The sequence below is a fragment of the Bos indicus x Bos taurus genome, chromosome 8 (genome assembly GCF_003369695.1).
Source record: "Bos indicus x Bos taurus breed Angus x Brahman F1 hybrid chromosome 8, Bos_hybrid_MaternalHap_v2.0, whole genome shotgun sequence".
NCBI classification, from domain to species: Eukaryota; Metazoa; Chordata; class Mammalia; order Artiodactyla; family Bovidae; genus Bos; species Bos indicus x Bos taurus.
Window position 1 is genome coordinate 77,471,089 of NC_040083.1, and position 144,179 is coordinate 77,615,267.

Sequence of the window (144,179 nt, forward strand, 5' to 3'; positions counted from 1 at the left end):
ATCTGACCTATCTAGTTGAGCCTTAGGACCTAGAGGGACCAGGTTGGCAAATCTGCTTCCGAATGTGTGGAATAAGGCCATGATGTGTCGGTTGTGACTTAGAATGAGACTGAGAATATTCCTGTTTTTGAGAGGCTGTTTGCTGGCATGCATGGCTGGCATTTTCATCCTCAAATATGCAGTTTAAATTAGAGAGTGAAAAATCCCCTAAATGTATAGAAAGTAGAACTATGGAGGGTGGAAACTGACGTTTACCTCTCATGGGGTTGTTCAGGAGCATTTTTTGGTGATTCAGTGTTGACACCCATCTCAACATGGTGATATCGCTTCACACTGTTGAACTACTTTTTGCTCCTTTGCTAAAGATTACGATGTCAAGTGTATAAGCTTGAATTGTATGATTTGTGTAGATCAAATATGGCTGAGTGTGCAATTTCATGTTGTTTAATCTAATAATCGGTTTTTTCCCTTAGAGGAACTAAGATGTGAGTGGAGAGACAAAGAGTAACTCATCAGTGGATGCAAAATGATTAAGAACTGGAATTAAGAAGCCTTTATTTTGAAATCAGTAAAACATATATTAGTAATACCTTAATTTTTTTTTTTCTGACTCCTCTCAGTAGGTGAATCTTTCCCTTAGATGAACCATCTGGTCAAATTTATAAACCACAGGGGGAATTGACCCAATGACTATATGAAACTCAGTTTTATCCCAAATATTACTGTCTGCCTTGACCACCCATCTTACTTCCAAGAGCAGACTGGAGGTTTTCTCAGAAACAAATCCACCCTCACACGACCAAGATTTATGCCCATGGTAGCAATTTGGCAGAATATGGTGAAATTCTGGAGGCAAGTCCCAAAGAAGAGCTAGTGTTTAAATGGCTGCAGCACTTCTGGCACAGATACGCAGCTTCCCAAAGTGACTGTGCACTTAGATGGGTGAGCACTGGTTGTGTTTCTTTTAAAGTCAGGCCCATTACTTTATAATCACACCTTCGGAGACAGGCTCTGGGTCTCCAGAGTCCCTGGAGAGGCATTTTGTTCCTTCCGCCTGAATTTTATTCAATCTCGTATCTCAGTGGAGTGGCTGTAACCCGGTAGGTTCTTTTTCAAGTCCTAGAGAGACTCACTCCTAGATTATCTGTTAGGGTTTTAATTATTTCTTTTTTTGTGGAGGGATCTTTATAGTAATCATGATACTTCTCAGATTTTGTCTTAACCGCTACGGAATTTCTATCACAGAACCAGCTGAATTGCTAGAATACAGGACATGATACTGGACTGGTATTATCTCTTCTTGCAAGTGGCTTTTCTATTCTGTAAGGCAATCATGAATTTTCTGACATAGTTAAATTAAAGATCAAAATTAGTCCAAACTATTCTGAAAGTCCCTGATGCTGGGAAAGATTGAGGGCAGAAAGGAGAAAAGGGCAATAGGGGATGAGATCGCTGGACGGCATTACTGATGCAATGAACATGAACTTGGGAAAACTCCAGGAGATGGTGAGGGACAAGGATGCCTGGCATGCTGCAGTCCATGGGGTCCCAAGAGTCAGACACTACTGGGCGACTGAACAACAATCCTGAAGTTCAGATGACAAAAGTTCAGGTGTCAGTTCTGAACTGACTTTCTGTGTTATCTTAGGCAAGTTAACTAACTTCTGGAACTACTACTTTCTGCCATGGAAAAAGAAGGGCATTAAAGAATTAATAAATAATCTCCCAGTTACCATCTAACTCTAAAACAATACCAGTCTGTTTAACATCTTGTATATTGTTAGGCTACTATTTAAATTATTCCATTATTCCTCAAACATTTACTTAAAAAATTTATTTTTTGTCATTTTGATTTATTTTTAATTGAACAATTGCTTTACAATGTTGAAACATTCACTTTTGTAGAGAGTAAAAGAGAAGATAGCTCAGAAACAGGTAGGTGAGTAGGAAAATCCAGGTTTTAAAGTCTCTATGGTAATTGAGTTATATGGAGATAATTTAATTTTTTATATATATTCATCTTTATAAGAAAATATTGTATAAGAGAGCTCTGGGGATTCTGGAGGATGGCTCCCAACACCTAAAATTATATGTTTAAAAGTTGGAATTAATATAAATAGAAGTAGTCATATGTGTTGGAATGGTCATGGTCACCTCAAGGTTCCTTTTTGTGACTGAAGATTGATGAGGTGCCTATGTTACTGTCTGGAATAAGAGCTGAGCATTTAGGCAGAATAGCACTTGCAGAATGTTTGGCACTAACTCTAGTTTAGGGCTGATGTTAATTGGACTTTCTTTTGTCATCTTGGGTGTCAGACACCAATCAGCGCCCTGGCCTGATTTGCTCCGTTATGAAGTATGGGCTTGAGTGTCCTTGCTGGTGGCATTCCGCCACCTTGTGGCCGGCTGGGGACTTCTGCATTGTGCATTTTCCCTATGGGTCCTGGATCAGAGAAGCAACATGTGACAGATTTTCCAGGCTTTAGGATTCCAAGCACCATTCTGTGAGTTCTGTTTATTATTTACAGACTCTTCCATTTATCATCAAATGTTTGTGAGGCATTCCAGCCCCAAAGAAGAGTCAGTTATCTAATCCTTTCATTCTTTAAGGTCATATCAGCTCATACAGCTGATGGGATGGCATAAAGAAAGAGAGGTATAAGTGTTGTAAATGTCTGATCTGACCTTGGTTTTGCTCCTTTAAAAAATTTTTTTTTAATTTATTTCTGGCTGTGCTGGGTTTTCGTTGCCCGGTGGTTTTTTCTCTAGTTGTGGTGAGTGGGGCCGCTCTCTAGTTGCGATGCCTGGGCTTCTCTTTGTGGTGGCTTTTCTTGTTGTGGAGCACAGGCTCTAGGGCATGTGGGCTTCGGTAGCTATGGCATGAGAGCTCAGTAGTTGTGGTACACAGGCTTAGTTGCTCTGTGACATGTGAGATCTTCTGAATCAGGGATTGAATCCATGTCTCCTGCACTGGCAGGCAGATTCTTTACTACTGAGCCACCAGGGAAGCCCCAGTTTCACTCCTTAATGGATTCTTGCTTCAGGGAAGCCCCAGGTCTGAAGTTGAGAGGCCAGGTTCTTCCTGGTTCTGCAGATTAAACTGTCCGTCCTTGGGAAGACCAACTCGCCCCTCCATCCTCAACCAGCAGTTATGAGGCTTTACAGGGTTACTGCATGTCTGTTACTGCACATCACAGCACCCGTCTGTGGTAGGTACTATTTTTATCCTCATTTTATAGATTTACTGAGATTCAGAGACATCATCATCAGCTTGTCTAAGGTTGATCAGACAAACCACAGTAACATGAGTTTCCACAGTGAACCCCTTAGCCTTGTCCCTGTGAAACGAAATAAAAACACCCACTTTACTGCACACAAAGCAGATGTAAGATCACAGGAGATGATAATGCAAATGAAAGCTGTTTTAAATGAGAAAAATCTATCCAGATGTTGGTTAGCATTTTAAAAAATTATCACTATTACTTTTATTATACATGATGCTGAGAGTGTTGCTGCTGCTGCTGCTGCTAAGTCACTTCAGTCATGTCCGACTCTGCCTGACCCCATAGATGGCAGCCCACCAGGCTCCTCCATCCCTGGGATTCTCTAATGACAGGCAAAAATTGCGTATTTCCTCAATGGAAGAGAAGAGTGACTTCTTGGAGAGGAATATACAGATTGATTAAAAAGTTATTTGTAGCCGCTATAAAGGACATTCTCTAATACTCTCATTTTCCTATTTGCTGCACAGTTTCATGCTAAGCTGATCCTAATTAGAGATTGTTTGTGGGAAATGAATTTCTTTGTGAATTCCATGTATAAATGAAAAGGTGGCTTTGAACCACAGGGGGATAGCAACTAGGCCAGTGTGATAAAAATTTTGAGATGTTTGCCTGTAGCTGCCTAGGGGAATTGGACAGTTAATTTAAATTAAATGGGGGAAAATAGATGTTCCGTCATCCTCTCTGAGGGATCAAGATGAATTCATTTTGTGTTGTTTCTCTGGGACTTGAGTTACTTGGAATGATTGCAGATAGACTTCTCAGCTCTCTACCAAATTAAGAACAATATCTGCATCATGAAAACAAGTAATGCTCAGGGTAAAAACCACCAAACAAAAAACAATGTATCCTTCTATTCTCAAATCTAATGTTGGGTGATAGGAAAGCATGTCTTAACAAAACCTAGCCAAAGTATATAAAGGGAACACACAGGATGTGAAGTATGTAACCAAATGGTCTAGGTAGCGCATGTTCACCACTCACTTCCCTCACACACTCTCACAGATCATTCCTTCAACAGGATAAAGCCAGAAAGAAACCCAGGCAAGAGTAGCAGGTCTTTGCAGGGCAAGATTCTGCTTGAAATGCTGGAGAATCAATGGAGCAGGCATGAGATTCCATCAGAAGGCATCTCACTAGAAATTTTGAAATTGTGTCTCTGTGACTTTTCTGCCCCTAGCAAAAGAATGTTGTGCTGGAAAACATTTTGGTTTGCTTTATGGGATATAAACTGCTAATGTTTGCCACTTTGTATCCATAGTTAGGATACATAACCCATAAGTTAAATTTGTAGTCCCTGTGGCCTTTTTTTTCTTGGTAAATGACTGCCTTACATACCTGAATTTTATTCATTATCTACCTGTATTGTACAATTCAGAGATATGTAGGGATTAGAAATGGAAAAATTACACACTGAATTCCTCATCCAGTGCACACAGACACACATGCACAAATTTTAACAGGTTTAAAATAATCTATAAAATTTAAATTAAAATACCTTCAAGGTTTCTTTTTAAGGAGAAAATGTCATAAAAAGAAAGGTTGGGGAATATAAAAGAGAAGATATATCAGCTCTGCCCATTTCTCGTTGATGGTGGTGGTGTGGGTGGTAGACAAGTTGGAGATGGGTTGAGTGTATAAGAATTTGGCTTCTTAAACCACTTCTTATCCTCTCACCTGTTACCTCTTTAAGTCCTACCCAGCTAGTGGTTGCAAGAGATAGGAGGGCCATCAAACTAGCATACTATGTGAACTGGTGGACAGGGCAATGTCAAATTACCTAAACTTGGATTCTCCTGGCCTGTATTGAAGAACATCATGAAACAATTATTTCTACCATAAGAAAGTTGTGGTAGTTGCTGTTATTATATTACAGGATGGATGCCCTCCTTATGGAGACTCTTAAGATAAATTAATTTGCTCTTAGCATCAGGAACCGGAGAAGGCAATGGCACCCCACTCCAGTACTCTTGCCTGGAAAATCCCATGGACGGAGGATCCTCGTAGGCTGCAGTCCATGAGGTCGCAATGAGTCGGACACGACTGAGCGACTTCACTTTGACTTTTCACTTTCATGCATTGGAGAAGGAAATGGCAACCCACTCCAGTGTTCTTGCCTGGAGAATCCCAGGGATGGGGGAACCTGGTGGGCTGCTATCTATGGGATCGCACAGAATCGGACACGACTGAAGCAACTTAGCAGCAGCAGCAGCAGCAGCAGAAACAGTTGTTTTTCTCCTGAGCAATGAAAAAAAAAAAAACAAAAAACCACCTTATGACACTGAGATGTGTCCTTAAAGGTCTTATTGTTGCACTGACCATTAGAAAGCTTGAAGCTAAAGTTGCAACTTATTCACAGCAAATACATAAGACTTTATGGTATTTGTTTTTGTCCTAAGTTTATTTATCTCTTTACCACATGTTTTTTAATCTTTCCCCCCTCATTTGCCTTAGTGGTAAGGATTAGATTTGCCTTTGGAATGAAAAACTCAAAATGCCAGTGGCTTAATGAAGATGAAGTGAAAGTAGAAGTGTTAGGTGCCCAGTCCTGTCTAACTCTTTGCAACCCCTGAATAGTAGCCCATCAGGTTCCTCTGGCCATAGCATTCTCCAGGCAAGGATACTAGAGTGTGTTGCCATTCCCTTCTCCAGGGGATCTTCCCAACTCAGGGATCAAACCCAGGTCTCCTGCATTGCAGGCAGTTTCTTTACAGTCTGAGCCACCACCAAGCTTCATGTTTTCTCAGGTAAAATTCTGGGTAAATAGTCCAAGTTTGGAATGGCAGTTCCACGATCATTAGGAGCCCAGACTTCTAATGTGTTGCTCTGTCATCTTCAACACACAACTTCTAACTCATGATCCAAGGTTACTCTTACCATCATGTCCACAGTCAATTATCAGGAAAGGACACACCAATCCTCTCTTTTAAGGGTACTTCCTAGAAGTTGTGCAAAGAGCTTTCATTTACATCCCATTGACCAGGCCTTCAGGTAGATCCCCTGGAGAAGGAAATGGCAACCTGCTCCAGTATTCTTTCCTGGGAAATTCCAAGGACAGGAAACCTGGTGGGTTACAGTCCATGGGGTCACAAAGAGTCAGACATGACTGAGCACACACACACACACACACACACACACACACCAGACCTTAGGCATTTGGGTACACCTAGCTATACGGACAGTTGAGAAATGTGGGTAGCCATGTGTTTCAGCTAAAAATGAGGAGTAGTAATACTGTAAAGAAAAGGGAGATGAGCTATTAGGAAACAAGTAGAAGGTTGTGCCAATTTAGGTTATTTTATGAATCTTTGTGAATTACTTTACATTCTATCCATACTGGGACAGGGGTGGTTATAAGTAATGAAAGAATAAAAAAGTTTACATTCCTTAGGAGGAGGGTGGATCTTGTTATTGCTTCTGTTTAACAGGAGTTAATCTCAGAACCTCTCTTTGATGGATTTCTTCAGCAGTTTCTGTAATCTCGATTTGGGATGCTCAGATCACTAAGGGTCAGTGAAGGTAGGACTGAAGAGCTTGAATGATTGTTGTTAATCTCTGAAAGTCTAGTGAGCAATATGCATTCACCTGAGCTGAAGGGGGTTACATGAGTATTTGATAAAAACGGGAAATCACTATCATTCAATATAATCATCCCTCGGTGTCCATGGAGATTGGTTCTGAGTCCCCTGGCAGACACCTAAGTCTGCTGATGCTCAAGTTCCTTATAGAAAATGATACAGTACTGTCAGCCCTGTATCTATGGATTTCACATCCACTGATTCAACTGCCTACGACCAGGACTGCTTGAATCTGTGGATGTGGAATCTGAGGATACCGAGGGCTGACTGTATATGCAATTTGTTTGGTAGACAAATATCTTTAAAAGAGTGCAGCTCTTAGGGAGCCATGGTGTTGTAAGGACATGACAAAAAGGATCCAGAATGGTGAGATGTTTTGGTGCTCGCTGGTACTCATGCTACACGCTCAGTTGTGTTCTACTCTTTGTGACCCCATGGACTGTAGCCTGTCAGGCTCCTCTGTCCACGGAATTTCCCAGGCAAGAATACTGGAGTGGGTTGCCATTTCCTATTCTGGGGGATTTTCCAGATCCAGGGATCGAACCTATGTCTCCTGCAGCTTCTGCATTGGCAGGCAGGTTCTTCACCACTGCGCTACCTGGAAAGCCCATGTTTTGGTGCTACTGACAGGAATTGTTGTTTTGTTATGAAACTTTAAAGTTATATAGCTATACTAGAGCAGTATTTTTCTTTCTTTTTTTTTTTCTAATTTTATTTTATTTTTAAATTTTACATAATTGTATTAGTTTTGCCAAATATCAAAATGAATCTGCCACAGGTATACACGTGTTCCCCATCCTGAACCCTCCTCCCTCCTCCCTCCCCATACCATCCCTCTGGGTCGTCCCAGTGCACTAGCCCCAAGCATCCAGTATCGTGCATCGAACCTGGACTGGCAACTCGTTTCTTACATGATATTTTACATGTTTCAATGCCATTCTCCCAAATCTCCCCACCCTCTCCCTCTCCCACAGAGTCCATAAGACGGATCTATACATCAGTGTCTCTTTTGCTGTCTCGTACACAGGGTTATTGTTACCATCTTTCTAAATTCCATATATATGCGTTAGTATACTGTATTGGTGTTTTTCTTTCTGGCTTACTTCACTCTGTATAATAGGTTCCAGTTTCATCCATCTCATTAGAACTGATTCAAATGTATTCTTTTTAATGGCTGAGTAATACCCCATTGTGTATATGTACCACAGCTTTCTTATCCATTCATCTGCTGATGGACATCTAGGTTGCTTCTATGTCCTGGCTATTATAAACAGTGCTGCAATGAACATTGGGGTACACATGTCTCTTTCCCTTCTGGTTTCCTCAGTGTGTATGCCCAGCAGTGGGATTGCTGGATCATAAGGCAGTTCTATTTCCAGTTTTTTAAGGAATCTCCACACTGTTCTCCATAGTGGCTGTACTAGTTTGCATTCCCACCAACAGTGTAAGAGGGTTCCCTTTTCTCCACACCCTCTCCAGCATTTATTATTTGTAGACTTCTGGATCGCAGCCATTCTGACTGGTGTGAAATGGTACCTCATAGTGGTTTTGATTTGCATTTCTCTGATAATGAGTGATGTTGAGCATCTTTTCATGTGTTTGTTAGCCATCTGTATGTCTTCTTTGGAGAAATGTCTATTTAGTTCTTTGGCCCATTTTTTGATTGGGTCGTTTATTTTTCTGGAGTTGAGCTGTAGGAGTTGCTTGTATATTTTTGAAATTATAGAGCAGTATTTTTCAAACATCAGTGCACCTAAGACCTTAGGGACATCGTTAAAACTGCTGGTGCCTGGGCCCCACCCTCACAGATTTTGATTTGTTAGCTTCAGTTCAGTCGTTCAGTCATGTCTGACTCTTTGCAACCCCATGGACTGCAGCACACCAGGCTTCCCTGTGCATCACCAACTCCTGGAGCTTGTTCAAAGTCATGTCCATAGAGTTGGTGATGCCATCCAACCATCCCATCCTCTGTCGTCCCCTTCTCCTCCTGCCTTCAATCTTTCCCAGCATCAGGGTCTTTTCCAATGAGTCAGTTCTTCTCATCAGGTGGCCAAAGTATTGAAGTTTGAGCTTCAGCATCGGTCCTTCTAATAAATATTCAGACAGTTCTTTAGGATGGACTGGTTGGATCTCCTTGCAGTCCAAAGACTCTTAAGAATCTTCTCCAACACCACAGTTCAAAAGCATCAATTTTTTGGCACTCAGCCTTCTTTATGGTCCAACTCTCACAACCATACAAGACTCCTGGAAAAAGCTTAGCTCTGACTAGACGGACCTTTATTGGCAAAGTAATGTCTCTGCTTTTTAATATGCTGTCTAGGTTGGTTATAGCTTTTCTTCCAAGGAACAAGCATCTTTTAATTTCATGGCTGCAGTCACCATCTGCAGTGATTTTGGAGCCCAAGAAAATAAAGTCTGTTACTGTTTCCATTGTTTCCCCATTTATTTGCCATGAAGTAATGGGACCGGATGCCATGATCTTTGTTTCTGATTTGTTAGCTTGGGAACAGCATTTCGACAAATATCAGACTAAATGAAGTTGATTGCCAAAGATTAAACATTTCTTTATGGAGTTAAACTTTCCTTTAATTAACAAGAACAAGGACAAGTCAGTTAAAAAACCATGGAATTTGCTTTTAATACTTTGTTTTCCAGGTTTCTGAAGGGTCCAGCATTTCTCCTCCCTGTGACAATCTCTTTAGTGAAGCATTACCCTCAGACAGTCGAGCACAATTGAATTCCTGCCTAAATGTTAACGATTTGATGAGGGCTTTTAGCACTCTCTTGCAGCTCTGGGCTCCTGACATGCCAGGTACCAATGGGCATGGAGAAAGCATGCTTAGGTTCTTCCTCACCATGGCAACCAGTGCATGCTGATCTGTGTCTGTCAGTTTCCAGGCTGGCAACTCTACAGGGTCACCTGTGCCATAGCAACAAGAGAAAACTGCAGTTGACTTTGACATTTCAAGTGCTCTAGAAACAGGGTTTCAATCCCAGGCCCCGTCTTCTTTCTCTCTGTAGTTTCTGGTGAGAAACTATTTGACTCCAGAAGTTGGGGGCCTGAGAGCAACAGGGTGGGAGGGAGGATTCTGGGATGTGAGAGACATTGATTGCTGATGTGGACAAATTGGAGCTGTCAGCTGAACCAGAAGGAAATAAAAAGTATGACTTCTGGGGGAAGGGAGGGAACCACTTTCATAAAAACAGCTTGCAGTTTAGGCCAGGAAGTGAATTACAAGTTCTTCACTCTATGTAAAATATCAGGGCACAAGGAAAAGTCAGTCATCCTTGCCTTTAAGTATTTGTGTGTGTGGACAGGGGGTGGGTGGGTAGGGGTGGGGGCAGTGGGAATGCTGCAACGTTTACAGTAAAATGAGGATGAGAAGGAGAGAGAGAAGTGGTAGCCTTGAATTTTTCCAAACATTTTACAGTAAAAAAGTTTTTTTCAAACACACAGCAAACTTGAGATAATTTTGTACTACTTAGACTCTAGTATTATTTGATTTTACCAACTTTATCACATATTATTCACATGTACCCCTCTATTCTCCATCAACACATTCTGCCTTTAAAAACTTAATATTCTGATCATGTGTCCTTTCTTTCTTTCCAGTTCTGGTGCTTATTACCCTCCTTTTTGGTCCTCATTCACGGAAAGCCATCCTCTTTAATGATTATGACAAAGAACATGATGATGATAACTACAAAAGTAGCCCATGGATTGAACATATGGTGTATGACAAACAGTACTAGCGACTCTTCTTATCTTACTATCTCATTATTTGTCAGAATGAGGAGGTACAGTTATCTCCTAATCGAGTCTCAGAGATGAAGTGGCTAAACTAGAATCCAAACCTGGTCTTATGTGCCATTTTCACTTTGGCAGACCAGTTTCAGGAGAATAACAGTCCTAGAAATCTCCTTTCAAACTGGGTTAGTGAGAAGTTCAGTAAAATCACTATCAAGATCATTGCTAATGTCACTTTCTGCATGTAGAGAAGTCTTTAGTTCAGAGTGTAATGGAAAGACTAATCTTTGAACCATCATTATTGTGAACCTGCTGGGTAATCTGCATTTCTTTGCAGAGGAGTGAGCTAGGCAATATCTTCCTTCTCTTTATCATCACTGCTGAAGTTTATTGAATTCTTCTATGGGCCAAACACCACACATTTATTTAATACTTAAAGCTAATTCTTTGGGGTAGCTGTTATAATCTCCAGTTTAGAGATTGTAGGGGTAGGAAAGGATCCTTTCCTTTACCTCTTGGGTTCTGTGGATGGCTTCTGCTGCAAAGGAGTAGCCAAGAGCTAAGTACAGAGCAGGTGTATAGTGTGGTTGTTTTTGAACCATTGGTACAGGGAGTTGACTCCCTCTCCCTGCAAATCATGGCTGCTCTCCTGTGCATCCTGAGGAGACAGGACACAATTCTGGATGCTGCTTTTGCTGGTGAAACTGCTGATCCTCCCCTAACTGGAAGAACAGACCCAGGCCCCAGGACCTAGGCAGTGCTCACCTGTCCTCTGCCATCAGCATGCCCTGTATGCAACAGTACCAGTGGGAACCATACTTTTTGATTCTCTATGGACTAGGACTTCTTTCCTCCTGGACTAGCTTTAAGTGGGTCAGGAATTGGTGCTCAAACTTCCTTTTGTTTTATTCATACCCAGTTAATCTGTGTTGGCAGTACAAAAACCCATTGAAAAAAATAGAGAAATCATTTTCACTTTCAAATAAGGAACTTAAAAATTAATCTTTAATTGGATGAAGATAACCTGGTGTGTCATTTACCCAGGGTTTTCACAAAGTGGATGTCAGTAGTGTATAAAATTCTACACAAGTCCTGGCTTGCTATTATGTTTCAGTGACCTTCTCGATTGCCAGCAATTGAGCTAGTAGGCTGAATTTGTACTGGAAATACATTGTCCATTCGTAGTTTGATCATTTGGCTCTGTCCTGAGTCTTAGTGTTAAACAAGAAGTATGCTGGGAGATAAAATCTCTATGTGTCTCTAGCATTTTTGTATGTGTTACAAGGAACTAATCATGAGTGTACAGAGAGTTGAAAACAAGACTGTATTGCTGATACTCATGAAAAATGGGAAATATCTGGAATAGTCAACTGTAAGAGATTGGTTAGATTCTGGTACAGTGATACAGTGGGATATACAGCAGCCATTTACAAATGATGATGTAGGAGAATACTTAACAATCAAAAGTGTTTATAATAGTGACTTCCCTGGTGATCCACGAGATCAGGCTCCATGCTTCCAACGCAGGGGGCCAGGGTGCTATCCCTGATCAGGAAACTAGATCCCACATGCCACAACGAAGAGTTTACATGCTGCAATTAAAGATTTTGCGTGCCCCAACTAAAAAAGATCCCTTTTTTAGTACCTCAATGAAGATCGAAGATCCCACATGCTGCACCTAAGACCTAGCACAGCCAAATAAATATTTTTTAAAAAGTGTTCATGATATATTACGAGGGAAAAGCTGGCCTCAAAATAAATAATAGTAGTGATCTATTTTAAAAGTCTTACACACACACCCACACCCACACACATGCACACACACATTGAATGACTATATCACACAGATTATTAGTACTTGTTATACTTTGTGATGGGATATGGATGTTTTTATTTTCTTTTTCAGGTTATGAATATTTTTCTACAAAATAAGCTGATTACTTCTGCAATCAGGCATTTATAAAAGCTTATTATAAGAAGGGGTAGAGAAATAAACACCTGTCCCTATACAGTTGCAGCAGGCCACCAAAGGGAGTCACTTCTGGAGCCCCAAATCTCACCCATCCTCTCAGGGCTCCCCAGGCTCTGGCCAGCTTGCTGGGACAATTCTCTCGGTCTCTGACCTGCTCCTTGCTATTGATATATGGACAATGCCTTTTTGACCAGAGGCACTTGTGAAAAGCTGTAACCTGAATGAAATTCTCCTGAAACATATTCCTGTATTAATGGGAAGATGGAAAAGAGAATATTTAAGAAATTAACTTTATCTTCAGATCATCTAGACGACCCCCCCCCCCCCCACCGCCCGCCAATTTTAGATGGAATTTTAATTGAATTCTTTTTGAGTACTTTCATAGCTTTTGAGAAAAAACTTTTTTGAGTGTCCAGCTGCAGCCTCCTGTGAGCACTTGGCTCTTGTTTGAGAACGCTGAAGTCTGTTGCTATGGAAGCAATACTCAAGTCAGGCTGCAACAGGAGGACCTCTCCTGAGTCCCCAAGAACATATTGTTTCCTTCTGTTTGGTTCCTTTTGGTTTAAGTAGATGCAGAAACTCTCACTTTCCACATAGCCTGTTTTCTGTGGCCAGACCCTGATGAACGGATGGTCAAAGAGAGCAAATAATTCTCAACTGTTTGAGATGCCCATCTCAGAAAAGGGCAGGTGGAATTTTGATGGGTGAATTCTAATGAGAATTTGAATCTTTGTTTTGCACAGATGCTTTGAAGAACTGGCCAACTTGTCCCATAAATGGGGTTAAGTTTATCATGGCTCCTAAGTAACAACATTTTCAGCGGATAGATACTTCTGTACCTTGCAAACTACTGGAGCCTAAATCTGTTATGTATAACCAAAGCTCACCTCGAAGATGCATGGTACTTTCCTATAATACTTGCAAACTACAAAGTGTTTCTTACATTTCTTATATATTTTTAATTCATGTTCTTGCTTTAGAATTCTATGAAGTTAAATGTTAACATAACTCTTACTTTTATTGGAGACTTAGGAAAGCCAAATGATTTTTCTCAGAGTGCAATAGAGTGAGAGTACTGTTACGTGCTGTGTGGGAGCAGCTAATCAACACTGTATTCAGCCAAGAGTGATCATGTCATGGAGCTGTAGCCTTTCAGTCTGTGGCCTGGAGCCAACTGTCTTGAAAGTCCTCATGAAGAATGACGTATAAGTAAAAAGATTCAGCAAGATTATGAGGGAGAGGAAGGATGATAAGGAGCAAAATTCCAGGAATTCCTTGGCGGTTCAGTGGGTAGGACTCCATGTTTTCACTGCCCAGGGCCCAGGTTCAAACTCTGGTTAAAGAACTAAGATACTGCAAGCCAAGTGGCATGGTGAAAAAAAAAGGAAAAGAAAAAAAAAAAAGGAGCAAACCTCCATGTGGGTAAACCATGCATTCTTCACATTTCAATTTATATATCCAAAGCTTAACATATCCTGAAACTCCTTAAGAGTGTGCAGCAAATAGAAATTTTTCTGAAAAACAAATATTCTACAAAAACAAAAACAACCTAAATGCCAATCAAGAGTAGAAGGGACATATAAATGGTGGTGTAGTTATACAATGGAGGAACAGCGATAAAAACAGAATGACAGACAAAACTTAAGTTCATTATGCTGAACGAGAAAAGAGACAAAAGAGCATGTGCTGTATGAACCCATTTATATGATGTTCTAGCTGAACCATTTATCTGAACTGATCTCTAGTGGAAAGAAAATCTGTCAGGCTTGCCTGGGAATATGGGAGTATGGGGGTGAGGCAGAGTGGACCGGGGAGCTTTCTGAAATGATGAAAATGTGCTCCATCTTGATTGGGGTGATAGTCACTCAAAATGTACACTTAAAATCTATACATTTATTGTCTATAAACTATACCTTGATGTATATACAAGTGTATGTGTGTGTGTGTATAATACAAGTGTATTTTATAGCCTTTCTCTGTGAGGCATTTTTCTAAGTGCTTTACATGATTTAACTTTATTATCACAAAACTATACAAGAGAATATATGTTTATTTGCACTTTACAAATGGGGAAACCGAGGCACAGAGTGGTTACATAAATATATATCTAAGGTAATGGGGCTGGGATTTGAACTAGGGGCAGGATTTGAACAGATTTGAACAGTGATAGTTCGGGTCCAGAGGTGGACGCTTAGCTGCTGAATCATATTTCACACTTGCCAGCAGTGGCAACCAGCTTGCTGTTTCCCATTTCCTATAACAGCTTTTCAAATTTGCTCATAGAAGCAGAAAGAATCTGGTTACTTAAGTACACCTATTCACATTGGGCATTGGGGTGTTTTAATGATTCCATTTAGCTTCATGGGAGACAACACCTGAATTGCAGACTGGCCTTGCTAATTATCATGAAGACCAGTTGCCTGCACTTTGTTCGCTAATCATTGTTCAGTACAGTTTATTATAAGATAAGCAAAACTATGTGCTTGATGTTGCCAAGAAATAGAAGGTGAAAGTAATTCTGACATTAAGATTTGAAAGAAGACTCATTCACTCCAGTTTGATAGTTATAACTTACTGTATAGTTTATTATATGCTGATAAAAATGAACAGTGACACCAGTGTTCACTGTAGCTGACTGTGAGGAATGAAACTGAGGTGGGAGGAAGATTTCTAATTTCTTGGTTATACGCTGGAATATCATTTGCAATTTTTATTCTAAGTATGTATTCTGGATTTCTAGATGAGCTATTTTAAAAAGTTTTTTTTAACAGTGATTTAATTAACTATCCCTGCTTATGTGAAGGTTAGTAATTTTGTATTAATCATACACTGAAAAAACATGTACTGACTACTACTGTCTACGAGATGCCAGGTACTAGTACTGGAGATATATAGGAATTAGTAGTCTATCTAGTGGGTCAGACAGACATGAGTGAATAACTATGAAATGAGGTATGCACTCTGAAGTTGAAGGAACTTGGATTAGACCAGGGAATAGTGCCCCAATTCTCCTTTTAGCTATGCGCCTTTGTTTACTCACTCAGTCACGTCCGACTTTTTGTGACCCGATGGACTGTAGCCCATCAGGCTCCTCTGTCCATGAAATTTTCCAGGCAAGAATACTGGAGTGGATTGCCATTCCTACTCCAGGGGATCTTTGTGACCCAGGGATTGAATCTGCGTCTCTTGTGTCTTCTGCAGTGGCAGATGGAATCTTTACCACTGAGCCACCTGGGAAGCCCCTATTAGCTACAGTAATCTACAGATTACTAAATCATAGGTAGCTCTACATGACTTCCAAGTGGGGGTGGGCTGGGAAGTGCAAGGAAATGAGACATTTCTGAGTGACTTAGGATTCTACAGTCCTCTTATTTTATGAGTATTACTGGAAGCATGCCCAGTGCATGGAAGATATGGAGCTGATTCTGCATGTAAACATGACTTGGAAGACATCGTTTTTTTCCCTAAACTTGGTTTCTCATACTAAAGTGGTTGGGGAATTCCCTGGTGCTCCAGTGGTTAGAACTCCACGCTTTTACTGTACTGGACCTGGGTTCAATCCCTGGTCAGGGAACTAAGATCCTGCAAGCCACAGGATATGGTCGAAAAAAGAAAAAAAAGGGGGGTTGGCAGTTGCCAGAGAACGAAATTGCAAGATTGGTATTTGAGTGCTTTTCTCTGTTCCATTTATGAAATGTATCCCTAAAGTTCAGTCACTGTCTTCCTATTTTGCAAGAGGCAGAGTGAGTAGGGGAGCTGGTTTGAAAATTCTCCAAGCCAGGCTTCAGCAATACGTGAACCGCGAACTTTCAGATGTTCAAGCTAGTTTTAGAAAAGGCAAAGGAACCAGAGATCAAATTGCCAACATCTGATGGATCATCGAAAAAGCAAGAGAGTTCCAGAAAAACATCTATTTCGGCTTTATTGACTATGCCAAAGCCTTTGACTGTGTGGATCACAATAAACTGTGGACAATTCTGAAAGAGTATAAGCATACCAGACCACCTGACGTGCCTCTTGAGAAACCTGTTTGCAGGTCAGGAAGCAAAAGTTAGAACTGGATATGGAACAACAGACTGGTTCCAAATAGGAAAAGGAGTACGTCAAGGCTGTATATTGTCACCCTGCTTATTTAACTTATATGCAGAGTACATCATGAGAAACGCTGGGCTTGAGGAAGCACAAGCTGGAATCAAGATTTCCGGGAGAAATATAAATAACCTCAGATATGCAAAAGACACCACCCTTATGGCAGAAAGTGAAGAAGAACTAAAGAGCCTCTTGATGAAAGTGAAAGAGGAAAGTGAAAAAGTTGACTTAAAGCTCAACATTCAGAAAACTAAGAGCATGGCATGTGGTCCCATCACTTCATGGCAAATAGATGGGGAAACAGTGGAAACAGTGTCAGACTTTATTTTTTTGGGCTCCAAAATCACTGCAGATGGTGATTGCAGCCATGAAATTAAGAGACGCTTACTCCTCGGAAGGAAAGTTATGACCAACCTAGATAGCCTGTTGAAAAGCAGAGACATTACTTTGCCAACAAAGGTCCATCTAGTCAAGGCTATGGTTTTTCCAGTGGTCATGTATGGATGTGAGAGTTGGACTGTGAAAAAAGCTGAGTGCTGAATAATTGATGCTTTTGAACTATGGTGTTGGAGAAGACTCTTGAGAGTCCCTTGGACTGCAAGGAGATCCAACCAGTCCATGCTAAAGGAGACCAGTCCTGGGTGTTCATTGGAAGGACTGATGTTGAAGCTGAAACTCCAATACTTTGGCCACCTGATGTGAAGAGCTGACTCATTGGAAAAGACCCTGATGCTGGGAAAGATTGAGGGCAGGAGGAGAAGGGGACAACAGAGGATGAGATGGTTGGATGGCGTCATCAACTCGATGGACGTGGGTTTGGGTGGACTCTGGGAGTTGGTGATGGACAGGGAGGCCTGGTGTGTTGTGGTTCATGGGGTCTCAAAAAGTCGGACACAACTGAGCAACTGAACTGAACTGAACTATTGTCTACTTTCTAGAGTCTCTTGAAATAGAAATGCCAAGTGGCCCACTAGCGACCAGGGTAGGAAGAACTCTCTCTACGTCCAGGGCAGTCACAGGGCCTTTGTCATATGAAGGAAAATACACTCATCATCATGAATGCTTGTTGTCTTTAGAGTCAGAAAAAGAATGGCCAATGGGACCTTTTCTTCCTGCTTTAGTTTAAATGAAAAGTTGTTTTTATTAACAGATTGTAAAACGTGGCACAAGTGGTAAATAATCCACCTGCCAACACAGGAGATGCAAGAGATGCTTTAATCCCTGACTTGGAAAGACCCCCCTGGAGAAGGAAATGGCAACCCACTCCAGTATTCTTACTTGGAAAATTCCATGGACAGAGGAGTCTGGTGATCTACAGTCCATGGGGTTGCAAAGATACACAACTGAGCACACACGCATGCACACACGCACGCACACACAGTTGTAAAAAGATAAGTATTTTTTAGGACAATTAGCACCATATGGTGCGCCTGTACCAAGCATGTCTTCTTTAATCCTGTGCTCCTGCCTGTTGAAAATGTGAATGATTGCTTCTGCTTCCCCTGCTCCAGTACATTCATTGTAGTTTAATCCTTCCTGGAACACTGTTGTCCTTTAATACCTTCTTTATAATCATTCCTGATTTTGGAATTGTTCTGTAATTGGAAGTCAGCCTCATTGGGCAGGTGCATGTCTTAAGCTCTTCACAATGGCCTACCAGCTTAATTAAACTATAGAAACACGAGAACAATTAGGTGGGAGTATTTGCAAAATGAATGCATGTTAATAATCTGTATAGTTACAGAGACCTCACTCAGACCTAACTGCTTGGATGTGCTGATTTTATCAATGGAAAGAAAAATCAAGAAAAATTTCCATATTTCATGACTCCAATCTATTCTTAGCTGTGACCCTAAGGCTTCTGTGGTGTCAGAGAATTTGTTTGTAACCACAGCTTCTGGATTGGAGAGAGAAATGCCACTTCTGACCCCTTCTCTGTTTGCAAATCAGTGGAAAATAATAAGGAGAATAAGAAGCAGTAAATGTCCCTCTTTATTGAGATTAGGAAACATTCATATCTGGACTCACAATACTGTATTTGAAAAAGGACTTTCAGGTTAATGAAAACTGTATCAGTGTGAAGATAGACTCAGAAAGAAGGGTGGAGACTTCGCATTCCAGGCACAGATAAGACAGAATGCAAAATTCTTCATTTCACAGCCTTGGCTTGAAACAAGGTCAGGGTGCATAGACTGACAGCAACTTTCTATGCTGGGTGAGTGCAAAACAGCGCTGGGTGACCTTGGGCGACAGCCAAGGAAACACACAGGAAACACAAAGACACTCCATCTTTGCCATTTCAGAAGACTACGGGTGGGTGGAGGATATACTATGAGGAATAAATAGCTCTCTAGTATCTACATCTGCCAAAGAAGAGTGAAGTCACCACTGTCTACCAAAACCTTCGACTGAATAGCTTTACTGGGAAAAGGGAAACTTCCACCTAGCCCAGCACCACTCACAAAGTTCACACAGTATTGATAAGATTTCTGGAGGCAGCAAGCCTCAAGTGCTCACCAGGTCATTGGCCTGATCCTTACCCCCTTACTATCTATTCTCATCACATGACTTAGAAATAATATCTTCCTCCCTCAGTACTAGCCCATTAACAATAATTTCCGAGTGTGGTACTGGAAAGAGACTGGAGTGAATAGGATGGAGAGAAAGGGGTATATGTGTAATATTGCCACTTTTTATTAAAAATGAATATTAATTTTTGAATTTGAAAAGGGGGAGACTTTAACTCTCAGGAATAAAACAGAGTAGAGAAATGCAAAGAGTTAAAAAGAGAAAAAAGAGTGAGAGAGAAAAATAATAGTCATAGTAAACAGAGGAGAACCAACATATGAATAACTGGCATCTCTTACATACTGTGCCATAGGCTTTTATGAAGGCTGACACCAGAACATATAGAACAGAGGGAAAGGACATGCAAATACCATTTATGTTCCCACTTCATCACCACTACACATACACACACAACACATACAAATCAACTATTTACACATGGATTTAAAAAATTACTCTTGTGTCTGGACAAAAATGAAAACACAAATAAATTACTTAAGGTATTCCAAAACCTTTCTCACATTCTTTCTTTTGGGTGAAGCCCATTTAATCCAGTCATTAGTATTTGTGTTTCCTCATATAATGTGGTCTTTATGCTATTAAGATCATTGGTGATGAACATTTCACTAAAAAGCATCTTTGCATTGTCTCCAACATGTCACTTTGGGACACCAAAATAAGTAATTCTCAGTAGTGGGGAGGAGAAGAAAGGGGAGGAAGAAGATGCTATAGACCTGAAGCATTCACTCCTGGTTTTCTTCTTTAAAGTTGAAACTCCATGACAGAAGTATTGATCTGTGGAAATAGCTTGTTTCTCCCCACTCTCCTCAAAGCAGAAAATTCAGCACCTGTACTTAAGAGTTCTGTTGGAGGAGTGGCTGGACTCAAAGTACGTTAGGAATCCAACTGCAGTTCAGTGTTGGTGTATTCAACAAGTTGCAGCAGTTCTTCAAAGAATATAGGCTATGGTTTCCGGTTGGGATGACCTCACCAGGACCCTTGACAACAGCACTGGAGCAAAGGAGAATAAAACAGTTAGTTGAGACTTCAAAGACAGAAATAGAAGATGAACAGAAGATGACACATGAGACATAGCACAGGGTAGGAAGCCTATTTCTTCCCTCACATTCCAGTTAGTGTTAGTGTTCATCACTCAGTGGTGTCTGACTCTGTAATCCTATGGACTGTAGCCCACCAGGCTCCTCTGTCTATGCAGTTCTGCAGGCATGAATACTGGAGTGAATTGCGATACCCTTTTCCAGGAAATCTTTCCAACCCAGGGATTGAACCTGGGTCTGCCACATTGCAGGCAGATTCTTTACCATCTGAGCTACCAGGGAAGCCTAACATTCTGGTTAGGGTAGGTTAAGGATAAAGTAGTTTTGGCTCTTAAACCCTGTTTGGCCTGAAAGACTCCCCTTATTTCCTCCAGAGTAAACAAATAAAAGATAGAATCAATCTTTATAAAACACTTGCACATGGGGCTTCCCTGGTGGCTCAGTGGAAAGGAATCCTCCCGCCAATGCAGGAGACATAGGTTTGATCCCTGGGCTCGGAGAATCCTACGTGCTGCGGACCAGCTAACCCCATACACCACAGCTACTGAATCTGAGCTCTAGAGCCTGGGAGCCTCAACTACTGAAGCCCACGTGCCCTAGAGTTGATGCTCTGCAAGAAGAGAGGCCACTGAAATGAGAAGCCCATGCACTGCAACCGGAGAGTCACCCCTGCTCACTGCAACTAGAGAAAGACCCATGCCACAGCCAAAGTCCAGCACAGCCAAAAATAAATAAATAAAATTATATTTTAAAAAACCCCCAAAACTTGCACCTTAAGAAGGGCAGATGGAGTGGTGATACTGATTTTGAAGATAGAAACTGTACAAGATTGGAGGGCTGGCATGAGTCACTGATGGCCCCTCATCCACAGAGGCTCATCACCAGCGTGCTGTCAGGGTAGTCTGCATTGCTCGATACTTTTGAAAGGGAGGCAGTACCTAGTAACTAGTACTAGGGTCTTAGATAAGGGTCTGGGCAGAAAGACTCAAATTTTCTTGGCTCCTTCTATCTTACTCTTGCTTGCACTCATTTTGCTTCAGTAAGTGACATAGTTTCTCCAAGCCCTGATTTTATCTAATGCTTAAAAAAGCAATAGTGCCCAACTTATACAGTGGTTGCAAGGTTTAACTGAGCTAATTCATACAGTGCCTAATACACAGCTGGGGGCATATTAAAATGTTTGAGCAGCATTGGTTAGTGTTATGGTTTCTAGTCTTAGTTGAGAAAAGTCAAGATGGAGGTGTTTTGGGATCCCCTGGTGGTCCAGTGGTTTAGAATCCACCTACCAATGTAAGGGACATGGGTTCGGTCCCTAGTCCAGGAAGATTCCACATGCTGTGGAGCAACTAAGCCTGTGTGCCACAACCACTGAGCCTGCACTCTAGAATCTAGTGTGCCTCAACTACAGAAGCCTAGGTACCTAAAACCTATGATCCACAGTGAGAAGTCACTGCAGTGAGGAGCCCATGCACCACAATGCCACAACAAAGAGTAGCCCCTGCTGGCTGCACCTGGAGAAAGCCCACACTCAGCAACAAAGAACCAGTATAGTCATAAATAAATAAAAAGATGAAAGGTGGTTAGAACTGCCACACAGGGTTATGAAGAGTTATGAAGTTATAATAAGTGGACAGTATTTTTATTATTAATGATGACTATAAAGAAGTTATCATCAAAAGTACAATACCTGCTCAGTAGACCCTGGCAACAAGATACGACGTTGGTTGTATTTCTGACTAAGCCGGAGTTGAAGGCATTCTCCAAAATGTGGTGGCAGTTGATGTCTACAGGAGTGTTGGTAAGCATGCCTAGAAGTGGAACAGAGTGCCATTTATTTAATTAATGATGTCACCGAACTCTTCTTCTATTCTTGACTTCTCCACCATGCTCCACACATTTCACATCACAGTATGCTTAAGAGCAGCTCTGCCTCTCAGCTCTCTACAGCAACATATGCTGTGTATGTAAGTGGTGGGCACTGTCCCCCCAATGTTGCCATCCTGTGAGTGCAGGGAGACAGGACACAAACAACACAATATAATACCTGCGATGCAGGCTGTCAGGAAGCAGGCGATGGTCCCCGCAATCAGAGCTCTCATTGCTCCTGCGGTGATGTCACGCTTTCTTGAAGGAGCCATGGAAGCTGGGGAACGTGAAAGAAAGTATGAAAGGTTAATGTTGAGGATATTGATTTAAATTCCAAATTCTTTGCCTCTGAGAGTTCTAGGGCTGGAGTCTCAGGTCAGCTGACTTTTCTTTTCCTTTTGTAAACTGAGTGGGAAAATTCAAGATTCAAGAACTAAGTGATGAGCTCCACACCCAGAGAAGTTTCTCTGGCGTAGGAGACCTCACAGTGTGTTAAGGGCATGGCAAAGTAAATGGGTTGCAAGGAGGGATCCCAAATATCTGCAACTCATCTCTCACCATCCCCTTCTTTGCCTATGGTGGCACAGAATTAATTAATCACAGCATTTTCCCATTGAACTTCCACTGGCCCTCAGAATCCTTCTCCAGGTGGTCATTAAAAATCTACTGGAATTGGCATGCAAAGTGAAATGTATTTGTCATCTTTGAGTGGGGTAATAATATCTGTACAAGGAGCACAAGCTGGAATCAAGATTGCCAGGAGAAATATCAATAACCTCAGATATGCAGATGACACCACCCTTATGGCAGAAAGTGAAGAGGAACTCAAAAGCCTCTTGATGAAAGTGAAAGTGGAGAGTGAAAAAGTTGGCTTAAAGCTCAACATTCAGAAAACGAAAATCATGGCATCCAGTCCCATCACTTCATGGCAAATAGATGGGGAAACAGTGGAAACCGTGTCAGACTTTATTTTTCTGGGCTCCAAAATCACTGCAGATGGTGACTGCAGCCATTGAAATTAAAAGACGCTTACTCCTTGGAAGGAAAGTTATGACCAACCTAGATAGCATGTTGAAAAGCAGAGACATTACTTTGCCAACAAAGGTCCATCTAGTCAAGGCCATGGTTTTTCCAGTGGTCATGTATGGATGTGAGAGTTGGACTGTGAAGAAAGCTGAGCACCAAAGAATTGATGCTTTTGAACTGTGGTGTTGGAGAAGAGTCCCTTGGACTACAAGGAGATCCAACCAGTCCATTCTGAAGGAGATCAGCCCTGGGATTTCTTTGGAAGGAATGATGGTAAAGCTGAAACTCCAGTACTTTGGCTACCTCATGCGAAGAGTTGACTCATTGGAAAAGACTCTGATGCTGGGAGGGATTGGGGGCAGGAGCAGAAGGGGACGACAGAGGATGAGATGGCTGAATGGTATCACTGACTTGATGGACGTGAGTCTCAGTGAACTCCGAGAGTTGGTGATGGACAGGGAGGCCTGGCGTGCTGCGATTCATAGGGTTGCAAAGAGTCGGACACGACTGAGGGACTGAACTCACTCCTGATGTTAGCCAGGACACACATAGGAAAAGTACATTGCAGAGTGGGGGCAAAAATAGGCCCCAAAGAATTAACTGCTGTTGCAGTATCTCTTTTTCTAACACAAATAATGTTACAGAGCAACATGGAGATCAGAAGCACGTTTACACTGTATCTGTTGGTGAAGAATATTCTTTTCACTTACTGAGTCCACCGATCACTATTCCCAGGGAACCAAAATTGGCAAAGCCACAGAGAGCATAAGTGGAGATTGCCTCAGAACGCATCTGGAAATAAGCATAAACACACAGATGTATACATGATGTGACCTAGTTTAGTAAATCTGATATCCTAACTGGGCTTCCAATTCTGACTATGAAATCACTATTGACAGGTAAATGTACAGTGTATGGTGTCAAACACCCGTTGTTTTTTCCATCTCCCCCTGAATTTTGAGGAAGGAAAAGGGGCTCTGTGGGTTCAGAGACTTCATGAAGTTCTTAGATTGGTAGTCTTGGCCTCTACAAATGCTATTTTCTGCTCAATGATAACTTTTATATTGTGTCAGGCAAAGTATTAGCTGCTGATGATACAAAATTGGTTCTAGAAAATACTCACATTACATTTATTTGACAGAGGACTTATTCAGAATGTATAAAGAAATGCTATAACTCATTAAGAAGACAAGCACCCAATAAAAAACAGATAAAAAGATTTCATGAAAGATATGCAAGTGGCCACAATAAGCACAGAAGAAGATGTTTGACATCAATTGTCACCAGGAAAATGAAAATTAAATGAAAACAATAAACTATCACTATGCATCCATTAAAATGGCAAAAAAAGATGAACAACATGAAGTGTTGGCAAGGATGTGGAGCAATGGGAATTCTTATACACTGTTAGTGGGAATGTAAAGTGGCACAGCCTGTTCGTAAAATATGAACATACCTAGCAGGTTTTTTTGTAATTGAATTAACATAAGAGCCTGTATGAGCACTAATACCACTCCTAGGAATGTTCCCAGGAGAAATAAAAGCATATGCCTATAAGGAGATTGTACATGAGTATATAAAGCAGCTTTATTCATAATAGCCCCAAGCTGGAAACAACTCAAATGTCCTTCAATAGCCAGATGGATAAATAAAGTGTGGATATCCATAAAATAGGATACTACTCTACAATAGAAAGGAAAAAACGAACACATGCAACAATATGAATCCTGAATCCATTTATACGAAATTCTAGAACAAGCAAAAATGATTTATAGTGAGAGAAAGATCACTGGTTTCCTGGGACTGGGTTGGGGTGGGATGAGGTGTTGTTGACAACTGGCCAAGGGAAGTTTTCTAAGTGTGGTGGAAATGTTCATTATCTTGACTGTGGGCGTGGTTACAAAGGTGACAGATTTATCAAAATATAGGCCTTTTTTGGTATGTAAATTATACTTCAGTGAAAAGGAATTATCTTAGCAAAAAGGAAGTTCACAGATAGCAGAGAGGTTCCTTTCCGCTATCTGTGTGTGTGCTTGCCTTTCTTTTTTCCTCAGCTCTGACCAGATCATAGGAATATTAGGTACTAGGAGAGTGAATAGTCTTTTTACAGGGAAAGATGAGAAGATGGCAGGAGGATTCTTGGAAGCATGAGCATGACCCTCCTCCTCTGTTCCAATGGATAAGACATGCTGCTCAGTCCAGATAATCTTCCTCAGATTGAGCAGCTGACTGTGGGAGGCTTGGAAGATTCAGTGGGCTCAGTTGTTCACCAGAGACACAGCCAAACTGGCAAAGGCGCCCACATGACCAAGGCAATAATTTTCTTTACCAAAATCCTGAAAAATCTATGATTTGTTTTGAAGAACAAACCAGGCTAACGCTCTATCAAAAGTAGCAGTGCCTTTTTTTTTCTTTTTTTTTTTTCACTAACTGAATTTTTAAAAGCTCATGTTCAAGGTTCAAGTGGTAATGGTAAGTTTTTTTGTTGATTATAAAGCTCCTCTTCTCTTTCACAATTTCTGAGAACTCCTTTGTTGATATTCTCCATCATCATGCAGACAGGAAAAAAAAATATTTCAAGTATTTGGGCGGTCCACTGTTTGCGGAAAAGCTCATTCTTGTCCCCTGCTCAGTCTATTGCTTTTTCATTTAGTTCAATTGGCTTCAAAAATAGGCAAGCTTGTTAAGAGGCCATGGGGAAGGAGATGGCAAAAAGTGCTTAAGATTCCCTCCTCATTTCTGAGGATCTAGGGGAAGAAGGGACACAGATGTGGCCATGTAGGGTCTTATAATAAGAGGAAAAGGAGGCTGGGATGATTCCACTTAGCCTTTGCCCAAGAGTTATGTGATAGAAAGAGCTGCACTGTACTAGGAAATTAATAATAGTTCCTTCAGCTCTCCTTGTACTGGATCAAAGATGCCACAGGTACAAGGAAAGTCATTGCAGCATTACTTCTAATAGCTAAAAAACTGTAATAGTGCTCATCAACGAGCGACTGGTTGAAATAAGTTATGATGTGTTCATATTGTGTCACAGGCATCCAAGATACGTTGCCAAGGGCAAAGAGCATTGCTAACAGCAGAGAGCATGATGCGAAATGTGGAGAGGAGCGGAATCGTAGAGAAATAGGGAGGATGACTTCCTTTCCCTGTACACCTCTTGTACCTTTGAGTTCTGTACCATGGTACGTTTTATGTGTAAACAAACAAACATGGAAAGTATTATCTTTATTCTAAGAAAAAGAAGATGGTGAAAATGATGGAGTGATAAAGGGCTCATTCTGGGGGTAACGTGCTACATATGCATTCCTCTTTTTTTTTTTTAAACTGAAGTATATTTGATTTACACTGTTTTGTTAGTTTCTTCTGCTCAGCAAAATGATTCAGATATATATATATATATATATATATATATATATTATATACAGATATGTATTCTTTTCCATTATGGTTTATTACAGGGTATAAATTTAGTTTGCTAGTCTATACAGTAGGACCTTATTGTTTATCTACTTTATGTATAGTAGTTTTAATCTGCCAGTACCAAACCTAATTTATCCCTTCTTTTCTCTTTCCCCTTTGGTAACTGTAAGTTTGTTTTTCATGTCTGTGACTCTGTGTCTGCTTCATAAATAATTTCATTTGTGTTATATTTTAGATTTCACTTAGATATAAGTGATGTCATATGGTATTTGTCTTTCTCTTTCTGACTTACTTTACTTAGTATGATAATAGGTTCATCTACGTTGCTCTAAATGACATTATTTTATTATTTTTTATGACTAAGTTGTATTCTATTGTGTATATGTACCATATCTTCTTTATCCATTCATCCATTGATGGACATTTAGATTGCTTCCATGTCTTGGCTATTGTAAATAGTGTTGCTATGAACACTGGGGTTACACTTTTCTCTGAGTATATTCCCAGGAATGGGATTGTTGGATCATATGGTCACTCTAGTTTTAGTTTTTTGAGGAAAAGTGAAAGTGAAAGTCTCTCAGTCATGTCTGACTTTTTGCGACCCCATGGACTATACAGTCCATGGAATTCTCCAGGCCAGAATACTGGAGTGGGTAGCCTCTCCCTTCTCCAGGGGATCTTCCCAACCTAGGGATCGAACCCAGGTCTCCTGCATTGCAGGCAGATTGTTTACCAGCTGAGCCACAAGGGAAGCCCAAGAATACTGGAGTGGGTAACCTATCCCTTCTCCAGCAGATCTTCCTGACCAGGAATCAAACTGGGGTCTCCTGCATTGCGGGTGGATTCTTTACCAACTGAGCTCTCAAGGAACCTCCATACTATTTTCCATAGTGGCTGTACCAATTTACATTCCAACCAACGGTGTAGGAGGGCTCCCTTTTCTCCATTCCCTCTCCAGCATTTGTTATTTGTAGACTTTAATGATGGTCCTTTTGACTGATGTGCGATTGTGCTCATTGCAGTTTGATTTTCATTTCTCTAATAATTAGTGATGGGCATCTTTCCATGTGTCAGTTGGCCATCTGTACATATGCATTCTGAACACTTAGATGAAGGTCATCAGTGTGCATACTTCAATGGATAACACTGTGTTTTTGCCTTACGGACCCAGGTTGTATGCTTTAGTCACATTGTACCTCTTCCAAGAGATGGTGGGATACTCCCACCACTTGTTGGTTGGTAAACAGAAATTGTAAGAACTCGTCCCCATTTGGTTGACTGGAAATAAGACATTTGGAAAAACAAAATGCTTTCCCCTTTGTGACTCAACAATAGCAAAAGCCATTGAGTTCCTATCTCCAAATATCCTCCTGTGAGTCTGCCTCTGGTTGGGCTTACTCCCAACCCACATCAGCTTTACTGTTCTATTTCTATCCTCTTAATAACCTGTTCACAAACCTGCTTAGTACAGCCAGAACTGAGAGCTCACTTTGCTTAATAACAAAACTACTTTTTCCAGGCAACCGGCAGTAGGGGATGGAAAACATTTCACTTAATGTAGCCTATTCTTTACTTTTGGCAGGGAAGCCAGCTAGTTTGTGGTGGCATCCAAATGATGAGGATGTTTGGCCAAGCTCCATTGTGTGGTCAGTTGAAGAATGAACACTGAGAAACAGGAGACCTGCAGAGTTATTGTTCATCTCAGATGTGTGGGTCAAAATGCCCCTGACCATAAATACAAATCAATACTTCCCTGGAGTATGCTGTTATATTTGTGTAACACGTGGGAGTAATCTGCGTGTTTGGTGTTTGGGAGGCTGGGAGAGATGGTCAGAGGTGGGCAGTCTCAGAACCTTGAACAGCATGCTTTTCCTTCCCTTTCCCTTTAAAGCCAAATATGTGCCTAGGACGTTAATTCCAAGCAGATTGTTTTGATGAGTAATGGTGGTAGGAAATGTTCGCCATTTCCCTTAGAGTTTCCATGTGTGACAATTCTGTTCTTCAGAAAAGTAGAAGCTGGAGACTCAGCTGCAAATATGGCTGAGATAACAGCCTCACCTGGATTCCCTCATCCCATTCAAGGCCAAGTAGACATGAGCATCTCCTTGCAGGCTATGGACCTGAAATCGTGCCATAATTATAGGGCCTGAGCTTTTTTTCTTCCCTCATTCACTTGGAGGATAGTTGTTGTGTCTCACTGCCTCTTTAATATAGGCACTAGGCGGCACTTGGGCAGTTTCTCAGAGATCAAACAGTTTCTTAAACAGGAAGAAAGAGAACTTCATGATCATTAGACGACGAGTCCCATGAGAACAGAGGCTTTATCACTCATTTAACACTGTGGCAGCCATCCACAGCACAGTGCTCAAAGAAGACATTCCATAAATATCTGATGTGAAAGTGAAGTGAAAGTGAAAGTCACGTAGTTGTGTCTGACTCTTTGCAACCCCATGGACTATATAGTCCACAGAATTCTCCAGGCCAGAATACTGGAGTGGGTAGCCATTCCCTTTTCCCAGGGGATTTTCCCAACCCAGGGATCAAACCCAGATCTCCTGCATTGCAGGCAGATTCTTTGCCAGCTGAGCCACCAGGGAAGTCCAAGAATACTGGAGTCGGTAGCCTATCCCTTCTTCAGCAGATCTTCCCAACCCAGGAATCGAACCGGGGTCTTCTGCATTGCAGATGGATTCTTTATCAGTTGAGCTATTGGCTATAATCCCAGCTCATGGACTTGCACTGATAGTGGCTCAAAAGTAAATGATCATAGTGGTAAAGATTAGCCGTGTTTCTTTCTACACACAATCACATACACACATGTGCACATGCATGCCCTGTGATTAACTCAACGTAGCCCGATTGTGAAGTCAAAGATTTGGGGCCTGTTTTCTTCTCTGATGTACCCCAAATACCTGGCATGGTACCTGGCACACAGAGGCACCAGCAGCTATTTGATGAATGTATGTATGTGTTGAAGTATATTGGGAAGGAAATGTACTCACCGACATGTATTGCTGCACACCATCCACAAATTTGGGTCCACCCACTTGCCTTAAAGAGATCAACTTTGAGAGTTGCTGATAAGCCACAAATTCATTGAAGAATGTCTTATAACCTATGAGTTTGGCAACCATAAAGCTATCTTGCCAGTCTACTCCCATCATGAAGGCAAAGGGCATGAAGACGTAGGAGCATATTACCTACAAAAAAAAAAAAAAAAGAAGACCTCATTAGAGCAGTGATTTGCTTCCAGTTTTTGGGTCTCATGCCTATGACCAGATTGTTCCCATCCCCTCTGTGTCCTTAGGCAAAGAAATCCCTGTGCCTCCTCTAGCCTCTCTTTATTCTTTAGAAGTAAAGGTTGAAACTGGTCATTTGAAGTAAGGTAGGATTTGGGGGAAGGAGTCAGGAATGAATGTGTTGGGGGAAGGAGGAGAGAGGGGTGGGAAGTTGGGGGGTTCCTGGTAAGTCTGTACATGGTAGAAGAGTGCACTATAGCCAGTTAGAGTATATTATAGACAATTCATAAACCAGCTTTATTTTTAACAAAGATTGGCAGAAATGAAAAGGAGGAGGAATATGATAGAATTGTACCTCAAAACTCAGTTGTGGGTAGTCAAACATGTTTCCCAACCAGGACAGGGCTGAATTCATAAAAGACAGCAGAGCTAGGAAGGCAATCAAATTCACGGCAATGTTCGCCACCAGGGAAATGGATGAGGATGCTCCCTGTGTTGCAGCTTCTAGGAGATTCCTTGAATCACTTTATCAAAAAATAGCAATTCCAGAATTACTAAAGGATTGTCAGTGGATGGACATCATAGGTGTAGAAATGGCATAATCGGAGCTCATTTGAATGGAGAGACAAACTCATTTGAATGGAGAGACAAACCCATGTCCTGGCTGAAATACTCACCACGAAATCATGAAAGGATTTAGTTTTTGAGAGTAGGTGATGGGCATATAAGTGTCACTCTTTTAATTTGGGGAAATAATTTATAATAAAAAATTTATAATAATTAATACAATTAATTAATATATATTGTATTATATTTATTAATATATTAATAATTAATATAATAAATAAATAGTTTATAACAAAAAAGAATAAAATATTATAGGTTTAAACAATTATATTTGATGGCTTCCAGAGAATATTTATAAAATATTCACAGTATCAGTCAGTCAGTTCAGTCGCCCAGTCGTGTCTGACTCTTTGCAACCCCATGAATCACAGCATGCCAGGCCTCCCTGTCCATCACCAACTCCTGGAGTTCACCCGGGAGTTCACAGTATAAGAAGTAACAATTCAAGGAAGGTCTGTGTCGCATCCATCATCTCTTTTAAGAAATGGAATGTCACAACAGCTTTGAGCACTCCCTCGTTAATCACATCTTCTTCTCTCTAATCTCAGAGGTACTTGGCCCACTAGGATTTGCTTAAGATTCCCTTTTTAGAACTCTATTACACTGTTGGTGGGAATGCAAACTAGTATAGCCACTATGGAGAACAGTGTGGAGATTCCTTAAAAAACTGGAAATAGAACTGCCTTATGATCCAGCAATCCCACTGCCGGGCATACACACTGAGGAAACCAGAAGGGAAAGAGACACGTGCACCCCAATGTTCATCGCAGCACTGTTTGTAATAGCCAGGACATGGAAGCAACCTAGATGCCCATCAGCAGATGAATGGATAAGAAAGCTGTGGTACATATACACAATGGAGTATTACTCAGCCATTAAAAAGAATACATTTGAGTCAGTTCTAATGAGATGGATGAAACTGGAACCTATTATACAGAGTGAAGTAAGCCAGAAAGAAAAACACCAATACAGTATACTAATGCATATATATGGAATTTAGAAAGATGGTAACAATAACCCTGTGTACGAGACAGCAAAAGAGACACTGATGTATAGATCCGTCTTATGGACTCTGTGGGAGAGGGAGAGGGTGGGGAGATTTGGGAGAATGGCATTGAAACATGTATAATATCATGTATGAAACGAGTCGCCAGTCCAGGTTCGATGCATGATACTGGATGCTTGGGGCTGGTGCACTAGGACGACCCAGAGGGATGGTATGGGGAGGGAGGAGGGAGGAGGGTTCAGGATGGGGAACACATGTATACCTGTGGTGGATTCATTTCAATATTTGGCAAAACTAATACAATATTGTAAAGTTTAAAAATAAAATAAAATAAAAAAAAGATTCCCTTTTTACTTTTCTTTCCCCTGAATAATACATTGTGTTAGTTTACACATTTGCTAGCTATTTATAAGTGAAATCCACATATTCCATATAGATACTTTGGCAACTTGGTTTTCTACTCATGGTTATGATTCTCTACATACAAACAATGGATGAATCTCAGAAACATATTGGTTGATGAAATCCGTTATATAATGACATACTTTTGAACACCCTAAATTCCTTATTTTTTTTCCACCCCTTTCTCTTTCTTTCAAAAAGAGCAAAAAGTAAATGAACCTAAGAGGAGTTAGGAAAACTAATATCACATCTCATCATCCCTATTATATAAGAAACTTCTGGAAATGGTGATCCTATGATTTTCCAACAGTCTTAAATCATGGCCCAGTGAAGCCTATGTGTGGGTTCAGTTGGTCAGTTGCGTCTGACTCTTTGTGACCCTGTGGACTGCAGCCTGCCATGCTCCTCTGTCCTCTGGGATTTTCCTGGCAAGAATACTGGGGTGGGTTGCCATTTCCTTCTCCAGGGGATCTTCCTGACCCAGGGATCAAACCCATGTCTCCTGTGTCTCCTGAATTGTAGGTGGATCCTTAACCGCTGAGCTACCAGGGGAGCCACAATGAACTCTATATGATATTTAAAATTAATGATCTATTCACCTGAACCTAATATAATATCACAAACCAACTATCAGATCAGATCAGATCAGTCACTCAGTCGTGTCTGACTCTTTGTGACCCCATGAATTGCAGCACGCCAGGCCTCCCTGTCCATCACCAACTCCCGGAGTTCACCCAGACTCACGTCCATCGAGTCAGTGATGCCATCCAGCCATCTCATCCTCTCTTGTCCCCTTCTCCTCCTGCCCCCAATCCCTCCCAGCATCAGAGTCTTTTCCAATGAGTCAACTCTTCGCATGAGGTGGCCAAAGTACTGGAGTTTCAGCTTTAGCATCATTCCTTCCAAAGAAATCCCAGGGCTGATCTCCTTCAGAATGGACCAGTTGGATCTCCTTGCAGTCCAAGGGACTCCCAAGAGTCTTTTCCAACACCACAGTTCAAAAGCATCAATTCTTCAGTGCTCAGCCTTCTTCACAGTCCAACTCCCACATCCATACATGACCACAGGAGAAACCATAGCCTTAACTAGACGAACCTTTGTTGGCAAAGTAATGTCTCTGCTTTTCAATATGCTATCTAGGTTGGTCATAACTTTCCTTCCAAGGAGTAAGCATCTTTTAATTTCATGGCTGCAGTCACCATCTGTAGTAATTTTGGAGCCCAGAAAAATAAACCAACTATACTTCAATCTAAAAAAAAGTTAATTAAATGAAATGCCTACAATGAACAGTCAAGGAAATGCATTGACATTTAGGTACTGGTAGTTAGGAAAGACTTCCTTGAGTGTTGAAAGAAGATATTTTGGATAGAGTCTACATAGTTATGTGAAATTAAATTCACTTTAATTCACTGTGTTCTCTGATAATAAAATTTTTGCTGCACTTCGAATTTGCAGCAAAACTCCCCTCCCCCACCCCCAGCCTCCTACTTTTGTAGTAATTAACTATTAACTAGGTGAACTTGTTCCACTTACCCACTTTCCATTTTCATGGCATTCTTGAGGTTTATTTTAGGTGTTTCTGTCTCAGGCCAAAAAAGTTTAGAAATAGCCAATGCCGCAGGTGCAGACATAACTGAAGCAGTTAACAAGTGAGAGGATGAAACCTGTGATTTCAAGAGAAAGACCAGTTTAAGGTTTAGCTTTTCTGTTGTGTTTAGAATGAATGACCCAAATGCCTTACAAGGGAGGTGATGGGCAGGCATTGATTCTGTGCCAGAAATCAGTGTTTCTTTGGAGGCTTGGAAAAGCTCAATAGTCATATCCTGGGCATCAACTTGAGAGAAGGGAGATGGCATCAGTTGACCAAATCTTTTGGAGAAGCACAAACCAAAATTTGATCATTTCAGAAGAGAATTAATCCTGTGTTTAGGAACTTTCTAAGACGATAACTCTACCTCTCTGTTGTTCTTTCAAATGTTCAAATAGCCCCTAAAGCTATTTCATTATGTCCTCAATTTAGTTGATGGGTATCTGGGGCGCAGGCATGCATACACCCTCTCCATCTTCCTTTTGCTTTCCTGATGTCCTTTGTGCCTCTACATAATATCTGTTTATTCAGAGTCCCTTTAATCTGTAAGTTGTTTTTGTTTTCCTCACTGCAGTTCTGCTTAAACTCTTTCCCTTTCCCTCCCACAACCTCGTCCTGTTTCTGGATTCTCTTCCCTGTGTTTCCAGAATTATAGAATCTGCTCCTCCCTCCCTACTCCCATTCCATCCAGCACAGTTTTGTAGGCAGAATTCATATAGCGATCCATCTGGGGCATGAGTCAAACTGCTGTTCCTGAGGTCTCTACCCTTTTTGTCTTTCTTCTTCCCACTGATTGGCTCTGTAAGATTTGGATGAAGTCCTGGATTGAAACTTGCCTATCTTATGTGAATTCCTCATCAGCTGGACCACGCAACTGCTATGTTATTCCATTTTTCCACTGGAGGCTCTAAGCTCTGTGCTCAAGGCATGTGCACCGGTTACCATAACATTCTTCAGCCCCATCCCATAGACCAACGGCTCTCAAACTGGGCTATACAATGAAATCTGAGGACTGAAAAATAATACTGATGCCTGGGTCTCATCCCAAGAGATTCTGGATGAATTACTCTGGGGTATGGACCTGGGCATTAGGGCTTTCAAAAGCTTTTTAAAAATCCCAGGTGATTCTAATGTGAAGTAGGTTTTGAGAATCTCTGCTGTAAGCCAGGAGTCAGAAAAAGCTTTTTGTAAAGGGTAAATAGTTTTGGCTTTTGGGGCCACAACTACTCAACTCTGTATCATAAAAGCTGCTTAGATAATGAACACGAATAGCTGGCTTCCAATTAAACTGTAGTTATTAAAAAAAAAAAAAAAAACAAAGTGATCTACATTTGCCCCTGGGCCAGAGTTTGCTAAGGCCTGACCTAGATGGCCTTTAACTAGTGTCTGTAATAGTTAAATTTTTTTTTTACATATTTAAATTTTCACCCGAAGTAACCTCATAATATGAGGTTATGATTGAAATACCAGATTTCATTCTGGTATGGTTGGATATAGTTCATGTTTAGGTGCCTGGGATATGAACGTGAAACACCAAAGCTCCTTGGGGTCACTCTATTCAAATGCCAAAAGAACTGTGACCATCTATACAGAAAAAAGGGATACTCTTTTTGCCTCCTTATCTGGCAGCAGTAGTAAAGGAAAGAACCGAAATAACAATAGTAAAGAAAAAAAAAAAAAGATTGAATTTTTCCATAAGTTAAGCCTGAAACATTCTTACCCCAAAAGAGATGTATGCACCTAAGACACTTCCAGCAATGGTAGAGAACCCAGCGGTCATGATCGCGTGGAGTTCAGACTTGGTGACGTATGGTAAATACGGTCGGACCAGCAGAGGAGACTCGGTCTGGAAATACAAAGCGACCAGATTAAACGTTCCCTGAGGAGGAGAGGCTACTACTCAAAATTCCATTCTCTACAGCAGAATTTCTAAGAGTGGACTTCAGGCCAGTTCCATCAGCTTGACCCAGGAATTTGTTAGACCCATAAGTTCTCAGAATTACTTAATGGAAAACTCTAGGGCTGGGTCCAGCAGCAGTGTTTTAACGAACTTGCTGGTGGTTCTGATGAGTGTTCATGTTTATGAACCTATACCATCAATGTCTGGGTCTTTTGGACTCTAGGGCAGTGTATATACAGAGTCATGTGTGAAGTTCGTAAGGCCAGTTTATGTAAGGCTCCTGCCTACCCTAGGATTGGACTCTGATGACTTGGTACTCTTTTCTAAGGTTGGACAACCATGGGCCAAGTAACTCTATCCAGTGGCCTGGCCTTGGAAACTATGATTCCCAAACCTCTGTGACTTCCCATCTCTCAGCTTCATCTCAACATACCCTAACCTCTTTGCTGATACCATAGGGAAACAAAGACACAAGTATTAAAAAATACCAGCAATAACAAGGACCGGTGCCCATGGGCCTTTCCCTAACTGAAAATCAGAGAACTACCCCTACTTGCATGGAAAGGCATCAATTAGAATATAGTTGTAAAGGCTTGAGTTCCATTAAGGAGGGCAGGTGGCCTACAGTGTGGGACTCTCCATAAATAACAGCTGTACTTTTAGCATATTAAGTACATATTAAGTATCAAATTGAGCACCACAGGAGCATGTGTGCAATTTTACAATTTTCCCCTAATTATTTCTAATTGTTCTATAAGATTGAGTGTGTTGAGCTTCAATTTATGGACTAAATAGAAACTCAGTACATGAGCCCTCTTACCCTGCAGGTAGGAGTAATCAGCTCAAGATGGTGCCCTAATTAGTCCTGAGGGATTTTATGGCTATAATTATAATAATTTCAACTACTAGGGAAAGAGCTCTGCTCTAGGCTAGTAAGCTAGGCTTACCAATCAGAAGGCTCAGCCGCCTGGAGCAATTGTAAGCCTTTTAATTGGGGCCATGTGTTTTTCGGGGTGACTTGATTTTTGCTTCAAATTCAGTTTCCTTGCATAGCCATGCTAGCAAGTATTCATACCTGGTTTCCTTGGTGTGTGATTCCATTCTGCCTGCAGTTATGTATCCTAAGTGATGAGGATTTCTTACTTATATACCCCTTAGGAATGCTGCCATTTTGAGAGATGTCCCTTGGCAACATATTTCTCTGTTTAAATGGACTTCAGGCAAAAATGTATGTGATAGATAAGGAAGATGAAAATGCTTTTGCTCATCAGCATTTTTCTTTAGGCTCAGCAAAGAGACTGTTGGACGGTTCAGATAAGTTGAGAATGAGCTTAAGTACTGATATGGCTGCATGGTTCTTGGGGGAAAGCCTTTCTTGGTCTCTTTCATTGCCACAAGCTTTATATTAGTACTAAAGAATGAGAGGCTGCCTGTTACATATTTGCAGCTTCAAGACGAATGGTGAACTCCATCTGAGTAGATGAGCTGCTAGCCTTTGATGGGTGGGTCAGAAACCTCAACAACTCAGTTAATTCAGAAAAGATTTGTTGAGAATCTATGCATGAGAAGCCCTATGCTTTGATAAAATGATTCAGTTTTTCTTCCTCTCCATAAATTTCCAAGAACCCAAATTCCACACTAGGCATGGACTCTCTTAGAAGAGCGCTCTCTCTCTGTCTCTCTCTCTCTACCCTTGGAGTCTACACATTATTAATATTGAGGGTTCCTTATCTTGATACCTTCCTCCTACAGTAAAGGAAATAACACTGTCATTAAAAACATTTTTTTTTTCTCTTTCTGGAAAGAGTATCCATTTTAGCAGATGTTTTGTTTTTTTGATTTTACAACTTACTTGTCCAATAAATATATTGCCAGAAGCTACTACAGATTCAACAGGAGATGTTCCCATAGTCACTAGCATTACCCATCCAACCTAAAAGGCAAACAAGGATAAAGTCAGTAAAGAACTGTTTGTACACACAGAACTTCAAAGTAGGGATAAAAATCTTTAAAATGGAGGAAAATGCTGAGGACTTCAACAATTGTACTAAACTTGAATATATATACCTTATTGATAGGGACAGAATAAAGGGACAAAGTAGGTGATTAAATAGCAAATCACACTGTTGCTGCTGCTGCTGCTAAGTTGCTTCAGTTGTGTCCGACTCTGTGTGATCCCAGAGATGGCAGCCCACCAGGCTCCCCCGTCCCTGGAATTCTCCAGGCAAGACCACCGGAGTGGGTTGCCATTTCCTTCTCCAATGCATGAAAGTGAAAAGTGAAAGTGAACTCGCTCAGTCGTGTCTGACTCCTAGAGACCCCATGGACTGCAGCCTACCAGGCTCCTCCCTGCATGGAATTTGCCAGGCAAGAGTACTGGAGTGGGTTGCCATTGCCTTCACACTAAGGGATTGCAAATAGGAAAAAAAAAAAAAAATGGGAGACTCCTGTAAGTTAATGATTACTCAGGAAAGCAGATTTGCTTAAGCATAAAACCAAGTGAGCTAGCTTAGCAACAAACCCTGCAACGGAAGTACAAGACATTCCCCAAAACAACAAAACAATGGTGGCATGAGACCCACATCCTGCTCAGCGAGTTCAGTAACATGCTCTCTGCACACATAAAAACAATAATTTTTGAAAAGGTGACACTTCAAAGTGGAAGACCCTCATTGTATTGAGATCTGAAATAATTTTCCGTAGTGCCATGACAGTCTTGGTTTGACCTGGGGGGGACAAAATCTCCTCTGCCAAGCATGGAGGAGAAGCTGATGATGGAAGCATGGGGTCTACTTAAGAATGAGGAAGAACATGGTTTTTTCCCTCTCTGCACTTTTCCTTTGTTTATAAGACTGTAGCTCACTAGTTTCTCAGGGCGTGGCACCTTCTTGCCTGTCTGCTTGTAAAACTCATAAACATCCTATTCTAGTAAATCATGCCTTTCATTGAATTCTTTCTGCACTGAGAAAGAAAAGACTGGAGCTCCTTGCTATGCTAAGTCACCTTAGTCGTGTCTGACTCTGTGTGACCCCATAGACGGCAGCCCACCAGCTCCCCCGTCCCTGGGATTCTCCAGGCAAGAACACTGGAGTGGGCTGCCATTTCCTTCTCCAATGCATGAAAGTGAAAAGTGAAAGTGAAGTCGCTCAGTCGTGTCCGACTCTTATCGACCCCATGGATTGCAGCCTAACAGGCTCCTCCGTCCATGGGATTTTCCAGGCAAGAGTCCTGGAGTGGGGTGCCATTGCCAGCTCCTTGATGTCCTTCAAGACGCCACCTAGCGTTTTCATTACATAGCGCATAAAGCAGGCTGATCAAATCTTACTTGAATGCTAAGTCTGAGTCAATATGCCAGCAAATTTGAAAACTCAGCAGTGGCCACAGGACTGGAAAAGGTCAGTTTTCATTCCAATTCCAAAGAAAGGCAATGCCAAAGAATGTTAAAACTACTGCACAATTGCACTCATTTCACATGCTAGCAAAGTAATGCTCAAAATTCTCCAAGCCAGGCCTCAGTAGTACATGAACCGTGAACTTCCAGATGCTCAAGTTGGATTTAGAAAAGGCAGAGAAACCAGAGATCAGATTGCCAACATCCGTTGGATCATCAAAAAAGCAAGAGAGTTCCAGAAGCATCTACTTCTGCTTTATTGACTACTCCGAAGCCTTTGATTGTGTGGATCACAATAAACTGGAAAATTCTTCAAGAGATGGGAATACCAGACCTCCTGACCTGCCTCCTGAGAAATCTGTATGCAGGTCAAGAAGCAACAGTTAGAACTAGATATGGAACAACAGAGTGGTTCCAAATTGGGAAAGGAGTATGTCAAGGCTGTATATTGTCATCCTGCTTATTTAACTTATATGCAGAGTACATCATGCGAAATACCGGGCTGGATGAAGCACAAGCTGGAATCAAGATTGCTGGGAGAAATATCAATAACCTCAAATATGCAGATGACACCACACTTACGGCAGGAAGCAAAGAACTAAAGAGCCTCTTGATCAAAGTGAAAGAGGAGAGTGAAAAAGTTGGCTTAAAACTCAATATTCAGAAAACTAAGATCATGGCATCCAGTCCCATCACTTCATGGCAAATAGAGGGGGAAACAATGGAAACAGTGGCAGACTTTCCTTATTGGGCTCCAAAATCACTGCAGATGGTGACTGCAGCCATGAAATTAAAAGACACTTGCTCCTTGGAAGAAAAGTTATGACCAACCTAGACAGCATATTTAAAAGCAGAGACATTACTTTGCTAACAAAGGTTCATCTAGTCAAAGCTATGGTTTTTCCAGTATGGATGTGAGAATTGGACCATAAAGAAAGCTGAGCACCAAAGAATTGATGCTTTTGAACTGTGGTGTTGGAGAAGACCCTCGAGAGTCCCTTGGACTGCAAGGAGATCCAACCAGTCAATCCTAAAGGAAATTAGTCCTGAACATTCATTGGAAGGACTGATGCTGAAACTCCAATACCTAGGCCACCCGATGTGAAGAACCAACTCATTGGAAAATACTCTGACACTGGGAAAGATTGAAGGTGGGAGGAGAAGGGGTTGACAGAGGATGAGATATTTGGATGGCATCACTGACTCAATGGACATGAGTTTGAGCAAGCTCCGGGAGCTGGTGATGGACAGGGAGGCCTGGTGTGCTGCAGTCCATGCGGTCTCAAAGAGTCAGACATGATTGAGTGACTGAACTGAACTGAACTGAAGTCTGAGTCATTGTATATTCTTTGAACACTATACAATGAATATCTCTTGACATGTCTATTTTGTATAAGTAATGTCTTGATTTTTTTTCCAAGTAATAAGTTATAATATTTTCTAACAGTCATGTCAGTCTTCACAGCATTCCAAGGACTATTTTAAGCCCTTGTTCTAGTGATGAATTTAATCTTTATAATAACCCTCTCAGGGAGGTCCTATAGTTAGACACATTTTACAGAAGAGGAAACCAAGGCACAGAACTGTTTAGTTGTTCTGTCAGAGATTGCTTAGTTAATAAGTAATGGGATGTAGTTGAGGTTTGGCTTTTTCTACCTAAGTCTCAAACATGGTTGACCGTTCCACTTTTGTAGTAGTTCTTCCAACCAGAGACTGTAGTGCCCACCCGAGAATGGGGACTTTCTGTTGCATCCTCTCTCCTTCCTTCCTGCTTCGACATGAAACACAGGAATGCTAAGTGTTTCAATTGACAGTCAGAAAATTATGCACTCTGGCACTCTTGCTGAAACCTTTAATCCTGCTGGTATTCTGGCTCTCTCTCCATTTTATTTATTTACAGGGATCAAAGGAGGGTTGTGGCTCTGCCCAAAACTTCTATATGCTGCCTTGTTCTTGAGTGCATTTAAACTAACTTACAAATTACTGAGTTTTGCAATATAATATGATGTAGGACTGACAGTGTTGGGGCAGCAGGACTGAGATGAGCTTTTCAGACCTAAAAAAAAAAAATTTTGCATGCTGACAAAAGCCCTCATGAGAGAAGAGCAGCTTTCCTTTCTTCCTTTGATTCTCTAGCAACTCCTAGACAAGGAAGATCCATTTGGGTTATCATCTGAGGGTAAGCAGTGACTTTGTGTAAGGCATGGGTGGATAGTCAAGATGAAAGGACAATCTGGTCCCAACTTCTTGAAGTCAATTCTTTGGCTAAAGGAGTAACTGCAGAGGTTTCATGAAGATGTCCAGGGAGTCGCAAGTCACAGCGTTATTAGAAATCCTGGAGATAAAATTCCTTCTGTAGATCCATGGAGGATTTTGGGGTTTGAATCTAATACCTTGGGGTAGGAGTGGATTTTGGTACGAAGGGAAAGGCAGTTTGTAAAAATCCAGATAAAAGACATTCAAGACTTTGTCCCTGAGATAATCACCTCTACCCCTGTCACCCACTTCCTTCTAGTCCCGGTACCTTTCTAATGATCCACTGCATCAATCCGAGGTAGTACAACATGGACATCACAGTGCTGAAGAAAATCACAATGGGCAGGACCTGGGGGTGGGTGGAGGACAAGAGTGGCCACAGGTTAACACTGATCCCAGCAGTACTAGTAGGTTTCAGATCAATCTCCTTCTTTCTGTCTCCTTTTTCCCCTCTGAAATGTCATCAAAATACCAGAAACTTCTCTTGAATAAACAACACTTTTATCAGGCAATTTCCTCATCTACATACAGTTTCTTCTAATTCGTTCAGGATAAACTTGAGTGTATTTCATAGGAAACTTAAAAAAAATCCTACTGTGATGGGCTTTCCTTACTTCAGTTTCTAGAGAAGCAACGACATTTTGGGGAGGAAATTTATAATAATTAGATCAAGAAACTGAAAACCATTGGCAGATATCTTTGTCATTTTGATATTCAACAGACATAGGATTCACTACTTATTATCAGAGCAACCTGGATCAAGGTTAACCGCGAGCAACCTCAGGTCTTTATTCATAGTAGTGACACAGTAGGTACTTAAATAATGCCTCCTATAGAGCAAGCATTCATGCATTTAGTGTTTAGAATAATGAATATTTTACTTACAGATTTTTGAATCATTATACAAAGATTAGACTTTGCAACTAGTCTACTTCTGTGTTAATGAAGGTTGTCTTTTTCTAGATTTTTCCTGATGCTCTTTGGATGCCTTCCACGCAGCTCGCGTTTCTACGGGGAGCAGTTTCTACCCTGCATGAACCACACTGGGTTGTGGTCTGGATCCCTCACCACCCCTACTCCATTGTTCCTTTTCCCTCTGTTCCCAGCTAAATGGCCAAGAACAAGCTGCCACCAGAGACACAGAATGACTGGAGACAATTTGTACAGGATCTAATTTAGAAAACTCTATTAATAATATATAGTAAAAGACTTTTTGTGCCATTATTCAGAATGCACTCATTTATGTGCTTTTATTGGCTTTAATGGGCAGGCAGAGGCTTCCTGAAAGCTTCAAGGAGTTAAAGGGGCTCATCTCACTAACATTCCCACAGGGAATCTATTTTGGCAGAAAGGATGCCCTGGGGGAGAGGATAGGTGTTGTTCTTGTTGTTGTTGATGGTGGTGGTGGTGGGGAGGTCTGAAGACAGTGGTGCGGCCTGAACAGCAAGTTCCTCCTTCTTTGTGATTTTATTTTTTGTAATTCTGGATTCAATTCATGATAGGAACATATTTCTATCTCAGTTTGTAAACACTGGACCTTTCAGAGATGACTTAGTTATTTCAGCACCAAAGTATCAAATCAGTAGTTTAAAAAAAGATTCAGCATAGCAGTTGGCCAAGGTAATTTGGAGGTAAATGGAGTCCATGAGTGAGAAAACAATAAAAAAGTGTAGGAACAGTAGCATGCCATAAAAAAGAAATCTGAAGAAAAAGCCAAATGCTTTTTCTGACTTATCATCAAGGATTTGTAGGGACTTCCCAGAGGAAGGTGAGCTTCCTGGAGCTGTGGGAGGCCTGGGAGAGAATTGATTAGGCCTGACCTTGGGGCTAAGTCGCCAAGTTGCCTTTCCCCTGTAAAATAACATCCTTCCTGTGGTTGGGAGAAGGCCAGGCCTGCAGGCCTGCCAAGGTGAAGGCAGTACTGAAGGAAAGAGGGGAAAGGTTTAGCACGGGGATGGTTCTGTAAGAACAGAGGTTGGTGTGGGTGACCAGCTGTCCCAGTTTGTCTGCGATTAAGAAGTATCCTGAGTGCAGAGCTGTCACTGAGCCTGGATCAGGAAGTCATTAGCAGCCATATTCATTGCCAGGTACCTCATGTTCTTTCCCCTGAGATCTCAGATCCTATTACCCCATAGGAGCTTTCATAAGTATATCAGCAAATGTTACGCAACTCCCCAAAGTACAGGCATAGCTTGTTTTGTTGTGCTTTACTTTACTGTGCTTCTTGCATGTTGTATGTTTCACAGATTGAAGGACTATAGCACTCCTTCACTGAGCAAGTCTACTGGCACCATTTTTCCAACAGCACTTGCTCACTTTGTGTCTTTGGGTTACATGTTGGTAATGCTCACAATATTTCAAACTTTTTCATTATTACTATGTTTGTTATGGTGATCAGTGATCTTTGATGTTACTATTGTGATTGTTCTGGTATTTTTTTTTAGCAATAAAGTGATTTTAAATTAAGGTATGTACTTTTTTTTAGATATACTGCTATGTCACACTTAATAGATGACAGTAGAGTTGTAAACATAATTTTTATGTGCACTGGGAAACCAAAAAATTTGTGTGATCGCTTTACTGTGATATTCACTTTACTGTGGTAGTCTGGAACTGAACTTGCAACATCTCTGAGATCTGCCTATGTTTCGATATTTCTGATTTCCTCTACGTGTTCTCTTTAATGTTAAAAAAATTATTTATTTATTTGGCTGCATCGTGGCTTAGCTGTGGCAGGCAGGATATTTGATCTTCAGTGTGGCATGCATAATCTTAGTTGCGACATGTGGGATCTAGCTCCCTGACCATTGAACCCGGACCCCCTGCATTGGGAGCTCAGTGTCTTAGCCATTGGACCACTGGGGAAGTCTTCCTTAATGTTATAATAACAAAATAATATGTTTTCAGCCCATTGACTTCAGGTAAATTGTAAATGAGAAAGGATGGTGCTGTGCTGTGCCCCTGTGACATGCCTGGGTTCTGGTCAGTTAGGACCTATCTGAACATCTGCAGATGAAGAAGCCACTTAAAAGGAAATGTCTACGCAGAAAAAAAGTGTTTGGTTTTACCTTGAATGCAAAAAAGTGGTCTGTATATTTCTCACCAAAGACGAATGAAGCACCAGCATCACTGTACCCCAGGAATGTCTGAATTACAGAAAGGAAAAGAGCAGATCATTACAAACACTGAAACAGTAGTTACCATTCACAAGACAACCAGGCTCTGCAGAGGGTGAGGACCCAGAAAACTTGCGGAGAGACTTAGAGAGTTAATTTTCTTAACTTTCCCCCTCCAGTAGATAGATGGCCAGGAAGTATATTTTAGGACTGTAGCTGCATACGGTTCCTGGCATTTCTGACATTCACTTTGACTCTAGGGTGCTAAAGAATAAGCTGGGTGTGATACTTTGCTCCAGAAGACATAGATGGTACATGGCGGGTACTAGTTACTACTGGATGCATAGAGGTTTGTTTCTCTGTTTGGGGAAGCATCTTAGAAGAGTGGCCCCTGGGACAGGATGCAGGGGTCGAATGAGATAGAGAAGTGATGTCATGGGTACTTAGTCATTCCGTTGTGTCTGACTCTTTGTGACCCCATGGACTTGCAAACCCCTGTCGGGCTCCTTTGTCCATGGGGATTCTCCAGAGTAGAACACTGGAGTGGGTTGCCATGTCCTCCTCCAGGGGATCTTCCCAGCCCAGGGATTGAACCCAGGTCTCCCACGGGCAGGGAAGCCCATGATATGGGAAAGGGACAACCAAAATAATAATGAACTTGGCAGATTAACATATTCCACATAAACAAAATTATTTGTCTAACTCATGCTATGGAATTAAAATTTGAATCAACCAAATAGGAAAAGGAGTACATCAAGGCTGTATATTGTCACCCTGCTTATTTAACTTCTATGCAGAGTACATGATGGGAAACGCTGGGCTGGAAGAAGCACAAGCTGGAATCAAGATTGCTGGGAGAAATCTCAATAACCTCAGATATACAGATGACACCACCCTTATGGTAGAAAATGAAGAGGAACTAAAAAGCCTCTTGATGAAAGTGAAAGAAGAGAGTGAGAAAGTTGGCTTAAAGCTCAACATTCAGAAAACTAAGATCATGGCATCTGGTCCCATCACTTCATGACAAATAGATGGGGAAACAGTGGCTGATTTTATTATTTTGGGTTCCAAAATCACTGCATATGGTGACTGCAGCCATGAAATTAAAAGATGCTTACTCCTTGGAAGCAAAGTTACGACCAACCTAGACAGCAGAGACATATTGAAAAGCAGAGACATTACTTTGCCAACAAAGGTCTGTCTAGTCAAGGCTATGGTTTTTCCAGTAGTCATGTACAGATGTGAGAGTTTGACTATAAAGAAAGCTGAGCACCGAAGAATTGATGCTTTTGAACTGTGGTGTTGGAGAAGACTCTTGAGCGTCCCTTGAACTGCAAGGAGATCCAACCAGTCCATCCTAAAGGAGATCAGTCCTGAGTTCATTGGAAGGACTGATGCTGAAGCTGAAACTCTAATACTTTGGCCACCTGATACGAAGAGCTGACTTATTTGAAAAGACCCTGATGCTGGGAAAGATTGAGAGCAGGAGGAGAAGGGGATGACAGAGGATGAGATGGTTGGATAGCATCACCAACTCAATGGACATGAGTTGAGTGAACTCCGGGAGTTGGTGATGGACAGGAAGGCCTGGCGTGCTGCAGTCCATGGGGTCTCAAAGAGTGTGACATGACTGAGTGACTGAACTGAACTGAATGCAGATAAATAAACTTATTTCTGACGTATCTTAAGGCTTATATTTAAATGTTAAAAGCACTATAAAAAACAAGGTAGTCCTTTGAACTGAACTTACCTGAACTTGTTTGCCCAACCAATCAAAAGCCATAAATCCAGGTTCTGTCCTTAGTATCAAAAGGCCAAGAAGAAACTGTAACCCAATTCCCCAAAAGACAGGCCTCCAGTAAACCTATACAGAAAGAAGAAGAGACATCGTATTAGAAAATGAATGCTAAACTCAGCATAAATTACCAGAGGATCACTATTTTATTGGAAATTTCTCAGATATGGCTTGTGACTCACCTTTCAGAGGCCAAAGCAGCTGTGAGCAAAGAATCCCTCAGAATTATACTAAAAATCTCAGAATTGTATTATTTCTTCTTAAACCTGAATTTAAGCCTTCAGTCCTGGAAACGTATGTAACCATTTTGTCATGATAAAATCACTTAGACATGAAGAGTAGTTTTACTAGAGTCATTAAAGGAGGAAGGATCTGGTCTTCTGGTCATGTGGTAAATATTAGATACATATAATTATTTTCCCATCTGGAAAATGGAAAGGCTGAACATGACTTCTCTGTGTGTCCAAGGTTTGTTGATCTGACAATTTGTAAGTGAATTAAGTGAAATTCCACCCTTTGGAGGGGCTTTCATTTCACTGTAATTTCACAATTAACTCTAATGCAGTCCAAGAGAGTGTAGCATGTAAATGGACAATCAAGTGCTTTCATTTTTGGTGCAGAGATGAGTGCTCTGCAAAGAACTATGGGACTGGAGGCACAGAAAGCAGTGGAGATGTTCACCTAAACAGGGAAAGCAATTTGGATCTTATCAAGTGGCTTTGGTCTTTGATTAATGCTCTTTTTTTTGGATCAATCACTCAGCCAGTAAAGTCTTCAGACTTTCAGCTAGTAAAGTTTGCTGTTATGAATCATATGTGAAAGTTTTAATATCTCAAAATTCTTGCCGATTTAGTGGGTTCCAGGATGATAAAAACAAGGATAAGAATGGAATTCAATGTAAACAAAACTGCTTAAGGACAAATTTTTGGAGCAAAATAACCTCAACGGCAAATAGAAATTTGATAAACTGCAGAATCCAATGGTAGAATATTGTTATTTACTGACCTGAAGAAATTTGGATCAAAATGAATGAGTTTTCTTTGTATGGGTGTTTAATGGGGGTGGGGATGGGGATACAGAAGTAGAAATCAGACTTGACAGAAGAGAATATTTCACTGGTTGAACAACTGGAAAATTACTGAGAATGAAAAAGGTAGAGTAATAGAACTATTACCATTCAGGAAAAGGGCACCTTAGCCATTTAAAATATCATAGCAAGGTAAGAAAAATATGGAATAGCAGTTCAATTCTTTCATACTCATTACTTTGAGCAATTTACACATGAGGGGAAAAAAGGAGAAAAAAAAAATGATTGATTTCATACTTACTTTGGTTGGGTGCTTGGAAAATAGAAATGTTAGGGAAGTGTATATTATGAGTCCTCCAAAAGACACCAGCTGCTGTTGGCCCAGTTTGGCAGTGTCAAAGACCAGCCAGAGAATAACTCCCAGGATTAGGCAGCCCCATATCACCCTAAGAAAATCAGGAAGGATGCTTTGGCATCATTTGTTGTGCTAACGTGGAAATCTTAATCAGGCTTAAATGTACAAAAAAAAAAAAAAAACCGAAAAAACATATTGAGAAACACATCCTGGCACTTGGAAATTATGTGTCTAGAAATTGCAAAAGACTCTCTTTGGGTGTAGCTAGAAAGGCACATAGTCAAAAAATGAAGCAATGTATCCCCAATACTCCACAACTCTTGGACTCTTTGCTCGTGTAGTATTCATAAAGGGGTCAGAGAGGAGAAAGGATGCCTGGAGAAGAAATCTGGTGATTTCTTCCTGAGAGCTGCTGGGAATTCTCTCCTCCATTTAGGGAGATGGGTGAAGCATTACCTTCTTCCTCTCAAGGAAGAACTTGAAATGTGTCCTCTGCATTGGGGGACCCACCCAAGCCTCGGAGAGCTAAGTCGGATTTTAGACCTGGTTCTGACTCCCTGGAGAACCCAGTGGGCAAAACAGGAGTGATTCAGTAAATGGCAGAGCTGGAGAGGATGCTCTGTTGGGATTGTACAACTCTGGTCATTAGGCCAAGAATGTGTGAACTTTCTTGGTAGATCCCATGTTGGCCATACTGAGGAGAATAGGTTCTGGGTCCTACCCTGCAGGGCCACCTGCAGGCAGGGGGGGGGGGGTCCCAAAGAGACAGACTGAAAGAAAAGCCCTGAACAGTCACCTGCAGGACAGGGGTCCTATAAGAGAGAGTTGATTTTAATAATTTACAGATGCCCAGAGAGAAAGTCACCCCTTCAAGTCAGAACCATCCCAACTTTTGGACAACATTTTATCATTTAGTGGCACTTGAAATGAAGGCAGTTTGTAGGGGCATTTGAGCACATCTTGCATGAATCACTGCCTGATCTAGGCCTTCATGTCCTGATTATAAAATGAAGGTTTAAAAAAATTTTTTTTAATGAATTATTCCCTGGGTTGTTCCTAGCTTTAGTATCCCATCAATGAGGAAGCAATTTTAGAATGAATCTATGGAACAGTGTTGCAAAAGACTAACATCCCTCTCAACCACAATAAAAGAACTGAGTGCATTTACCACTTCAACCAGAACCAATGGCTGTCCAGTAGCCTTTGGCCTGGAGACAGGAACCTGGCTATCTGAGACTCATATTTGGCCATGAGGTGATCCCAGACCACAAAGAAGATGGCAACCACGGTGATCACGAAAAGAGGAAGGGCTCTGTGAAAGTTCATCACACAGGCTGCAATCACCAGGGCCAGGTAACCTGTGCAGGAAGCAAACACAGACAGTGAACATCACCAGTCAGCTGGAGACCAGCCTCCAGCACTGATCTGGCTCAGCCAAGGGCAGGGCCCACCAGGAAACCATTGAACACAGGGGTGCTCTTGACATAGCTATTGGCCCTTCTGATGATAAGGATTGTATTGTGGGTCAAATTCCTTTATTTTTTTTTTTTAAATAGTCTCTCCAAGAATGCTAGAAGCACAGGGTGCCAGGTTTTTTTTTTTTAAGGAAACTTCTGAATTCCTGAATCTTGTTGCTTGATCGCTGGGGCTCTTGCTTAGTGGGTGCAGCTAAGTCACTTTAGTGCCAAGTCTAAGTCTGTGTGACACTATAGATTATAGCTTCCCAGCTTTTGTGTCCATGGAATTCTCCAGGCAAGAATACTGGAGTGGGCTGCCATGCCCTTCTCCAGGGGATCTTACCAACCTATTGATCGAACCTGGGTCTTCTGCACTGCAGGCAGATTCTTTACCATCTGAGCCACCAGGGAAGCCTCTTGCTTAGTACTGACTACTTTTTCTGATACCCAGACTCAGCAGATGAGCTTCTACAGAGAAAGGCCAGGCACCAAAGCAACCACTGGCAAAAATTATTGAGTCTCCTGGTTTGTGGCCCAGATTTGGCCTGAACTTGAGTAGGAAAATCTCTGAATGCCACAACACCGACATGCTACAGAATCTCTAAAGGAAAGAGGTGGGTGATGACTAGGCTGATAGCTTTAGAAGAGGAGATTCTGGGATAAGAACACAAGGTTTTCCATTAAAAGTTGGCAAACATGGCTTTGTTTGCAAGTTAAATTTGGCCTTCCACTTGTTTTTGTAGGTGGCAAGTACAGTTGTATTTGTATATTTGTATTTGTAGTCTACAAATAAAGTTGCCTTGGCACATGGCCACACCATCTGCTTAGTTTGTACTACAATGGCATAGCTGTGTAGTTTTGAGTATGGTCTGCAAAATACTATTTGGGCTGGTAGAAAGCAAGCAAGCATGCTTTCAACCCTGATGCTCCCTGTTCTGGCAGTGTGAGACCGGAAAACCACTGACCTCTTGGGGCCAGCCATCTTGGACTAATGTCCATGGACTTGAGTGGGAGGGCTCACATTTTATAGACAGGAATGGTCTTTGAAATGGGCCCTGGAGCCTTTTGTTTGGAGGGAGTCAAAGCAGAACACCTGCTCATCTGTGAAGACACCCTGGTCCGGCTTTCAGGTAGGAGGAGAGGGCTTCGTGACCCTAGGCTCCTCCTTGTTCTGTGTTCATATAAAGCAGTAATTGATCAGATATTTCACCCCTTCAATTAGGTTGCTGCCTTGTGATTGTCACCATTTTTCCAGTTACCTGAATTTGCATTATCCAACCCTCAAATCCATACCACATTAACAAAGACTATGGGAGTAGGTGATCTAAAAAGTCAGCTGCTGGCTGCATAAACAGGACATGGGGCTTTCCCCTGGTGGCTCAGTGGCAAAGAGTCTGCCTGCAGTGCAAGAGACCTGGCTTTGATCCCTGGGTTGGGAAGATGCCCTGGAGGAGGGCATCGCAACCCCCTCCAGAATTCTTACCTGGAGAATCCCATGGACAGAGGAGCCTGGCAGGCTACAGTCTATAGGGTCTCAAGAGTCAGACACAACTGAAGTGCCTTAGCACGCAGAACAGCTATCTACATGGGCATTTCAAGCCGAGACCCACCACTCAGGGGCTTTTTGGTGAAATTCTCTCCTCTCTGGATGACTCACAGATGATTCAGGGAAGGGAAGACTTATTTGTTTTCTACAGAAAACTGATATTTGCGAGAACCTGGAAAAGAGACACTAGTATCCCATTCCCTTTTGCTATTTACCTGCTATTAAAATGCCCCAGATGATGTACCGAAGGGTTGTTTTATGTTCCCTACAAAAATCAGACATCCTCCCACACATCCTTTCCAGGCACCTGTAACAACACAAAGGCAAGAAGTAGGCAGATGTAAACACCACATACACGACATGTCCTGGCACGCTAAAGCGATAGTAGATTAGGCTTTGTAAGTCATCAGGTAAACATATTCATGAGGTATGTGTCCTACAAAATAGAAATAAGAAACTCATTTCATTTTAGACCAAAATCAGCCATGGTTTGGCTCAACCTTTGCTGAATGGATGTGCCAAGCTCTGAGGGATTATGGAGATGCAGAAAATGTGCTCCCAGAAATAAAGCAGAGGACAGGATAACCAACCAAAAGCTGAGAATGAATCATAGGATGAGACTGTTTCTCACTAGGCTAGATCACCCCCTCTCTAGTGGAAGGGTGACTGTCTTCACAAGATGCTTGAAAAGTGAAGTAGGATTTTGGGGATTTGAGGGCTGTCAACCAATGGGTTGTGATATAGCTTTCTCAGAAGGTTCTGGAATTGTTGATGTCTTTGTTTCTGCCCAGAGCTTTGTTACAGGGTGGTGTGGAGTGTGCAAGCCATGTGTGCATCTGATCACTTCTTCCAAGGAAGATGGTGTACAGCAGTAAGGGAGTCTGGAGAGGTCCCAGGGTGGTACCCACAACAACTGTCCTTTCTTCTCCCTGGTGTTCCCAGTCGCCCTGTGCTTGCTTTGAACCCTGGCTTCCCTGCATACACCTCTTTCCTCAGTGTGCCTCCCAACGCAGGCCTCTCCTCTCCTACTTGAGGCTAAACGGAAGGAATTTACTTGCACATTTAATCATGACCACTTTCAGGCCATTGGACAGGATTTCTAAGATAACCCTGTCTCCTGTATAGAAGATTCACAATCTCCAGGATCTCAAAGGACTCAGACCCCAGCTGGGACCTCCCAGCCCCTTGGTAAACATTCTCCAGTTCCCCTCCCTCCAGCAGTCATGCCCACGTGTCCATGTCACCGTCCCCTTCATGGTTCAGGGCACTGCTCAAGCCCTTCGCTTCCGCAACGCCTTCTTGCATTTCCTCAGACAGAGGTAGTCCTCTGCAACCTCTTCCTACTATCTCCTTTGATTATGAAGGAGACAATCCTTCAAAATCAAAGATAGTAGGAGATGATTCCTACTATCTCTTTTGTTATGAAGCCTTGACTGACTGTTAACTTCATGGAGAACAGATGTCTGAGCCCAACATCAGCAGCTTGGACACTGAGTGCTTGACAGGCCTTTGTTGAATTCTTAGATAAATGAAATGGTAGTTCTTATTGCTTTTCTGGAACAATATTTTACAGCTGTGGGTTGGGACCCATTCGTGAGTTGTGAAGTTTTTGATACAGTGCGTGATAATTGTCCTTAAACAAAAGAATAGGACATCTCAGAGTATGTCACACATAGTGATGACAGGCATTATTTCATGAACATTTTGTCTTATGTATGTGTATGAATTGGTGTACTAAGAATTAGTGGCATTGTTCTAGAACATGTTGAGGGAGTATAAGTACAATAAAGACTACATTTTTCGTGGTCTAGTTTAGGACAGGCTGCTCATACATTGTCCTCAGTTGCAGATATAGTGTTATAAGGCAGCAGCGTCAGACAGCAACATTCAATAGAGCACATCCATCTTCTCTAGGTCAAATGCACCAGACTGTTTAATTGCAGGGAGTGTGTATAGTCCATTACAGCAACCTGACACTGCAGAAAAAGCAAGTGGCTAGAAATAGTCACTTTGGCCATTTGGTTATCTAGGCTGAATGACTCCAAATCTCCTGGTGGTTGTTTTTCCATCCATTAACATTGATGAAACCTGAGTACCTCTGACCACCCAAGAGAATCTCTTGGCCCCAAGGGTCAGAGATTCTTGAACTAAAATGAGGATGAAACTGAATTCAGGTTTCCAACACGGTAAAAATTCTTTTTAAAAAGAAAATTTTTATTGGAGTATAAGCTGCTTTACAATGTTGTGTTAGTTTCTGCTGTACAGGAAAGTGAATCACCTATATGTATACATATAACCACTCTTTTTTGGATTTCCTTCCCATTTAGGTCACCACAGAGTACTGAGTAGAGCTCCCTGCGTTATACAGTAGGTTCTCATGGTGGTAAAAATTCTTTATGATGTATATGTGACCAGAACTTTCAATCTGAATTTTGACCAGCTCTATCTTCTGATACACAAGTTCCTCAGAGACTCAGGAATTAACACCAAATTTAAATAGGAATTTAGAAAATTTACAAATACTTTAGTGTTATGATAGAGACAGTCTTGGACTAGGAATCAGAAGCTGAAATTTAAAATAGCTTTTTTTGCAGCTGACAAACCCTTGGCTAAGTCTGAGCTTCATTTTTGTGGTCCAAAAAATAAAAGTAATAATTTGCCTCTCCTGCTAATGAGTGATAAGGACGTGGACTATTTTCATGATACCATGAGGTAAGAGCAAGTTTGTTGGGACTAAAAGTGAATTGGGTTTTGAGAAATCAATTGCTCATTGATTGAACATTGAAAAGATGAATTAACTACTTTTGCATGGACTGGGGCAATTAGTTGGCAATTTACAGCTTTAATTAGAAGACTGTCCTGGATATTGGGTTCCTAGGACATCAGCAATTTGAATTTACCACATTGATTATACTAGAGTTTCATTAATTTTTCTGAAAATGCTGTTAGGTGGGTAGCAGGCAGGGGAGATTGGTGGTGACTATCTCTGATAAATCATCAGATCAGATCAGATCAGTCGCTCAGTCGTGTCTGACTCTTTGCGACCCCATGGACTGCAGCATGCCAGGGCTCCCTGTCCATCACCAACTCCCGGAGTTCACTCAGACTCATGTCCATCGAGTCAGTGATGCCATCCAGCCATCTCATCCTCTGTCGTCCCCTTCTCCTTCTGCCCCTAATCCCTCCCAGCATCAGTCTTTTCCAATAAGTCAACTCTTCGCATGAGGTGGCCAAAGTACTGGAGTTTCAGCTTTAGCATCATTCCTTCCAAAGAAATCCCAGAGCTGATCTCCTTCAGAATGGACTGGTTGGATCTCCTTGCAGTCCAAGGGACTCTCAAGAGTCTTCTCCAGCACCACAGTTCAAAAGCATCAATTCTTCGGCACTCAGCCTTCCTCACAGTCCAACTCTTACATCCATACCTGACCACAGGAAAAACCATAGTCTTGACTAGACGAACCTTTGTTGGCAAAGTAATGTCTCTGCTTTTCAATATGCTATCTAGGTTGGTCATAACTTTCTTTCCAAGGAGTAAGCGTCTTTTAATTTCATGGCTGCAGTCACCATCTGTAGTGATTTTGGAGCCCAGAAAAATAAAGTCTGACACTGTTTCCACTGTTTCCCCATCTATTTCCCATGAAGTGGTGGGACTGGATGCCATGATCTTCGTTTTCTGAATGTTGAGCTTTAAGCCAACTTTTTCACTCTCCACTTTCACTTTCATCAAGAGGCTTTTAAGTTCCTCTTCACTTTCTGCCATAAGGGTGGTGTCATCTGCATAGCTGAGGTTATTGATATTTCTCCCGGCAATCTTGATTCCAGTTTGTGTTTCTTCCAGTCCAGCGTTTCTCATGATGTACTCTGCATATAAGTTAAATAAACAGGGTGACAATATACAGCCTTGATGAACTCCTTTTCCTATTTGGAACCAGTCTGTTGTTCCATGTCTAGTTCTAACTGTTGCTTCCTGACCTGCATACAAATTTCTCAAGAGGCAGATCAGGTGTTCTGGTATTCCCATCTCTTGAAGAATTTTCCACAGTTTATTGTGATCCACACAGTCAAAGGCTTTGGCATAGTCAATAAAGCAGAAATAGATGTTTTTCTGGAACTCTCTTGCTTTTTCCATGATCCAGCAGATGTTGGCAATTTGATCTCTGGTTCCTCTGCCTTTTCTAAAACTGCTTGAACATCAGGAAGTTCATGGTTCACATATTGCTGAAGCCTAGCTTGGAGAATTTTGAGCATTACTTTACTAGCATATGAGATGAGTGCAATTGTGCGGTAGTTTGAGCATTCTTTGGCATTGCCTTTCTTTGGGATTGGAATGAAAAGTGACCTTTTCCAGTCCTGTGGCCACTGCTGAGTTTTCCAAATTTGCTGGCATATTGAGTGCAGCACTTTCACAGCATCATCTTTCAGGATTTGGAATAGCTCAACTGGAATTCCATCACCTCTGCTAGCTTTGTTCGTAGTGATGCTTTCTAAGGCTCTAGGTCAGATCTTCCCGACCCAGGGATCGAACCCGGGTCTCATGAGTTTCAGGCAGAGGTTTTAACCTCTGAGCCACCAGGGAAGTCTTATGATAAATTATAATTAATGTTAAAAATTAGATGAGAATGAAAAAGTGGCAAAACTACTTTGTTTAGGAGGTACTGTTCGTGCTTAGTCACTTACTCCATGGACAGTAACCTGCCAGGCTCCTCTGTTCCTGAGGATTCTCCAGGCAAGAATACTAGTGTGAGTTGCCATGCCCTCTCCCAGGGGATATTCCAAAACCAGAGATTGAATCCAGGTCTCCTGAATTGCAGGTGGATTCATTACTGTCTGAGCCACCAGGGAAGCCCAAGAACATTTCTATGGTTTGAACCTGTACCCTTTTCGATGTGTTTCTTGATCATCCTCCTCTTCTTCATCCTTTCTTAGAGAATCCTGCCCGATGGTGATGTGCTCTTCTACCTGGAAATCAAACACGGGGACAGATGGATGATGAGAATGCTGAGCATAATGGACTCTGATCTATTTTGCTCAGAATTTGGTAAGGAAATTTTTCCAAATTATTTAAATTACTTTAAAATTATTATGCAAGATGATGTCTCCAATTATCAACTGCTCAGAGATTTTTCCCCTTGTCACAAAAAAATCTAGGTTCATTCATCTCTCCCTTTACTTAAAAGGAGCCATTGGTATTTTCTCCATTTCTTCAGCCAATGGGCTAATATCTCTGCTTTTAGTTCCTATCTCTACTGTAATCATTCAGTTCCCGCTCTGTTTTCAGACCAGTGCTCAATGAAGTTAATACCAAAGGCTACATAAATCTCCCTTTATATTCTGTTAGCCCCAGTTTCCAGAAAACTGAGACTAAGGCTGTTTTTATTTTCCTGGCAGCCCAAGGCTTGGTCTTCTGATATGAACAGTAGCTCAGCATCTTCCATAGCTGTTAAACTACCCTTGGGAACTAGGGTTCTTCTATCAATTGGGTTAAGGGGAAATATTTCCTCACTCAACTAGCCCTTGCTCTAGTTACTGAGTGATGTATATGCCTGGGCTTCCCTGGTGGCTCAGACAGTAAAGAATCTGCCTGCAACGCAGGAGACCCGAATTCAATCCCTGGATCAGGAAGGTCCCCTGGAGAAGGGAATGGCTATCCACTCCAGTATTCTTGCCTGGAGATTTCCGTGGACAGAGGCGCCTGGTGGGCTACAGTCCATGGGTCACAAAGAGTCAGACACGACCAAGCAACTTTCACCTTTTCTTTTTCGTACCTGCGCTATCTTTTTCTTTGGGGTGGAGGGTGTTGTACAGCATGTGGGATCTTAGTTTCCCAACTAGGGATGGAACCCATGCCCGCTGCATTGGAAGCATAGAACCTTAACCATTGGACTGTCCTGCTGGGAAGTTCCAACCTGGGATATCTTTTATGGACAATCTTCATAAGTACTGTTGGAGCTCTTAAGCATCCATGACCCATTCTATTCTTGTGATGGTGGGAAGGATTTCCTGCCTCCCATCATTCTGTGATAATGTCTCAAACAGGTCCAGCTATTGTAAGCAAAGGCAAAGGAAGGTTGGGAGGGAGTAGGCAGCTGTTGGAGAAGGCAATGGCACCCCACTCCAGTACTCTTGCCTAGAAAATCCCATGGATGGAGGGCCTGGTGGGCTGTAGTCCATGGGGTCGCTAAGAGTCGGACACAACTGAGCAACTTCACTTTCATTTTTCACTTTCATGCATTGGAGAAGGAAATGGCAACCCACTCCAGTGTTCTTGCCTGGAGAATCCCAGGGACGGGGGAGCCTCGTGGGCTGCCATCCATGGGGTCGCACAGAGTCAGACATGACTGAAGTGACTTAGCAGCAGCAGCAGCAGGCAGCTGTTAAGCAGTTTTGAACATGCTCAAGAGGTATAATGCCAAATCTCAGACTTAGTTTGTTGCCAGATCCCATGAGGCTTTCATTTCTCTTTAACAACAACAACAAAACCCATGGAAATTAGTTATTAGCATGTCTCTGAAAGGATCCTCAAAGATTATCTTGTCCTTTGAGGCTAAACTCCCATTATGCTCCTGATTCAGGCTGCCTCCAGGTCGTGGGCTGGGCCTCAGGCACAAGAATGGTTGTAATAGAGACCAGCTGAGTCCAGGCTGCAGCTGCAAAGGTCAGGGGTTCAGAGAAGCCCTTCTCATTTTCCCCCACCTAACACTACACCTGACCAAGAGAAAAAGTTTGGTAAAATTTTCACTTAAATGATCTTCATCGTTATTTTCTTTGACTAAAATTGTCCCAAGTTACTTACCATATGGAATGTCTAGCATTTCTTTGTTTTCTCTTTTGGTCTTTTCAACCCCTTTTCATCTTTGAAACAAGACAAAACAAAACAACAAAACCTTCCTGACCCCACAGTCATGGGACATCTACACTCCCTCCTTCCCTTGACAGTCAAACCACTTGAAAGAACTGTCCTTACGTTCAGAGACATTCCATATCCTGTTCACTTCTCAACTCTCTGTGACCAAACTTTTACTGAGATGGCTTCTGCTAAGGTCACTGCCAAGGTCACCTAAGGACCACTGAGACCAAACCAGTAGCTACTCCTCAGTCTTCATATTTCTATTTATAATAATACTTAATTTTTGTTTTTGACTTTTTTTGTGAAACAATTTCTAAACCAAGACTTTTAAGAGCATATTTTTTTTAGGTTCATAGCAAAATTGAGAGGAAGGTTCAGTTTTCTCATATATTTTTGCCCCCTCCCTCATGCAGCCTTTCCCATTATTGACTTCTCCACCAAAGTGGTACATTTGTTACAACTGATGGACCCATGAAGTCTATAGTTTACATCAGGGCTCATTCTTGATGTTGTACATTCTATGGGCTTGCTCAAATGTTTAATACCAGGTATCAACCATTATAATATCATGCAGAGTATTTTCACCATCCTGAGAATCCCCTGTGCCTATTCGTCCTTCCCTCCCTCCCACCTTCCCTCCCATCTGGGCAGCCAGTGATCTTTTTGCTGTTCCCATAGTTTGCCTTCTCCAGAATGTCATTTAGTTTAAACTATACAGTATGGAGTCTTCTCAGATTGCTTCTGTTAGTAATACACATGTAATGGTCCCTCATTTCTTTTGATGTCTTGATAGCTAATTTTGTTTTTAGTGCTGAATAATATTGCATTGTCTGGATGGACCACCATTCATTTATCCATTCACCTACTGAAGGATATTTTGGTTGCTTTTAGGTTTTGGTGATTATGAATCAAGCTTGTATAATCATCCATGTACAGGCTTTTGTCTGAAAAGAAGTATTATCTTCTCTCTCTCTCTCTTTTTTTTTTTTTGGTTGAAGAACACTTACTGATATGAACACTTTAGAATATATTAAGTGAAATAGACAATTACCAAATAATATGAAAGCACAATCCCAATATACCTGACATGCACATAGGTGTATAGGTAACTTGGATTGAAACAAGCTACATTCCAATATGTTAGACACTGATTTTTTTTTTCTGGAATTACAGTTCATTATTTGTCTTCCAAATTTTGCTGCAATAGTATTTCAAATTTTCTACTTCAAATAAGCTATTTATTTATCATGAGCAAACTCCCCCTAAAATATGGCACCCCCCAAAAATTACTTTTTAAAGGATGATATACATGGGTAATTTGCTCCCTTTTAAGCAGCAGGTTTTTTTTCAAATGAGACCCTTACATCTGTAGCTTATATAATACTGTACATCAACTATACTTCATAAAAATTTAATTAAAAAATCTATAATCAGTGAAAATATCCTTCAAAAATGAAGACATAATATAGATATTTTCAGGCAAACAAAAAAATAAGATCCTACCCAGAATTCAATATATAAAAGAAATAAGAGGTTTTGTCACAGAGCACCTCAACTTGCTGTGTACAGTTAGATGTCATTGAGGGGCCCTAGGGTGTCACAAACACAGTTTTAGAACCGTGTCTTAGAACCTTCCTCTTGTCTGCCTCATTTACTTTAAAATTGAGATGTTTTTGTTGAAGCCAGTGCTTTCTGTCTTAGGATGGAATTTGGAATGTGCAATCACGAAGTGTCAGAGCAAGCCTGGGTACTCTCTCCATCAGAGAGGACAGGTGTATAAACACAAAATCTTTGTGCATATGTGTTTTCCTTATGATCCTGCCATACCCACTCTAATTGCCATTTAACTTGTTCCTCTGAGTGCCAGACTTTCAGTCCCTATAGCTGTTGCACGGCAGTTGCCGTGGTGACAGATTCACTGTTTTCCAGTCATACCTGTTTGCCATTTTCATGCTCTCTGTTTTGCACAACTCTATTCCTTAGTGAGTGGTCATTTCCTGATGGGTTCTGGTTTTCAAAGCCATCTTCATCATTCTAAGAAAAAATACAGGATTGCAAAAATAAAATTTCAGAGCCAAAAAAGAAATGTTCTTTCAATGAATGATACTCAAAGACTTTTGAGGGATGGGACAACAAAGATGAAGTGTTTAGATGAGTCAGCTGATTAAAGAAAGAAACAATGAATCTTAGTACTTAAAGAAATAGAAATGACTATTAAAAAATTTGAAAATTTACTATCTGTAAAAGCCACGTAAGGAAAAAGATTATCTCAGTCTAGAAATGTAAATCCTTTTGTTTTCTTGCCTTTTTTTTTGGCTGTGAAATCTTAGTTCCCTGACTAGGGATTGACCCCAAGCCCCTTGCAATGGAATCACAGAGCTCTAACTACCGGACAGCCAGGGAGTTCTCTAAATCCTTTTGTTTTCTAATATAATCTAAGGGTACCTATGGTTGCTGGTACCAAAAATATGTTTTAGTTAAAAATTTAGATGACTTATATTTCACATATTTTTTCCTTGAAAGATATGAATGCTGTAAGTACAAGACTAACAAAAGCTTAAATGTTTTGTATTTTTCCACTTCTTTGATTATACATGTTCCTGAGCAGTTTCTCTGCTTTTAATCTTTCTTTACTTCAGATCTGTATGTAAATTCCTTCTATGCTACTCTTTCTACATAATAAAATGCGACTCCTGGGCTCTGGAGTCAATTGCACACTCCTCAGCACAGTTCAGGGTTGCTCGATCCTGTTCATTCGTCTTACTCCGCTCCCCTTGCAGGCACCACGAAGGAACACCCACCCAAACAGAACCATGTGCCCTTCTCCAGGCCCAGATTAAGTTTTCCTGCCTTGTGTCTGAGATGCTTTCTATCCTGCAAAACAACCTACAAAATATTAGCAGTTCCTTCTAAACAAGATTTAAAGATAAAGCATGGTTCAACTACAAAAGATGATGATCTGAAAAATGCATGTGTTGTACTGAAAGTCACTACTTATATTTGAAACATGCATGATTTTTATTGGTGTTGTTATGATGGAAAAGATTGGTGTGGTCCAACTTGAAGAAGACAGAAGGAAGAAGGTTGCTGGGACTAGGCTATGTAGCCTTCCAATAAGCAGAGCTGAGATGAGAGTGCAGCTTTCCAATCTCCTTTTCAACACTTCACACAGACTTTCAAATTATAAAACGAAACAAAATACAGTTAACTGTGGGCTGGATAATTTTATTCTTAGACGTTGGATTTGTGAGATGTTAAAATGTGTTCTGTTTGGTTTAAAGCATTCTCTGGTAGTAATGAGCATGATAAAAAATGCCTTCTTCTGCGAGACCAATTTGGCTTTAACTTTTTCTGATTTTTCTTTTACAAACTGAGTAGGGTTTTCTCTTGGAGGTGTGTCTTGACCGCTAGACAAACACTTGGCTCATTTTTCCTTTACCTTTTTGGGATGGGTCCAATCTTTCTCCCATCTCTTCCCCAACTAGCCTTTTTAGATGGCATTTTATTCCAAGTAAGGCCGCAGATAGATAAACAGTGTCAGATAGGTGCTTTTATCTTTTCAAGAAATGTTTCCTGCTAGCCTTGTCAGCTGTGACATTGATTTGAAAAAGAAACAAGTGTGTGAGTTTGATTATTATTTTTAGCCATGTAGGATCTTCCACCAGGGATGGAACCCATACCCCACTGCACCACCAGGCAAGTCCCTCTGTGAGTTTCATTTTAACTTTAGATCTCTGGCTGGCCCCACAGATCTAGGGGAAAAAAGTACAATTCCAACTTGTAATGTATGTTCCAAACCTGCAACTCCTGCTTGGAAGGCAGATTCTTTGCCTCTGAGCCATCTAGGGATCCCCTATTGGAACACAGGACTGTATAAACGTGAATAAAGTCTAACTTCCAGCACTCTGATTTATGCATAAAAGTCTTGTGGCCAAACTGCTTTTTTGTGTGTGTTACAAATGCTTACACCTTACTTTAGCCCAGCTCCTTGCTTATAACTTCCATGAGTGCTGAAAATTTACTTAATAAAAAGCTAAAAATAAAACCCAACAGGAGTTGGAAAAACAGGACCTAGGTAACTGAGGGGGGTTGGTCCTTTGGGTCCCTAAATACACAGGTGACACCGGGCAGGTCACATCTTTCTACCACTATGTCCACCCATCTACGCGACAGTTTCGACTTGGTATTCTCATGGTCCCTTTCCAACTCCTATCATTTTCTGGCTCCAAGAGCTTCTGCTTCTAGGTGCTGATTACTCCTGCCACCTAGTGGCAGAATTGGAGACTTCCTTGAGCAGCTTGGTGCGGGATGGAGCTGACCTTTTATAGGGTTAATGCAAGAGGAGAGGGGTGAGGGTGGCAGTGTAGGGGTTGAGTGAGGGGTAGAGTGGGCATCTCTGGACATGTAATGGGATTGTTTTACCCCCACTATAGTACATGCTTTGGCTTTTCAGCGTTGTTCAGAAGAACAATATCTCCCAGTTGGGGATTTTCAACAGAAGCAAAGGTGTTTCCGGGTGTTAATTGGTGCCTGAAAAATGACCCTTAAAATACCTGTTTATCTGCTTCTTTTTAAATTGGAGTCCTACGTGCTATAACAGGTGGCCCATAATTACTTCTTAGCCCATTGTTTTTTTTTTCCCCATATATTTAGCAATTCGGATTGAAAGATATCATAGTACACTGGACTCCTACAACCATGACTGTATTCTGAGGCATACCTGCTCCCTGAATGGGTAACAACGTTGTGGGTATGGTGTATGAGTACTCTAAGCAATTTACAGCACAGCACTTTTAACTTCTCTACTTAACCTTAGTGGCTGTGTGTCCTAAGGGGATGATCTTGGATTGGGCCCCCGCTGGAGGGCAGATCCTTGAGCCAGGAGTACTTGGTGTTTGGGCTTGTTCCCCTACCTTGTCTTTTTAATCTTGCATTTCCATGTGGTTCAAGCAACTATAGATCCACAGTCGGTGTTCCAGGGAGTACAGATGGACAGAAGCCTTTTAAGTTAATTTCTTCCTTTCATTCAGTTTCTAAACCACACAACTTCTAGAACATAGTCCTGAAAACTGAAATCACCCTCCTCCCCACTGGCATCTCTTTGTGGGTGGGAGGGGTCTCCTATAGAATTTTAGCTGAACACATCGCCACCCAAAATAAAGGTGACAATTGCAAGCTTCCCTTTTAACTAGATTCTGGTCAATGAAATGTAAATAGAAGTGGAGCCCTGAGTTGGGCAACTTGGGGATGCTCCTTAATATACGGCTGGCAGGTCCTCTTTATTCCTTCTAGCCTCTCCTCTGTCCCGCTGCCTGGTGGTGGGTGGTTCCAACTGGGTCATGAACACAAAGGCCCCATCCTTGTGATGGCAAAGTGGTGAACTAGAGGGGCCTTGGGCCCCTGGAAAGCTTTAGCTCCCACTCTGCCTCTGCACGACCCACCTCCTGCCTTATCTGCAGGAGAGACACTTCTCCCTTACTACTTTTGGTTTTGCTTTTGTGTACACCTGAGCTTACATAATATTTAGTGGGTTCAAGACACCGTATGAAACCTTTACAGCATTTTGCATTTGATCTATAGAGGCCTGTGAGGTGACTATTGGGATCACCCTTTTTACAGATGGGGAAACTAAGGCAAAGATAAGTAAATTCCCTGACTCATGTACAACCAGAAGTACAGAAGATGGTATCTGAGTTAAGACTTTCCAACTTCAGGCCCTAATATACTCGTAGAGTTTAGCCAGTGGGCCAAGGCCTTTTGGCCTTGGGAACGTCTAAAGACATCGTAGTATACCTACAGATTGAATTCCCTTTCAATTAAGAAAGCCTGATTTGGACTATAGCTATTAACATTAGCTTAGAGTAGAAATGACAGAGATACTTAAGATTCCAGAAAGGCTGGGGTCACTTTTAAACTTGTTTTAGGTTCTGGCGGTCATTTCTTATGCCAGCATGATGGCCTTCCTACCTTAGACAGATTCTAAGTCAACTTTGCCCTTTAAATAACATGAGTGGGCAGTCCTGCATTTGTGGGCAGGTCATGTCTCCGTGGGGGGCTTCCCTGGTGGCTCAGATGCTAAAAAATCTGCCTGCAACGTGGGAGACTCAAACTCAATCCCTGGGTCAGGAAGATTCCCCTGGAGAAGGGAATGGCAACCCACTCCAGTATTCTTGCCTGGAGAACTCCATGGACAGAGGAGCCTGGCGGGCTACAGTCCATGGCTTCGCAAAGAGTCGGACATGACTGAGTGACTAAGGCCAGCATAGTACATGTCTCCATAATGAATGTAATATTCTTTCTTCTTTTAACCATGCCTGCTCCACTCACTTGGTCTCTCTCTTCCACTGTGGCCCTGATTGAACCAACATGGCTTCCATTTCTCAGCTGCAGTGTCTCTATCGAGACTCAGTATCGCTGTACCAGGAGGGCCTTTCTTTCCACTTTCCTTATACAAACTGCTCTGGCCTCACGTGGTCTGACTAGGGGTCTGGCCTTGCTGAGGCAGGCACTGCGTGGCTTTGAGACCTGGAGCAAGAACGGAAATCTTCCTCCAAGGAGACTTTGACCCTAATCTTTGGCTGGACGTAGAACACATAGGTTTATCCAAGATGAGATTTCCCAGCAGGCAGAGCGATGTTGACAAGGAGCTCCAGGAATTGCTGTGACGTTCCTTAATTTGTTCTAGGGTTTGGCATTACATAGCAAGTTTTAGGAGGTGTTTGATAATATACCTTGGGTGGAGGGTTTTATACTGCTCAAACAGATTAGATTGGTGATCTAGGTTGCTTATTTTCCATGTATTTAATATGTATATAAGACTGTGGTGGTAGTGGTGGTTTAGTCGCTAAATTGTGTCTGACTCTTATAACCCCATGGACTGTAACCTGCTAGGCTCCTCTGTCCATGGAAATTTCCCAGGCAAGAATACTGGAGTGGGTTGCCATTTCCTTCTCCAATATGTGTGTATCTATTTCCAAATCTCTGTCCACCTTTAATGCAAACTTCCTCAAAGTGTTATTCATGCTTTACAGCCTAGGCCCTAGGCATAGAAACTGGTTTTTAGCTGTACAGGCTAGTTGTATTTTCTCAATAGGATACCATAAAGGCCCACAGCAAAACAGATAGAGGACAAATCAGACTGAGGGTCACCGCTTTCCTTGCTTTGATTTAATCCCTGTGTTTCCATACCAACACCTGAGACCTGAAGGACATTTGCCTGATTTTATCTCTGTGTTTGCTTCCGAAGTACCTGGTGTTTGGCAGAAATGCTCTGTAGCTGTGCTGGGGGAGATATGTGCTTGGAGAGATATACAGTGGTCAACCACCCAGAGCTGGCTCTGACGTGACTACAGGAAGGCGCCTGCAAAAATGAAACCCGGAAGTATCCAAGAGTTACCTCTGCTTCATCACCCAAAGAGGGGATTTGTACTCTGCTAGGTGCAATTGGTGGAGAAGGAAATGGCAACGCTCCAGTGTTCTTGCCTGGAGAATCCCAGGGACGGGGGAGCCTGGTGGGCTGCCGTCCACGGGGTCGCACAGAGTCAGACACGACTGAAGCGACTTAGCGGCAGCAGCACCAGGTGCAACTGGTGCCGTGTGCAAAGGAGCATGGAAGACTGAGCGTGCCCTGGTTGCCCCTGGAAATCTCCACCCCTTTCCTAGAGCCTGATGACCTGTCTACCTCCTGGTCCTGGGAATTCCCTGACTGCTATCCCTCCGGGAAGAAGGTACCTTTATTTATTTATTTATTTTTTTCTAATTTTATTTTATTTTTCAACTTTACATAATTGTATTAGTACCTTCAGAATGTGAGCTCCCCTTCTCTATTCTCTGGCAAAGCCTGTCTTGCTTGCACCAAACTCAGTTTCATTATCGGCAGCATAAACTTGGGCAGCAAAGAACTCCCCGACCAAGCCAGGAGTGCTTCAGTTTGACTAAACCCCCAAGAGGGGTGGCCTTGTGTCTAATTTGGTAATAGAAGCAACAACGTGGTACATTCTGAGAGGCAGGGACACCTTAAATATTGCCACGGATGTTGACGTCCCAATGCCTGCAATGAAAATGGGAATGTGATGTCATTTGGACTTGGGACTGGGTAAATCTGTATTTTACCCCCTGGACTCTGAGCTGAGAAGCCAGATACTCTGTCCTTTGTTCTCTGATGAGTACCAAGTGCCCAGCACAGTGCCAGGCTCAGAAGTGCTCAATGACTGTTTTAGAATCATACATTAACAGATAAAACAGTGTCTCTACAAGCGGTAACCCACCCGAAGTGACTCAGATGGTGAAGAATCCGCCTGCAATGCAGGAGACTGGGGTTTCATCCCTGGGTCAAGAAGATCCCCTGGAGGAGGGCATGGCAACCCACTCCAGTATTCTTGCCTGGAGAATCCCATGGACAGAGTAGCCTGGTGGGCTACAGACCATGGGTTCGCAAAGAATCCAACACAACTGAGCGACTAACACTAACCAGTGGTGGGGGCTAGCACAAGACTGCTCTCTCTCCTTCCTTAAGAAGGTCATCTTGTGTTCTGATATTCTTAGCCTTAAGTGTCTAAGTGAAGGTGTCAGTAATACATCTCCAATTTCGGCTGCTTTTCTGAGTTTCTTCAAGTGATCTAACCTTTCTGTATCCATTTCTCTGAAAATGGATAAAGACTAGACTCCAACCAGTCCATCCTAAAGGAGATCAGTCCTGGGTGTTCATTGGAAGGACTGATGCTAAAGCTGAAACTCCAATACTTTGGCCACCTCATGCGAAGAGTTGACTCATTGGAAAAGACCCTGATGCTGGGAGGGATTGGGGGCAGGAGGAGAAGGGGACGACAGAGGATGAGATGGCTGGATGGCATCACTGACTCGATGGACATGAGTTTGAGTGAACTCTGGGAGTTGGTGATGAACAGGGAGGCCTGGCGTGCTGCAATTCATGGGGTCGCAGAGTCAGACACAGACTGAGCGACAACTATAGAGCAACTACTTCAAATAATAACTTAAAATTCCAAAATGCAATACAAATAGATCATAGGCAATGACTCGGCATAAATCTCAGGCAACTGCTTCTTGGGATATTGATAAATTATCTATATGAATTGTGGCTGCATTATGATTAAAAAGCTTGAGTTCCATAGTCACACTTGGGTTCAAATCCAGCCTTAATTTCTTGAGGCCTCATACTCTATTACATGGGAACACAGCATTCTTTACTTAACCAAGGGGGCTGTGTGGTCAGTCTGGTGCCACTCATAGTAAGTACTTTGAAAGTATTGACTTTCTTTTTTTTTTTTTAATGTTAATTTTATGGTTTAGTTTGCTACTTGCTTGCTTGTTCTGGGGCATTTAGTCATTTTGTTCTCTTATTAAAATTCGGCTTATAAAAGTCAACATCTGTTTTGTGAATCTAATTTTTTCAAATTACCATTATTACCCCCAACCCCACCACTTATCCACCTATCTATCTATCATCTATTTAAAAAATCTACAAATGTCAACTATTTTAAGACTATTCCTGGGACTTCCCTCGTGGACCAGTGATTAAGACACTGCCTTCCAAGGCCAGGGGCATGGGTTTGATCCTGGTTTGGAGAGCTAAGATCCCATATGTTTTGAGGTGCAGCCAAAATAAAATAAAAATTTTAAAAGGCCATTACTTCCTAATATTTTCTTCCAAGTTGCATAAGCATTGCCTTGGAATGGTTGCATTTTCAAAGGCAGTATTCCAGAAGCCTCTAAACTTTACCTATTGCTCCTGACCCTTTTGACTCATACAACGTCTGGCTCAAGTCTTGGGTTTACGTAATCCTTAATGTGAGGTCATGGGCACTGGCTGGACTGCTCCTCTGTGAAACATTTCAGTTCTTCCTGCCAAGCCTGTGTGGGTTGACAGATTGGGTGCAATATCGTGGGAGGCAAGCACCTGACCAGCCTGGGGCTCATTGTCACACTGCCCTGGCACAATCCTCTGTTACCTCTGAATGCTCTAGTGGGAGCTCTGAGTTGGGTGCAAGGTGTCAGGGCTACAGAACACTGATGACATTCTCCCCTCATGATCTTTGTGAGCCAGAGGCAAGGGGAACCTCTAAGGATAGAAATAAGGAAAAGTAGAAACAGGCAGAGTTCTATACCTGGAGGAGAAAAATTAGAGGAAAGTTTTATTTGTTGGATTAAAAAGAATACTTTTAAGCATGCAAATACTCACGGACTATGACTTCTGTGAACTTTCTAAGAATGTTTTTTTGACATGGACCATTTTTAATGTCTGTATTGAATATATTACAAAATTGGTTCTGCTTTATGTGTTTTTTTTTTTTTCTTTAAAAAAAAATTATTTATTTATTTTAGTTGGAGGCTAATTACAATATTGTGGTGGTTTTTGCAATTCATTGACATGAATTAGTTTTTTGGCCATGAGATACGTGGGCTCTTAATTCTCTAGCCAGGGGACGAACTTATACCCGGTGCGTTGGAAAGCGAAGTCTTAACCACTGGACCACCAGGGAAGTCCCTGGTGAGCTTTGTTGAGGAAACTTCTCAAGGAAAAAATAGCCAAATGGAGAAATTTTGGCAAAATAAGTGACAGTATGTTTTGAATCTATTTTTAATGAATCAAAACCCCAAACAATTTAGGGATTAAGATTCCAGAACAAATTATAAACATTATAACCCCTACTAATGTAGAAAAAATGATCAGAGCACCGCTTGAGGGAGGAGGAAATAAAAAGATCAATGATAGGCTAAGTAGGCCTGTTTCCTCAACGTTTAATTTCTGGAACTGGAAGAGATTTTAAGTAGCAGTGTTTAAAGTAGAAAGGTAAATGCTAAAACATATATAGTAGCCAAAATCAAGTGATGGAAGAGAAGGAAATAAAATAATGGAAAGTAGAAAATATACAAATTCTGTGATCATTCACAATTTTAAGTTGGTTATAAAAGGAACCATTAAAATAAACAAACAAATACATCTTCAGAAGAAACCAAACAAAAATAAACCAAACCAAACAATGAAAAGATTAAAAAAAATTACAACCTGAAATATGATGAGAGGAGCTTTTTTTTTTTGAAAGTCGCTCAGTTGTGTCTGACTCTTTGTGACAGTATACGGTCCATGGAATTCTCCAGGCCAGAATACTGGAGTGGATAGCCTTTCCCTTCTCCAGGGGATCTTCCCAACTCAGGGATTGAACCCAGGTCTCCCACATTGCTGGCAGATTCTTTACCAGCTGAGTCACAAGGGAAAACCAAGTATACTGGAGTGGGTAGCCTATCCCTTCTCCAGCGGATCTTCTAGACCCAAGAATTGAACTGGGGTCTCCTGCATTGCAGGAGGATTCTTTACCAACTGAGCTATCAGGGAGAAGAGCTAAGAGCAAGCAAATCAGTTTGAGTCAGATAGAATAACAGAACACAACCATATACTGAAAATGACTCAGTGGTCATCATCTTAATCAATCCAGGCTGAATAGAGCACAAGAAATTCAATGACTATGTCCAAAAAAATACCAGTGGTCAAGGTACACTCACACTCTTTAATGTATGGCCATCTATATACAAGTGGCATGGATTAATAAGGGAAACAGGGAGAAAAATTTAGACACGTTTAGAAAGACATTGAGAGAACACTTTCAGTCTATGAGAAATCAAATGGGAAAGCAAGGATAAAGGAAAACCAAAATAACAGAGAATAGAAATCTAACATCTCTTGAGCTCCAATAAAAAATATATGTTGTGGCTGAGATGGCTAGTTGTCCCCAAAATCTATTCTTCCCCATTTCCTTTAGAAACACAACTCTGAATTTTAGCAGGACCTATGATTTCCCAGAAAAGGGCATGTTTCCTAACCTTCCAGCAATTCTGATGAAGTCTGCCTTTGTGACTGAAGCTATGTACAACTTCTGGGAGCTGTTCTAGGGCAGGACAGTGGGTGGAGCTGACATAGCCATTTCAGAATGCTTTTAAAAACATAAAATTAAATATATAGGATTAAAAGGAAGCCAATTATATTGAAATACCAGTTATTAAAATATTGAAATTAATTTGTGATAGGATAACATATATGCATCTCTATTAACACATTATAAAACAAGGAAAAAAAAACCCAACAACGTCCAGTGGCAAGTTCCAATAACCACATTAATTTCAATGCCATGGATGCAAATTATGCAACAGATATGAATTCTTTTTTCTACTTGTATTTACTAACTCACTGTAGTGAGGCTCCTGTCACATACATTTCAAACATGAGGTTCGATCTCCCCTTGGTTTATGGAGTGGAATGTGCTCCTTTCTCATCAGGCCCGTTGGGAAGGTTTCCCTGCCCACTCTCCAGCTGATGTATCTCTTAGTTATGAAGCCACCATAAATGAATACATCTGGGAGAATATGGACCATTTTTAAAAAATCTTATTTGTCCCTGGAGGTCCTGGTTTTATGTCTGATTCTATTCACCTTGCTGCTGCTGCTGCTGCTAAGTCGCTTCAGTCGTGTCCGACTCTGTGCGACCCCATAGACGGCAGCCCACCAGGCTCCTCTGTCCCTGGGATTCTCCAGGCAAGAACACTGGAGTGGGTTGCCATTTCCTTCTCCAATGCATGAAAGGGAAAAGTGAAAGTGAAGTCGCTCAGTCGTGTCCGACTCCTTGCGACCCCATGGACTGCAGCCTACCAGGCTCCTCCATCCATGGGATTCTCCAGGCAAAAGTACTGGAGTGGGGTGCCATTGACTTCTCCTGGGTTATATTTAAAAGATGAAATGTAGATTATTTTCCAGTGTAATTCTGGAACCCGACTAGACCAAGCTCAGGTAGACTGGAGAGTGGTTGTTGCATGCAACGTCCACTTGGTGGTGCCACTCCCCTGATGCTGCTAGATAGAGGTGCCACGAAGGCCAACCCAAGGGCCCCCTCTGACTCCGGCAGTCTGGAAGCTGGAACCTGGTAAAAACCATTACTGTGACCTCATGTTTATATACTCTGAATGCTTACTTAATATCCTGTCTAGGGTGATTATATCTAATAAATAAATCCAGTCATTGGTAAAAAGCATTCTGAGATCACTGACCAAATTTGGGCCAAATTGAATACCAAAAAGTAAAAAATAAGAATAAAGTCTGTAACTTACTCACGCCAAAAAATAAGGTGGAATGACAGATGGATAAAGGACAGCGTAGATGAAGAAATATGTGATAAATTGCAGTAAAATACAGATTGTAGGTGATGTGTTCACTACAAAACTCTCAACTTTTCTGTATGTTTGAAAATTTTCATAATATGATGTTGGTAATTAATTATAAGATGATGAATAAAAAGGAATATTAGTCCATAGTGATATTCAAAAAGAGAGAAAAAAGAAAAAAAGGGAAGTTCATTCTTTTCAAAAGAAAAGAATAAGGTAAGGAATATTGACAAAATTAAAGTCAACATTTTGCAAATCCTAAGGTAATAATTGATTGAGGAAAAGGTCATCAATGGATGCAAAAACTGTGGGGTGAAATGTACTGGGGACCTGAAGAATCACTGCTCAGATCACTTACTAACTAGAAAGAGAAAAATGTAACTTCATAATGGAATAGTCTACCAAGTTATCCCAATAGTGGAGTTAAATTTCTCTAGCACACATATGTGTATGTTTTCCTTTTTTCACATATGGTTTCTAGATCCTGGAACTAGTTAAAAGTCATATACATGTAGAATTGTACTCTCCTAGACATCACTGCCCTTCTGCTGAGCTATCTTTCACTCTTTTCTTAGTTTCTGATATCTGTACTTGATAATGTGTGATTATTTCAGCCTGGTTCCAATTTTCTATTATTGTTTCTTTTGCCTTTCTTTGACTTAAGTTGATTGTTTAAATATTTGAGGTCACTCCCATAAGAACTCCTAAGATATACTTGAGAGGGAGAGTCTCAAGACACCCACAGAGCAGCTAATCCTAGGAACAATAATATGACAACTTCTGTACTTCTTATTCTGGGTCAGGCACAGGGCTCTGTGCTTTCCCAGGAACTACCGTACTTAACCCCCTTTGCTCTTGATTTTCTAACATTTGCATCTTCAATAATTTTTTTTGTTATGTGAAGTCAAGAATTCTTCTCCCATTAAAAACCAGTTTTCTATCTGCACTTACTGGTTGCTATGGTCTGAATGTTTGTGTCCCCTCAAAACTCATTATGTTGAAATTCTAACCCTCAAAGATGATGGTATTAGGAAGTGGGGCCTTCAAGAGTTGCTTGAGTCATGAGGGTGGAGCCCTAATGATTGGGAATAATTAGTGCCCTTGTGAAAGTAAGCACACAGAAATCCCTACCCCTTCCACTACACAAGGACACAGGGATTTCAAGGGTGCTGACTATAAAACAGGAAGAAGGCTCACAATAGAACCATGACCATGCTGACACCCTGATCTTGGGCTTCCAGTCTCCAGATATAAATTTCTGTTATCTTTAAGCTACTGAGTTTGTGGTCTTTCGTTACAACAGCCTGATTAGATAAGATACTGGTTTTCCGTTTTGCCTCATATTCATTCTTTAACCCATGCTGAACTGGCTTTCATTCCTACCATGCTAGAAATCACCCTTGCTAAAGTAAATCAATGGTTTCCATTTCCCTAAGTCCAGTTTTCATCGTACACAATGGACCAGGTACTCTTTGAAAGGTTCTTGTCCCTGACTTCTGTGATCACATTTTGTTAGTTCTCCCCTACCATCTGGGCTTCTTCTTTTGTACTGTATAAGCCTTTTCACTCAACTCTTTACTGTTATGTACAGTTCCTTGGGGCTCCCTCCCAAGCACTCTCATCTACTCCTTAAACAAATACTTACTGTGCACCTACTATGGCAGAGACACTGTATTAGTTACTCGGCATTGCATATACAGCCCCTCTTCTTAGGAAGTTTAGAGGGAAGTGAAAGTGAAGTCACTCAGTCTTTGTGACCCCATCGACTGTAGCCTACCAGGCTCCTCTATCCACGGGATTTTCCAGGCAAGAGTACTGGAGTGGGTTGCCATTTCCTTCTCCAAAGCTGTCAACCATAAATTATTTAACTGATCATTTCATTATAGTCAGTATGCCAGCTAGTGATAGGGCTCAGTTGCTCAGTTGTGTCCGACTCTTTGCGGCCCCGTGGACTGTAGACTGCTAGGCTCCTCTGTCCATGGGGTTACCCAGGCAAGAATGCTGGAGGGGTTGCCATTTCCTCCTCCAGAGGATCTTTCTGACCCAGGGATCAAATGTGTCTCCTACATTGGTGGGTGGATTCTTTATCACTAGAAACACCTGAGAAGCCCCATAGTTGGTATAAGGACTATTGGAAAGTTCAAGGTACCACTTCAACAGGTTAATTGGAATAAATGTGGCTTTGTCTGAAATTCCAAAGATTCAACCCATTTAATCACAGGGGGAACCAGAAATGCTCTTATAAGCAAAACATCTTCTCACATTTGAGAAAAAAATTAATAAACAAGAATAAAATCTTTTTGAATTTATCAGTTGAAATTGAGGTTCTTCTTACTCTCATTTCCTTCTCTGAAGTGTTTCACTAGGTAAATCTCTAGTCTGTCTGAAGGGATCAAAATTTAGGTGGTGAAGTGATTGCAGATTGTGTTTTGTTTATAAAAATGCTTCTACCTTGTGCCACGAGGCTGCTGGTGGAATTTCGGTAGGGCTCCTGATTGTCAAAGATCAAAAGATTAAGACATGTTGGCTATCTATATTTTGTTGCAACTTTTAAATGTACTTTGAACTTCCAAACCACATCATTCCAGCCTGATAGGACAAATATTCTTGGATCTTTGATTAAAACCTGGAATGATAGCTCAGTTCAGTTCAGTCGCTCAGTCGTGTCTGACTCTTTGCGACCCCATGAATCGCAGCACGCCAGGCCTCCCTGTCCATCACCAACTCCCAGAGTTCACTCAGACTCTCATCCATCAAGTCAGTGATGCCATCCAGCCATCTCATCCTCTGTCGTCCCCTTCTCCTCCTGCCCCCAATCCCTCCCAGCATCACAGTCTTTTCCAATGAGTCAACTCTTCGCATGAGGTGGCCAAAGTACTGGAGTTTCAGCTTCAGCATCATTCCCTCCAAAGAAACCCCAGGGCTGATCTCTTTTAGAATGGACTGGTTGGATCTCCTTGCAGTCCAAGGGACTCTCAAGAGTCTTCTCCAACACCACAGTTCAAAAGCATCAATTCTTCGGCACTCAGCCTTCTTCACAGTCCAACTCTCACATCCATACATGACCACAGGAAAAACCATAGCCTTGACTAGATGGATCTTTGTTGGCAAAGTAATGTCTCTGCTTTTCAATATGCTATCTAGGTTGCTCATAACTTTCCTTCCAAGGAGTAAGCGTCTTTTAATTTCATGGCCGAAGTCACCATCTGCAGTGATTTTGGAGCCCCAAAAATAAAGTCTGACACTGTTTCCACTGTTTCCCCTCTACTTCCCATGAAGTGATGGGACCGGATGCCATGATCTTTGTTTTCTGAATGTTGAGCTTTAAGCCAACTTTTTCACTCTCCACTTTCACTTTCATCAAGAAGCTTTTTAGTTCCTCTTCACTTTCTGCCATAAGGGTGGTGTCATCTGCATATCTGAGGTTATTGAGATTTCTCCTGGCAATCTTGATTCCAGCTTGTGCTTCTTCCAGCCCAGTGTTTCTCATGATGTACTCTGCATATAAGTTAAATAAGCAGGGTGGCAATATATAGCCTTGACATACCCCTTTTCCTATTTGGAACAAGTCTGTTGTTCCATGTCCAGTTCTAACTGTTGCTTCCTGACCTGCATACAGATTTCTCTAGAAGGCAAAAAAATAAAATCACTTTCTCCTTATCCCAACTGTAATAACATTGTGACTCCATCAAGAGTTCTATCAATGTTGAAGCCCAAGTGGTTGTTGGTTCTGGTATTAGAACTCAAGTTGGAATTACATAATTCTTTGAAATTTGGGGTCTGTATTATTTATTATACATGGCCTAAAAACATTGTTCTGTCTCTGTTATTACCTGTCACCCACACTTCTAGGGTTTGTTGTTGTGGTTCTTGTTGTTATTTTTGTTGTTAACCTCTCCTCTCAGAGTTCTGGGCCTTCTTGGTTCTTTCTTCTCCCTATCTAGACAGTTTCAATTTTAGAATGATTCACATTCTAAGAGGTAATTTGTTATACATTTCCTATGCCTTATGGCATCGAATGGAGAAGGCAATGGCACCCCACTCCAGTACTCTTGCCTAGGAAATCCCATGGATAGAGGAGCCTAGTAGGCTACAGTCCATGGGGTTGCAAAGAGCCGGACACGAGTGAGCGACTTCACTTTCACTTTTCACTTTCATGCATTGGAGAAGGAAATGGCAACCCACTCCAGTGTCCTTGTCTGGAGAATCCCAGGGACAGAGGAGCCTGGTGGGCTGCCGTCTATGGGGTCTCAGCTTAGCAGCAGCAGCAGCATGGCATCCAAACACCAAATGAAAGGATAAACACCCCTTTCCCCCTTTTATAAACAGAACCCACACAGATATCCACGTATAATAAAGCTCCACATATTCAGAGCTGTGGCTATTAATAAGGTGGCATTTTCAATTGGTGACAAAGCTGATGTAACTCGAGTAAGAGTGTCTCATTTAGTAATGACATCAGAACCTCTTCGTGAAATTTCGGGCTGTGTAAAGTAATTTTAAAAGGGTGCATAAGTCAGTATAGTAGAGGGGTCCTGTTCAGTTCAGTTCAGTCGCTCAGTTGTGTCTGACTCTTTGCAACCTCATAAACTGCAACACGCCAGGCCTCCCTGTCCATCACCAACTCCCAGAGTCCACCCAAACCCATGTCTATTGAGTCGGTGATGCCATCCAACCATCTTATCCTCTGTCGTCCCCTTCTCCTCCTGCCTTCAATTTTTCACAGCATCAGGGTCTTTTCAAATGAGTCAGTTCTTCGCATCAGGTGGCCAAAGTATTGGAGTTTCAGCTTCAACATCAGTCCTTCCAATGAACACCCAGGACTGATCTCCTTTAGGATGGACTGGTTGGATCTCCTTGCAGTCCAAGGGACTCTCAAGAGTCTTCTCCAACACCACACTTCAAAAGCATCAATCCTTCTGCGCTCAGTTTCTTTACAGTCCAACTCTCACATCCATACAAGACCATGTAAATGTAAAGGCATCTAAACTTGCTAGGAACGCTAATTGCCACTTGAAGCCATGGGTAGACAGTGGCTCTTCTCTAAACCACATTTTAGCAATTGCGTTTTTTTCCTGATTATATTTGTAACGTACTTTGAAGGAAATGGCACCCCACTCCAGTACTTTTGCCTGGAAAATCCCATGGACAGAGGAGCCTGGTAGGCTGCAGTCCATGGGGTTGCAAAGAGTCGGACACGACTGAGCGACTTCACTTTCACTTTTGATGTTTATGCTGATGAGTTTTTAATGTACTTTTGGAGATATTTCAGTCTTGTGTACTCTTCTGACATCAGAAAAGTACTCCTGGTTGTTTGTAGTCTTATTGTATAATCAGCCTACCACAGGCTTTCATGTACAGCAAAGTAATTAATATTGTGAAAGAGTAAAGTACTTCTGCTATAAAAGCAGTTTGAAAAATGAGAAATTATTTAAAATGGTTACAGAATACAAGTTAATTTCCTTTCCCTACTTCAGTCTGCTTTACCAGCAAAAGGATCACTTATTTGTCATTGTGAAATTCTTAGAAAATGTGTTTAATCCTCTTAAATACACTCAATACTAAAAAATCTGTATTTCTTATTTTGGTAAGTATGGTAAGTTCTGTTGGGTACAGAGTACAAGGTGCAATCAAAGGATGGTGAGGACCTTTCCCACTGTATCTCTTGAGCTGTCTGATTTTTTTCTCCAGTGTTTTGTTTTACACAGGTTTTGAATTTCTTAACTTTTATTGTGTCTACTAAATACTGCATATATACTATTCTGATTGTTTACTACCAATAAAAGACCTGTTAATCATACACACAGAAAAATTACAATTAAGTATGGTCTAATACTTATACAAAAACTGTGAAGAATATAACACTTGTCTGTGAAGCAATTTGGTCAGACAAATCACTAAATGACTTTATTCTTTCAATTAATTTCTTAATTTCATTTCTAAAATTAACAGCAGAAAACATAGCTTCAGCTCTTCATTAATGTCTATTATTGGAGAAAGACAGAGTAAGAAGGAAGAAAAGGGAAAGAGGGAAGAAGAGATGTGGATGGTATCAAGAGACATTGGATATCATTAATGATACCTTCATCTTGTCATACCTTGAGTATCCCCTAAGCGATGCAAAATCCTGCTTTGTTTTTGCAATGATTGGTTTATATAGTGGGTATTCCTTGGGACCTTCCTGCAAGTTCAGTGAAATCAACCCCAAGTCTACTTTCAGTTCCTGTTTCAGCCACTCTCCAGCCCTCTTCATGTAAAGGTGTGTTTCAGGGACTTCCATGGTGGTCCAGTGGTTAGGACTCTGAGCTTCCACTGCAGGGGGCCCAGATTCAATCCCTGGTCAGGGAACTAAGATCCCACAAGCTATTCGGTGTGGGAAAACAACAACAACAACAACAAAGCAGGTTGTTTTATGCTAAAGCCTGAATCACCTGCAGGATAAAGTCTGGGTTAGTCATGCCTGATTCTTGAGTTACTGTGGGGAGTTATGGTCATTTATTTCTAAATATTATCCTTACTTAGAATCCAGTATTTTATGCTACTACTGCTACTAAGTCGCTTCAGTTGTGTCCAACTCTGTGTGACTCCACAGATGGCAGCCCACCAGGCTCTGCTGTCCCTGGGATTCTTCAGGCAAGAACACTGGAGTGGGTTGCCATTTCCTTCTCCAATGCATGAAAGTGAAAAGTCAAAGTGAGGTCACTCAGTCGTGTCCTACTGTTCGTGACCCAATGGACTGCAGCCTACCAGGCTCCTCTGTCCATGGGATTTTTATAGCATATCATTATGTCGTAGGCATTTGACTTTGCTCACAATTGGAAAAATTTTGGTTTTTGGCTTCCCTGGTAGCTCAGCTGGTAAAGAATCTGCCTGCAGTGCGGGAGACCTAGGTTCAGTCCCTGGGTTGGGAATATCCTAAAGAAGGGAACGGCTACCCACTCCAGTACTCTGGCCTGGAGAATTTCATGGACTGTATAGTCCATGGGATTGCAAAGAGTTGAACATGACTGAGCGACTTTTACTTCACTTCACTTCACTTCAAAATTATGTTAGCCATTAAGCACTTCTTTCCACAGAGTGCTAATTAAGTGCTAGAAACTTACAGTATACAAAAAATTTTAAAAAGAAATTCATTTGACTAAATAGAACATGAATCAAAATGAACCAAAATATCAGTAGTGCTTGCACGTGCTCAGTCATGTCTGACTCTTTGTGACCCCATGGATTGCAGCCCCCCAGGCTCTTCCTGTCCATGAAAAATTTCCAGGCAAGAATACTGGAGTGGATTACCATTTCCTACTCCAGGAGGATCTTCCTGACCCAGGGATCAAACCTGTGTCTTCTGCAGCTCCTGCATTGCAGGTGGATTCTCTACTTCTGAGTCACTGGTGAAGCCCCAGAATAAACCAAAATATTTGTAAATCACTTTTTAAAGTGCTGTGAAGAGCCCCAGGTATTGAGAGCTGAGCTCTCCAGGGTGCTGGGGGACCTCAGGGACATAAGGTTTTATGTTCAGTTGACATGGTAACAATTCAGATCTGCTTGCTGGCATCTCTCAGTTTTTCCATGGGTGGATGCCAAGATTTGCTATAAGAAGAGACAGACTTCACACTTAGAGTTCAAAATGTGGTTTCACCTGCACCAAAATAGCCTTCCCACCTAAATGGTTTAAATAATAGTTACTTGAGCATTAGTAATAAATACTTGAGCATTTGTTAGGTACCAGTGCTTTACATTTGGAGAAGGCAATGGCAACCCACTCCAGTATTCTTGCATAGAGAATCCTGTGGACAGAGGAGCCTGGTGAGTTGCAGTCCATAGGGTTGCACAGAATTGGACACAACTGAATCGACTTAGCATGCAGGCATGCATTGGAGAAGGAAATGGCAACCCACTCCAGTATTCTTGCATAGAGAATCCCAGGGACAGAGGAGCCTGGTGGGCGGCCATCTATGGGGTCACACAGAGTTGGACATGACTGAAGTAACTTAGCAGCAGCAGCAGCGCTTTACATTAATTTCACAAAAGTCTTATGATGCAGGGTATCAGTAACTATTTTTGGATGAGAAAATAGGTATAGAAGTTATGTAACTTGGGAGTTCCTTGCTGGTCCTGTGGTTAAGAATCTGACTTCCAATGCAGGGGACGCAGGTTTAGTCTGTGGTCAGGGAACCAAGATCTCACATGTTGTTGGGCAGTTAAATCCATGTACCTCAACTGCTGGGCCCACGCTCTAAAGCCTGTGAGCAGCAACTAGAGAAGACTGAACACTGCAGTGAAGACCAAAAAAAAAAAAAAAAAGAAGTTAGGTAGTGTGCCCAAATCACAGAACTAGTAGTCTAGTTCTGAAGTTTCGATCCAAGGGGTTTTGCCCTCCTCAGAATAATTTAATATGTAGCTTTCAACCTCAGTATCTGTGTCCTGTTATCCTCACTTTCCCCAACCCCCAACAGTCTGGCTTTTTTCGAGTTCACCCCCTTTCTCTCCCCTTCTTCTTCCTTAATGAGAGTCCCTTTGCCATCTCCAGCCAAGGTCAAAGTCACATACGCTAAGGCCAGTGCTTGGAACATTGCAGACTACTTCTTACTCCCACCTGTGCTTTTCTAAATTCTTCCGTTCCTACTCCTTTCTTCCTTCTTCCCTGACCTAAAGACCTTGTACTCTGCAAGGGAACAAGGAAGTGGCCATGTGGGGCAACAGAAAGCCACAAATATGCAGTTTCCTGGAAACGTCCTTTGTTGAATCTGCCCCTCTTTGCTGGATCCAACATACCCTGTTTCTAGACCTTTGCTTCTCTCCTGCTTTGCTTGCCTGCATCTGCCCCTCAATTAAGCAAATACTTTGTTTCAAACCTCCCTGGCTGCACAAGTCAGACCAATACTCTCTAACCAACTTACTCCTTGTATATGTTCCTGAACCTTTAGTCTTGAGTGGATGAGAAACTCAGAATGCAATAACTAGAATTAGAAAAATAAAGATTTTTTAAAAGCTAGAGAAGTTATAAAGTAATATGGATGACAGTGTAGGATGATCAGTACATTTCCAAAGCTGAGCAGGTCAGCAGAGTAAGGTAACTGTGTGGTCCAGAAGGGGAGCTGTTAATGCCTATTCTGGCCCCTTTTAGACTGTGACTGACACTTTCTCATGATGCAAAGAGCCTTGTCTCATATTAATGGGTTACTTTCTGATCATGTTTCATAGAGAAATATACATATATATTTAATTGTTGTATAGTTGATTTTTAACATATGTTAGTTTCAGGAGTAGAGCAAAATGACTCATATATATATTCAGTTCAGTTCAGTTCAGTCGCTCAGTCGTGTCTGACTCTTTGTGACCCCATGAATCGAGGCACGCCAGGTCTCCCTGTCCATCACCAACTCCCGGAGTTCACTCAGACTCACATCCATCGAGTCAGTGATGCCATCCAGCCATCTCATCCTCTGTCATCCCCTTCTCCTCCTGCCCCCAATCCCTCCCAGCATCAGAGTCTTTTCCAATGAGTCAACTCTTCGCATGAGGTGGCCAAAGTACTGGAGTTTCAGCTTTAGCATCATTCCTTCCAAAAAACACCCAGGACTGATCTCCTTTAGAATGGACTGGTTGGATCTCCTTGCAGTCCAAGGGACTCTCAAGAGTCTTCTCCAACACCACAGTTCAAAAGCATCAATTCTTCGGCGCTCAGCTTTCTTTATAGTCCAACTCTCACATCCATACATGACCACAGGAAAAACCATAGCCTTGACTAGAGGGACCTTTGTTGGCAAAGTAATGTCTCTGCTTTTCAATATGCTATCTAGGTTGCTCATAACTTTCCTTCCAAGGAGTAAGCGTCTTTTAATTTCATGGCTGCAGTCACCAACTGTAGAGATTTTGGAGCCCAAAAAAATAAAGTCTGACACTGTTTCCACTGTTTCCCCATCTATTTCCCATGAAGTGATGGGACCAGATGCCATGATCTTCGTTTTCTGAATGTTGAGCTTTAAGCCAACTTTTTCACTCTCCACTTTCACTTTCATCAAGAGGCTTTTAAGTTCCTCTTCACTTTCTGTCATAAGGGTGGTGTCATCTGCATATCTGAGGTTATTGAGATTTCTCCCGGCAATCTTGATTCCAGCTTGTGCTTCTTCCAGTCCAGCGTTTCTCATGATGTACTCTGCATAGAAATTAAATAAGCAGGGTGACAATATACAGCCTTGACGAACTCCTTTTCCTATTTGGAACCAGTCTGTTGTTCCATGTCCAGTTCTAACTGTTGCTTCCTGACCTGCATACAGATTTCTCAAGAGGCAGGTCAGGTGGTCTGGTATTCCCATCTCTTTCAGAATTTTCCACAGTTTATTGTGATCCACACAGTCAAAGGCTTTGGCATAGTCAATAAGCAGAAATAGATGTTTTTCTGGAACTCTCTTGCTTTTTCCATGATCCAGCGGATGTTGGCAATTTGATCTCTGGTTCCTCTGCCTTTTCTAAAACCAGCTTGAACATCTGGAAGTTCACGGTTCACGTATTGCTGAAGCCTGGCTTGGAGAATTTTGAGCATTACTTTAGTAGCGTGTGAGATGAGTGCAATTGTGCGGTAGTTTGAGCATTCTTTGGCATTGCCTTTCTTTGGGATTGGAATGAAAACTGACCTTTTCCAGTCCTGTGGCCCCTGCTGAGTTTTCCAAATTTGCGGGCATATTGAGTGCAGCACTTTCACAGCATCATCTTTCAGGATTTGGAATAGCTCAACTGGAATTCCATCACCTCCACTAGCTTTGTTCATAGTGATGCTTTCTAAGGCCCGCTTGACTGCACATTCCAGGATGTCTGGCTCTAGGTGAGTGATCACACCATCATAATTATCTGGGTCATGAAGATCTTTTTTGTACAGTTCTTCTGTGTATACTTGCCACCTGTTCTTAATATCTTCCGCTTCTGTTAGGTCCATACCATTTCTGTCCTTTATTGAGCCCATCTTTGCATGAAATGTTCCCTTGGTATCTCTAATTTTCTTGAAGAGATCTCTAGATTTTGACTATAGTTCCCTATGCTATACAATAGGTCTTTGTTATGTATCTATTTTATATATAGTAGTGTGTATAGTGGGAGAAGGCAATGGCACCCCACTCCAGTACTCTTGCCTGGAAAATCCCATGGATGGAGGAGCCTGGTGGGCTGCAGTCCGTGGGTGCCGGGAGCCAACACGGGAGTCCCCACCCATGACAAAGGTCATGTGGGAGAGTTCTTGTGGGCAAGTCGAGCCAGAACTCTAGGGGTGCCCCTCTGGGCCTGCCTGAGCATTTACCCCAAAACCAAAATCTGTCTGTTTTACTATTTTACGACTTTCACCAACTCTTCTGACATTAACGGGATCTATCCCTGACTACCTTTCTCTGTAAGAAAATCAATTTAAAACTCTAAAATTGCTAAATAGAATTAGTAGAGGATTTCTTTGTTGAGCTAATGCTTGCTGCCAAGTTTCCATATCCCTTACCTACTGTGTCCCTGGGAGTGTATTGATTAATATAGCTGGTGTATAGACATGTAAGTAGTAGCTTTAATGTTTGTAACCTTGGACCCTTGAGTTAATTCTTTTCTTGTTATAGCCCACCACTTTTGCCCTATAGGTATGCAACTTTATCTAATGCTTTTGGAGGGTGACGCCTGACTTTAGGATTATCACCTTTGGAGAAAAATAAGTTTTCTGAGGAAAAGGGTCATAAAATGTTAACAGGCTTCCTGGCCAGAAGATGATGTAAATCACCTAAAACTTTTGCATATGATAAGTTTGCAGGAAGAAAGCCTGGCTTCGATAAGGATCAAGGACTGCTGACCTTGCCTGACTCTATCCCTTCCCCCATTATCATCTATGCACAACTTAAGGTATAAAAACTACTTTGGAAAATAAAGTGCGGGCCTTGCTCACCGAAGCTCGGTCTCCCCATGTCGTTCTTTCTCTTTCCTTTTCCTATTCAGGCTGATTCCATGGAGCGCAGGGGCTCTCTGCATTCACTTTCCTGCCTGGGCTTCTAAGACCCACTCAAGAAGGTGCCCAGGGTAGGGCACCTTCCGAGATTCGAGAGGGTGCCTGCGGCCTACGTGAACAGAGCAAGTCCTGTGCTGGGGCTTTATTAGCTTTCTGCGTAAACCAAGGAATATTAGCCTCTTTTCTCTCCTCTATTTTCTTAACTGCAAAATTCTTTCCCTCTTTCTCCTTTTATCTATTATTTATCTTTTAATCGCCGACGCCGTCCTCCCGAGGGAATCCCTGGATCCTACCGGGGCTGGACCTCCGTGTATGGGGTGGCTAAGAGTTGGACACGACTGAGCGACTTCACTTTCACTTTTCACTTTCATGCATTGGAGAAGGAAATGGCAACCCACTCTAGGGTTCTTGCCTGGAGAATCCCAGGGACGGCAGAGCCTGGTGGGCTGCCGTCTATGGGGTCGCACAGGGTCGGACACGACTGAAAAGACTTAGCAGCAGCAGCAGCAGCAGTGTGTATAGTGAAAGTGAAAGTTGCTCAGTTGTGTCCGACTCTTTGCAACCCCATGGACTTAGTTCATGAAATTCTCCAGGCCAGAATACTGGAGTGGGTAGCCTTTTTCTTCTCCAGGGAATCTTCCCAACCCAGGGATTGAACCCAGGTCTCCCACACTGCAGGCGGATTCTTTACCAGCTGAGCCACCGGGGAAGCCCAGTAGTGTGTATATGTAATCCTAATTTATCCCTCCCTCTCAATAAGGAATTTTTTCCATGACTTTAGTTGCAACCTCTTATAATCTGGCTGGCTAACTTATTCTAGAATGTTCCTAAGTCCACAGAGTATAGAAATTCAGTTTTAAATGTAAACATATTGGTTTTAGATTCTTGGGACCAAGATTTTGAAATTAGCAAAGAGCCATGAGGTAAATAAAAAACTGTCCTCTATTCCTGTATGCCTCTTGTTACCACCCTCTCCATCTTCCTGTTCATGTCTCTCATAATCTTTTCATTCAGGGCCCTGACTTCTCCATATAATGTCATATGAAAAAAATAGTTCTTGACATGGTGGCCTGGGGAATTATACCCTTTGGGCCCTAATGAGCATTTTCCATCCACTCAGCTCAAAGGTCTGCGTAGTCAAAACTATGGTTTTTCCAGTAGTCATGTATGGATGTGAGTATTGGGCCATAGAGAAGGCTGAGCACCAAAGAATTGATGGCTTTTAATTGTGCTGGAGAAGATGTGTGAGAATCCCTTGGACTGCAGGGAAATCAAACCAGTCAATCCTAAAGGAAATCAACCCCGAATATTCACTGAAAGGACTGATGCTCAAGCTGAAGCTCCATATACTTTGGCCTCTTGATGTGAAGAGCCAACTCATTGCAAAAGACCCCGATGCTGGGAAAGACTGAAGGCAGTAGCAGAAGGGGGCAACAGAAGATGAGTTGCTTGGATAGCATCATCGACTCAATGGACTCAGAGTCTGAGCAAACTCTGGGAGATAGTGAAGGACAGGGAAAAGGGTCGAACCCAACATAGCGACTGAACAACAACAGCAACAGCTCAGAGTAGGTGCTCAAAAGATATTTGTAGAATGAGTTAGTGAGGGAATGAAAGCCTGTAGATACGCATTTTGAACATTTAGGAAATTTTCTCCAACTCCCAGTCTAGGGGAGCTCACCTCCTTGCATCATGAATAGCACTCTTTGCAGACTATGTTGTGCTACTTTGCCACTGTTACCTAATTTAACCTAACAGAAGCTGCCTGTTTTCAGCTCCTAGTATAATGTCTGGCATGAGGTCAGAACTCAATAAATTTTTGTTGAATCAATAAATGTTATGCTTTATGTTGAAAGAGTTTTGGCTCTTGGAAGGAATGAAACAAACAAAGGCTTGAATTTATAAAACCAGGAGATTGGAAGGAACACCAAGGTATCTTCAGGTATATTTCCTGACAATCATTCCCAGTAATCATCTCCTTTGTTCCTGAAAACCCATGAGAGTTTTCTTAACCTTGTGACTCCCAGGATTTTCATAAGAAACTTCTATTTATTGTCAAAGGATATAAGACATTTTTACCTTCTCTTTCTTTCTGATTTTCAAAGGAAAAAGAAAGTATGACCAGGCATGCCAAGACTATAAATGGCTTCTGGGTCAAAGGTCTTAGCCCACGTGTGGAGTGAATTTAGACGCCTCCAACTCCAGAGCCTGGCTTTAAGTGAAAATCATGCTGTTCTATGTCTGCCTAAATCTGCAATATGAAAACAAAATTCCAAATTTCTGTGGCATGATAGAGATTTCATGCTCCCAATAATTTGTTCTATATAAAATTTCAAATTCTCCCATCTTTGATATTTTTTGACAAATAACAGTTCAGTTAGCATCCGGGGGCTAGTTTGTCATCAACATCAACAGTGTCTAGATAAAATGGGTCTGCAAGCATCACTGTCTTCCTTTTAAATTAAGAGCTTATGGAGTGGAAGTTTTATAATCAGTGGTAAAACAGAGAGAGAGAGAGAGGAAGCCTGGTAACCAGTCTTGGATCTGTCTTAACTGAGGTAAGAACATTTTCCTGAAAACCTTGGCAGCCCATCCTTTAGAGGTGTGGAGGTTGGGGCTGTGTTGGCAGCACACAATGCCCTGTGAGCCAGTTTCAATTGGTGTTCCCATGACTGATCAAGGGCTTTTAGTCATCACTGACATGACACCTGCATGACAATCAGGACCAGAGACAGATAACAAATCAGGTTTTACTCCATGCAACCAACATGTAAAACCTCAAAAGAAGCCTCTTAGAATCAGAAGGGATATTCATGGTAGGAAAATAAACCATTTAATCTCCCGCTTCTCCTTTCCTTTTCCTGTGACCATTAGATGCCTGAATTCTTCCCCATGGTAAAAGGCAGCCATGATGGCTGTAAGCCTCAGAACCTTAGTCCTTGCTGTACTCATGACTGATCATCTGGTGCATTCCTCCCAAAGCTACTCACACTCTCCTGAAGCCTCAGATGTGGCTAGAACCATTCATCATTTAATCATACACATACTCCTTTATGACATGTCTAACTTTGCTATTTAAATCTCAGGTTATTGGGCTTCCCTGGTGGGTCAGTGGTAAAGAGTCTGCCTGCCAATACAGGAGACACTGGTTCAAGACCTGGGAAGATCCCTTACATCTTGGAGCAACTAGGACCATGTGCCTCAAATACTGAGCTTATACTCTAGAGTCAGGGAGCTGCAACTTGAGAGTAGTCCCTGCTTGCCACAACTGGAGAGAAGGCCCATGCAGAAAAGAAGACCCCCCCAGCCCAAATTAAAAAAAAAAAAATCCTAAGGTTATTGGTACCATTGGCAGGAATGATGGAGTAAGAACATCTCAAATTCCTTACCTTCATAAAGGCAACAAGAACACTGGAAAAATTGTCAAAATCACTTTTTCGGAGCTCTGGAAATTAACCAAAGGCTTATGACAATCCAGAGAGTATTTTTTCCAAATAAAATGACTGAATCTCAGAACTGCAGGCTTTGTGGTGTCTGAACTCTCTAGTCCTATTCCACTCTCCCCAGAGTCATGATGACCTTGAAAAACAACTGAAATAGCAGTGAAAACTAAGCAGCCTAGCATCCTAAGGAAGAGGCAAAATGGGAATGTCACTCTCCCAAAGTCTAGTTTCAAGATCACAGCCCTTGTTTGACCTGTCCTGCAGTTTCTCGGCAATTCCCACTCACAAGGCTTGTCTTTATTTAATCTGAGTCTGCATTTGTGTAAGTGTATGCATGCAAAGTCACTTCAGTCGTGTCCAACTCTTTGTGACGCTATGGACTGTAGGCCACCAGGCTCCTCTGTCCATGGGATTCTCCAGGCAAGAAAACTGGAGTGGGTTGCCATGCACTCCTCCAGCAGTTCTTCCAACCCAGGGATCAAACCTGTCTCTCCTGAGTCATCGTTCACCCAATACTATTTCCCTGAGGGCCATGGTTTAACATCGGAGGCAGCTGCCTGAGATGGTGATGACAGTTGGAGAAAACAGCAAGATAAACAAAAATGTAAAGGAAAAGTTGGAGAATGAGATATCCATAAGGGAAACTAGAAGCCCAGGGACATGCCTGAGAAAGATCTGAGAAAAATTAAAATTCTCATCTCTGGCTGATGTGGAAATTCAGCAGAAGCAGGGAGTCAAGTAAACACGGAATTGGAGCTGGCCTGCTGGAGGACTTCGGACAACCTCCCCAGCAGTCCCAGAGCCCCTATCACGGACTGGGACATTGACTGGTTTCAGGCACTTGGGAATTTATGTCAGATCCATAACTAATTATTAAACTCACTGAACAGAGCCTTTAGTGGCTGCTGTTGCTGCTGCTACTAAGTCGCTTCAGTCGTGTCGGACTCTGTGCGACCCCATAGACGGCAGCCCACCAGGCTCCCCCGTCCCTGGGATTCTCCAGGCAAGAACACTGGAGTGGGTTGCCATTTCCTTCTCCAATGCATGAAAGTGAAAAGTGAAAGTGAAGTTGCTCAGTCGTGTCTGACTCTTAGCGACCCCATGACAATAAACGCAGACTCCATAGAATTAGTTCAGTTAATTCAATAAACAAACCAATAGGAACCATAATGGCAACAGCAACAACAACAAACCCCGGAAAGGGGGGAGGTACTTGTTTTTCAGAATTACCACATTATTTTATTTTCTTAAATTGAAGTATAGATGATTTATATAACGTTTTGGTGGTTTCAGGTGTACAGCAAAGTGATTCAGTTCTGTCTATATATTCTTTTCCAGATTATTTCATTGTAGGTTATTACCAGATGTTGACTAGAGTTCCCTATTTTATTTTGCTATCCTGAGGGAGGGAGGCAGTTGAACAGAATGTGCAGGATGGGACTGTCCGAGCTGAGGGATGACAGTGTCCTGTTCCTTGACCTGGCTGGTATTTTTTAATACCTTGTCTATCTGGTTTTATGTGTTTTTCTGCATGTTACATTTTACAGTGATTGGAAAAACCCTGCCTACAACTCTGATCTTGCCTCTTCTGAGCCCACCTCTCTCCCCTCTGCCAGAGGAATGTCTTTTCTATCCTTATTTTCTCCAGGCTCTTAACACCTACTCACAACACAAACTGTCCCCAGCCCCCACCCTCCCCCCAGTGACCAGTGATATCCAAGTTAGCAAATCAAATGAACTTGTCTCCTCCATGGAGGAGTCTTTGCTTTTGACCTTGCAGTTCTTTTCCCCTCAGCTTCCCCAGACTGTTCCCCCTCACCTGGTTCTGTCCTCTCTTCCTGTGACTTTCCAGTTCCTGAAACACTGGTGCTCCCCAGGTTCCCTTCCCATGGTCTCATCCACGCCCTTGCCCACCTCTCTGCTAACAGCCCCCCCAAAGTATAGTGTCCCTTCCAGGCTCTGGTGCAGGTGTGTACGAAGCTTCCTGCTTCATCTCCATCTTTATCTGAATGTTTGGTGTCATCTGAATTTCAAACAGGCCTCAAAATGAAGTCATTCTGTTCCTTGCTCCAACCTGATTCCTAGATTTTCTATGTCTGTAAAGGGAATCGCTTCCAAATTGACATCTCAAGCTAGAAATGTGGATGTGTCACTCTTTTTAACCTGAGTACCAAGAGCTACTATTATTATGTTCATATTGTGCTAGGCACTTTCTACTTTATGCCTTGCCCCGCTTGCAGATTCCTATTTTGAAAATCTCATGCCCTGAGTGGTATGTTAGGAGATGGAAACTTTGGGACGTGATTAACTCAAGAATGGGATTAGTGTCTATAAAAAAAGACCTCAGAGAGCTCCCTGGTATTTTTGTCTTTGTGAGAATGGGGGCCTCACCAGATATTGAATCTGCTGATGCCTTTATCTTGGACCTCTCAGCCTCCAGAACTGCAAGAAATACATTTCTGTTAATAAGCCACCCAGTTAGAGATATTGGGTTGGCCAAAAAGTTTGTTCGGGACTTTGTCAACAAAGGTCGGTATAGTCAAAGCTATGGTTTTTCTAGTAGTCATGAATGGATGTGAGAGTTTGACCATAAAGAAGGCTAAGCATCGATGCTTTTGAACTGTGGTGCTGGAGAAGCCTCTTGAGAGTCCTTTGGACTGCAAGGAAATCAAACCAGTCAATCCTAAAGGAAATCAACCCTGAATATTCATGGAAGGACTGAAGCTGAAGCTCTAATACTTTGGCCACACGATGCAAAGAGCTGACTCATTGGAAAAGATCTTGATGCTGGGAAGGATTGAAGGCAGGGGAAGAGGGCAACAGAGGATGAGTTGCTTGGAGAGCATCATCGACTCAATGGACATGAGTTTGAGCAAACTCCAGAAGATGGTGAAGGACAGGGAAGCCTGGCGTGCTGTAGTCCATAGGGTTGCAAAAAACCAAGACATGACTTAGCAGCTGAACAATAACAAGCCACCTAGTCCGAGATATTGGGTTGGCCAAAAAGTTTGTTTGAGTTTTCCTGTAAGATTTTATGGGAAAAGCCTGAATGAACTTTTTGGCCAACACAATGTTTTGTTACAGCAGCCTGAGTGAATTAAGACCGTTTTTTAAGAAACATAGAGTACATACATCGTTTACATATATTACAGAGGAAGTTGTGGAAATATTCACGGGCAGGGGAGCTCTTATTCCTCTCCCTGACGATCCCACTGCAGGGGAGCCTGTAATTAGTATTAATACTGTCACCCAGCATCAGTTTCCATTGCCTGTAACCTGGTTCTGACCATCAGACTAACCTAACTGGTGTCTCAACCACACACAAATCTCTTCCCATTTCTGTTCACCTTTAAGTAGTGCTGGAGTACTTTAATACTTTAATCATATAAATTTTGATCGTTTCCTTCTCAAACATCTGATGAGCACACATGGAGGCCACATGGTCTAACACCAGCCTCCCCCACTCCCTTCACCCCCCCAGCTCCACATCCTCTCTACCCAGAGCACACAGGCTCTTTCAGGTCCTGGGCCAGGGCACAGGCAATTCTCTTTGTTGGAGATGCTCTGTTCACAACCTTCCCTGTTTATCTGGGAAATCCCTGCCTACCCTTAAGCGAAACCTGATGTTCTCTGAACATCTGTGACACAGAATAGCGTGTTATTCCCTCTTGAATTGGCTCCCTCCCTAGTGGTGGCCATATCTAGGGGGCAGTTAACAACCGTGCTGAGTAAATAGGTGTCTCTGGAAATTCTTATTGAAGGTCTAGCACTGGACAGATAACCTGGTCAGTGCTTAAACAATCTGTATCACTGGAGGCAGAGGTGGTGAGGAGACATCTCACAGGTATCTTAATCTTATCTTCCAGTAGTTACCGCCACGTATTTCCTAGTCACTTCCCCACAGTTTATTGACCCTAAAAGCCCAATCCCTCTTTCTTTTGTCTATATACTTCTCCACAATTTATCATCCTTTTAAAAAACATATATAAGCCTCTGAGTCTTACTGCTTCATTGGGATTTTTACTTTCTTTCTGTGAAGTTTATGTGTACAGAAAATTAAAAATATTAATAAAATTTGTGTGCCTTTTCTCCTATTTAATCTCCCATTTGTCAGTTTAATTCATAGACCTCAGGGGCTGAATCTAAGGCAGTAGAGGGAAAGATTTTCTCTCCCCTACACTTATAACCTGTGAGATAAGCATGACTGTGATAAATACACAGATGAAACTGAGGCTCAGGGAGGCTACAGTAACTTGTGCAAGACTCAGGACAACTCAGGGTTGAGTCAAACCCTTTTACCTTCCTTGTTCCTTTCTTTGCTGTTGCTTAAACATTTGTTTTGCTTGCGTATCGAAGTTGAAGCCTAAGGGATTTCTGACATCTGTTCACATGGGCTTCCCAGGTTGAGTGTCAGCTTAGGAAAGGAAGCATACTTGGGAAGAGCCTTGAAAAATCCCTGTCCCAGACCCAATCAGAAAGCCTGGTATTTTCTGGTGACAGTCTCCTGTGACATATGGACCTGGGCCAAGCAGCATTACTCGCTCAGTGAGTTTTGGTTGATGACATAAGACAGTTTGCAAAACCCAGCTGTGTGGGGCAGGTACCCAGGCCTGATCTGACAGAGGATTTAATACCTGGTTTAAGAAAAAGGAACTCTGATCTGAATAGACATTTCTTCAAAAAGGACATACAGATGACCAACAGGCACACAAAAAAGATGTTCAACACCGCTAGTTATTAGAGAAATACAAATCAAAACTATGATGAAATATCACCTCACACAAGTCATAATGGCAATCAGCAAAAAATCCACAAACAGAAAATGCTGGAGGGGGTGTGGAGAGAAGGGAACCCTCCTACAGTGTTGGTAGAAATGTTAATTGGCACAGCCACTATGGAGAACAGTATGGAGGTTCCTTAAAAAACTAAAAATAGAGATACCATATGACCCTGCAATCTCACTCCTGGGCATATATTCATAAAAAAAACATGATCCAAAAGTATCCATGTTCATTGCAGCACTATTTACAATAGCCAAGAAATGGAAGCCACCTCAATGTCCATTGACAGAGGGATGGATAAAGAAGATGTGGTACATATACACAATGGATAATACTTAGCCATTAAAAAGAATGAAATAATGCCATTTGCAGCAACATGGATGAAACTAGAGAGTGCCATTCTGAGTGAAGTAAGTCAGGCAGAGAAGGAGAAATATTGTATGACATCCCTTATATGTGGAATCTAAAAAGAAATGATACAAATGAACTTAGTTACAAAACAAAGAGACTCATAGACTTAGAAAATGAGCTTATGGTTGCTGGGGGAAGGTATAGTTAGGGAGTTTGGGAAGGTCAAGTACACACTGCTATATTTAAAATGGATAACCCACAAGGACTGGAGCTCTGCTCAATGTTATATGCCAGCTTGGGTGGGAGAGGGGGTTGAAGGATATTTAAGGCTGAGTCCCTTTGCTCTTCACCTGAAACTACCACAACCTGGTTAATTTACTATATCCCAATACAAAATAAAAAGTTTGAAGTTTGGTGGGAAAAAAAGAATACACATGTATACTTAAAGAAAGAGAGAGAGGAAGGGACTCTGAGGTGCTGACTACGTTCAGGATCTGGATTCTTTCCCATTCTTCCCCACTCACCAGTTCTTTGGGAAACTGTCTGTAGGTAAATACTATATCCATGCCATATGAGCCCTAAACACAGGCAGAAGAGCACAGTGTTGTTTTCAAGTGACAGGGCAGGTCAGGGATCAAAACAAGTTGAGTTAAGAGACTTTTCAGGTTTGTCAACCCAAGAAGGAAAGAATAATAGGCTTAAAGAGAACCATTAAGAACCTTATTGCATTACAATAACCCCTCTGCTTTAGTGAAAAAACTTGCCAGAAAGGCCAGGAAAGGACATTAATTACTTGGTCTTAAACATAAAACAAAATCTCTGCTCACCTGAAAGCCAGTGTTGCTGCAACCCTGGGCTGGGAGGGCCGCCACCCTCTGCAGCTCCACAGAGATTTTGCTGCTCATGGACTTGGGCTCCGGAGTCTTTTCAGATGTCTGGGCTGGAGATCCGCTGTACCTGTGAAATCAAACACAGCCTCTGCTGAAGTCAGAATGCCACCTGCTGTTATAGGCACCAGGCCATCGATTCAGTTTGGGAACTTTGATCTAAATCGCCTGGTTGGGGTGGGGCAGGAGTGGCGAGGGGCGGGGTGGACGCTTTCAGGTCAGGTCCACCTACCTTATTATTCCTTCTCATTATCCCCATTCCTGCCGGTCCATTTTTACTCAGGGAAGAAGAATCCTGTGGTGCTCAGAACAGAAAAGGACATTTTCTCTACAGTCTTGAGTGAAAGAATCTAATTCCTGTGCTAGTGTTGGACACTGGGAGTGGTGAGTGGCAGGAAACGTAAGCGCTGGCAATTACCAAGTGACCAGGATTCTGTGCTACAGAATACCTGTGAACACAGGTTCTAGACATTACATATGGTGGTCTTGATTTATCCTGAAACAAGGGAAAACTGAGGTGTCCATGAACATCACCTCAGTTAATCTCAGAGTAACAAAAGTTAATGGTTTGCTCAGGGCCACTTGGCTAATGAATGCACAGTGAAAAGTCAAATTCAGGTCTGGTGGATTGGGTTGCTTCAAAAATTCAACTCCTAGAGGCACTTCCCTGATGGTCTAGTGTTTAAGACTTCTAAGAATTTAAAAATGGTCCAGATCAAAATATCTTAAAAATAAATGCAAAGATGTAGCAGTAAACGAAAAGTGACCAACTTCAAAGATTCTTTCCTCTATGAAATTTTTAGCTGTGGGACTTTTTTTTTTCCAAAACAGCAATTTCCCCTAGTACATTTAAAATGAACTATCATACATCTATTCATTATTGTAATTGTGAGGCCTATGTGGAAATGTGAAAAATGTTTATGTCAAGTGAAAAACTAAAATGTATAAATTGAATGCTGTGTCAGTAGACAAAGAATGGAAGAAGATATCAAATACTACTAGTGGTTATTTCTGGGTTGTGTTTTTTTTTAATCCTCTGCATGTTTTATTTTATTTATTTATAGGGATTGCACTGGGTCTACATTGCTGCTTTCAGATTTTCTCTAATTGTGGTGAATGGGGGCTACTCTTCCTTGTGGTGCCTGGGCTCCAGTAATCGCAGCACGTGGGCTCAGTAGTTGTGGCTCCCAGGCTCTAGAGTTCAGTCTCAGTAGTTACGGTGCATGGGCTTAGCTGTTCCATAGCACGTGCGATCTTCCTGGACCAGGGATTGAACATGTGACTCCTATATTGGCAGGCAGACTCTCAGCCACTGTACCACCACTACCAGGAAAGTCCTGGGTTGTGGTTTTATGGGTGGTTGCTATTTTCTCTTTCATCCTTTGCTAAATTTTCTATAAAGAGTGTGATTTACTATCATTATCATCATATTGAATATGTGTATACACATATGTGTATATATGAACACATATACATGTATACGTGTATACATATATACAATATGATGATATAAACATATATACATACATGTTTGTGTCTGTGTGTATGTTAAGAGCTCATTGGACCTATACTGCCTGGGTTCAAATCCTGGCTCTGCTGCTCACTACAACTCAGCTCAAGATCTAAACCCAGCCTTCTGCCTGTCCTTAGGCAGCCCAGGAGCGAAGAATGGTTTCTAGATCTTAACACAGTTGAAAAAACTGAAAGGATGAATATTTCATGACATACATAAACTATATGAAATTCAAATTTCAGTGTTCATAAATAAAATTTTGTTTGCACACAAACATGCCCGTTCATTTATGTGTTGTCTATGGCTGCTCAAGACTCAATCTAGTTTATAGTTGGAGAGGATCCTTATTCACCAAAGAAAAAGAAAAACCTTCATTCTTCTGTTTATGGTTGTAATTGCAGAAATGTGATTCAAATGTCTTGACATTCTTGCAGGCAACAACCCAGTATTTTCTCTACCCCTAGGCTGTAGACAGCATGTTTGAAAAGATACAAGCATATTTGAGAGCAGGTCACAGTACAAGCAAGATCACACTACAGTGTTGATTGAAAGACACAGTGACCTGTTCATTTCATTCTGAGGCTGCTGCTGCTAAGTCACTTCAGTCGTGTCCGACTCTGTGCGACCCCATAGACGGTGGACCACTAGGCTCCCCCATGCCTTGGATTCTCCAGGCAAGAACACTGGAGTGGGTTGCCATTTCCTTCTCCAAAGCAGGAAAGTGAAAAGTAAAAGTGAAGTCGCTCAGTCGTGTCCAACTCTTTGAGACCCCATGGACTGCAGCCTACCAGGCTCCTCCATCCATGGGATTCTCCAGGCAAGAGTACTGGAGTGGGTTGCCATTGCCTTCTAGGTCATTCTAAGGCAATACCAGCCAAAAGAAAACTTGAGAGCTACTTAGGGCAAATTGCATGTACAAGTAGGATGCTAAAATGCAAAAATAGATACTCATTTCCAGAGAAGTTTTAACTTAAAATGCTATATATTGGAAACTTTTGGTTAAGAGCTTTTAGAAGTAATGAAAATTCTGACTTTCTTGGCAGCACAAGAATTAACTTAGGACTATTCATGGGACTATCACTTGATGGTACCTTGGTAGAAGCTATGGCTCATTTTAAACAATTTGGAGATAGACATTGTGATCAGAAAATGAGGTGAAAGACCCTTGCAACTTTCCAAGACCGAATATTAAATCATTCCCCAGTTGCGCAGAATCATTATTTGTAAGGAATAATTTGTGCCAAGGCCTGGGAAACTGTCTCTTAACTGCATCAGCTATTTTCATTGCAGGGTTCCTCAAACTCAGTTTTAAACTTTGAAATCACTGCATAGCAATCAAATCACTAGACTTTTTAATCAAGGGATCTATGTTCTATTCCATTCCATAAAAGTTGGTTTTTAGACCCAAAACCATGGACTGTATATCAAATATTAAAGAAAAATGAAACACTTCCCCACCCCCTTCAAATTTATCAAAAATATGCAAGTAAAAAATTCTAAACACATGTCAGTAGATCTTGCTTCATGTATGTAGTTCTATAGTAAGGTCATTCTTTTCCTTTTGGTGACATATTTCCAAAAAGAGTAAAATGAATTAAAAAAAATTGTCCACAACATTTCTCCCATGTTGAGAACAATGTATTACATGTTTCAGCATGATTTTTACTGCTCCTGCTGTCATCCCTGGAAGGACATTTCACGTACTACAGACTAACATTTTTTTTTTTTTTTTGATACATCTTGAAGTAGTTTAGTAAACTAAAAATGTAATCCTGTGATGGGTACAAACCCTAATCTAACCAACTTGAATTTTTGAGTTGGTTAGTTAGATTAAGAGAGAATCCAAGAGTGAGAAAAAGAAAAGCAATAATGTGTCTTTTACTTGGGTTTCTCTTACCTTGGACGTGGGGTATCTCTTCACAGCTGTTCCAGCAAAGCGCAGCCGCTGCTCCTTACCTTGGACGAAGGGTATCTCCTCACCGCCGCCCCTCCTGACCTTGAACGTGGAGTAGCTCTTCTGGGCCCTCCAGCGCCCGCCCGCGCAGCCCCTGGCTCCTTGGACGTGGGGTAGCACCTCCCGGCCGCCGCCCCTGACCTCGGGCGGGGCCGCCGCCCCTGGCCTCCGGCGGCGGGTAGCTCCTCTCAGCCGCTCCTGCGCCTTCGCAGATATGCAGATTACACCATCCTTATAGCAGAAAGAGAAGAGGAACTAAAAAGCCCCTTGATGAAAGTGAAAGAGGAGAGTGAAAAAGTTGGCTTAAAGCTCAACATTCAGAAAACGAAGATCATGGCATCTGGTCCCATCACTTCATGGCAAATAGATGGGGAAACAGTGGGAACAGTGTCAGACTTTATTTTGGGGGGCTCCAAAATCACTGCAGATGGTGATTGCAGCCATGAAATTAAAAGACGCTTACTCCTTGGAAGGAAAGTTATGACTAACCTAGACAGCATATTAAAAAGCAGAGACATTACTTTGCCAGCAAAGGTCCGTCTAGTCAAGGCCATGGTTTTTCCTGTGGTCATGTATGGATGTGAGAGTTGGACTGTGAATAAGGCTGAGTGCCGAAGAATTGATGCTTTTGAACTGTGGTGTTGGAGAAGACTCTTGAGAGTCCCTTGGACTGCAAGGAGATCCAACCAGTCCATTCTAAAGGAGATCAGTCCTGGGTGTTTTTTGGAAGGAATGATGCTAAAGCTGAAACTCCAGTACTTTGGGCACCTCATGCGAAGAGTTGACTCACTGGAAAAGACTGATGCTGGGAGGGATTGGGGGCAGGAGGAGAAGGGGATGACAGAGGATGAGATGACTGGATGGCATCACCGACTTGATGGACATGAGTTTGAGTGAACTCTAGGAGTTGGTGATGGACAGGGAGGCCTGGTGTGCTGCGATTCATGGGGTCGCAAAGAGTTGGACATGACTGAGTGACTGAACTGAACTGAATGTGTGTTTGAAATAGAAAATACTTTGAGATGCTTCTCCACCAAAATCACCTTTGAAGTTAGATTTTGCTTTTCAACACCCCTGCTATAGAGCTGGTACTAGGAAAGGCCAGGTGTAGAATCTGCTGCCTGGATAATGCCCACCCATGATTTATGATTACTTGGCCTTCTGGATCACTTTAGTTATAATCCTTAGCCAGACGATCTTGGTACAAGGGTGGGCCAGTAAAGCAAAAGGGAAGAGAATTAGCATCTGTTGATCATTGCCATGCACCTTTTAGGTACTTATAGTGCTTCCATTTCATCTTTGCAACAGCCCTACAAATGAGGTGTTGATAGCCCCATTTCACAGATGAAACACTTGAGGCTCAGGGGACGAAGTGACTTTTCCAAGAACATAACTAGTAAGTGGCAGCATCATGATTTGAGCCCAAGTGTCTGAAACCTAGACCTGTCAAGAGCTAAGTTCTGGAAGGAAATAAAGCCAAGAGAAGCACAACTGAGTTAATACCCAAAAGTGTTCAGTCTATTAGTGGGAAAAGCAAACTACAACCAAGATGAATGGAAAAACTTAATAAAATGGAAAGAAGCAGAGTTTAATCCATCTGCATACTTCGAAATCCCCAAAAGATGTACCAGTGCTTCACTGAGGTAATTCCTAAGAAGCCCCAAGAGTTGACCTGTCATATATGATTCCACTGGAAGTGAATGCTTGGATCTGCAAATGACAGGAGGACAAGGATGGTACCCACTTAATCTCTGTATTTAGCATCACTTAAAGCAGAGCAGGCTCAAGGCTGAATAGCTTGTCTATTGACCAAAGGAGGATCCTGCATTCCCATTGTCCCAGGAATCTGTGTGAACTGTATAATGAACTATAAAGGAGGTTAGCGCCCATGGCTGGCCCTGCCCAAGAACCAGCGCTGGGAGGAGGGTGAAGTAAGCAGAATCTAGGGTGCACGTTTTAAGGGGCCATTTACTCTCAGTGAGTACAGGGTCAGGACCTGAGAGTGAGAGCTTTCTTAAATTTTGTACCCCAGACCCCTCGCCCAGCTCACCCTACTCCTGGTCCTGCCATGAACAAGCCCTGAGTCTGTTTTGGATCAGTGTAAGGTAGCAGTTAAGCATGTAGGCTCTGGGCTCAGTCTAGCTGCCAACCCAGGCTCTGCGTCTTACTAACGCTAACTAGCTGGAACCTCAGGCAAGTTACTCACCAGAAACCTCTCTAAATATCTGTTGTTACCTGCAAAATGAGGTTCGGAGTTTTGCCTACCTTCTAACAGGCCTACTGGGAAAGTTTGATGGGGTACCACATGGAAAGTATCTGGTGCATTGTAGGAAGAAGGCACACACTCTAGATTCCAGGGCAAATCTGCCAGCAGCTGCCCCAAAAGGCAACCCAGGGGAAATATTCTTTGTTTCTTTTCAATGCATGAGAAAACAAGACACAGTTTGCAAGGTCATGGTAGGTGGTTTTGGATGGTCAGCTAAATAAGGCTGCTACTAGGAAAAAATATTGCAATCTGTGGAGAAGAGACCATTCAAATGTGTTTTCTTCACCATTTTGCAACTGTGATGGCAAGAATTATGAATGGATGCTAAAGTTAGTGGCTGGCAGAATTTGGTAAGAAGGACATTTATGTGCTTCTTAGTGTCTCCCCACAAAGTACGTATTAATCAAAGAAAAAGTAAGAGAAACTTTACAATGGGGAAACCTGGAGGACACCACCTTACCAAATAGTCACCAGAAATGGGGGAAAGTGACATTCTGTGCCTCCTGATATGAGCACTGAGCAGGACACTGCATCACTTTTGTGGAATTATTGCCCCAAATGTATAACCTGAGTCTAATTGGGGCCAATTGGGGGATGTTTTACAAAATAACTGGACTATATTTCTCAAAATTGTTATGTTTGTAGAAGACAAAGAAGACAGAGAGTCCATCCCATATTACAGAATACCAAAGATATTTGACAGATAAATGCAGTACATCATCCTGGAGTGAGTCCTGTACCAAGGGGAAGGTTTGTTATAAAGACCAAAATAGGAACAATTGAGCACATTTGAATTTTGGTCATAGTAAGGTATAATCTTAAATTTCTTCATATTGATAATGATACTATGGTTATGTTAGAGAATGACCTCAGGAAATAGACTTTGGAATATGGAGGAATAAAGGGGTATGATGTCTATAATTTATTCCTAAGTGGTTCAGAGCAAAACAACACGCAAATGTATATAAGAACTATTGAGGTGTTATATAAAGCTAATGAGGTGTTACAAAATAAAAAGATACAAAAAGATGTTTTGTGAATTATTCATATATGCTAATTATAAATTTAACCTCTGTGTCATGTATGTGGACAGGGAAATTAATTTGTATATACATGTTTCCCTTTTACTTTTTTATTTTGCACCATAAAAACAACAACAATCAGTAACATACTGCTTTTCTTCACATCTGTATGATTTTAAGACATTGCTTAAAAATAAAAAAAAGACATTGCTTTTTCTCCTGGAGAAATAGCTTATAGATGAAACAAATAGTATCAAATTGTGAAATCTGCAAACCTCAGAAGTCAATAGCGTGAAACCTAATCCCAGGGCAGGGAAGAAAACAAGAGTCATGAGAGAAGAGGCAGGCATGCATAAGGACGGCAAGCTGGGGAAATGAACGTTTCCAATGCCACTGACCCAGAACACACAGGAGTTACACTTTTCCTCCTTCACTTTAAAGGGTGATTTGGGGTCTGTAGCCTGAAGAATGACTTCAAATGACACAGGAGTTGCTTTGAGGAGACATACAGCAAGAAAGTTTCAAAAACAAAAGAATCACTCTACAGGTCTAGGTCCCAGAAAGAACCCACAGTGAAAAGCAAAGTCAGAGAGCTGATGTCTTGCTGCTTCAGCCAACCACCTCCACTGGACCCATGAAGGAGTCTCAACAGCATTTGAGGGAGAGTTCAAATCAACATATATATGGTGTCCTTACAAACCCTGTAAGGTTACTTTCCTGACCAGATGGTGACAGCTTTTGCCCTGAAGAAGCACAGACAGAGATTTCCAAAGTTAAATAATGTGGAAAATGAATTGGCTTCATAGCTTCCTTTTCTTCTAGTCTAACAACAGCTTTCCCCTCCTGGCTCCCCACCCTCTGTTCCTGCAGGTACTTATTGCCTTATGCTTAAGACAATGACGAGGTGAACTTTGAAGTTCAAGGACCGAGCAGTCCTGAGGACAGGACGTCTGGAGGCCCAGGAGCCACATACACTGTGTTCTCATAACGGCTGGGCCTGCCTTCATTCCTGAGAACCTATCCCTGAGGTCAGTAAAGCTCATTTGCAAGCCTGGTGACTACTCGCTGTTCCACGGGGATAGCACGACATGAAAACCTGAGGTTTTCAGTGTTGCAATGGTCTGAAATATCCGTGAGTTTAGAAAACAAAACCACAGTTGTTCCTGGCTGGGCTGGTGCCCCAACCCAGTCCTAGCAGGACAATGCTGTGGCTGTGGGCTCCCACTGAGCTCTGAGACGCTGAAGAGGGTCAGCACTGGTACCAGCATGGAGCTAGGGCACATGCAGTGGGAGCCCTGCATGACAGGGCTCAGTGATGGTGAGATGGTCATGAACAAAGAACTGACTGCCTCCCCTCCACAGGAAGGGACTGGGGGGTGGCTCGGAAGGCAGGATCTAATGCAGGAGCTGGCCTGAGAGACCAAAGAGGAGGAGGTTCTTGATGGGATTGAAGGCCTCTTTCAGGCAGAACTGCTTGGTCTTTGTGAGGTTAACCTTGCAGATGGTGGGTGAATGGAGGAGCCCAGTTTCACGGTGAACCAGGGCCTTTCCTTCCTTTCCCTGACATTCTGTGAAGCCTTTGGCTTCTTGAAAGTGGGAGCTAATGTCAGACTTGGGACTGTCTTCTGCAGGGACCCCTTTGTAGTGTAGATGCGCTGGGCAGCACTTGGAGATCTGTAGGAGACATTCAGTGGGGGCTGTGAAATGCAGATTGGTGAGGATCACACACTTGGATGCATGGTAGGCGTTTCCAAGGTTGAGGAACAGAAGAACTGTAACAGGGCTGCCTTGTTCAACAGCTGGCTGATAGCTGATGTGAGCACTGGTTCCCACTCTTGTCTATTGAGGGCTCTCTTAGCTTCAACCTTGCCTTGTGAAATATTTATTATGTCCATGAAATGCTCAGGATATTCCAATTAAAAGGTCTCATATCCCCCTTTGAGGAAGTAGATCTGTGGGGCTGGAGCCAGCAGACAGCCAGGTGTCACCAGAACATACAGTGCAACCCCCTCCCCACAAACCCCCACCCTGGCCTGGCTGCTCCCTGCCCCAGAAACTCATATTTATTTGGCTGTGCCACACAGCTTTGCAGGATCTTACTTAGTTCCTTGATCAGGGACTGAACCTGCATCCTCAGCAGTGAAAGCATGGAGTCCTAACAACTGGACATCCAGAGAACTCAGAAACCCTAATTTGTATTTTTTTACATCTCTGAAACAATGTTACTCCATGTATTTCCCCCCATGTGGTTAAATACAGATTCCACACATATTTTACTATTTATGTTCAGAGTTGGGATAGACTTATTAAAAACAGCAAGGATTCTGCTACTTAAAAAGATTAAGGTTTTTGAAATAGAGGTTTTCTCTTACATGCTGCTGCTAAGTCACTTCAGTCGTGTCTGATTCTGTGTGACCCCATAGACGGCAGCCCACCAGGCTCCCGAGTCCCTGGGATTCTCTAGGCAAGAACACTGGAGTGGGTTGCCATTTCCTTCTCCAATGCATGAAAGTGAAAAGTGAAGGTGAAGTCACTGAGTCGGGTCCGATTCTTCACGACCCCATGAACTGCAGCCTACCAGGCTCCTCCATCCATGGGATTTTCCAGGCAAGAGTACTGGAGTGGGGTGTCATTGCCTTCTCCTTCTCTTACATAATATATCTTTAAACCAGTAAAACTTGTCATTTCTAGGTCAAGTTATGTGACTTAGAATAATAGAGATGCCCCAAGTAATTGTCAGTGATATTGAATTTTAAAAATATAAGGATGTACCCCAAAGTTATAAGTGGCCCTTAAAAGTTGCTCTAATTCTAAAAGTAAATGTTTTAAACACACCTTGAGCTCATATTTTCAGCCTCATCCATCATTACCCAGTTATTTCACATTTTGGCAGAAGACTGAGATAGTGTCAGGGCTCTTAGAGCAGTTGGTAGAACATCTGGAAGTTGCAGCATTATTTGGGAACACAGGGAAACATTGGTATTTAAGTCTGTTCAATCTACTGTGCAGGAAAGGACAATGTCCTACATATGTAGTGTAACCATCATAAACACAGAAAACTATGTAAAAGTAAGCAAGAAAACCTCTGTTTCTGAGTTTTTCTGTTAACTTTAGTTTCTTACTTACCAATTGCTTTACTAGCATTCATTAGCCTGATTTAAGGAGAAGGCAATGGCAAGCCACTCCAGTACTCTTGCCTAGAAAATCCCATGGATGGAGGAGCCTGGTAGGCTGCAGTCCATGGGGTCACTATCAGTTGGACATGACTGAGAGACTTCACTTTCACTTTTTACTTTCACGCATTGGAGAAGGCAATGGCAACCCACTCCAGTGCTCTTGCCTGGAGAATCCCAGGGATGGGGGAGCCTGGTGGGCTGCCATCTCTGGGGTTGCACAGAGTTGGACATGACTGAAGTGACTTAGCAGAAGCAGCAGCTGCAGCAGCAGCAGCAGCAGCAGCAGCCTCATTTAATGGAGAAGGTAATGGTACCCCACTGCAGTACTCTTGCCTGGAAAATCCCATGGATGGAGGAGCCTGGTGGGCTGCAGTCCATTGGGTCACTAAGAGTCGGACGTGACTGAGCAACTTCACTTTCACTTTTCACTTTCATGCATTGGAGAAGGAAATGGCAACCCACTCCAGTGTTCTTGCCTGGAGAATCCCAGGGGTGGGGGAGCCTGATGGGCTGCCGTCTATGGGGTCACACAGAGTTGGACATGACTGAAGTGATTTAGCAGCAGCAGCAGCAGCCTGATTTAACAGTCATCAAAACCAGTCTTTCTGGGTAGCTTTCACTCATTCACTCAAAACAAATTTTAGTTATGAAAAGGAAAAAAAAAGAAATCCTATTCCTATTGTCTCTAGTGAGAATTGCAGGTACTGAGATAGTGTTCATTACTGTTCTGCCAGTGGAGGAACCCGGGAGAATGCCTGGCCTTCGTCCGCCTCATTTTGTTCTACTCTCTTCCTTGCTCACAAATCTTCCAGGGCCTTGCGGCTCTGTTCTGGCTTTGGAGCATTTTGCACTTGAATTTGGAGCAGTCGCTGGACTGCTTCATTCTCACAGTTCGACTTTCAGCTCCTCAGGTGAGCTGCCTGGGACCATCCAATCTTCTTGAAGGTGCTGACTGGCTTGGGTATCACTGGGCACAGGGCCTGGCCTGGAGGGAGTGCAGAGGCAGCACAGCTATACAGGGGCTCAGAAGGCTTCTAAATAGCATCCCCCTGAAAAGAACCAGACAGGTGCGCCTATGACTTCTGGAAACAAGGACTTTTTTAAACCTCAGGTTGCATCTAAACGTGATCTGAAAAGGGCTTCAAAAGTAATCAAAGTTAATATGATTTTAACATCCAAAAGGACAATGCAACCATATCAAGTCTACAGTGGAACCATATCAAGTCTACAAAAGTTCATGAGTCCGTAACATTCTTAAAGAAAACTCTAGAAAAATCCCCTCATGCTTGTCACCACCTAAGCAAATTTAATTCCTTACTGTGAAAGTTATGGAGAAAAGGAAGCATTTACATCATCCAATAGGAACAGCATTTCAAGGTAACAAAATAGCCCCAGTTGATGAGAAGCTACATTTTATACAATGCAAGTATAAAAGGAATGACAGGATTTGAAAAGCCTTATTAGGAGACTTCTTGAGCAAAGATGGTCAGTTGGTCTTAAATAAGTGAGTGGACAGTAGGTGGGATGCTGGATACTCTGTGGGGCTAAGTTCGTGGGACACAGGTGACACACTGGCCTGGGGCACAGAGAAATAGCAGAATAAAGAGATCGGGCCACAAAGAACTAAACAGACATCTCTCCAAAGAAGACATGCAGATGGCTAACAAACACATGAAAAGATGCTCAACATCACTCATTATCAGAGAAATGCAAATCAAAACCACAATGAGGTACCATTTCACCCCAATCAGAATGGCTGCTATCCAAAAGTCTACAAGCAATAAATGCTGGAGAGGGTGTGGAGAAAAGGGAACCCTCTTACACTGTTGGTGGGAATGCAAACTAGTACAGCCACTATGGACAACAGTGTGGAGATTCCTTGAAAAACTGGAAATAGAACTGCCATATGACCCAGCAATCCCACTGCTGGGCATACACACCGAGGAAACCAGAAGGGAAAGAGACACATGTACCCCAATGTTCATCACAGCACTGTTTATAATAGCCAGGACATGCAAGCAACCTACATGTCCATCGATAGACAAATGGATAAGAAAGTCGTGGTACATATACACAATGGAATATTACTCAGCCATTAAAAAGAATACATTTGAATCTGTTCTAATGAGGTTGATGAAACTTGAACCTATTATACAGAGTGAAGTAAGCCAGAAAGAAAAACACCAATACAGTATAATAACACATATATATGGAATTTAGAAAAATGGTAACGATAACCCTATATGCGAGACAGAAAAAGAGACACAGATGTATAGAGCAGTCTTTTGGACTCTATGGGAGAAGGCAAGGGTGGGATGATCTGAGAGAATAGCACTGAAACATGTGTATTATCATATGTGAAACAGATCACCAGTCCAGGTTCAATGCATGAGACAGGATGCTCAGGGCTGGTGCACTGGGATGACCCAGAGGGATGGGATGGGGAGGGAGGTGGGAGGGGGTTTCAGGATGAGGAACACATGTAAACCCATGGCTGATTCATATCAATGTATGGCAAAAACCACTACAATATTGTAAAGTGATTAGCCTCCAACTAAAATAAATAAATTAAAAAAATTAAAAAAAAAAAAAAAAAAGAGATCAGGCCAATCTCAGTCCAAATGGACAATTTGTTTTGAGTGGGTCCACCGATATTATGAGCTTCTGAAGTGGGACAATGTGAAGTACACAACATTTCTGTTTTTGCATATGGATGTCTTGGTGTCTTTTTTCTTAAAAGTTCTAAAGTTAGATTGTTGTTTAGTTGCTAAAACAGAAGCTGCCTCTTTTGCCACCCCCATGGACTGTAGCCTGACAGACTCCTCTGCCCATGGGATTTCCCAGGCAGAATACTCCAGTGGGTAGCCATTCCCTACTCCAGAGAATCTTCCCGACCCAGGCATCGAACTTGAGTCTCCTGCATTGGGAGTCAGATTCTTTACCATTGAGCTACCCAGGAAGCCCTGAAGTTAGATTACCTTGTTCTAACCCAAATTTCCCTCTTCAAGGCTGAGTTCTTGAGCAGGGTACGCTATCTCTTAGAGACTCAGTTTCTTAGACCTCTTAGGGTTTTTTGAGGACCTAATAATAATATTTGTGAAATTGCTGGACCAGAGCCTGACACTTTCAAGACTCAATAAATTAGCTATTATCGTTGTATTTTCTGTATATGTCTGTGTATAATCTCCCCTCTCCTGCCCTCATCCCAGTCCAGTGCATGAGATTCTAGACTTCCAGTTGAGTAAGTTTAGAACCCATTAAAGTGTCAGGGCCCAAGTTCCAGACTCTTCCATTACTAATCTACTTGTAGAACCTGGGTGAGTCAGTTGCTTAGAGACTCTGGCCCTCAATTTCCTCACCATGAGCCTGGGAAGAGAGGTGGGCAGGGTGAAGGGGACCTTAAATGTGTGCCATGTGGGGAAGAAAGATGACACAAAACAGGATATTAAGATGTCGTTCAGCATGATTGTGTTTTAAAACCTGGGACACATGCATGTAAGATAGAAGTGATGTTTCCTGTTCAGTGGGCAGGACACTGGTCTTATTTTTCTTAACATCTTCTAAAATAAAACTGAGGGCTGCCCTGATTCTACTCTTTTCAGGATTTAGCGAACAAATATTTGTTTACTAAATCTTTTAAATCTGTTATGATCATAATTTTTGTTCCAGAATAAAAATTCCATGACACTGTCACTTAACAAAATAGTAAAATGTACTTATTGACCACACCAATCACCCACTTGCCTGATAGACCATAAGCTCTGTTACGGCAGAGAGCTTTGTTTTTGTTCATTGATGCAACTCCAGGACCTATAACAGTGCCTCAGATATAGTAAATATTTGATAAATATTAGTTTAATTGTTCAAAAATCCTTACAAAGTTATCAGCTTGGATATTGAGTGTTTCTGTAAAACATGGGGCTCAGGTCCTGTGAAAAGGCTACATTTACTTGTCTCCATTCAAGGTTGATTTGAGTCAGGGAACCATCAAAGTTGAGTAAGGGCTTTGTAAATATGTGCAGTGCGTGTCACTAGCCATAGCAGACTGGGTTTTCCCCAGGATTCTCCCTGTGCAGTTTAGTCACAGAAAGTAAATAGGAATTCAGATTCCAATCCCTGCTTCTCTTTGTTCCTGCTAAATGAGGGTGGCTGATTACAAAGGAGCCTGTCAGTGCTGAGGTCTCCGCATTCCAGAGTTGGGTGAGGAGGTGATCAGGGAGTGGAAACTGAGTACAGCCTTGGCAGACAGCAGAGACAGGGCAATGGGTGCCCCAGGCAGAATTGGTTTGTTCCCCCAATGAACCACGGTGGAACACCTTCCCTGTTCAGGCCTATAGAATCACAAGGACCTCAGAAGTTAAACACCATGCCCCAGGTCACAGAGCTAGAACCTCCTGGAGCCAGACAACCCAATCTATGCTGTCTGCCTTGAAGACTTGAGTTTTCCCCACTGTTCCTCTTCTGCTTTTGGCATCTCCAGTTCCTAAACATTTATTGAGAGCCTGTCATGAATGAGACACTATTCTAGACACTTAGGTGTTATCAGTGAACAAAACAAAGATCCATGTCTTAATCTGTGGGGTCTGAAACCAAGAGAAGGACCCAGAGACCAAGCCAAGAATTTTGCCTTGAGCTCCCCCTGCCTTAGGGGCAGATACAGAAGCCAACCTCTGTAAAGGCGTTCTTTGCTTCTCCCCTGTCCAATCTGAATATTCTGCACATAATCTGGATGTGAAAGTTGGACTGGAAAGAAGACTGAGCACCTAAGAATTGATACTTTTGAACTGTGGTATTGGAGAAGACTCTTGAGAGTCCCTTGGACTGCAAGGAGATCAAACCAGTCAATCCTAAAGGAAATCAGTCCTGAATATTCATTGGGATGACTGTTGCTGAAGCTGAAGCTCCAATACTTTGGCCACCTGATGTGAAGAGCCGACTCACTGGAAAAGAGGGCAAGAGGAGTAGCAGGCAACAGAGGATGAAATGGTTAGATGGCATCGTCGACCCAATGGACATGAGTTTGAGCAAACTCTAGGAGATAGTGTAGGACACAGATGCCTGGCATGCTGCAGCTCACAGGATTGAAAAGAGTCAGACACGACTTAGGCACTAAACAACAATAACCGTCTGGCTTCAGCATTAAAACTTATCCAGATGGAGCCTCATTAGTTCTTGTAGCTCCGTGTAGGCTTTATTTCAGTCCCTGGTTCAAGAATGGTAGTCTAAGCAAAAGTAAACAAGTGTACCGACAAGGGAGCTGACTGTGGATCAGATCATGAGCTCCTTATTGCTAAATTCAGACTTAAATTGAAGAAAGTAGGGAAAACCACTAGACCATTCAGGTATGACCTAAATCAAATCCCTTATGATTATACAGTGGAAGTGAGAAATAGATTTAAGGGCCTAGATCTGATAGATAGAGTGCCTGATGAACTATGGAATGAGGTTTGTGACATTGTACAGGAGACGGGGATCAAGACCATCCCCATGGAAAAGAAATGCAAAAAAGCAAAATGGCTGTCTGGGGAGGCCTTACAAATAGCTGTGAAAAGAAGAGAAGCGAAAAGCAAAGGAGAAAAGGAAAGATATAAGCATCTGAATGCAGAGTTCCGAAGAATAGCAAAAAGAGATAAGAAAGCCTTCCTCAGTGATCAATGCAAAGAAATAGAGGAAAACAACAGAATGGGAAAGACTAGAGATCTCGTCAAGAAAATTAGAAATACCAAGGGAACATTTCATGCAAAGATGGGCTTAATAAAGGACAGAAATTGTATGGACCTAACAGAAGCAGAAGATATTAAGAACATGTGGCAAGAATACACAGAACTGTACAAAAAAGATCTTCACGACCCAGATAATCATGATGGTGTGATCACTGACCTAGAGCCAGACATCCTGGAATGTGCAGTCAAGTGGGCCTTAGAAAGCATCACTATGAACAAAGCTAGTGGAGGTGATGGAATTCCAGTTGAGCTATTTCAAATCCTGAAAGATGATGCTGTGAAAGTGCTGCACTCAATATGCCAGCAAATTTGGAAAACTCAGCAGTGGCCACAGGACTGGAAAAGGTCAGTTTTCATTCCAATCCCAAAGAAAGGCAATGCCAAAGAATGCTCAAACTACTGCACAATTGCACTCATCTCACATGCTACTAAAGTAATGCTCAAAATTCTCCAAGCTAGGCTTCAGCAATATGTGAATCGTGAACTTCCTGATGTTCAAGCTGGTTTTAGAAAAGGCAGAGGAACCAGAGATCAAATTGTCAACATCTGCTGGATCATTGAAAAAGCAAGAGAGTTCCAGAAAAACATCTATTTCTGCTTATTGACTATGCCAAAGCCTTTGACTGTGTGGATCACAATAAACTGTGGAAAATTCTTCAAGAGATGGGAATACCAGACCGCCTGACCTGTCTCTTGAGAAACCTATATGCAGGTCAGGAAGCAACAGTTAGAACTGGACATGAAACAACAGACTGGTTCCAAATATGAAAAGGAGTACATCAAGGCTGTATATTGTCACCCTGCTTATTTAACTTCTATGCAGAGTACGTCATGAGATACGCTGGACTGGAAGAAACACAAGCTGGAATCAAGATTGCTGGGAGAAATGTCAATAACCTCAGATATGCAGATGACACCACCCTTATGGCAGAAAGTGAAGAGGAACTCAAAAGCCTCTTGATGAAAGTGAAAGAGGAGAGTGAAAAAGTTGGCTTAAAGCTCAACATTCAGAAAACGAAGATCATGGCATCCGGTCCCATCACTTCATGGGAAATAGATGGGGAAACAGTGGGAACAGTGTCAGACTTTATGTTTTTGGGCTCCAAAACCACTGCAGATGGTGATTGCAGCCATGAAATTAAAAGATGCTTACTCCTTGGAAGGAAAGTTACGACCAACCTAGATAGCATATTGAAAAGCAGAGACATTACTTTGCCAACAAAGATCCATCTAGTCAAGGCTATGGTTTTTCCTGTGGTCATGTATGGATGTGAGAGTTGGACTGTGAAGAAAGCTGAGCGCTGGAGAATTGATGCTTTTGAACTGTGGTGTTGGAGAAGACTCTTGAGAGTCCCTTGGACTGCAAGGAGATCCAACCAGTCCATTCTAAAGGAGATCAGTCCTGGGTGTTCATTGGAAGGACTGATGCTAAAGCTGAAACGCCAATACTTTGGCCACCTCACGCGAAGAGCTGACTCAATGGAAAAGAGTCTGGTGCTGGGAGAGATTGGGGGCAGGAGGAGAAGGGGATGACAGAGGATGAGATGGCTGGATGGCATCACTGACTCGATGGACATGAGTTTGAGTGAACTCTGGGAGTTGGTGATGGACAGGGTGTGCAAAGATTCATGGGGTCTCTGATTCATGGGGTGTGTGATTCTTGCGTGCTGTGATTCATGGTGTTGCAAATAGTCAGACATGACTGAGCGACTGAACTGATTGACTGAAACAAGTGTAGGGTTTTTTAGTGGGGAGGTCTTGAAGTCTAGAGTTCCTTAAACAGGTAGCAAACAGGTAATAATAGAGGGCACTGGTTTGCTTGAAAGTGCCTGTGGCATCACTACAGATCAGATTGGAAGAATAGCAATTAAATTTATGACAGTGATTGTCTCAGAGCAAGACAAGGAAGGCTGGGTCAGTGGCCGTGGGGTCCCTTGACAACAGAGTTGGCTATCTGTGTGCATTATTTGGGTTCTTTAACAAAGAAATGTTATAAAGCAAATTGGATTGAAAGTTGTTACTTTTGCCTGGTGGGAACATGGTTGTTTTTATTCTACTCTTGCACTTTCTGGGTGGTGAGTATATAGGTTAGAACAAGGTGGTTGTGGTTAACAACCAGATTATCTGGGCTCATTCCTATCTGTCACTTATCGACTCAGCCCGTCTTTCTTTATTCATATGTTATAAAGATTGAGTGAATTGGTATGAAAAGCATTTCAACTAATGGTTGGCACATTATCAGAACTATCGTAGAAGTATTAACTGTACTGTTCTTATAGCTAAGAATATAGATATAAATAACTATAAATTGATCAACAAAAATGATGCATAGGATTTTCTAGGTGCACAGAAAGTTTGCAATCTTGATCAAAGAAGTTCTGCTAAGGCCCCAAGACTCCTGTGAAGTGAGCCTGATAATATGGAGTGGATCAGGAGATCCAGATCATGAGTAAGAAGTGGAGACAAACTCTGAAGTGTGGGTGCTGAGGCATTTGTTTGAGTACACACAGTGACATCCAGTAAAAAAGGGCCTTTCCATGTGGTTCCAAGAAGAATTAGTAATTCATAAACAGGAAGCGTTAATTCCAAGAACCAAGGCACAAGGCAGTTTTTTCACACTCTTCTGTACAAGAAGATTTTTTCTTTCTTCTTCTTCTTTTTTTTAAAGTTTCCTGTTGCTCTTTCATCCATTTTCCAATTATAACCTCCATGTGCAGTGGATTAGCCTCACTGCAGATGTGGGTTATTTAAACACATGTATATTTTTAAAGCTGAGTAATAATTTTTTTATCCTTTAATTATAAACCAAACACATTTCTGCTCTCTTTGCTGACAGGAAACTGTCATATCTTATGTGTCTATTGTCTCTAAGCGAAATGACTTTACCCAACAAGTTTATTATTAATTTCTGATTTCATGTGTAAAATAGAAAATAACTCAAATTTTAGTCTCTAAAGGAAAAAAAAATGTGAGCCCATGTGTGGCTGTTAGCGTAATGGACACCATCTTGGGCCCATATAGTCCTCCCTATCTTTCTGCTGACCCTACCCAGAAATGTGCTCAGTGAATCACTTCTCTGTTGTCAATGGCTTTGTAGATAATAGATATTTTTTTATTAATCATCAGGACCAGGTGGCTTTTATGCTCTGTTAGTGCCCTAACAATGATGAAGACCTTTGAGAATATATTCCTGGCACCCATGAGACTAGTTATCCATTCAATCATCTTGATTCAAGAACACACACCCTATTTCCAAGCCCTTACTTGCATTGTTGTTTTTAGTCACTAAATCATGTCTGATCCTTTTGTGACCCCACAGACTATAGCATGCTTCTCTGTCCATGGGATTTCCTAGGTGAGAATACTGGAGCAGGTTGCCATTTCCTCCTCCTCCAGGGTGTCTTCCTGACCCAAGGATTGAACCTGTATCTCCTGCATCTCCTGCATTGGCAGGTAGATTCTTTACCACTGAGCCACCAGGGAAGCCCACTTACCTCCATACCTGAGGTTAACTATAAAATTGTCTCAATGGCCCCTGGGGGTGTGGAGTGCATCTGTGAATGCTTCTAAGTCATGGTCCACCCAATCCCACCCTGGGGGTTACCCTGTAATAACCTTACCACTGATAAAGTTTCAAGATACCTTTCCAGTTGGGTGAGCTCTTTTCATTCCCTCCATCCTCCAACAATCCACAGAGACCAACTCACAATTCTCTTTGTTCATTTTATTTTTCTTCTCTACTCACTGCCTCTCAGATCTCCTCACTCTTTCCTCAAAATGTTCTACTCTTAGGCCTGATTTTCATTTCTCAAGAGACTTGAACTGTCTAAATAAATATCTAGGCTACTGGTTGTTTGTTATGATCAGTGCATTTTCTTGGCAAAACTCTTATCAGTCTTTGCCCTGCTTCATTCCATATTCCAAGGCCAAATTTGCCTGTTACTCCAGGTGTTTGTTGACTTCCTACTTTTGCATTCCAGTCCCCTGTAATGAAAAGGACATCTTTTTTGGGTGTTAGTTCTAAAAGGTCTTGTAGGTCTTCATAGAACCATTCAGCTTCTTCAGCGTTACTGGTTGGGGCATAGACTTGGATTACTGTGATATTGAATGGTTTGCCTTGGAAATGAACAGAGATCATTCTGTCGCTTTTGAGATTGCATCCAAGTACTGCATTTTGGACTCTTTTGTTGACCATGATGCCTACTCCATTTCTTCTGAGGGATTCCTGCCTGCAGTAGTAGATATAATGGTCATCTGAGTTAAATTCACCCATTCCAGTCCATTTCAGTTTGCTGATTCCTAGAATGTTGACATTCACTCTTGCCATCTCTTTTTTGACCACTTCCAATTTGCCTTGATTCATGGACCTGACATTCCAGGTTCCTATGCAATATTGCTCTTTGCAGCATCGGACCTTGCTTGTATCACCAGTCACATCCACAGCTGGGTATTGTTTTTGCTTTGGCTCCATCCCTTCATTCTTTCTGGAGTTATTTCTCCCCTGATCTCCAGAAGCATATTGGGCACCTACTGACCTGGGGAGTTTCTCTTTCAGTATCCTATCATTTTGCCTTTTCATACTGTTCATGGGGTTCTCAAGGCAAGAATACTGAAGTGGTTTGCCATTCCCTTCTCCAGTGGACAAAATTCTGTCAGATCTCTCCACCATGACCCGCCCATCTTGGGTTGCCCCATGGGCATAGCTTAGTTTCATTGAGTTAGACAAGGCTGTGGTCCTAGTGTGATTAGATTGACTAATTTTCTGTGAGTATGCCCTCACAGTGTGTCTGCCCTCTGATGCCCTCTTGCAACACCTACCATCTTACTTGGGTTTCTCTTACCTTGGGCGTTGGGTATCTCTTCATGGCTGCTCCAGCAAAGCGCAGCTGCTGCACCTTACCTTGGACAAGGGGTATCTCCTCACTGCCGCCCTTCCTGACCTTCAACGTGGGATAGCTCCTCTAGGCCCTCCTGCGCCCGTACAGCCACGGCTCCTTGGACGTGGGATTGGTCCTCCTGGCTGCCGCCCCTGGCCTGGGGCGTGGGGACATGGGGGCGTGGGGTAGCTCCTCCCAGCCGCCGCCCCTGACCTCGGACGCCCTTGACCTCAACAACACAAGAGAAGACTCTATACATGGACATCACCAGATGGTCGACACTGAAATCAGATTGACTATATTCTTTGCAGCCAAAGATGGAGAAGCTCTATACAGTCAGCAAAAACAAGACCAGGAGCTGACTGTGGATCAGATCATGAACTCCTTATTGCCAAATTCAGACTGAAATTGAAGAAAGTAGGGAAAACCACTAGACCATTCAGGTATGACCTAAATCAAATCCCTTATGATTATACAGTGGAAGTGAGAAATAGATTTAAGGGCCTAGATCTGATAGATAGAGTGCCTGATGAACTATGGAACGAAGTTCGTGACATTGTACAGGAGACAGGGATCAAGACCATCCCCATGGAAAAGAAATGTAAAAAAGCAAAATGGCTGTCTGAGGAGGCCTTACAAATAGCTATGAAAAGAAGAGAAGTGAAAAGCAAAGGAGAAAAGGAAAGATATAAGCATCTGAATGCAGAGTTCCAAAGAATAGCAAGAAGAGATAAGAAAACCTTCTTCAGCAGTCAATGCAAAGAAATAGAGGAAAACGACAGAATGGGAAAGACTAGAGATCTCTTCAAGAAACTTAGAGATACCAAGGGAATATTTCATACAAAGATGGGCTCGATAAAGGACAGAAATTGTATGGACCTAACAGAAGCAGAAGATATTAAGAAGATGTGGCAAGAATACACAGAAGAACTGTACAAAAAAGATCTTCATGACCCAGATAATCACGATGGTGTGATCACTGACCTAGAGCCAGACATCCTGGAATGTGCAGTCAAGTGGGCCTTAGAAAGCATCACTATGAACAAAGCTAGTGGAGGTGATGGAATTCCAGTTGAGCTATTTCAAATCCTGAAAGATGATGCTGTGAAAGTGCTGCACTCAATATGCCAGCAAATTTGGAAAACTCAGCAGTGGCCACAGGACTGGAAAAGGTCTGTTTTCATTCCAATCCCAAAGAAAGGCAATGCCAAAGAATGCTCAAACTACCCACAATTGCACTCATCTCACACACTACTAAAGTAATGCTCAAAATTCTCCAAGCCAGGCTTCAGCAATATGTGAATCGTGAACTTCCTGATGTTCAAGCTGATTTTAGAAAAGGCAGAGGAACCAGAGATCAAATTGCCAACATCCGCTGGATCATGGAAAAAGCAAGAGAGTTCCAGAAAAACATCTATTTCTGCTTATTGACTATGCCAAAGCCTTTGACTGTGTGGATCACAATAAACTGTGGAAAATTGTGAAACGAATGGGAATACCAGAACACCTGATCTGCCTCTTGAGAAATCTGTATGCAGGTCAGGAAGCAACAGTTAGAACTGGACATGGAACAACAGACTGGTTCCAAATAGGAAGAGGAGTACATCAAGGCTGTATATTGTCACCCTGCTTATTTAACTTCTATGCAGAGTACATCATGAGAAACGCTGGACTGGAAGAAACACAAGCTGGAATCAAGATTGCCTGGAGAAATCTCAATAACCTCAGATATGCAGATGACACCACCCTTATGGCAGAAAGTGAAGAGGAACTCAAAAGCCTCTTGATGAAAGTGAAAGAGGAGAGTGAAAAAGTTGGCTTAAAGCTCAACATTCAGAAAACGAAGATCATGGCATCCGGTCCCATCACTTCATGGGAAATAGATGGGGAAACAGTGGGAACAGTGTCAGACTTTATGTTTTTGGGCTCCAAAATCACTGCAGATGGTGATTGCAGCCATGAAATTAAAAGATGCTTACTCCTTGGAAGGAAAGTTATGACCAACCTAGATAGCATATTGAAAAGCAGAGACATTACTTTGCCAACAAAGATCCATCTAGTCAAGACTATGGTTTTTCCTGTGGTCATGTATGGATGTGAGAGTTGGACTGTGAAGAAGGCTGAGTGCCGAAGAATTGATGCTTTTGAACTGTGGTGTTGGAGAAGACTCTTGAGAGTCCCTTGGACTGCAAGGAGATCCAACCAGTCCATTCTGAAGGAGATTAGCCCTGGCATTTCTTTGGAAGGAATGATGCTAAAGCTGAAACTCCAGTACTTCGGCCACCTCATGCGAAGAGTTGACTCATTGGAAAAGACTGTGATGCTGGGAGGGATTGGGGGCAGGAGGAGAAGGGGACGACAGAGGATGAGATGGCTGGATGGCATCACTGACTGGATGGATGTGAGTCTGAGTGAACTCCAGGAGTTGGTGATGGACAGGAAGGCCTGGCATGCTGCAATTCATGGGGTCGCAAAGAGTCCGACACGACTGAGTGACTGAACTGAACTGGTTGTTTGTCACTGGTAGAAGCATTTCAGATGTGCAGGGCACTCAGTGCCGATCTGTGGATAATGACCTCAGATCTGAACAGACCCTTAATGAAAGAAATGGTCAGTTCAGTTCAGTTCAGTCGGTCAGTCGTTTCTGACTCTTTGCGACCCCATAAATCGCATCACGCCAGGCCTCCCTGTCCATCAACAACTCCCGGAGTTCACTCAGACTCACATCCATCCAGCCAGTGATGCCATCCAGCCAGTGATGCCATCCAGCCATCTCATCCTCTGTTGTCCCCTTCTCCTCATGCCCCCAACCCCTCCCAGCATCAGAGTCTTTTCCAATTAATCAACTCTTCCTTAAATCCACTTCCTCTCCAGGTCACTTCTCCACATCTTGAGCCTGATCACACTATAGGAGCCTCATCCACTGAGGTCACCAGTGACTCCTCCTCACTGCAAATCCATAAACCTTGGGCAATCCTTATTGTGATGCTGAATCTTGGCCCACTTTGGTTGCAGTTACCCTGCACTTCCGCTGCCCTTTCCTGGTACTCCTCCACCCTTGTCCACTCCCTCTTAGTTGCCTTTGTCACTTCCCTTCCTCCACCCACGTGGGGAATTAATGTCCCCAGGACTTCTGCCATAGATGTATGATTTACTGATTTACAGACTTTCTCTGAATGGCATCTCTAGAAGTCATCCAAACATTCTGCGTGCAAGTTGTGATATGGTGATTTATTGTAACACATACACATTTGGTCTTCCTTCCCCTTTCTGAGCACAGAGCTCCTGAAACTCTTGTAAATTCCTACACATGAAGAGCATCTTTTGTTCTACTGAGGCAACTCTGGGTGGGCTCCTGGATGGCTCTAGGATGGAGGCTGGTCACCAGAAAGATCAAGCCATGGAGACTCTTGGGATTTTTCTAATTAATCCAACCTGATAAAAGTGCCATGGGAACCTGTACTGATCAGAAGCACAGTGACATCATGGACTCATGATTGGCATCTGAAATGGAAGGGTGGGAGGTCTTGAAGGACTGAGCCCTTAACCTATGGGATTTGATGCTGTCTCCAGGTAGACAGTATCAGAGTTCAGTTAAACTGTAGGACACCCAGCTGGTGTCAGAAGTGTTATGAGAATGGTGCTTGTGTGAGAATCAGGGAAAAACACAGGAGGATTTTGCTTATGTACACATCCACATATGCAGTTCTGGAGAAAGCATCTTGAGCTTTCAGTATCATTCTTAAAGATCCATAATCCCATAAGAACTAGTGGAGAGAGAGAGAAGGAGGATATGAAGAACCTGCATCTCTTATGTCTCTTGCATTGGCAGGTAGTTTCATTACCACTACTGCCACCTGTGAAGCCCCCAAAGGAAGCAAAGGAAGTCCAAATTTCCAGAAGGCAGATGCTCCGCACCCATATTTGGAATCATCTCCACTTGGCTGTCTCATAGGCACTACCAACTCAGTGTGACCGACCCTGAAACCAACCACCCAAACAGGTTCCCATCCCTGTCTCCTTTCATCCATCTGTATGTGGCACTGCCATTCACCCTGCTTCCCAAGTCAGAACTTTGGGGGAAAGTTTATTCTCACATCTTACACTCAATCACCTTTAGTACCTGCTCAGTTCAGACAATCACCTCCTCTCACCTAAAGTATAGCCATAACTTTTTCTAACTTATTGCCTCTAGTTCTTTTCTACAATAGTTTATCTTCATGTGACTGCCCAAGAAGTATTTCACATGTGACATTTCATCCACAAGGGAAATAAAACACCTAAGCCAAATAGGTAAAGTCTTGGTCCTTGCCCCCCAGAAGGCATTATCTTTCATCCCTCGACAACAATGTGATCAGCCAGACTGAACTCCTTGAGTTCATGCTTTGCACATGTGATTTCTCTGTATGGAACATCACCCCGGCACCCTCACTTCCTCATTTACTGTCCATCTGTAGTTCACCAGGCAAAACTCACCCCACACTTCAAGCCTCTCCCCCTCAAGGGCCTCCTCCTTTGTGATGCCTTTTTGGCTTCCCCAGGTGACATGGGCCAGGCTTCTGGGATCCACCTACTCTCAGGGACTCCCACCTACTTACCCACCTCCAACTTTCACACCCCTCTTATACACACGCTTTCGTTTTATACTGCATTGACTTTCAGCATCGTTAATGATTTGCGCAAGGCAGCATACTTGCTCTATGTATAGAGAACCAAAGCAAGATCAATGGACGGAAGAAAAGTTTAGATGCAGAGATCTGGGCAACCAACTACTCTAAGCAAAAAGAGAGTAAAAGGTGGTCCAGTGGTTAAGAATTCACCTGCCAGTGCCGTGGACACAGGTCCAATCCCTGGTCAGGGAACTAAGATCCCCCATGCTAGAGAGCAACTAAGCCCACGAGCCACAACTGGAGAATCATGTGCTGCAATGAAAGATCCACATGCCACAACAAAGATCCTGCTTGCTACAGTTTAAGACCTGACACAGCCAAATAAATGTTTTTTAACCTAAAAAAAGGAGTGAAGGGGGTATATGGAGAATTTTAAAACTCACATGTGGAGTTTGCTTAATTTCATTTGTACCACTGATTCCTGTTACATATTTATTTGAGGCTGTGAGGATTCAACAAGATTAGCAAAGTGGTATTGTATCCAGAGCTAAATGCACTTTGCAGTGATTATCTACTTTTCTTAAATCTTTTGCTAGTCTCTGAAATCCTTGGATGCTAAGGCTGTGTCTTTTCACATGTTTCTCCTCTGAGCCTAGCAGTAGGCAGCGAACTCCACAAGTTCTCCATCACTGGGAGGTGGGACTGCCTCTTACTACTAAGAACTGAGTGAGATTTTTGAATGAATGTGCAAAATAATGAACCAGAAAGGAGACATTTTCTAATAATTCTTACAGAGATCATTCATCATGCCTTTAGTAAGCAGGGCGCCTAGCAGGCACTAGATACAAGCAATGAGCCAATCAGGGGCTCCAGGTCAGCCTGGCTCACAGGTCTGCTGGAGGCTGTGAATGTGGCTCAGAGTGGGCATGTCCTGCTGGGCGTGGTCTGTGTAGCAGGCTGGATGGGTGGTACCTGGGCGTTAAGTGAGTTTTTTGGACACCCCATAAGCTGTTAGAAAGGGATAGGGGAAGACTTGAGGACTCAACACATTTGAAAGTCAGATCCTTGGAAGTGATTCAAGAGAGACATGTGGTTTCCTGTGGTGCGGGAGGCAGGGGAACATGGCAGTGTAGGAAACAGGTTTCAGCCCCTCACCAGCTGTGTGACCCTGGCTCTTCGCCCTCTGTCTTGGGTGGGTTAGAGGGCTTTAAAAGAACATAGGAAATAAGTGGTACTTGTTTCTGTGTTGAACTCTCTAACACATCATTGATAAGTATCTGACCAAACCACTGTACCAAAAACAAAACAAACAAACAAACAAAAAACCCTCCTGGCCAAACCCAAGAGTCTTTCCATTGTCTCATTCTCCTTAATTTCTCTGGCCCCTGGCTCTGTTGATGGCACTTCACTTTCCTTGACCTTCTCTCCAGCCTGATTCTCTTCATTCCAATTGCTACTGTCCCTCTACTTCCCCTGGGGTGGGAGTGATTGCTTCTTTAGATGTCATCTTTCTCTAGATTCCCAGTTTCCCCCTGCCCCTACCTTTGTGACACTTTCCAAATCAGTATCTCTAACCTGTGCTCTCATCCTAACCCTGTTCTGATCTCCATGTGTCACCTTTCTGTTCCAAGATTCCTCCTCTGTTATAAAGTATAATTGACCCCATGCCCTCTAATACTTCTTCCAACTCTAGACTTTGGTTTGGGGCAGCCAAACAGAACAGACAAACATTTTAAAAATGCTCCTTTCATATGATCCAACATTACACGTATAAGAATCTGTCTTACAGAAATACACAAATCTTAAAGGACAGATGGTCAAATATATTCATGATGACTTATTAAGAGAAAAACATTAGAATGGTTTATAGGAGAAATGGTGAATTATGGTATTTCATACCATGAGAGAATAAGTAGAAGTTAGAATAAGGCATGTCTATAAGGACTTACGATATTAAAGGATTCTGCAGAGTATGGTGAAAAAAAAAGTGAGTTGCAGAACTTTATATCTGTACTATTATCCCATTTGTGGATGTGTTTGGGAGGAAGGGCTTCAGCAATACATGAACCGTGAAGTTCCAGATGTTCAAGCCGGTTTTAGAAAAGGCAGAGGAACCAGAGATCAAATTGCCAACATCTGCTGGATCATGGAAAAAGCAAGAGAGTTCCAGAAAAACATCTATTTCTGCTGTATTGACTATGCCAAAGCCTTTGACAGTGTGGATCACAACAAACTGTGGAAAATTCTTCAAGAGATGGGAATACCAGAACACCTGACCTGCCTCTTGAGAAACCTGTATACAGGTCAGGAAGCAATAGTTAGAACTGCACATGGAACAACAGACTGGTTCCAAATAGGAAAAGGAGTACATCAGGCTGTATATTGTCACCCTGTTTATTTAACTTCTATGCAGAGTACATCATGAGATATGCTGGACTGGAAGAAGCACAAGCTGGGATCAAGATTGCTGGGAGAAATGTCAATAACCTCAGATATGCAGATGACACCACCCTTATGGCAGAAAGTGAAGAGGAACTCAAAAGCCTCTTGATGAAAGTGAAAGAGGAGAGTGAAAAAGTTGGCTTAAAGCTCAACATTCAGAAAACGAAGATCATGGCATCTGGTCCCATCACTTCATGGGAAATAGATGGGGAAACTGGAAACCGTGTCAGACTTTATTTTTTGGTGCTCCAAAATCACTGCAGATGGTGACTGCAGCCATGGAATTAAAAGATGCTTACTTCTTGGAAGAAAAGTTATGACCAACCTAGATAGCATATTGAAAAGCAGAGACATTACTTTGCCAACAAAGGTCTGTCTAGTCAAGGCTATGGTTTTTCTAGTGGTCATGTATGGATGTGAGAGTTGAACTGTGAAGAAAGCTGAGCGCTGGAGAATTGATGCTTTTGAACTGTGGTGTTGGAGAAGACTCTTGAGAGTCCCTTGGACTGCAAGGAGATCCAACCAGTCCATCCTAAAGGAGATCAGTCGTGGGTGTTCATTGGAAGGACTGATGCTGAAGCTGAAACTCCAATACTTTGGCCACCTCATGCGAAGAGTTGACTCATTGGAAAAGACCCTGATGCTGGAAGGGATTGGGGGCAGAAGGAGAAGGGGATGACAGAGGATGAGATGGCTGGATGGCATCACAACTCAATGGACATGAGTTTGAGTGAACTCTGGGTGTTGGTGATGGACAGGGAGGCCTGGCGTGCTGTGATTCATGGGGTCGCAAAAAGTCGAGCACGACTGAGCGACTGAACTGAACTGAACTAAACCAGAGTACTCAAATTAAAATGTCTTTTTTTATTTGTTTTTTTTTTTGGGGGGGGGGACCTTTGTAAAAACTTTTATATTTTATTTTTTTTAAACCCAATTTCTATTTTGCATTGGAGTATAGCCAATTACCAATGTTGTGATAGTTTCAGGTAGACACCAAAGGAACTCAGCCGTGCATATATAAATGTATCCATTCTCCCCTAAACTCCCCTCCTATTGAGGCTGCCACATAACATTGAGCAGAGTTCCCTGCACTATACGGTAGGTCCTTTTTGGTTACTCATTTCAAATATAGCAGTGTATACATGTCGATCCCAAACTCCCTAACTATCCCTTCCCATAATTCTTTGCCCTGGCAACCATAAATTCATTCTCTGAAGTCTGTCAGTCTGCTTATGTTTTGTAAATAAGTTCATTTGTATCATTTCTTTTTAGATTCCACAAATAAGGGAAGTCATACTAAAATGTCTTTGAGACTAAGGTACAAAATATATTAGACATATATATATGTCTAAGCTATGACATATATTAGAGCCTAGGAATGAATGCTAAGGCCTCATTTTAAAGTATTAAACTGCAAAAAACTTAGAGATTAATCTCATGTTAAATCTCTATGGGGCTGGAGGTGATCAAGTTCCTAAATTGGAAAGGAATCTAGAACTTCAAGGTCTTTGAGGCTAGAATGGGAGAAAACAAAGCAAAAGTCTTGGACGTGTTCCCTTTAGGCATCTGTATTCTAGTCTAAGAACCACAGAAGCTACTGGGAGAGTTTCATTAAAGAAGAAGGTATGGGGAGTGGTGCCGGGGTCCAGCCCCGGCTGATCCAGGGTATTCGAAGGAGAGACGGCTTAGGCGACCTATTCAAATGTTAATTAGAGATATAAGAGTAATAGAATGAGGATAGCTCAGTAGGAAAATTCAGTGGAGAAAAGAAGCTAAGTAGCTTGGTTTACGCGGAAAGTCAATATAACCTGTGACACCAGGTTAGCTCTGACCACGGAGGCCGCAGGCACCCTCTCGAATAGCGGAAGGTGCCCCACCTTAGACACCTTCTCGAGTGGGTCTTAGAAGCCCAGGCAAATAAATGGTTGCAGAGGATATCCGCGCTCCAGATGGAGACTCAGCTGGAAGTTAAAGGGAAAAATGACATGGGGAGACCAAGCGTTGGTGAGCAAGGCCCGTAGCTTTATTTTCAACAGGGGCTTTTATACCCTAAGTTACACATAGAGGATAATAGGGGATGCAAAGTCAGCAGTCTTTGATCCTTATCAAAAACCAGGGTTTCTTTCCTACACATTTATCGTATACAAATGGTTTAGGTGATTTACATCATCTTCTGGCCAGAAGGCCTATTAACATTTTATGACTCTTGACAAAGACTTGTCAACCGTAAGACTTATTTTCTCTAAGAGTAATTATTTTAAGGTTTGGCGCCATCTTCCGAAGATAAAATTGCATTCCTATAGGGCGGATGTGTAATGGGTTTACAACAAAGGAAAGAATTTATTACCTTAAGGGTCTAAAGTTACTAACACCAAGGCCACTACTTATTTTTTCTACATACCAACTATTAATTAATACATATTCAAGGATACAATTCAGGGGATGTGAAAACTTGGCAACAAGCATTGGTTCATCAATGAAATCTTTTACTAGTATTATTCTGACGGTTTCTAACTCTCTGAGAGGCTCTAAGCTATTTGAATATCTTAAGCTTCCCGTGCCTTTCGAGGCTGGGAGACTGTAAACAATCATATACATAGCTGTAGGAGTCCGGGTAAACTTGTCAGGCGAGTTAGAGAGCCATCTGAGGGGTTTGGATTTAAACACTCCTAATTGCCCAGGAACTTTATTAATTGGAGCTGTAAGTTAACTCTTTGACAGAGAGAGTGAGATGGTGGTGGCAGACGGCCCCCAGTAAAGTCAGAGGTGAGAGCACAAAGCAATAAAGTAGGCAGACTCTGGTTTTTTTGGGGTAGATGCTCGAGAATATCCGGGGGGACTCCTGAGGCTCGATCCTGCCTTTGCGTATGCCGAGCCTCCTTCCTCATGACCTTTGTCACGAGTGGAATGCCTCACTGGCTCCCGGCAGAGTGGCAATTTTGAAAAAAAGATACAGAGCCTTGAAGCTGATTTCACTGTCATTTACTGAGATAGACCATATCAGAGTTTAATGGTTGAGGTGAGGTGGGATGGGTCTTGGAAATACTTGAGATTTTCCATGGGTCACATGGATGTGGAGACACAGAGAAAAGTTTGAGTGAGTTCTGATAGTGGCCCTCTGAAATCAAGCTGGAGATAGAAATGTGAGTTGACTCGTAGACACGTATATAGACACGTAGTGAAGAGGATGAAAACCGATCAAGGGTAATCCCAAGAGCTCTGACGTTTCATTATGAGGATTAAATGAATGATACACTTAAAACCCCCAACACGATGGCTGGAACAGAGTAGGCACTCAGTAAATGTTAGTTTTCTTCCTCTCAAGAAACACTTTTTGTTTTTATTTTTTATTTATTTAGTTTATTTATTTATTTATTTATTTTTTTACTTTTTCTTTTTTCTCATGAAGCAATTTTTTTGGGGACCATTTTGCACCACGACTTCACTTTCACTTTTCACTTTCATGCATTGGAGAAGGAAATGGCAACCCACTCCAGTGTTCTTGCCTGGAGAATCCCAAGGATGGGGAAGTCTGGTGGGCTGCCGTCTATGGGGTCGCACAGAGTCCGACACGATTGAAGCGACTTAGCAGTAGCAGCTGCACCACTTGCAGATCTTCCTGGGGCAAGGGATTGAATTGGGGCCCACGGCAATGAAACACAGCCAGGAATTCCCAAGAAACACTTTTTAAATGAGCTGATTGTCAACAATTAACCCAAAATAAGACTGATCTTTTAGGACTTTCCTGGTTGGGCTTTCCAGGTGGCATTAGTGGTAAAGAATCTGCCTGCTAATGCAGGAGATATGAGATGTGGGTTCAATCTCTGGGTCGGGAGGGTCTCCTGGAGGAGGTCATGGCAACCCACTCCAGCATTCTTGCCTGGAGAATCCCATGGACAGAAGAGCCTGGAGGGGTATAGTCCATAGGGTCGCAAAGCATCGGACACAACTGAAGCTACATAGCAGGCATGCACAGTGGATAGGAATCCACCTGCCAAGGCAGGGAACATGAGTTAGACCTCTGATCTGGGAAGATTCCATATGCCTTGGGCAACTCAAGCCTGTGGGCCATAACTACTGAAACCTGCGAGCCCTGGAGCCTGCATGCCGTAGCTGCTGAGCCGGTGTGTTGGAACTACTAAAGCCCGTGCACCTAGAGCCTGTGCTCTGTAACAAGAGAAGCCACTGTAGTGAGAAGCCCATGCACCACAGTGGTAGAGTAGCCCCCTCTCGCTGCAATTAGAGAAAGCCTGAGTGGAGCAACCAAGACACAGTATAACCCAAAATAGATAAATCATAATTATTATCTTTTAAAAAACAGATTGACCGCTAAGAATAAACCTGCAAATAGGGTCACAGGGCTAATTCAGAGCAACAGCCATTGCACACTTGTTGAGTTATACAAATATAAGCATTTCAGAAAAGGAAAAGGAAATTGTGATATCTGTACCTACCATGGGAACCACAGATGACCTCTGGTGCTTCTTCCCCCAGTGGAGGGCCAGACGCCAGGTTCTCTCCCCAGCTCACCTAGGAGAGTGCCTTAATAACTCCTGCTGACTGGGTATGGATAAACCCATTTTAAAGAATCTGTTTCCATCTTCCACTCTGTCCCTCCTTAATCTGTCCCACCCTAGGTCCTAGGTAGATCTCAAAAGGACAGACAATAGGAGATTTTCAACTCTGGGGGAAAAAAAATCATTTGTAGTAACTACTAGGGGAAATTTTTGGTTTGGTAATTTGCTGAAAAAGTTCATCCTAGCTATTCAATCCTATTATGACCCTTTCTTCAAATATAACAATCCATTTGCTTTTCTGGCCTTCCCTGGTGACTCAGATGGTAAAGAATCTGCCTGCAATGAGGGAGACCTGGGTTTGATCCCAGGGTCAGGAAGATCCCCTGGAGGAGGGCATGGCAACCCACTCCAGTATTCTTGCCTGGAGAATCCCCATGGACAGAGGAGCCTGGTGCGTTGCAATCCATGGGGTTGCAAAGAGTTAGACACGACTAACTAAGCGTGCACGCACTTGCTTTTTTCCGGGGAGATCTGGCTTATCACTGTTTTGTGTTGTTTTTCAGTCGCTCAGTCATGTCCGACTCTTTGAGACCACACGGACTGCAGCACACCAGGCTTCCCTGTTCTTCACCATCTCCTGGAGTTTGCTCAAACTCATGTTCATTGAGTCGGTGATGCCATCCAAACATCCTGTCCTCTGTCCCCTTATTTTGTTACTAAAGTTTATTGACTAGAGAATTTCAGATATTCTGAAGATAAGTGAAGGCAGAGTACACTAACTTGGTGTTAGAATTCAGGCTTTAGGGGAATTCCCTGGTGGTCCAGTGGTTAGGACTAGGTGCTTTCCCTGCTGGAGCAGGGGTTGAATCCCTGGTGGGGAATTAAGATTCTGCAAGCCATGCAGCAGCCAAAAAATAAATAAATAAAATAAAATGGGGCTTTAACAACTGGGAGGATATGGGAAGAACTCTGAGGTGAGGGAGAGGAGCAAGTGTGAAGCCCCAGAACACAGCCCCAAAGCTGTGTCTGTATGGTTCATACTGAGATGCCTACTAGATACCCACGTGGAAGAGTCATGGAAGCAACTGAAGGGTTGGAGCTAGGGCAGAGTCAGAGTTGAAGACAGAAATTTAGGACTTACCTTCATTTAAATCGGGTGTGATTAACTTTCTGCTGAGCACCCCTCTGACAGTGTGGTGAAATTACTAGGGTCATTTTATATATTCCTGTATTATTATGATATATTAAATAACAGATCTAGTTGGTAAACCTGTTAATCATTTGAGACCTGAGAAATTAACAACCATGACCTCCAAGTAATAGAAAAGGAGTCAATATCTTTAGATATCTGGAACAATTGTAATATGAAAATGTTTGTGGTTTCTGTTGATAACAAAGCCACAGGTACTGCAATATTATTGTACTTACATTCCTTTATTCATGAATGAAATATTCAGCCTTTTCCAGCTGCATCTCTGCAGATTTGGAGTGCTTGTCTACGTCCATGGCCATGCAGTCTGAGGGCCCTCTGCAGTCTGTGTGAGTCTTTGGACTCAAGACGACTGCCATGGCCCAGGTACACTGCTCACAAGGTAACAACCTCATCAAGGTGAACGGGAGACGGCTGGAGATGATCTAACCAAGCATGTTGCAATGCAAGCTACTGGAACCTGTTCTGCTTCTGGGCAGCATCCTATTTCTCTGCCCACTTTTCAGCTCCGCTCTTCCCCACAATTTGTTTGTTGTCACCTTGCTTCCTCTGTCTCCCTCCTCCTCCTCCTCATTGCATGTCAAGCACATGCTGATGTTCTCACTTACCCAAAGCTGCTCTTGTCAAAATTCCCAGGGTCTTCACATTGCCTACAATGTGAGGTAAAGTGTTTGCCTACAATGTGAGATAAAGTGTTTGCCTACAATGTGAGGTAAAGTGTTTGCCTACAACGTGGAAGACCTGGGTTCAATCCATGGATCGGGAAGATCTCCTGGTGAAGGAAATGGCAACCCACTCCAGTATTCTTGCCTGGAAAATCCCATGGATGGAGGATACGGGTAGGCTACAGTCCACAGGGTCACAGAGTCGGATAGGACTGAGCGACTTCACTTTCTTTCTTTCTTTCACATTGCCAATGGCTACTTCTCTGCATCTCCTCTTTATCTCCCAATCTCCATTTTACTTTTAGAAGGACTTTCTTCTGGCTTCTATGACTCATCACTTTCCTGGATTCCCTCCTACCTTACCACTCTTTCTCAGTCACCTATACCTTATATAAGAATCCTCCAGTTTTGGGCTACATAGAACTGTGTGTTTTGTTAAGAATTAAAAAAAAAAAAAAAAAGATGAATGGGCCTCACCCCAGACATTCTGAGTCAGAATGGGTGGTCGGGGTACTCATGTCCCACTGTGTTTTAAAATAAATGGCACGAGTGGGAATTCCCTGGCAGTCCAGTAGTTAGGACCCCACACTTTCACTATTGAGGGCACAGGTTGTGGAACTAAGGTCCCTCAAACTGCTTGGTGTGGGCAAAAATAAATAAATAAACAAATAACACAAGTCCTGGCACAGATCAAAATTTGAAACCTAGCACCATCCAGGATTTAAAAAATTACTTTTTCATAGCCTAATTATATAATATGTATAATAATAAAATCAATGCAATATTCCTTTTATACTTTGTATGTCACCATAATCCCATTTATAAATGTCATAATTGGATGTTATGATAATCTCCCTTTAGATTTCTATGATTTCAGTTGAGTTATCAAGGATGCAAGAGAGTACACAATTCCAAAAAAACCAATCATAAAGATAAATTCCTTTGTTTCCATCCTCTGCCTAAATATAAAAGCAGCAGCAACCTTGGATCTGGGGTCAGAAGACCCAGTTCATATTACAGATGTGATATTCCTGCTCTGGACATGTCATTTAACCTTTTTCTAGATCTCAGTTTTGTCTCATCCACATTATGAGGATTGTTATAATCCCTGTTTGGACGTGATTCATTATTCTGTTCACCTGCTTCCATGTCTGCTTGACACTGTTTGCTGTTTCAAGGTTCCAGGACAACTGCTGGAAACGGACCCATTCGTCAGTTTCTATCTCTGGAGGAGTTAGACTCAAGACTCTATATCCAAGACACTGCTTTGATACTTATGATAGTCTGACATAATTATTTGAATATATTATTGAAAGATTATTTTCATAAAAGGTGAGGGGCTAGATCATAGTTTCATTGTTTTAGAGTGCAGACTTTTTGCAAGACTAGATAAAACAGAGTTTAGAGTCATCTAAGAAAAAGGTCTGACAAATCTCAAAAAAGTCCATGTTCATCTCTTTTTTTGGTCCCATTTGTGTGGTTGTGTGCATGTGTGTGTGTAAGAAACAGCCTGCAGGATTCTGATTACAGTGTGGGAAGTGACTGGATGAACAAGTGCAAAAATAGCCCATTTCTTAAAGAAAACTGCTCTGAACAGATCTGATTGAAGTTTTTGTTTGTTTCTCTCTTCTTCTCAATCTATAAAATGAGCAGTCACTAGCAAGCTGCTGTAAACACAGTTTGTACAACTTGTCTTGGCATCTTTATGAAGTCCCAGCTCTCTCCTTTTAGATGATCTGACCACCATCTTCCATGAAGAGTGTGCTCAAGGCAGGTGTGACAATATTACGGAGCTTTGCTGTCCAATGTGGTAGCCTTTAGTTACCTAAAGGCTGTTTAAATTTAAATTTAATGAAAGTGAAACACAATTAAAAATTCACTTCCCTGGTCAGGTTAACCATACTTTAAGGGGCAATAAAGCACAGGTGGCTAGTGGCTAGAAAAAGCATGTAGTCAAGCATCAAATGATTACTGCTAATTACAAAAACCAGACATCTCAGGTTAATCATTCTTGTGCTTTTCTGTGTATGGGAAGATGCAAGAAATTGGAGTCATTTGAAAATTTCACTTAGATATGCATCTTAACTATCTAGGGGCCAGTATATTTAAAGCACAGATTGCTTCCTGATTTGTTTTTTTCCCCATCCTGCATTCCCCTCAGGGCACACTGTCCTGGGCAGCTGCAGTAGCTAACGGCTTGATCCTTTTATACTGGAATGGCAGGTAACTTTTTATTTTTTCCCAACACTAATTTCATCCTTCTTGGTCTTCTCTTGTCCTCTGCTGCCTTTGCAGACTGTTTTCAGAAAGCAGAGCACACCCTTGGAATTACCTTAACTGGCCTCAGTCTGGTCCCCCAATTGTAGCCTTTATCTGTATTCTAAGTCTCTAATTTTGTGAAAACTATTTGTTCTGAAAGGCCCAAGATGTAATGAACGGTCCATTCAGCAGACTCCTATAGCTGTTCGAAATAAGAACGGTTCCTGTATCTGGTGCCCTCTGTGTACCAGGCAACGTGGCATACTCTCTACGTGCAGGTTTCATTTATTTCTCTCATTAGGAGTAATGCTCTCATACTTAAATGAGGTTCATATGGATTTTCCTCTGTTTTCCAGATGAGAAAAGGGAGACCCAGAAAAACTGAGTTACATGCTAAAGTTGTTATAGAAATACTCTCCAGCCAAGCCCCTTGCCCTTGCCAGAATGGTTCTGATCACGTATGACTTGCACTGTGGCTGTTTATCCAGTGGGCTGTAATCTTCAGGAATGGGATAATACCACATTTGTCTTTATATTCTTTATAATTCCTGGCACAGCCCCTTTTGCACAGCACGGGTGCACTAACTGGGTGATGGAACAGTACTTAGAAAGCCTAACCTTCACACTTAGAATTCTCAAGGTTTTTCACATCCTTCAACAGAGAAGAGCATTTTAATAAGATTTGTGGGAGAAGTGAACTGAAAGCAAAATTTGCCAAGGAAAGCTGAAAAAAGGTTTTTTTTTTTTTTTTTTTCAGATTGGCTCTTGAGGTTAAGGAAGAAGGAAACATTCCTGTGGGTGGAGGTGCCTAAGGAAGGCATCCTCTCACATTGGGTTCAAAGCCAAGATCTTTGCTCCGTGAAGTCCTATTTTCATGGGGTTGAGACAAAAACCCCATTTACAGATGAAATTGTTGCTCATGCTGGCAAACTGAAGCAAACTGACTGCCTGGAGATGGTGTGCTTTGTTAATTCAGCATCAAGCTGTTGTCCTGGAGGGGGAAATATCTCTCTCTACCTCTTTCTGGTCATCTCGTGGCTGAACTAATAATAAAACTGGTACAAGACAGAGTAACAGGAGGAAAACAAATTTTAATTAATTTGTGTGGAGGTCTGGTGGAAAATGAACCTAAGAAGTGGTCAAGGCAGGCAACTTTTGTACTTTTTAGACAAAGAACCCATAAATTTGTTGAGGAATTGATGGAACAAGACATTTTGGCTTTGGGTTCTTAGTGAAGAAACTAAACAGAGTTTGGGCTTGAGGTAGTAAATTAAAGATGTAGCCAGGTTTGCTTAAAAAAGCCTCCTGGTTCAAATTCCCCATCTCTGAGGATAAGGGTGTCCTCTATTTCTAGATGTAGGGAGGGCACCTTTCACATGGAGATTTATTTCCTGCTTTCAAGGAACAGAGAGGACGGTCGAAGTGTCTTTCTTGCATCAACTGTTTGTTAAGTAGCTATTTTTTAATGAAGTTGTTAAAGGCCTCTTTCCACTTACAGTTATTACAATATAGTGGCTGCGTTCCCTGTGTTGTGCAGTGCATCCTTGAGCCTGTCTTACACTCAGTAGTTTTACCTCCCACTCCGCCCACCCCATGTTGCCCTGCTCCCCTTCTCCACTGGTTACCCCTAGTGTGTTCTTTCTATCTGTGAGTCTGCTTTTTTGTTATGTTTACTGGTTTGTCGTGTTTTTTTGATTCTAATGTAAGTGATATCATATAGTATGGGTCTTTGTCTGGTTTATTTCACTTAGAGTGTGTGTGTGTGCGCGTGTGTGTTAGTCACTCAGTCATGTCCAACTCTTTGCGACCCCATGGACTGTAGTCTACCAGACTCCCCTGTCCATGGGATTCTTCAGGCAAGAATACTGGAGTGGGTAGCCATTCCTTTCTCCAGGGTATCTTCCCTACCCAGAGATCAGAACCCAGATTTCCGGCATTGCAGGCAGATTCCCACCAGGGAAGACCTTCACTTAGCATTGCACTCTCCAACTCCATCCATGCTGCTGTGAATGGCAAACTTTCATTCTTTTTTTATGATCGAGCAGTATTTTCATATGTATATGTGTGTGTGTGTGTGTGTGTGTGTGTGTGTGTGTGTGTGTATTACATCTCTTAAGTAACTTTCAGTTCAGTTCAGTCATTCATTCGTGTCTGATTCTTTGTGACTCTATGGACCGCAGCACGCCAGGCTTCCCTGTCCATCACCAACTCCTGGACCTTGCTGAAACTCATGTCCATCGAGTTGATGATGCCATTCAGCCATCTCATCCTCTGTTTTCCCCTTCTCCTCCTTCAAAACAATGCATATGCCATGAGGCATATTTGGGGGTGATCTGCCCTGGACTCCAACACTCTGCTGGGCATTATTGAAATGCAACTGGGAAGGACTTTCTGATCTTCATGGACCATCTTTAGGTGGATTTTGCATTTACATTCCAAACACTTCTAACTAGCTGTTTTAGCTAGTCAAAACCAGTTGTCTTAGCAAAGCCATTAAGGAGCTAATGTAGAATAAAGTGGGCAGATTATTTATTTTTTTATTTTTTGCTTTGTCTTCCAAAGCTACAGGTTATCTTTGACCACAGATGAGAAAGAATGGATTCATCAAACCCGGATACAAATAGGAATTTATTATACAAAAAAGATGGCATATCATCAAATCAATGGGGAAAATTTGGTTTATTTAGTGAATAGTGCTGGGTAAACACATGACCTTGCCTGAAACAATCCCCTCTTTGCTAGTAGCTTCATTGTCCACCCCCTTCTGCCTATAAAACTTTTATTTTCTAAGCTATTCAAAGCTCTTTTCTGTCTGCTAGATGAGATGCTGCTGATTCATGAACCAGTGAATAAAGCCAATAAGATCTTTAAAATTTACTCAGTCAAATTTTGTTTTTTAACAATCATCAGTTACTGGGACTTCCTTGGTGGCTCAGTGGCTAAGACTCCGTGCTCCCAATGCAGGGGGCCCAAGTTCGATCTCTGGTCTGGGAACTTGAGTATGTTTGGTGCCCAAGTGCAAGAATGCTTAGGGTATATATATTTAAGAAACAGACTGATGTGTTTTTAATTTGTCAAGATGGTGCATCTTTTTATATGCTTTTTGGCTTCCCTTGTGGCTCAGCTGGTAAAGAATCCACCTGCCATGCAGGAGTTTTAGGTTCGATCCCTGGGTTGGGAAGATCCCCTGGAGAAAGGAAAGGCTAACCATTCCAGTATTCTGGCCTACAGAATTTCTGTAGGCCCCCATGACTGTATAGTTCATGGGGTCGCAAAGAAACAGACATGACTGGGTGACTTTCACTGCATATGCTTCTTGGCAATTCTAAAAAATGTCTGTTCATGACTCTTACTAACCCTTTTTCTGTTGGGCTTCTAGCATTTTATTAATAGTAGGAATTCTACATTAGGTGTAGCCAGCTGCCAAAATCTTATTGCACTTTCGGAACTTTTTGCATTGTAAGAATATTAACTATTAAAATAACCAAAAATAGCTTACAAGCAGTTTTAAATGTTGGTGTGCTTGAGAATTATGAAGGAGGAAAAAGTTTTTTTCAGCCTTCTTAGGGTTCCTTGCTGGGTCTGAAAATTAAACTGACAAAGACAGATTAACAGGAGAAAAGCACACACATTTTATTGAATTTTTACAGGTTTGTTAAAGAATGAAGATGTGAAGAAATGACCAGAGCAGGAAAGTTTTATATCTTTTAGACAAGGGAACAATACATCTGTGAAGAATTGACAAGCAAATGGGTTTGTCCTAGGGAGTAATCCAGCTAGTGCTAGTTAGTCCTTCTCTTCCTTAACTCCGAAGATAAAGTTAGCAAGGTTTGTTGCAGATCCTTCAGGTTGGTGTCTGGGCTGATAAGTGTTTGTCTCTAGTCAAAGGAGAATTTATTTCTTGCCTTTAGGCAGAAAAGGGCAAGCCTTTCTGCATTTACTGATGCTTCATATGCTATCAGCTCAACATAATTTCTGTCAAAGAGGGTGACATACTTTAGGGTGACATATTCTGATTTCCTCAGAACCACCTGGAATGTTAAACATGCATATTCCCAGACCTCAACTCTGGAGAGTCTATCAGGTTGAGGTGGGACACAGCAATGTGTATTTCGAACAATTGATCAACTTGAGATTGGTTATCCCTGGAGAAGTATTGTCTCAGAGGGTGTATAGGGGAGAACTGGTGAGTTTTTCACTATGCAAGAATGGAAGAGGAGGAAGTGAGCTAATTCAGAGAACTTATGCAGTGAAAAAGAAAAGTTTGGGGAGCTGTGGTTAGAGCGCATCTCCTTTATAGTCTAATAAGAGGACAGTTGAATGTTGAACGTGAGCAAGTCTTGATTACAAGTATGAGAAGGGAAAGGTTGTAAATCAATGCCAGGAGGGATTATTCAGGAAGTGACTATGAGAAATAAAAGTTGGCTCAATAGGAACCTTAACTGAGAAGCATTATATTCATTCATTGTACAAATATGTGTTGAACACATACTGGATTTAGATACTAAGCAAGATGTTGGGCATGCAAAGAAAATAAGAAAATGATTCCTATGCCAAAAAAGAATGGGAAAGGCTGATTCACAAAGAGGTAACCCAATAAGGTATACCATATGCTATAGCAGTACTATGGTGGCACAGGGAACGCTACTCAATACTCTGTAATAATTTATAAGGGAAAAGAATCTGAAAACAAATAGATATACATATATGTATAGCCAAATAACCTTGTTGAAACTAACATAACTTTGCAAATCAACTATTGCTGCTGTTCACTTGCTAAGTAATGTTGTCCTCTTTGCGACCCCATGAAGCGCAGCAGGCCAGGCCTCCCTGTCCCTCACCATCTCCTGGAATTTGCCCAAGTTCCTATCCATTGAGTCAGTGATGCTTTAGAGGTGGAGGGTAGATTGGTAATGAAGTGGGAAAGGAAATCAGCCAGATCCTAATGCTGGCCTAAGGAATTTTATCTTATTCAATGTGACAGGGAAACTACTAGAGGATTTTAAGGTGGGGATTGGATGAGATTTGATTTAAATCAGAGAATGAATTGGGGTTGCAGGCAGGAAATATGCTGGGAGCCCACTGTAAGGAGTCCAGGACTAGGGACCGAGAAGCCAAGATGGCAGTAGGAGCCACAGAGGTGAGAGAGGCGAAGGGTCTGGTTACCCTGGTGGAGAACGTAAGATCTGCTATTGGAGCAGACGTGGACGGTGAAGGGAAGGTCAGAATCAAAGCTAGGGCTCTTCCCCACTGTCTCTGCTCCTATCTCTCACCTTGAGCGGCTACCAGACACAGTCTGATCACTTCCCTGGTGCCCCAAGCCTGTTCTCTCCTCCTCCATCCCTAACTGGGTTGCTGACTAAATGATATTTTAGATCAGTGATACTTCTAAACAAAGCTAATCACATCACTCCCCTCCTTAAAATTCTTAGGTGAGACCCTAATTGTCCTCAGATCAAAGCCCAGACTCCTTAGGGGAATGGAAAGGAATTGCAAGTACAGGTTTTCTACATTGATTCCTCATTTAATCCCTCCCAGAATTCCATAAGGAAGTGATTATCCCCATTCTATGGGTAATACACTAAAACCAGAGGTGAAAGAATTTGCCCAAGATTACAGGGTCACAGAGCCATTAAATGGCAGATGCTTGTTCACAAGAAGCCAGTGGTTTCCAAATAAGGTTGTAAGAGGAGTAATTGTTGAGGGATGAGGGAGCCCCCAAGGGCAACAATTTCTGAATATCCTGGGGGAGGAGGTGATTTAAAAAAAAAAACAGATCTTAATTTTTATAACAGTATTACATTCATATCAAAATTGAGTGGAAGTACGGAGATTTCCCATACACCCTTGTGTCCCAACACATGCACAGCCTTCCCCTTTATCAACATTTCCCAACAGAGCGGTGCATTTGTTACAACTGATGAACCTACATTGACACATCATTATCACCAAGAGTCCACAGTTTACCGTAGAGTTCACTCTTGATGACGCACGTTCTATGAGCTTGGACAAATGTATATTAACATGTATCCACCATTATAGTATTATACAGAGTAGGTTCATGGCCCTAAAATTCCTCTGCGCTCTGTCTGCTCATTCCTTCCTCCCTCCCTGGCAACCACTGATCTTTTCTGTCTCCGTAGTTTTGCCTTTTCTAGAATTCATATAATTGTATTCACGCAGTATGTAATCTTTTCAGATTGGCTTCTTTCACTTGCTCAATCATTTTAGTCATGTCCGACTCTTTGAGACCCTATGGACTGTAGCCCACCAGGCTCCTCTGACCATCGAATTCTCCAGGCAATAATACTGGAGTGAGTTGCTATGCCCTCCTCCAGGGGATCCTGACCCAGGGATCGAACCTGTGTTTCCTGCATTGGAGGCAGATTCTTTACCTACTGAACCACCTGGGGAGCTCTCTTTCACTTAGTAATATGCATTTAAGATTCTTTCATGTCTTTTCATGGCTTGATATCTCAATTTTTTTTAATGCTGAATAATATTCCATTTTCTGAATGTACTAAAATTTATTTATTTGTTCACCTAGTAAAGTACATCTTGGCTGCTGCTGCTGCTGCTAAGTTACTTCAGTCATGTCCGACTCTTTGTGACCCCATAGACGTCAGCCCACCAGGCTCTCCTGCCCCTGGGTTTCTCCAGGCAAGAACACTGGAGTGGGTTGCCATTTCCTTCTCCAATGCATGAAAGTAAAAAAGTGAAAGTGAAGTCGCTCAGTCGTGTCCGACTCTTAGCGACCCCATGGACTGCAGCCTACCAGGCTCCTCCATCCATGGGATTTTCCAGGCAAGAGTGCTGGAGTGGGGTGCCATTGCCTTCTCCATCATCTTGGCTACATTCACGTTTTGGCAATTAAGAATAAAGCTGCAATAAACATCCACATGCAGGTTTTTATGTTGACGAGTTTCTAAACCGCTTTGAGTCAATACCAAGGAAAGTGATTACTTGATCATTTGGTATGAATATGTTCAGTTTTGTAAGAAATTGTCAAAGTGGCTGTATCATTTTGCATTTCATCTTGCTCTACATCTGACCAATATTTGATGGTTTCAGTGTTCTGAAATTTTACCATTTTAACAGTTGTCTAGAGGTATCTCATTCTTTTAATACGCATTTCTCTATGACCTGTGATATAGAGCATCATTTCATGTGCTTATTTGCCATTTATAGATCTTTTTGGGTGAGGTATCTGTTAAGGTCTTTGGCCCATTTTTTAAATCAGTTATTTGTCTTCTTATTTTTGACTTTTAAGAGTTATTTGAATATTTTAGATAATATTCCTTTATCAGATATGTCTTTTGCAAATATTGCCTCCCAGTCTCTGGCTTATCTTTTCATTCTTTTCACAGAGTCTGTCACAGTGCAGGCAAATTTAATTTTAATGAAGTCCAGCTTACCAGTTCTTTCTTTCATGGATCGTACCTTTGGTGTTGTATCTAAAAAGTCATTGCCAAACCCAAGGTCATCTTGCAGGGGTTTTGTAGTGTTGTGTTTTACATTTAGGTCTGGGATCTGCTTTGAATTAATTTTGGTGAAGCTTTATGTCTAGATTCCTTTTTTAGTGAGTGGATGTCCAGTTGTTCAAGTATGATATGCTGGGTATGTTGTTCGTGGTTTTGACTGCACAGCTATAACTGTGACAAAAAGATCAGTCATGGCTCCCATCTTTGTAGTGGTTTCTTGAAGGAGTGTGTGGTCTTAACGCAGACTGTGTGTCCATTCAAGCACTTCCAGCTCTCCTGAAGAGATAATACAGTGGAGAGTCAGGAGAGTACCTGCCCGGGGAGGAAGCTTAAGGGGCTTTGGAGTCGTGGAAATGTTCTGTCTCTTCATCTGGGTGGTGGTGAGATGTAAAAATTTGTGTGCTGCATGGATGTTATGTTGCAATTACAAAACAAATAAAGGGGCAGTACAGGGTACAGGTTAAGAGACCGGGCTCTGGGCTCAGGTAAATCTGGGTCTGAATCTCCAGCTCTTGACTTGGACAGGGCACTGTCTCCAGACCTCAGTTTTTTCACTTGTAAAATGGGTATTATACCTTCTACCCTCATGGTTATATGCGTGTGTGTGTTAAGTCGCTTCAATCATTTACAATTCTTTGCAACCCCATGGACTGTAGTCTGCCAGGCTCCTCTGTCCATGGGATTCTCCAGGCAAGAATACTGGAGTGGATTGCTGTGCCCTTCTCCAGGGGATCTCCCCCACCCAAGGATCGAACCTTCATCTCTTAAGTCTCTTTTATTAGCAGGCAGGTTCTTTATCACTGGGCTTAGACAGCAAATAATCTGCCTGCAATGTGGGAGACCTGGGTTCAATTCTTGGGTTGAGAAGATCCCCTGGAGAAGGGAAAAACTACTCACTCCGGTATTCTGACCTGGAGAATTCCATGGACAAAGGAGCCTGGCAAGCTACAGTCCATAGGGTCACAAAGAGTCTGACAATACTGAGTGACTTTCTTTACCACTAGCACCACCTGGGAAGCCCTTGTCATATGTAAAAGGCTTAGCAAATCTTAAGTTTAAGAATTTAATAACTTGTAAAAGAACTAATTCTTTTTGGCCTATATTATCACTGAAGACAAGACAAGAATACATTTTATCAGGAACATTTGTTCAGTTCAGTTCAGTCCCTCAGTCCTGTTCTACTCTTTGCGACCCCATGAACTGCAGCAAAACAGGCTTCCCTGTCCATCACCAGCTCCCAGAGGTGCTCAAACTCATGTCCATTGAATTGGTGATGCCATCCAACCACCTCATCCTCTGTCCCCTTGTCCTTGTTAGATACCAGCTTATTAGATACCAAGCAAAAATGTTAGATACCGGCAAAAATGTTTACCAGCTTGTTAAATATCAGAAAAAATGTTTTTGTTGGTGAAAAGGTGGTACAATTCTTTCTGGCATGTCTGAGATTCTCTTAGTTTACATTCCTGGAACGCTGTCTGTCCCAGCCAGCAAGGAGAGAAGGACCCCAGCTCTCCCGCCACACTGACCACGTGACCTCGAGGCAAGGCACTGAAACTTTCCTTTTCTGTACAGCAAGGGCAATGCTCTATGCAGCTGCTATGGATGAGATGATCAGTACAAAATAAACAATGGAAAGCATGATTCAAAATTGTGATTTGTTGGTTGCCATTTCCTTCTCCAGAGGTCGGTCTGGAGGGGGGGAATTAGAGAATCCTTGTCGCGCCCTCTAGCGGGCGAACTCTGTTATCACACCTTCCCAGGGAATTGACAGCGTCGTACCACGTGGAGGGAGGGACACGGGAATGGGAATCTCTTCTTCCTTCTGAATACACAAGATTCTCTCTGTTCTCACTGCCTGGACTGGAAGAGCTCATATGAGGGCGAGACTATTTCACACACCCTGGGTGTCAGATGTCTTCCTCATGAGGGATCTCCTGATGGGTTTAAGTGCGTCGCTGAAGAAGCGAGTAATGTCCAAGAGAACAAACTTTGTCCTTTGTTGCTGCTCAGTGTGGGGCAAAAGGGACAGTGTTCCTTGGAAGCTGGTTAAAAAAAAAAAAAAAAAACAGTTCAGGACAGAATTTTAGAGCACTTGCTGTTCTGTAAGGTCCTGAGGAACAGCAGGATTAGGGAGTAGAAAAGAGGCAATCAGCGGAAAAGAACTCTGGACTTTAAAAGCCTCATTAGGTGTGTTTGTTATGCTTTCTCCAGTCAGAAAGTGTAAGTGTGATGGAGTGAGAATCTGTTAATCACAGTTTAAAGCTGTTCCAGCTGCCAACCCTCAGCAAGCAGCTGCTAATTATTTATCAGATAAAGTTGTCCCACGTAAAAAGTTCCACTGAGGTTGAAGGTCCGTGGAGTTGGTATGACTTAACCAAATCCACAAAGTGTTTCTGGTTTTGGGTTTTAGAAGTAGCTTAATCAGATCTTACATAAGAAAAAAGTCACGCAGCTGGAACATAGGTTAAGCTTTGTGGGAGTTTCAAATAGCCAATAATGTTACGGATTGCAGGACTCTCAGAGTTGGCAGGAAATCCCAGGTCATGACTGGGACACGATGCAAAGCAGGTAGCCCCTTTACGCCCACATCCTTGGATCTCAACACCAAGGCAATTCAGTCATCCACAGGAACTGTGCTTTAAGAGAAACCAGACTTTCTCAACCCCAGCACTAGTGACTAGTGGCTGGATAATTCTGTGGTGTGGGGTCCATCCTGTGCCTTGGAAAATGCTGGCAGCATCCCTGGCCTCTCCCCTCTAGATGCCAGTGGCACCTCCCCTGCCCTGCCTTGAGACAATCAGAAATGTCTCCAGACATTGCCAAATGTCTCCTTAGAGGCAAAATCCCTTGGCTGAGAATCACTGCAGTAAGACTCAAGATAGAATATCATCTTCTGAAATTTTGTTTTTAATTTTGTTATTGGGAAGACTATTTTAGCTGAAGCATCTCAGGGAGACTGGTATAAGAGGAGGAAAAAAGTCATCCTAAACCAGGCTGGACTGCAGCATTAGTATTCTGACTTGGTCCTTGGAGATCATTGGTTAAACCTCTGCTTTACAGATGAGGAAACTTCACCTTACAGGGAGGTATATCATTTGTCCAAGCAGAGCTTGTGGTGTGGAAAACACTGGAGAACTCCCATGGAACGTTTTCTTTTTCCCTTATCCAAAATGAAATCCACTTGAAGAATTAAAGGGGAAATCCTTTTTTAAAAACATTGTTTTCTCTTTCATCGTGTTGGCAATGAAGCTTACAGCCCTGAAAAATGTAAAGGAAGTACTGTTTCATGCATGGCTTTCTGTGTGACTATGATAGGAAACTCAGTATAATATAGTAATAAACTCAGTATATTTGCTGATCACTTAGGACTGTCGAACATGCCAGCATGGAACTAAGGGGTTTAAACTTAGTGTGTCATTTAACTGTTGCTTAATTGGGTAGTTGCCCAGTGGGTAACTACTGTTACCATCCCCATTTTAAAGATAAGGAAATTAAGGCTTATTGGTGAGGTTGGGTTGCCAAAGGTCAAGCCTTATAAATGATGAAACTGGAGTACAAATTCAGATGGCTGTACTCAATTCAAATTGAGATTAATATTTTAATAGGAAGTGTAAAGCAGACTGCCCACCCCTCAGCACCCACTGACAGAGTCGCCTTTCCGATCCTGGCACTCCAGGCCTGACACACTGTGGCCCTACTCCTGCGCTCAGTCCTCCCCATTCCTCCTCCTCTCACCCACTGTGTCCTCTGAGCTGAAACCACTGCCTCTGCTCCCCTTTCCTTTCCTGCTTCTGGCTTCTCCTCACTGGGACGGCCTTTCCCTTGTGAGTTTACATATAAATCCGTGCTGGATGGGTTTTCCTACATGAAGGCCTCTTGCTTTCTCCACTTTGGGAGAAATACTAATACATCCTTCCTGGGAATGGATCAGGATGCTGGGTGTACTTTAGAAACAGGGATTTAATTCTCCTGGATGACAGAGGAAGAAGGGCCAAGGAGGATGGATGGGCTGGAAGGGACACTGAGAAGCAGGTTAAAACATTTCATTGGGAGAGAGTAGAAGGCATAAAGAGTTGAGAGCCAGAGGAGGGAGGGTTCTGCATCACGTCATTGTGCCAGGTTTATTAACACAGGGCCGCAAGGGGTCTGGGTGGGGCACCAGTATTGTCCATCATTGATCTGACCACTCTGTGCTTTAACCAGAATTGTTCAGTGGAGCAATTAGGAGACTATAACTGGGACCAAACGCCTGGCACCCTGTAGAGACTCCATATGTGTATGTTGGATGAATGAATTAGAGACAAAGGGAGACAGTAGCATTTTCACATGCTATACATCCAGGTGAGTTTTTAAGAGTTCAAAAAGCATGGGTAAAACTCTGTGGAATTTTTCTGGAGTCCGGAAACCTCAAATATTGGATACTTCTGGCCAGGCAGAACTTCTCTCCAGGAACTGTAGGTGTCTGAGCAGCAGGGTTTTCTTGGGGATCCTCCAAGAAAGATACAGCCTCCACCTGTATCTTTCTTCTTATGTTGAAAACATGACCTTTTCTGTGGTCATGTACCCTGGATCAGCCGGGGCTGGACCCCGGCAGTCATGCACAGGGATTAGATAATTTTTTGGTAGATTATGGTAGACAACAGTAGGTGGAGGTGGATAATATTATATGGACTCAGATCAAATTCTGCCCAACATCGAATGTATTAAACACTCATTGATTAGAAAGCAGGATCAAGTCAGTTCATACAACATAGCCGTGTACTCAGTGAAGTCCCAGCTCTTTGAGTCAGGGTTGGGAGGCACAGATGCAGTAATAGCAGGGAGGATGGATTCGCCTAACTTTATATGCATCATGCAAATAGAGTCCTCTCAGTGGCTGGATATAGAACCATTCATGGAACAAGCCTCAGGTACCATTCCCAAAGACAGAGGGCCAGTGGAGACCCTCAACTGGTTCAGGCAGCAGGTGCCATTTGTACTGCAGCAAATCCACTTCTGTTGAATATGAAGGTTGGACACGATCAGATTCGTGCTTTAGAAAATCTGGTTCCGGCTGCTGTATGTGGAAGGAACTGGGGACCAGAGTGCATGGATGGACTAGTTGGGAGACAGCCGCAGGTTTCTTTTTGAAAATTTGTGTTGCATTTATTAATATTGCAGCTTAAAAAATCTTTGGTATTACTTCCCTTTTAAATCAAAAGCACATTTTTGAGCATCTAGAATGTGCCGGGTATGGTGATATGTATTTTCACATGTACTTTTTCATTTCACCTTCACTGTGACTCTGTGAGGTAAACAGAACACATATTTTTATTTATTATTTGATTTCCAAAGAGGCTGCTGCAGTTTTTCAAGCAAGAGCTGTTGGTAGCTTTGACCAGGGCAGTGGAGGTGGATGAACTTGAGAGTTACCATTAACAGACTAAGGGGAAGTGAGGCCAGAGATCTCCACCTAGCTCTGCATGTCCAACCACCTCGTGTGCGCAAAGCAGATCTCACAGTCCTCCAGGGGACATCGCACCACGGCAGGAAGTTCTGTTGGAGGAGCAGAGGATGGAAAATGTACAAGTAAAACCTTGAGCTCAAGTCCTCTATGAGCACCTGCATTTGTGGCCTGGGGACCAAGCCACAGTGACCCTCCCCTGGGCTCCGTCCCGTGTATTGAAGTCTGAGAGCAAGGCAGTCAACCCTCAGGGAAGCAGGTTATGAAGTGGTCCACTGGGGGAGGCCCTGGGTGCTGTAACGCTTCCCCAGGTCAGAGCTGTGCATCATGCACTGTCCCCTGAGGCCCTTGTCCTGTCTTTGCGGGAAGGGCGGGGAGCCACCCTCTTAGCCGCACTGCCTGCAAGGCACAGCTGGTGCTGTGTTCACAATGAGGTCGCCACACGGCCTGTCCGTTCTCTCTGTGGGAATTTTGGAAGAAAGTGTCTCTTCCTAGTTGGTCGTCACATTGAACATGGGCGACTGCTGCTCGGGATGTGTAGGTCTGGAGCAGAAGTCCAGAAAACAGTTGCAGCCTCCCAGGAAGGCGCCCTCTCCTGGCCTGGAGCAGAACCTCACGGTCTGCTGCTGCTGCTAAGTCACTTCAGTCGTGTCCGACTCTGTGCGACCCCATAGACGGCAGCCCACCAGGCTCCCCCGTCCCTGGGATTCTCCAGGCAAGAACACTGGAGTGGCTTGCCATTTCCTTCTCCAATGTATGAAGTTGAAAAGTGAAAGTGAAGTCGCTCAGTCGTGTCCGACTGTTCGCGACCCCATGGACTGCAGCCTACCAGGCTCCCCCGTCCATGGGATTTTCCAGGCAAGAGTACTGGAGTGGGGTGCCATCGGTCCACGTTTCTCCCATTTTCCACTTCCTGGTTGGCCATCCCAGTCCTCCGGGCTAGTCTTGGGGCACCCGGGATCTGCTCCCTGATTGGGTGGGATCTCGGTGCACTCAGGTGCTATTCTGGGCCCTTGGGAAGCACTTAGTACTTGAAGTTCCTGTTCCTCCAGGGAAAGGGGGAGCCTTGGCTAACCCTGGCTCTGGCAGTAGAAAGTGGGCCCTTCCTGGGGCGTCCTGTGCTTCAGCTTTGTCAGTTGCTTCGCCACACCTGTGTATGTCCCACAGGCCCTGGCTAGAAGGAGCTGGTGGAAAAGGCTCTCAACTGTTCACTGGCCATGCAAGCACACTGCCAGGAGAGGGCGCCGGTGGTCAAAACTGGAAGGTAGGTGGGGTGGGGGGAAGGGAAGGAACAAGCTCTCTTTCAGAGGTAACTAGAGGTATTCCCCTAAACCTAGGAGGCCAGAAGCTGGTAAAACATCCTTCTGTTCTGACCTGGGAGCTTACCAGGGACCCATGTCACAGCCAGACTGGCCTAGGCAGAGAGTGAACTTCACTCAAGTGTCTGTAGCTGTCACTGTGGAAAGATGACCCTCACCTAGTGCGAGCCAGGAGGTACCCAGAGGTTTCCTGCACCTTTGAGTTCGTTCGTGGGCAGTGAACAGGCAGCATGGGCTCCGCCTCCCTCTCCCCTTTTGATGGAGGTACCTGTCATTTATCTCACGGAGTATTCACTCTACTTGACTGCCTGGGCTTCTGAATGTATTTCCGGATGTCTCCAGAAGCAAATTACTTGGGAAGGATGACTTAGCCCAGTGCGGAGGACTTTACCCTTAACCACCAACCCCTATCTGCTGGTAGGAAGGCGGCCTGGGGTCAGGCACAGCTGCAGAGGAAATTACATTGCAGCTGCAGCCCAACTGATGAGAAACACAGAGAGCGTGGTGCACTAGAGGGTCCCTGCTGAAAATGAATGCTTCGAGGCTGCGGCTAGTTTCTGTCAATGTTGCAGATAGTGCTGCAAATATGTGTGTGCTGATTCCTGTGTATTTAATGCTTAGTTTTAAGAGCATGGGAGGGCTTTTGGTGGAAAGTGTTATACCATCTGAGTTAAATTAGCCCATTCCAGTCCATTTTAATTCACTGATTCCTAAAATGTAGATGTTCACTCTTGCCATCTCCTGTTTGATCACTTCCAATTTACCTTGATTCATGGACCTAACATTCCAGGTTTCTATGCAATATTGTTCTTTACAGCATGGGACTTTACTTCCATTACCAGTCACATCCACAATTGGGCATTGTTTTTGCTTTGGGTTCATCTCTCCATTCTTTCTAGAGTTATTTCTCCACTCTTCTGCAGTAGCATATTGGGTACCTTCTGACTCGGGGAGTTCATCTTTCAGTGTCCTATCTTTTTGCCTTTTCATACTGTTCATGGGGTTCTCAAGGCAAGAATATTGAAGTGGTTTGTCATTCCCTTCTCCAGTGGACAATGTTTTGTCAGAACCCTCCACCATGATCTGTCCATCTTGGGTGGCCCTACACAGCATGGCTCATAGTTTCATTGAGTTAGACAAGGCTGTGGAATGGGCAAATTTAACTCAGATGACCATTATATCTACTACCTTGGGCAAGAATCCCTTAGAAGAAATGGAGTAGCCATCATAGTCAACAAAAGAGTCTGAAATGCAGTACTTGGGTGCAATCTCAAAAATAACAGAATGATCTCTGTTCATTTCCAAGGCAAGCCATTCAATATCACAGTAATCCAAGTCTATGTCCCAACCAGTAATGCTGAAGAAGCTGAAGTTGAACGGTTCTATGAAGACCTATAAAACCTTCTAGAACTAACAAACAAACAAGATGTCCTTTTCATTATAGGGGACTGGAATGCAAAAGTAGGAAGTCAAGAGATACCTGGAGTAAAAGGCAAATTTGGCCTTGGAGTACAAAATGAAGCAGGGCAAAGGCTAACATAGTTTTGCCAAGAGAACACATTGGTCATAGCAAACACCCTCTTCCAACAACAAAAGAGAAGACTCTACACATGGACATTACCAGATGGTGAATACCAAAGTCAGATTGATTATATTCTTTGCAGCCAAAGATGGAGAAGCTCTATACAGTCAGCAAAACCAAGACTGGGAGCTGACTGTGGCTCAGATCATGAACTCCTTATTGCTAGATTCAGACTTAAATTGAAGAAAGTAGGGAAAACCACTAGACCATTCAGATATGACCTAAATCATTTGATTATACAGTGGAAGTGAGAAATAGATTCAAGGGATTAGATCTGATAGAGTGCCTGAAGAACTATGAATGGAGGTTTGTGACATTATACAGGAGGCAGTGATCAAGACCGTCCCCAAGAAAAAG

At 42.4% G+C, this 144,179-nt stretch overlaps 1 protein-coding gene across 2 annotated transcripts; it reads right to left on the reverse strand.

Annotated features, from left to right (window-relative positions):
- Positions 1–18,641: 18,641 nt before the first annotated feature.
- On the reverse strand, positions 18,642–92,084 carry SLC28A3 (solute carrier family 28 member 3). 2 transcript variants are annotated; one of them, XM_027550131.1, is made up of 19 exons: positions 91,996–92,084; positions 91,704–91,833; positions 59,097–59,195; positions 55,185–55,273; positions 50,530–50,621; positions 48,480–48,669; positions 47,258–47,402; positions 45,885–45,998; positions 44,087–44,164; positions 41,287–41,367; positions 37,224–37,304; positions 35,192–35,317; positions 33,417–33,547; positions 30,204–30,372; positions 29,612–29,809; positions 23,897–23,978; positions 22,339–22,437; positions 21,982–22,102; positions 18,642–20,247 (listed from the first exon to the last, which is right to left on the reverse strand). In XM_027550131.1, exons 2-19 carry the CDS (start codon positions 91,779–91,781, stop codon positions 20,121–20,123), a joined length of 2,100 nt encoding a protein of 699 aa, XP_027405932.1. In that variant the 5' UTR covers positions 91,782–91,833; positions 91,996–92,084; the 3' UTR covers positions 18,642–20,120. The 2 variants fall into 2 exon arrangements, with proteins under 2 accessions (XP_027405932.1, XP_027405933.1); XM_027550132.1 differs by lacking the exon at positions 91,996–92,084 and having other exon boundaries at positions 19,515–20,247; positions 55,191–55,273; positions 91,704–91,908.
- Positions 92,085–144,179: the final 52,095 nt, after the last annotated feature.

Coding starts and splice junctions, on each gene's coding strand:
- SLC28A3 (XM_027550131.1), bottom strand. CDS start 91,781: ATGAGCAGCAAAATCTCTGTGGAGCTGCAGAGGGTGGCGGCCCTCCCA. Junction 47,403..48,479: donor CATTGGTTCTGGTTGAAGTG/GTAAATGCACTC, acceptor TGATTTTCTTAG/GGTGATATGGGGCTGCCTAA. Junction 41,368..44,086: donor ACCACTTTTTTGCATTCAAG/GTAAAACCAAAC, acceptor ACCCACCCCCAG/GTCCTGCCCATTGTGATTTT.